Consider the following 144,050-nt stretch of genomic DNA (forward strand, 5'->3'; position numbering starts at 1 on the left):
GTGACTTGGCCAAGATGACACAGCAGACAAGTGACAGAGCCCAGGTCCTTCTGCCTCCCAGACCCAGGCTCTATCCACTAGGCCACACTGCCTCATCACTGTGGCAGAATCTGCTGATAGGCCATTTCTGGTTATTGTCGGGCGACCCAGGGAGAAAGCCGAGGACGTGGCCTCTCAATTAGGTCTGAGAATGCACCCCAGCGCTGGGGAGAGGAGAAGGTTCGTTGCTGCCTGCGGGGTCATCGGGTGTAGGAGTCTGCTCCTCATTGAGAGCTTGCAGAGTAATTGGAACAAGCGGATGCTCCCAGTGCTTTGAGCCATCAGAATTGCAGATTGCATCACCTCATCCGAAGGGGATTTATGACAGACCTCCACCCATTACACATTTATCCCCCTCCCGGCATGTGTGTGTGTGTACTCACACACAAACACACACACACACACACACACACACGCACTTCAAAGGCACATTAGCATCTCAAATCCCACAAAGCGGCTGCATTAACTGCATCCTGTCACAAGAAGGGTGACACAGATACTGAACTGGGAATCCAAGCCTATTTGCATTCTCCAGACCATTTTACTTTAGAGAGGGCTGCTTCATAGCTGAGGCCTGCTCCCCCATTTCTTCACCCCTGCATGGCACTGACTCTGGACAAGCGGATAGAAGGAATAGGTGGTGTAAGAATAATAATAGCAATAATAATCATTATGGTATTTAAGTGCTTACTATGTGCCAGGCGCTGTACTAAGTGCTGGGGTGGATATGAGCAAATTGGGTTGGACAGTCTCTGTCCCACATGGGGCTCACAGCCTCGCTCCCCAATTTACAGATGAGGTGACTGAGGCCAAGATATGTTATTTGCCCAAGGTCACCCAACAGAGGTAGAGCTTGTTGCCCCCTGACTACTTATTGCCCCTTTTGTCCCTTTCCAGAGGAGCAGAGAAGACCCATCCTCTGGGCCTCCTCACCCCCATGCTGCAGCCCCCCTCTACCCTGTTTCTTCATCCCTGTGTGGGACTGAATTCAGACAAGCAGAGAGAAGGAATCGGTGGTGTAAGGATGGCAGAGCTGGAGTTTTTTTGTTTTGTTTTGGGGTTTTTACAGTATTTGTTAAGCGCTTACTATGTGCCAGGCACTCTAATAATGTAAGCTTGTTGCCGGCCTTGTGTCTGTTTATTGTTATATTGTACTCTCCCAAGCACGGTGCTGTACATGCGGTAAATACGATTGAATGAACATAACAGTTGAATAATAACAACAATTGTGATACTTGTTAAGTGCTTACAATGTGCCAGGCACCATAATAATAATGACGGTATTTATTAAGCACTTACTATGTGAAAAGCACTGTTCTGTGTGCTGGACTAAGCACTAGGTTGGTTACAAGCAAATTGAGTTGGACACAGTCCTTGTCCCACATGGGGCTTATGGTCTTAATTCCCATTTTACAGATGAGATAACTGAGGCACTGAAATTACTTGCCCAAGGTCACCGAGCAGACATGTCCCGGAGCCAGAATTAGAACTCAGGTCCTTCTGACTCTCAGACCCGTGCTCTAACCACTTGTCACCACCAACCTCTCACCCACATCCTTCTGGCCTGGATACAACCTCCCTCCTCATATCCGACAGTGACTCTTCTGCACTTCAAAGCCTTATTGAGGGCATACGTCCTCCAAGAGGCCTTCCCAAACTCAGCCCTCCTTTCCTCTTCTGCGTTATCCTGACTTTCAGTCATCTCCCCTTCCCAGCCCCCCAGCACTTATGTCTATATGTGTATTCATTTATTTTCATTAATGTCCGTCTCCATCTCTGGACTGTAAGCTCGTTATGGGCAGGAAATGTGTTCATTATACTGTCATATTGTACTCTTCCAAGTGCTTAATACAATGCTTTGCACATAAGGCCCTTTTAGCCCTCTTCCTCTCAAGCCAATTAGTTCACCATTTCCCCCAGCCAATTCTAGGCTCCCTTCCATGTATTCATTCCTTTGCTCCACGGACGTGTCCTAATCCAGAGACAATTTTCAGCATCTTCCCAGTTGCTGGGGAAAGGGAGGGAGGAGAGCCCTTAGCCCGTTAGAAAGGTGGGAGTTGGCTTTAATCATAATTAATTATAATAATTGTGGACTGGTTAAGTGCTTACTATGTGCTGAGCACTGTATTAAGCACTAGGGTAGATACAAGCTAATCAGGTTGGACCCAATGCATGGCCCAGGTGGGGCTCACAGTTTTCATTCTCATTTTACAGATGATGGAGCTGAAGCACAGAGAAGTGAAGTGACTTGACTAAGGTCACCCAGCAGACAAGTTGGGAAAGCCATGAATGGAGCCCAGGTCCTTCTGACTCCCAGGCCTGGGTTCTATCCATTAATAATAATAATAATGATAGCATTTATTAAGCGCTATGTGCAAAGCACTATTCTAAGCGCTGGGGAGGCTACAAGGTGATCAGGTTGTCCCCCAGAGGGCACTCAGCCTTCATCCCCATTTTACTGATGAGGTAACTGAGGCACAGAGAAGTGAAGTGACTTGCCCAAAGTCACACAGCTGGCAATTGGCAAAGTGGAGATTTGAACCCATGACCTCTGACTCCAAAGCCCGTGCTCTTTCCACTAAGCCACACTGCTTCCTTTTCTCTTCAACTAAATACCCAATCCCCATGACACCCAATATTCAAACCTTATGATACTGACAGACTGCTGTTGAGTCAAAATGTTGAGGCCCACACTGCTGTTTTTAAGTAGTATTTGTTAATCAATCAATGCTATTTATTGAGCACATATTGTGTGCAGAGCACTATATTTAGCACTTGGGAGGGTACAATCTAACGGACACATTCCCTGCCCACAACAAGCTTACAGTCTAGAGGGGGGAACCAGACATTATTAATATAAATAAAATTACAGGTATGTACAAAATTAGCCAACACACTCCCTGCCCATAAGGAGCTGTTTAAGCAGTCACTATGTGCCAGGTACTGTATGAAATGTTGGGGTAGATTCAAGTTAGGTTGGACACAGTCCATGTCCCATATGGGGCTTACAGTCTTAATCCCCATTTTCCAGATGAGGGAACTGAGGCATAGAGATTCATTCATTGTCATATTTATTGAGCACTTACTGTGTGCAGAGCACTGTAGTAAGTGCTTGGGAAGTACAAGTTGGCAACATATAGAGACGGTCCCTACCCAACAATGGGCTCACAGTCTAGAAGGTGAAGTGACTTACCCAAGGTTACACAGCAGATGAGTGGCGGAGTTGGGATTAGAACCCAGGTCTTCTGACTCCCAGAACTATGCTCTATCCACTAGGCCATGCTGCTTCTGAGATTTGAAAGTGATCCTTTCAACTGGCATTTCTCATATCTTTCTTTTACATCAAACCCAGAGGAATCAGAAAGTCAGGTGTTCATTCACTTGCAACTCCTCCTGCCAATGTGCAGGCAGATGCAAGTAGAGGGGAAGTCCAAAACTGCAATTCTAAATATCAAAGAATCTACAGCACCTCTGGGTTTTCCATAGACAGAAAAGGCCAGAAGAAAAGATTTTGCTCTGGAGAAAGGGATTTCCTCTCCTGGGGACCCTAATGTACCCATGTACATTATGGTGACGTGTACATATTCATAAATTTGTAAATTTCTTAATATTAACATCTGTCCTCCCCAGCTTCTAGACTGTAAGCTCACTGTGGGCAAGGAGCACATTTACCAACTTTATATCAGACTATCCCCAGCACTTAGTAAAGCAGCTTGTTGTGGGCAGGGAATGTGTCTTCTAACAGTGCACGGTTGCACTGTCCTCTCCCAAGCCCTTTGTCCAGTGCTCTGCACACAGAACGCACACTAGACTGTCAGCATCTTGTGGGCAAGGAACGTTTCTATCACCTCTGTTGCACTGTACCCTCCCAAGCTCTTAGTACAGGGCTCTGCACCCAGGAAGTGCTCCATAAATACCACTGATCGACTGACAAACCAAGTCTCCTTGAAGGGATGATATTTTGTAGCCGAGAACTACACTACCGATTTATGGAATGGAGACGTCAGAGGGGTAAAGGAAACTTAAGACATAAAAGGCTGTCTTCAACTTGCAAACTTTAATTTAAAATGTTACCAATAAAAAAAGTGTCATTACAAAGAGGGATGTTCTCTGTACAAAAGGATTAAGGATCCATCTCTTATCAAAAATTTGCACCATCAATGCAGACTTTAGCAAATATGGACCACGTAAATGATCCAACATAGTGAGGGGTGGATTTCCAATTGTTCTTTCTAAAGGCGTGTATGAGCCTGAGACTTTTGGGTCCCAAGTTTCACTTTGCCCTGAAATACTGCTTCCTCATGAAGTTTTAGAAACCATTTCTCCTGCTGTTGATATTATTATGGGTAAAAGGACGGTCTACGCAACCATCTCTAGAAATAGCCGGAGTTTTGTTTACCAGGAAATGCTGGCGTTTCAATGAAGTTGCATGTCCGGTGAAAGACACTATTTGCAGTGGGTAATTCTAAAAGCCAAAGGGGGAATATGCAGAATCATGATGGACGTAATACCTAAAATTTTTCAAGAAAACCGCACTCACGAACACAGGCACCTGTAATACAAAGAGCCACACTCTCTCCACCTAAGCAAAATTTTTTGTAAATATAAATAAAATGGGGGAATTGCCAATTCATCTTTATTAGTGCACACGGAAGAAACCAAGTGATTTTACTTCACCCACCTCCCCCCTGCACAGTTGAGACATTTAGACAGATCACCGGTAAATTCCCTCTAGTGCCCATGACCCAGAGATCGAAATGAAAAAAAGGAAAAAAAAAATCACATTTGTAGGAGTGGGAAAAGATGCATCATAAAGGAAACTGATCTGTTTGTGTTTGTTTCAAAGTTCCTTGAGTTTGACTCCAATTGGTGGCCAGCCATATATATGACACATAGAAGTCACCTGATTTGCGGATTAAAAACGCTTTAACTGTGAACACTGTAGATTCCCAAAGCCTTACTGGTGACATAGTTATTTCTGAAGGGGGAGAAAAAAACAAAAAAGTTCACACACAAACAGAAATTCTGGGAATCAAGTTGTTTGGGATCCTCAGTCTGTCACTCTTGTTTCTGAATAAGACCGCCCCACCCTCCAATATGAACCAATATCTTTTCAATCCAGATTTCTCTCCAGCCCATCTGGACCCACTTGTTCTTAGCCCGTTTTACTTTACGAACATGGGGAAAAACGCCTGGCTCACTTGGAAAATCATTGGTGAGGCCAGAGAACGGTTGTGAGTGGAAGGCAAGCTTTGTGTGAAGAAATCAATCAGGTCGGTGTTGTGGATGGCTCTATCTAATTGATTCTGAGAGCTGGTGGTAAGACAGTCTTGGGCCTTAGCAATTCTTCTTTTGCCAATCCTCTCCCCTAATTAGTCTTCCCTTTCTGTCGTTTCGGTATCCCCTCTCCTCTTTGGCCATTTTGGAAGGCCAAAGAAAACTGCTTTTTGTTTTGTTTTGATACACCTAGGTTTTCTGATGCCCCGCCAAAAATCCGGCCTCTTGGTGCCAAAAGGGAAATGGGAACTTTTGGTATGGGGTTGGTTAACTCGGCCTCGGACTGTGCTTTCGATGTTTACCGCAAAAAAAAAAATAAATTCCGACGAAGCAGAAGCACATAGAAGCTACCGTTGAGTGACGGGCCTAGGGAGGAGGGGGAAGAGGCCCAAGAAGAAGACGTGAAAACGGAGACTCAGATGGAAAGAGGCAAAAGGCAAACGTTTCTTTCTTCCCAGTGGTAGGGACTGACGTACGGATCACTAATCGAGAGGAAAACTTGCCATTTCTCCCACGAGACTGAAAGACGATAGGACTCGGCACCACTACATTTAGCTTGGGGCAAATCCAACGGCTTTAGGGAGACAATCCTGATTTGCAGAGGCCTCTCGGTTTTGCCAAGTTGGGTGGAACGTTCTATTGATCTCCTAGCCGGAACCCTTGGCCCCAGTTGTGTCTCCCACCTCTGCCGGGCTGATCTTCTGCTGCCTGTCTTACGCTGGCAGGAGGGACCCCAAACCCTGAGATCCCACCCCTCCTACTTGGCAGCCAACGGTACCTGAAACGGAAAAGAGAAACGGGAGTGAGAAGGGGAGGAAGATTAAAAAAATCCACCTAACTGCTCACAGGGTGAGAATTGCCCCGATCAATCAATGGTCTATTGATAGTTCTTCTTTATTTTTTGATGGTCTTTGTTAAGTGCTAGGTGCCAGGCACTGTACTAAGCACTGGGGTAGATACAAGTTAATCATTTATTTATTGAATGCTTAATGTGTGCAGCACACTGTACTAAGCACTTGGTCAGAGTACAACAGAGTCGGTACCCATGTTCCCTGGCCACAAGTTCACAGTCTAGAGGGTAACCATTCTAGATTAAAGAGGCGTCTTTTAGACGTGCTAAAAAAAAAAAAAGGAATTGCTTCAGGTAAGCTAGTGACCTATTTGTTTTATATTATGCGAATGGTGAACACAATCTCCAATGCCAGTACTTTTTTTTTCTCCTAACAACGATTCGCTGCTAATCAGATTCCCCTAGGGAGGTATCATTTGAAGACAGGTGGTTACCTCCAGCAGATCTCAACATTGCTTAACTGACCTTTTTTTTTTAAACAGTATTTGCTAAGTGCTTACTATGTGCCAGACACTGTTCTGAGCACTGGGGTACATACAAGCTAAGCAGGTTGGACACAGTTCGTGTCCCACACGGGCTCACGGCCTTAATCCCCATTTTACGGAAGAGGGAACTGAGGAACAGAGAAGTGAAGTGGTCTTCCCAAGGTCACACAGCCAACATGTGGTGGACTAGAATCCAGGTCCTTCTGACTCCCAGGCCGTGTTCTATCCACTACGCCACGCTGCTTCTCAACCCTCCCCCATCTCATACGAATCTGTGTTGAATGTGAAATTATGACATTTTCAATGCAAGTCATTTAACATTATTATGGCTAGTTGTGCTTCAATATTCCTACATAATACATACATAATACATTTTTTAAAAGCCCAAAACACTCCAAGAAGGGTAATTTTGCTTTGCTGTCGTAAGACAATAGGGAAGCCGTTCTCACAGCTCAAACCCGTTATAGTGAAATTAAATGCAAGTCATTAGTATAAAAAGGCACACAATTACCCATAATCAACCAAAATTTATGGTAATTTTGTGGCAGTTATTGCTTCTGAAAGGAACATATTTTTAGCTGCATTCTATCATCTGATCTACAAGCAAAATTTAACAGGAAGGCCTCCAACAAAATTGGCCACTCATGAGAAGCAGTGTGGCCTAATGGAAAGCGCACAGAAGAATTGAGAGTGAAAGGATCTGAATTCTAATCTCAGCTTAGCCACTTGCCTGCAGTTTACCTTGAGCAAGTCACAATTTCTCTGGGCCTTGATATCCTCAACTGTAAAACCGTTTCTCCCTCCCCAAGGGACTGGGTCTAACCTGATTATCTTGCATCTATCCCAGTGCTTAACATAGTGAAGTGCATAAAAATATTATTATTATTACTGTAATGATTAGGAGCAAGGCAAGGGGCTTAGGTGGAAAGGACATAAATGAATTATGTGCACAGGTTGCCCTGGGCTAAAATCGAATCCAGTGTTCTGGTCAGAGCCCCGACCGTACCAGAACATAACCTCAAACCAGCATACGGGCATGAGATAGAGTCTGAGCTGGTAGCCAAAAGGCTGAAGTGTGTAAGCCCCATCTGAGACAAGGATTGTGTCCAAACGGATTAGCCTGTATCTATCCCAGCGCTTAGTACAGTGCCTGGCACATAGTAAGCACTTCAATACCACAAAAAAAAAGGGTTCGGGGGGCAAGCTATTTTGCATCTCAGAGACAGGTACCAAGTTGAACTGTTGGTGGTGGAGACAGCATTTCTACTTGGTAGTTTCTAAATGCGGGGTTTTCCTTTGTTAGGATCATGCATTTATCTCTGTATTTTATTTATTTCTATTAACGTCCATCTTCCCCTCCAGACTGTAAGCTCCCTGTCTAGCAACTCTGTTGCATTGGACTCTCCCAATCACTTAGCACAGTGCTGTGCACACTGTTAAGTGTTCAATAAATACCACTGATTGATGGCACTAAATCAGGTTTCTACCCCTACTTACCCATGCTTTTCTCTTGCTACTCCCCACCAAGGATGCTTCATTCCTCCCAAACCAACCTATCCATTGTGTCTTGTTCTCGATCGATTGATGAACAGACTAGAAGCTAGAAAGCGTGTTTTTTTTGGCGGGAGACGTGGGGGTGGTTTTATGGTATTTGCTAAGCTCTTACTATGTGCCCAGCACTCGTGTAGATACAAGGTAATCAGCTTGGACACAGTCTCTGTTGCAAATAGGGCTTACAGCCTTAACCCCCATTTTACAGATGAGGAAACTGAGGCCCAGAGAAGTGAAGTGACTTGCCCACGGTCACAAAACACACACGTGGTAAAGCTGGGATTAGAATCCAGGTCTGGGCCCGGGCTCTATCCACAAGGCCAAGCTTCTTTCCCAGTTTCAGAGATGCTTGGCTTTGATTCAGATTTTGGTCCACCAGTTCACAGCTCCTAACTTTATTCCATCCTTCACTGGCTGGTCTATGTGTGACTTTGGGACAAACTGCTTAACCTTTCTGGGCCCCAGTTTCTGTGTCAGCTAAATGGGGGCAATGACCTCCAATCCTGACCTCTTCACAAAGACTTGAATCGACTGGAGAGAAAGTTTAACCTGGATGGAGAAAAACATACTTAAAATACATCTAGGTAATTAATTCTCCTCCCCCTCCCCAACCCCCCTGCCTTACCTCCTTCCCCTCCCCACAGCACCTGTATATATGTATATATGTTTGTACATATTTATTACTCTATTTATTTTACTTGTACTTATTTATTCTATTTATTTTATTTTAATATGTTTTGTTTTGTTGTCTGTCTCCCCCTTCTAGACTGTGAGCCCGCTGTTGGGTAGGGACCATCTCTATATGTTGCCAACTTGTACTTCCCAAGTGCTTAGTACAGTGCTCTGCACACAGTAAGCACTCAATAAATATGATTGAATGAATGAATAAATGAATTCCTTAATAATACAGTGAAGGAGAGAATCAACAAGACCACTTACAAAAACTGAGGTGTAGACAGAAAATTTCTTCCTCCCAAATCCATTGGGTATTTGAACATTAAGAAGAAATACAAGTGTCCAACGAGGTTCCCTACCAGCTCATTGATAACCCTGTAAAGGAGATGGAGATGCAACGTTAGAATTGTTAATTTTAAGGATTAAACCTACAAGTTCTGACTCAAAACTAAAATATTCAAGGGACTGAACCTAGAAAACACAACCAAAGTCCTGGAAACTTCCAACAATCCCCAGGTTCTAGATTTAGGCCAGCCTATGTTGCCTCACCTAGCCCTGACTGTCACCCAACTCCAAAGCATGCACTGAAATGTGTCTGTTATATTGTTCTCTTGTGATCTTCAAAGTGCTTAGTACAATGCTTTGCACACACTAAGTGACCAATAAATACCACCTGACTGACTGACTTAGCTGGGATCAATCGTCCACATCTACTATCAGGGTGCTCTGTCTCTGGCAGGGTTTTCAGTCTGTCTCTCTATGAAGAGGTGCTGAAAGCCTAGGGGATAGAGCCCAGGCCTGGGAGTCCGAAGGGCCCGAGTTCTAATCCCGGCCCCACCACTTGTCTGCTGTGTGACCCTGGGCAAGTCACTTAACTTCTCTGGGCCTCAGTTCCATCATCTGTCAAATAGGGATTAAGACTGTGAGCCCCATGTGGGACAGGGACTGTGACTGTGTCCAACCTGATTAGCTTGTATTAGCCCCAGCATTTTAGAACACTGCTTGAATACGTAGTAAGCACTTAACAAATACCATCATTATTATTAAACAGCTCAATTCGTCTCTCACAAGCAGAGCAATTTTCTGAGTGGAGACCTTTCTGAACTTAGCAGGGCTCAGTTTCTCTGCTTTTTTTATTTTTGAATGAGATTTGTTCAGCACTTACTATGTGTCAGATGCTATTCTAGGCGCTGGGGTAGGTACGCGTTAATTAGGTTGGACACATTCCCTGTTCCGCATGGGGCTCACAGTCTGAGAAGAATTTGAGAGTGACTAGAAAAGACTAAAAGTGCTTAGTTCTCTTGCATTGTTGCCCAGTTGTAATTTTAGGGTTTGGCAGCTAGACTCACTTTGATTTCAAATTGAGAGACAGTTTGGGGAGTTGAAAAGTTCTTGGGTGCCATCCCCAAATTCAATCAGAAAATGGACTACATATACTAAAACAAGAAAGCCTCAGTCCCCTCGAAATAAAGAGTTCCATGTGGAGCTGCTGTGCCCTGGGTTTGTTTTTTAAATGGTATTTAAGTGCTTACTATGTGCCAGGGATTGTACTAAGTGCTGGAGGACATAACAATAATTCATTCATTCAATTGTATTTACTGAGCGCTTACTGTGTGCAGAGCACTGTACTAAGCGCTTGGGAAGTACAAGTAGGCAACATATAGCAATGGTCCCTACGCAACAGCGGGCTCACAATAATGATAATAATAATAATAATAATACTTGTTAAGCACTTACTAGTGCCAAGCACTGTTCTCAGCATTGGGATATATACAAGCTAACCAGTTTGAACACAGCCCCACATGGGGTTCAGTCTTAACCTCTCTTTTACAGACGTGGGAACTGAGGCATAGAATAGTGAAGTGACTACCAGACGAGTGGTGGAGTCATGGATTACACAGCACCTGTATATATGTATATATGGTTGTACATATTTATTACTCTATTTATTTATTTATTTTACTTGTACATTTCTATCCTATTTATTTTATTTTGTTGGTATGTTTGGTTCTGTTCTCTGTCTCCCCCTTTTAGACTGTGAGCCCACTGTTGGGTAGGGACTGTCTCTATGTGTTGCCAATTTGTACTTCCCAAGCGCTTAGTACAGTGCTCTGCACATAGTAAGCGCTCAATAAATACGATTGATTGATTGATTGATTGATTGATTAGAACTCAGGTCCTTCTGACTCCCAGACCCAGGCTTTTCACCACTAGGCCACCCTGCTGTGGTTCAGCTAGTTATACTTATTGAACTTGCTGCGCATATGCAGCACTCTTTGTGGCAGTGCTTAAACACTAAGGTTCCTTTATCCCAAACTTTAAAAGTTGAGGGGGAAGAGAGGAAATAAGGGGCACAGTTTCTCACGGGTAATAATTTTTCCAAGTATGCCATGCAAAGCAGTACTTACGACCCTCCGATGATGTAGTTGAATCCAAGAATAACCCAAGGCAGATAACATGCCTAGGAGGAAATAAATAAAGGTATATGAAGTCACACAAATACTTGGTTCCTATCAGCATGAGAAGAAGGATGGGATTCAAAGCCCCCTTGTCCTTCTGGGCTTTTTTTAAAATGGCATTTGTTAAGCACATACTAAATGCTGGGCACTGTACTAAGCGCTGGACTAGATACAAGCTAATCGAGTTGGATACAGTCCATGTCCCACGTGGGGGTCACAGTCTTAATCCTCATTTTAGAGATGAAAGAACTGAGGCACAGAAAAGTGACTTGCCTATGGTCACCCAGAAGACAAGTGGCAGAGACAGGATTAGAACCCAGGCATAGTGCTTAACAAATACCATGATTATTATTACTTGTTCAGAACCCTTCCCTCAGATTCAAGCACTGATTGTAAAAGCTAAATTGGATCCTTCTTGACACACAGTAAGTGCATAACAAATACCAATCATCATCATTGACTAACTCCTCTCTCTTGAGGCAGTGTGGCTTCCTCACCCTCGAGCAGCTGTTGCAACCCATATGAAAACAGAGCAGGGTGGGATTTCGCTCTAGACTGTAAACTTGTTGTTGGCAGAGAATGTGTCTGTTTATTGTTGCATTATACTCTCCCAAGCGCTTAGTCCAGTGCTCTACACACAGTAAGCGCTCAATACAACTGAATGAATGAATGAACCACCAGGCTACTTCTTATACCAGCAAGAGTTCACAGGATTCCAAGGATGGAAAGAAAAAATCCTAACTAAAATCAGACTGCGAAAGGCAAGATGGGAGCCCTGTGCCGCCTACAGAGACCCCCTCTGGCCAAGATAGAAACTTCATCCCTGGTCTCCAAAACTAAAAATGGGATAAGGGAAAACTGAGAAAATTCTCAACGGGTGCAATAATGATAATAATAATAAAAATATTTGTTAAGTGCTTACTATGTGTCAAACACTGTTGTAAGTTCTGGGGTGGATACGAGATAATAAGGAAGGACACAGTCCCTGTCCATAAGAGGCTCACAGTCTTAATCCCCTTTTTCCAGAGGAGGGAACTGAGGCATGGAGAAGTGAAGTGTGAAGTGACTTGACCAAGGTAGTAGTGATGATGATAATAATAATAATAATAATAATAATAATGATATTTGTTAAGCACTTACTATGGGCCAGGAACTGTTCTAGATACAAATTTGTCAGGTTGGACACACTCGCTGCCCCAAACGGGGCTCACAGTCTTCATCCCCATTTTATAGATGAGGAAATAGAGGCCCAGAAAAGTCAGGTGACCTGCTCAGGGTCACACAGCAAACAAGCCGGGATTAGTAAATAGGCCCTTCTGACTCCCAGGCCCAGGCACTAGCCACTAGGCCATGCTACTTCCCTACTTCACCTTATTAATCAATCATAATCACCTGTCTACATGTTTTGTTTTGTTGTCTGTCTACCCCTTCTAGACTGTGAGCCATCTCTATGTTGCTGACTTGTACTTCCCAAGTGCTTAGTACAGTGCTCTGCACACAGTAAGCGCTCAATAAATACGATGGAATGAATGAATTAATGAAGCACTTGGGAGAATATGACAGACACAGTTACCTCATCTGGAAAATGGGGATTGAGACTGTGAGCCCCATGTGGGACAACCTGATCACCTTGTATCTACCCCAGCGCTTAGAACAGTGCTTTGCACATAGTAAGCGCTTAGCAAATACCATTATTATTATTATTACCTGCGCACAACAAGCCCACAATCCAGAGGATATTAATTGAGCACCTACTAAGTGCAGAGCATTGTACCAAGCAGTTGGGAGAGGACAAACCAACAGAATTAACAGATATGTTCCCGGCCGTAATGAGGTCACAGTCTAGATGGGGGAGTACATTCATAGGAATAAAGAAGTAACTTATACCTTGAATCTTGTTCCAAACCAAAATGACACGATCATATCTCTGTTCAGCTGGGCCCAAACGTAGAGCACTGACATTATAAGAGGAATCATCAGTAGCTGAAAAAAGGTGATACACAAGATAAAAAAACAATAAATACCCAGGGGCTGAAACACGAGAGGCCCATCTAACTCATTTCAGCCATTTCTCCCTTCTTTAATTGGTGGCATCTCCCAGACTGTACCTGGTTCTGCCACATGTCTGCTGTGCGACCTTGGACAAACTGCTTCACTTCTCTGGACTTGTGCTACCTCCATCTGGAAAAGGGGGATTAAGATGGGGAACCCCACAAGGGACAGGGATTGGGCCCCGCCTGATTAGCTTGTATCTACCCCAGCGCTTTGGACGGTGCCTGGCACCTAGTAAACATTTAACAAATACCATTAAAAAAATGTCACTTCACTTCTTCAGTTCCCTCATCTGCAAAATGGGGATTTGGTACCTTTTCTCCCTCCTACTTAGACTGTCAGCTCATGTGGGAACTGCTTATCTTGAATCTCCTCCAACACTTAGTACATTGCTTATCCCATCCTAAGTGCTTAACAAGTACCATGTTTAGGGTTTGTTTTTTTTTTAAAGTCCCTTCACTTCTTTGTGCCTCAGCTCCCTCACCTGCAAAAGCACTTAGTACAGTGCCTGGCACACAGTAGGCACTTAAATATTTAAATAAACAGTATTTCAAAATTTATTAGTCAATAGTATATGAGTGCTCACTACACTAAGTACTTTTTTTTTAAAAGGTATTTGTTAACCACTTAGCATGTGCCAGACTCTGTACTGAGCACTGGGGTGGATACATGTTCATGGGCTTGGACACAGTCCAAGTCCCACATGGAACTCCCAGGCTTAACCCCCAATTTCCAGATGATGTCACTGAGGCCCAGAGAAGTGACGTGAATTGTCCACGGTCACCCAGCAGACAGGTCGCAGAGCCAGGATTAGAATGTAGGTTCTTTTAAGTCCCAGGCCCAGGCTCTATCCATTAGGCAACACTGCTCTCACCTGGGAAGGTACAACAGAGTTAGCAGGCCTGGTTTCTGCCCTCAAGGAATTTACCATCAATTGGGTAAGAACTGACTCTTATGCTCAAAAAGAGTGCAGCTGAATATACACATATTTAAGACAAATATGACTTTTTCTAAGGGATGCTTACCTGCATTTCCATTATTAAGCCAGTAATCTTGGTTTCCAGTGTTAAAGAAAATTCAGTCGGAATTATTGAGAATAGAAGAGTTTGTTCTTTAGAGGGGTGAAAGGGTGACTATCAAGGGACATGGTCCATGTCTAATTCCCACCTGTTAAAGAAGCAGCATGACCTAGTGGATAGTGTACTGGCCTGGAAATCAGAAGGACCTGGGTTCTAGTCCCTGCTCAGCCACTCGCCTGTTGTGTGACCTTGGGCAAGTCATTTAACTTCTCTGTGCCTCAATTACCGCATTTGTAAAATGAGGATTTGAGACTGGGAGCCCTGTGTGGGACACGAACTGTGTCCAACCCCATTATCTTGTATCTACCCCACAACTTAGTACAATGCCTGGCACATAGTAAGCACCTAACAAATACCACATGTATTATTATTATTTTCCAACGCTTAGTAGTGTTCTCCCAGTAAGCACTTAATAAATTCCATTGCTACTTCTAAAAGGCTAATTCCAATGGCTTGGGAAAGAAGACAAATTAAATTTCAGAAAACGCTTTTCCAAACCCTAGCTTGCCAAACATTTCCATGAACAAATGGTGTGTCTTATTTGTAAGCCAACTCTCTGGGACATGTCACTAAATTTAAAAATGAAATGCACAGGAGGTGACAATTGAAAATAATATCTTAATTGAATCTTCTCACATCTCCCTTCCCACTCAGCAATGCAGTCCCATCCTTCAAGAAAAAAAAAAAAAAAAAAAAAAAGCCCAAAACAATTGCCCATGTCCCCCAGCTCATTTTCGGACTTCATTCAGTCAGTCAGTGGTATTTATTGAGCATTTACTGTGTGCAGAGCACTGTACTAAGGGCTTGGGAGAGTATAGTAAATACGATGGATTGATGGGCTGACTGACGATTTTTTAAAATGCCACCCTAGTAATAATCAGTGTGGTATTTGTTAAGCACTTATTATGTGCCAAACACTGTACTAAGCACCGGGGTAGATCTAAGATCATCAGGTTGGACGCAGTCCCTACCCCACACAGGGCTTCCTTTCTAAATAGGAGGGAGAACAGGGATCGAATCTTCATTTCACAGTTGCGGAAACTGAGGCTCAGTAAATAGACTTGCCCAAGGTCACACAGCAGGCAAGTGACAGAGCCAGGATAAGAACCCAGGTCCTCTGTCTCCCAAATCCACGCTCTTTCCAGTAGGCCACACTGCTTGCCCACCCTCCCAGACTAAGGATGGGATCTAAACAGTTGAGCTCCTGCTGCAGTTTCTCCCATCAGGAGTAACAAGTCTGAAGGGTTTTTTGAGGATTTTAATGGTATTTGTTAAGCACATACTACGTACCAAGCACTGTACTAAGCATTGGGATAGACACAAGCTAATCAGGTTGGACACAGTCCCTGTCCCACAAGGGGCTCACAGTTTACATCCCCATTTTACAGATGAGGAAACTGAGGCTCAGAGAAGTAAAATGTCTTGCCCAAGGCCACAGAGCAGACAAGTAGCACAGTTGGGATTAGAACTCAGGTCCTTCCAACTCCCAGGCTCTATTCACTCAGCCGCGCTGCTTCTCACAACGTTCATTCATTCTGTAGGTAATGCCACCTTTCTAATAATCATCCTGGTTACACTCAGCCCTCTGAAGGCTGAGGCTAGAGCATCCTGACAATCCTGCCAGGCATCAGTCCCATGGCACTTATGTCCATATCTGCAATTTATTTATTTCTATTCATGTCTGTCTCCCCACCTCTAGACTGCAAGCTCGCTGTGGGAAGGGATTGGGTCTATTATACTGTTCTGTTAGACTCTCCCAAGCGCTTAGCACAGTGCTTTGCAAACTGTAAGCTCTTAGTCAGTACAACAGACTGACTGAATGTGACCGGGACTCTCTTTACCTCTGGAGCTGCTTGGTTGGCCTGGTAACACATTTAGGATAGACCTGATAATGGGGACATGCAAGAGCTGAGAGTGCTTAGTACAGCGTCTGGCACATAGTAAAGTGCTTAACAAATGCTAGTTGGGGGAGTGGGGGGGAAGGCAGCATGGCTTCGTGGATTCAGCCCAGGCCTGGGCATCAGAGGACCTGGGTTCTGATTCCGGCTCTGCCCCTTGTTTGCTGTTTCACCATGGGTAAGTTGCTTCATTCATTCATTCATTCAATCGTATTTATTGAGCGCTTACTGTGTGCAGAGCACTGTACTAAGCGCTTGGGAAGTACAAGTTGGCAACATATAGAGACGGTCCCTACCCAACAGCGGGCTCACAGTCTAGAAGGGGGAGACAGACAACAAAATAAAATATATTAACCAAATAAAATAAATAGAATAAATATGTACAAGTAAAATAGAGTAATAAATAATAATAATAATAATAATAATGGCATTTATTAAGCGCTTACTATGTGCAAAGCACTGTTCTAAGCGCTGGGGAGGTTACAAGGTGATCAGGTTGTCCCACGGGGGGGCTCACAGTCTGAATCCCCATTTTACAGATGAGGTAACTGAGGCCCAGAGAAGTGAAGTGACTTGCCCAAAGTCACCCAGCTGACTGTTGGCAGAGCCGGGATTTGAACCCCTGACCTCTGACTCCAAAGCCCGGGCTCTTTCCACTGAGCCATGCTGCTTCCCCTATAAATATGTAAAACATATATACATGTGCTGTGGGGAGGGGAAAGAGGTAAGGTGGGGGGGGATGGGGAGGGGGAGTAGAGGGAGAGGAAGGAGGGGGCTCAGTCAGGGAAGGCTTCCTGGAGCAGGTGAGCTCTCAGTAGGGCCTTGTAGGGAGGAAGAGAGCTAGCTTGGCGGATGTGCGGAGGGAGGGCATTCCAGGCAGGGGGATGATGTGGGCCGGGGGTTGACGGCGGGACAGGCGAGAACGAGGCCCAGTGAGGAGATTAGCAGCAGAGGAGCAGTGGGTGCAGGCTGGGCTGCAGGAGAGAAGGGAGGTGAGGTAGGAGGGGGCGAGGTGATGGAGAGCCTTGAAGCTGAGGGTGAGGAGTTTTTGCCTGATGCGTAGGTTGACTGGTTGAGCACTTACTAATTGCCAAGCACTGTACTAAGCACTGGAGTAGATACAAGCTAATCAGGTTGCCCACAGTCAGGCTCACATGGGGCTCACAGTCTTAACCCAAAAGTTTTGCAAGTGGAACAGAGGCACAGACAAGTGAAGTGACTTGTCCAAGATCACCCAGCAGACAAGTGGCAGAGTCAGGATTAGAACCCAGATCCTTGCTCTACCTACCAGGTCATGCTGCTTCTCAATTGTATTTAAGACTGTTCTTTATGATAGAACAGTAGTGTTAACTTCCTCAGTGCTGATGCTTTAAGTGGGATACAGAATTGAGATAGCAGTGAGGAAGCAGTTCAATATTGCACTCTCCCAAGCACTTACAGTGCTCTGCCCATAGTAAGCATTCAAATACTATTAATTTTGCGCACTTGGATGCGTAACTTTTGGGCATCTCTAGATTTAAGGAAATTGAGGGCAGGGAACATGATTACCGAGTCTGTTGTATTGTACTCTCCAAAGTGCTTAGTGCAGTGCTCTGCACACACTAAGTGCTCAATATAATCAATACAAATATTGATTGATTTGTATTCACCCCACTGCATTTTGTCTCTCCCTCTAGACTGTAAGTTTGTTGTGGGCAGTAATTGCATGTGCTAACTCTGTCATATTGTACTTTCCCAAGCCCTTAGTACTGTGCTCTGCCCACAGCAAGAACTTAAAATCTTTGATTGGTCATGTTCATTTCATAAATTATTAATACTGATGTCTATCTCCCCCTCCAGACAGTAAGCTCACTGTAGGCAGGGAATGTGTCTACCATCTCTGGCGAACTATATTCTCCCATGCACTTAGTACAGTGTTCTGCATACAGGAAGTGCTCAATAAATACCACTGAGAGATTACCCTGTCCTGATAATGTTTTGATCCTCTTCCTCTTACAGACACATGAACGCAATCTGACAAGGAATTTTAAAAAGAGCTTTTTTAATGAATTTTAAATTAAGTTTAAGAGGAGAGACAACACTGACCCAATCCCAGCCAATTTAGAAATCAAACAGAGAAGCAGGCAGCGTGGCCTAGTGGAAAGAACACTGGCCTGAGAGTTAGAAAGACCTGGGTTCTAATACCAACTCTGCCACTTGTCTGCTGTGTGAACCAAGGAGAGTCACTTCACTTCTCTGTGCTTCAGTTCCCTCATCTGAAAAATGGTAATCAAGACTCAGTGCTATGGGCCTCAATTTCCTCATCTGGAAATCAATCAATCCTATTTATGGAGTACTTACTATGCGCAGAACACTGTACCAAGTGCTTGGGAAAGTCCTATATATTAGAGTTGGTAGATATGGTCCCTGCCCACAATGACCTTACCATCTAGAAATAGAGATAAGACTCTACTAAACCATGAGCCCATGCAAGACACAGACTTTTCCCAACATAATTAGCACATATTTACCCCAGAACTTTGAAGAGTGCTTGGCACAGAGTAAGCTCTTAAATACAATAATAATAATAATGATAATGATGATAATAATAAGGTCCAAACCAAATGGGACATTTTCAGACTAAATTTTCTGCCTATAATGTTAATTTTCAAAGCTGCCATAAGGCACTTTGTAATAATAATGGTGGTATTTGATACAAGATAATCAGGTTGAACACAGTCCCTATCCACAGGGGGCTCACAGCTTAAGTAGGAGGGAGTATGACTGAATCCCCATTTTATAGATGAAGAAGCTGAGGCAGAAAGAAGTGGCTTTCCCAAGGTCATGCAGCAGACAAGAGGTGAAGCCAGGATTAGAACGCAGGTCCTATGGCTCCAAGGCCTGAGCTCTTTCCACTAGGCCACATTGCTTCAACTTGGTAGTCGACAAGCTGATATAAAACATGTCTACCAACTCCATTACACACTGTCCTCTCCCAAGCGCTTCATCTAGTGCTCTGCATCATTAAGCACTCAATAAATACCATCGATTGATTGATGAAAGTGTACACAGGGTATAAGCAGCAGGAGCTACAATAAGACCCATATTAGGTAAAAACAGGAAAAATTATGGCTATCCTAAGTACCCATGAAGCTCTTATCTCACAGTGCCATTTGATACAGACTTCAGAACGAGACTGCTAAAGACCTGAGGTGCTTTATGCCATGGACTATTTCAATTTCCAAAACACACAACCATCAGACGGACACTTTTGGAAAGCGATCGACCGAGCGATGAATAGAAGGATACGACGATGCAGATCCAGTTAAAGAGAAGCATGAACATATAGTCTGCAGGTCTTCCATCAAATGCTCCTGCAAACAAACAGCAAAAAATGTCAACAGACAAGGATCACATTTTCATTCATTCAATCATCTTTGAGTACTACGTGCAGAGCACCGTACTAAGCGCCTCGGAGAGGACAATATAACAATCTAAAATGCACATTCCCTGGCCATCATGAGCATTTTCTAATGGGACACTGCACAAGACAGGAAAACAAAACAAAGAAAAAAATAAATAAAAACTTCATTCCCGCACACCAAATCGAAAATGATAATGAATTCTCACACTTAGAAATTCACTCTACGATGGAGACAAACTTCAAAGAGCATCAAGGGATATAGGCGTTAAGGACCTCGAGACCAATCTGGATGAAATCAGATTTGGCGGCTTCTTTGATTTGTGATCACCCACATGCAGGACACTGCGGCTAACAACAAAGGATAGGAGGCGCGGAAGTGACGATTTTCAGCCGTGGCTACCACGAGCCGACACAGACGACTGCCCCAGCTGTTTCTCTACCTGGGGAACACCAGGGATTTCTGAAAGGGCCACAGAAACCTACAGCTTGGGAGTTGTTTATGAGGGTGGTAGCAACTTCAGGTTACATCAACTTGAGAAGCAGCATGGCGTAGTGGCTAGAGCAGGCTCGAGAGTCAGAAGGAGCTGGGTTCTAATCCCGGTTCTGTTATCTGCCATGTGACCTGAAGCAGCGTGGCTCAGTGGAAAGAGCACAGGCTTTGGAGTCAGTGGTCAGGGGTTCATATCCCCGCTCTGCCAGTTGTCAGCTGTGTGACTTTGGGCAAGTCACTTAACTTCTCTGTGCCTCAGTTACCTCATCTGTAAAATGGGGATTGACTGTGAGCCCCATGTGGGACAACTTGATCACCTTGTAACCTCCCCAGCATTTAGAACAGTGCTTTGCACATAGTAAGCGCTTAATAAATGCCATCATTATTATTATTAGTAGTAGTAGTAGTAGTAGTAGTGTTCTTTGGGCCTCACTTCCCTCATCTGGAAAATGGGAGTTACGGCTGTGAGCCCCATGTGGGGCATGAATTATGTTCAACCTGATTATCTTATATCTATCCCAGTGATAGGTACAGTGCCTAGCACATAGTAAAGTGCCTAACAAATACTATTAAAAAACAAACCAACAAAAAACCCAGCTCCACCACTTGTCTGTTATGGGACCTGGGGCAAGTCACTTCACATCTCTTGTGCCTCAGTTCCTCAACTGGAAAATGGCGATTAAGACTGTGAGCCCCTTGTGGTACAGGGACTGGGTTCGACCTGATTATTTTATATCTACCCCAGTGCTTAGTAGCAGTAACAATAATAATAATAATGATGATGATGATATTTGTTAATCGCTCACTACTCTAACTATGGTCTAGAAGGGATCACGGGTACCTCACTGAGCCCTCAAACATAAAAAGCCGTGGCCAGAGAACAAAGCAGTGTGGGCACTGTACTAGCGCTGGGGTGGAAACAAGCAAATAAAATTGGACACAGTCCCTGCCCCATGGCGGAGGGGAGGAGGGGGGTTTCATAGTCTCAAGCCCCATTTTACAGATGAGATAACTGAGGCCCAGAGAAGTGGCGTACCCAAGGTCATACACTTTGTTAAGTAAGCGCTTAACAAATACCGTATACTATACTTCTGGAAGACAGATCATCAGCCTGTTTCAGATCTCCTGACCCAGGAAGATGAAGGCTGCTTTGGGCTTTATTTTTGTCCTGCCGGGGCTGGGGGAGACAGAAGGGAAATGTTTGTGGGTAGGACCAGAGAGGGAGAAGCCTGTCAGAGAATAATAATAATGATATTTGTGGTATTTGTTAAACGCTTACTATGTGTCAGGCGCTGCACCAAGCATTGGGGTAGATTACAAGATTGTCAGGTGGACACAGTCCCTGTCCCACATGAGGCTCATAGTCTCTGCCCATAACGAGCTTCTGGTCTAGAGGGGACCATGGTACCTCACTGAACTCTCAGGCATAAAGGATCGTGGCTAGAGAACCAAGCAGTGTGGCCTAGTGGATAGAGCCAGGGCCCGGAAGTCAGAGGGACCCGGATTCTACTACTGGCTCTGCCACTTGTCTGTTCGGTGATCTCAGGCAAATCACTTTACTTCTCTGGGCCTCATCTGTAAAAACTGGGGATGAAGACTGTGAGCCCCATGTGGGACACTGTCTTTGTCCAACTTGAATAGCTTGTACCTTCCCCAGCATTCGGCACAATGCCGGGCACATGGTAAGCGCCTAACATGTATAATTTAAAAACAAAATAAATAAAACTCTCAGCTTCAAGGCCCTCCATCCCCTTGCCCCCTCCTACCTCACCTCCCTTCTCTCCTTTTACAGCCCAGCCCGCACCCTCCGCTCCTCTGCCACTAACCTTCTCACTGTACCTCGTTCTTGTATTTTTTTAAAATAAAAAATTGGAATAAATGTAGACTCACTGATGGAGTGAGTCTGGGTGTCAGGTGCCCCTAACAAAGCATGTAGAATATGAATCTGGTTATTGGCTTCAATCTCAGCATTGTGTCCTCCCACCTGGGGCTAGTGGGGGGGGGGGGGGGGGGGGAGGTGTAAAAAAAAAAACACAAAACAATCTCTACAGCACTCTGCACACAGCAAGTGCTCAATAAATACAATTGAGTGACTGACCGATAATTAATATGTCTCCCCCCAAGATTGTCAGCTGGTTGTGAGCAGGGAACGCGTCTACCAACTCTGTTGTATTGTCCTCTTCCAAACGCTCAGTCCAGTGCTCTGCACACGGTAAGCACTCGATAAATTCGACTGACGGAATGAAGTGACTGTGTAGAAAGTGCACCAAGAGAGAGCAGCGTACCTGTTTCTAGGCGGGTAGAATACTGATACAAGAAATACAAATTCACCAGATAGAGAAATCCCGTTTTGGGTCCCACAGGGAAATAAAACGTGGCAGTGATTGGTCTCCATATCTGTTCAAACCAAAAATGAAACAAACATGGCGGTTAATGTCTAGCAGGAGGGCAGGATTTCAGTGAAAAAAGGACAAAAAAACCCCAGCAGAGCAGGGCTGCCAGAGTGTAGCCACAGAGACAGCAGGTCCCAGCTCCTCAAGACTGTAAATTTGTTGTAGGCAGGGAATGTGACCGTTATATTTTTCTATTGGACTCTCCCAAGCGCTTTGTACAGTGCTGTGCACAAAGTAAATGCTCAATAAATACCACTGACTGACTGAGTCCAAAGCAGGAGGGGAACCTTTTAATAATCGTTGTGGTATTTGATAAGCGCTTAGTACGTGCTAGACACTGTACTAAGGGCTGGGATAAATAATCAGGTTGGACAAAGTCACTGTCCCACATGGTACATGTTAAGCACTCACTATGTGCCAAGCACAGTTCTTAGTGCTGGGGTAGATATGAACTAATCAGTTTGGACACAGTCCCTGTCGCATATGGAGCTCACAGTTTTCAAGCCCACTTTACAGATGAGGGAACTGAGGTGCCGAGAAGTGAAACAACTTGCCCACGGTCACTCAGCAGACAAGTGGAGGAGGTGGGAAAGAGCAGGGTCTTGGGAGTCAGAGGTCATGGGTTCTAATCCCAGCTCCGCCACTTGTCAGCTCTGTGACTGGGCATGTCACTTAACTTCTCTGTGCCTAAGTTACCTCATCTGTAAAATGGGGATTAAGACTGTGAGCCCCATGTGGGACAACCTGATTACCTTTCATTCATGTACTCATTCATTCAATTGTATTTATTGAGCATTTACTGTGTGCAGGGCACTGTACTAAGCGCTTGGGAAGTACAAGTCGGCAACATATAGAGACGGTCCCTACCCAAAAACAAGCTCACAGTCTAGAGGGGGGAGACAGACAACAGAACAAAACATGCAGACAGGTGTCAAAATCGTCAGAACAAATAGAATTAAAGCTATATGCACACCATTAACAAAACAAATAGAATAGTAAATATGTACAAGTAAAATAGAGTAATAAATCTGTACAAATATATATACAAGTGCTGTGGGGAGGGGAGGGAGGTAGGGCGGGGGGGGATGGGGAGGAGGAGAGGAAAAAGGGGGCTTAGTCTGGGAAGGCCTCCTGGAGGAGGTGAGCCCTCAGTAGGGCTTTGAAGGGAGGAAGAGAGCTAGCTTGGCGGGTGTGTGGAGGGAGGGCATTCCAGGCCAGGGGGAGGACGTGGACCGGGGGTCGACGGCGGGACAGACAAGAACGAGGTACAGTGAGAAGGTTAGTGGCAGAGAAGCAGAGGGTGCGGGCTGGGCTGTAGAAGGAGAGAAGGGAGGTGAGGTAGGAGGGGGCAAGGGGATGGAGAGCCTTGAAGCTGAGAGTGAGGAGTTTTTGCTTGATTCGTAGGTTGACAGGCAGCCACTGGAGATTTTTGAGGAGGGGAGTAACATGCCCAGAGTGTTTCTGCACAAAGATGATCCAGGCAGCAGAGTGAAGTATACACTGAAGTGGGGAGCGACAGGAGGATGGCAGATCAGAGAGGAGGCTGATGCAGTAATCCCTAATACCTTGTATCTACCCCCAGCGTTTGAACAGTGCTTGGCACATAGTAAGCACTTAATACCATTATTATTATTATGATCATTAGGTCCTTGTGACTCCCAGGACTGTACTCTAACCATTCAGCCGCCCACCAGTGCAGCCAAGTGGGGAACAGAAAAAGAATGGCGGCAGTGAAGGAACAGGTCTCGTTCTAGACTGTCAGCTTGATGCAGGCAGAGCCCGTGTCTACCAACTCTGTTTCAATGGACTCTTCCAAGTGCTCAGTACAGTGCTCTCCACCCAATAGACAATGCCTCTAACAACATATGACTTCGCTCAGCCTTATCCTCTCTGTAAATCTTTCCAAGACTCCTGCCTCAATTGTGAGGAAATGCGCCTGCTGCATTCCCTCCTAGAGGTGCCCAAGCGTGACCTAGGTCACACCTAGGTTAGAGCGTGGGCCTGGGAATCAAAAGGCCCCAGGGTCAAATAGAGGCTCCTCAGTCTGTCTGTGGTGTGACACTGGCCAAGTCACCTCATGTCTCTGTGCCTCAGTTCCCTCATCTAGAAAATGGGGATTTCTGCTAAACAGCCACCACCAAAGGAGATGGAGAAGCAGCTTGACCTAGTGGTGAGAGCATGGGCCTGGGAATCAGGAGGCCCTAGGTTCAAATCCCAGCTCCACCACTTGTCTGTGGTGCAACCTTGGCCTAGTTGCTTCATTTCTCTGTGCCTCAGTTCCCTCATCTGGAAAATGGGGATTAAAACTGTGAACCCCATGTGGGACGTGGACTGTATCCAACCTGATTACCTACCACTGCACTTAGAACAGTGCCTGACACACAGAAAGTGCTGAACAAATACCATAACAAAGAAAGGAAATATCAAGGACACAGAATGGGCCTGGGAGTCAGAAGCACCTAGGTTCTAATTCCAGCTCCGCCACTTGTCAGCCGTGTGACCTTGGGAAAGTCAACTCACTTCTCTTGGGCCTCAATTCCCAACCTGGAAAATGGGAATTGAGACTGTGAGACCCTCTGGGATGGGGACTGGGTCCAACCTGATTAGCTTGTATCTATCCCAAGGTTTAGAACAATGACTGGCACCCGGTAATTGATTAAATATCATAAAAAAAGCACAAAGCGAGCTTCCTGTACATCTGAACACATCTGCACGTAGAAACTCTTGCCTGCTATGCAAACACCACCCTCTTAACTTTCGTCTGCCCTTCCAGATAATACTACTTAAATGATTTATGTGATGTCCACTGGAAACTGTGAGGAAGTAAATGTAGAATCAATTGATAGCTACTTTAGTATATTAAAGTATGGGAGACCCAGGTAGCGGCCTGACAACTGGCACTTGGATCTGTGACCCTTGAGCATCTGGCATTCGCCCAACCCTAAGCCCCAACGGCTCTGTAAATTATGTATTATAAAGACTTTATATTAATGTCTGTATCCCCCTTTAGACTGTAAACTCGTGGTGAGCAGGGAACGTGTCTATAAGTGTTTTATCATTATTATTATTGTATTTGTTAAGCGCATACCATGTGTCAAGTGCTGTTCTGAGCACTGGGGTAGATACAGGGTGATCAGGTTGTCCAACGTGGGGCTCACACTTTTCATCCCCACTTTACAGATGAGGTAACTGAGGCACATAGAAGTGACTTGCCCAAGGTGACCCAGCAGACAGATGGCGGAGCCGGGATTAAACCGACGTCCCCTCCCAAACCCTGAGTCCAATGTCCCGCGCACAGCAAGTGCCCAATAAATACGATCGACTGATTGATTACAACAGCGTGGCTCTGTGGAGAGAGCTGGGGCTTTGGAGTCAGAGGTCATGGGTTCAAATCCCGGCTCCGCCACTTATCAGCTGTGTGACTTTGGGCAAGTCCCTTCACTTCTCTGGGCCTCAATTCCCTCATCTGTAAATTGTTAATCCTGCCTCCCCCACATATTTGCTGTGTGACCTTGGGCAAGTCACTTCACTTCTCTGTGTCTCAGTTCCCTCATCTGTAAAATGGGGATTAAGACTGTGAGCCCCACATGAGACAACCTCATCTGATCTCCCATCCTCGTGTCTCTCTCCACTTCAGTCCATTCTTCTTGCTGCTGCCCAGATTGTCTTTGTCCAGAAACACTCTGGGCATGTTACTCCCCTCCTCAAAAATCTCCAGTGGCTACCAATCAATCTGCGCATCAGGCAGAAACTCCTCCCCCTCAGCTTCAAGGATGTCCATCACCTCGCCCCCTCCTACCTCACCTCCCTTCTCTCCTTCTCCAGCCCAGCCCGCACCCTCCGCGCCTCTGCCGCTAATCTCCTCACCGTGCCTCGTTCTCGCTTGTCCTGCCGTCGACCCCCGGCCCACGTCATCCCCCGGGCCTGGAATGCCCTCCCTCTGCCCATCCGCCAAGCTAGCTCTCTTCCTCCCTTCAAGGCCCTGCTGAGAGCTCACCTCCTCCAAGAGGCCTTCCCAGACTGAGCCCCTTCCTTCCTCTCCCCCTCGTCCCCCTCTCCATCCCCCCATCTTACCTCCTTCCCTTCCCCACAGCACCTGTATATATGTATATATGTTTGTACATATTTATTACTCTATTTATTTCTTTATTTTACTTGTACATATCTATTCTATTTATTTTATTTTGTTAGTATGTTTGGTTTTGTTCTCTGTCTCCCCCTTTTAGACTGTGAGCCCACTGCTGGGTAGGGACTGTCTCTATACGTTGCCAATTTGTACTTCCCAAGCGCTTAGTACAGTGCTCTGCACATAGTAAGCGCTCAATAAATACGATTGATTGACTGATTGTGTTCCCCCCAGCGCTTAGAACAGTGCTTTGCACATAGTAAGCGCTTAACAAATACCAACATTATTATTATTATTATTGTTAACCTCCTCAGCGCTTAGAACAGTGCCCTGCACATAGCAAGCGCTTAATAAATGCTATCGTTATTATTATTACTAGCCTCCAAACACCCAGACCCTGCTCCATTCCTGGAAGGGATATAGGTTTGGGACTACGAATCCCACAAGGCCTTGCGCGCGCGGCCGGGATCAGCGGGCGAGACGGGGCCGCAAAGGCTTCTGGGTTTTGTCGTCCTTCCGTCCCCCTCCCCCCTGGTACCTGGAAGCGGTGGAGGAAGGCTTCGGGCCAGAGGGCGAAGTAGTAGGGGTGGATGAGGCCCAGTTCGCTGATGAGCGGTATTACGATGGAGCCGGCGAACCAGTAGCGCGTGATGAAAGGGACGCTCCTGAACCAGTCCCCGAGGTCCGACATGGCGGCCACCCCGGGCTCCCGAGCGCGCTGAAGCCCTCCTCCTCCTCCTCCTCCCCCCTCCCTCCCGACCGCCCCCCCCGCCCCCCCTCCTCCACCGATCGCACTGGAGTGAGCCGGAAGTCGGGGACGGGAGGGCAACGGCGCTCACCCCCTGACGTGGCGCGGCCGCGTTCGCCGGGCGGATGAGGGGCTTCCGGCCCGGGAGGCGGGAGGGTGCGCGCGCGCCCAGAAGTCCCGCCCCCTGGGGGAGGGGCGCCCCCTGGGCGCGGCCTCCTCGGCTGAGGGGGGGCCCGCCATGGCCGCCCGCCCTCCGTCCCTCCCTCCCTCACGGAAGGACTTGGGTCCTCATCAATCGCATTTATTGAGCGCTTACTGTGTGCAGAGCACTGTACTAAGCGCTTGGGAAGTACAGATTGGCAACATCTAGAGACAGTCCCTACCCAACAGTGGGCTCACAGTCTAAAAGAGTGGGCTCATGCCAACGCCCCGGGCAACTTGACCTTCGGCGTGGCTCGGTGGCAAGAGCCGGGGCTTGGGAGTCTCAGGTCGTGGGTTCTAATCCCGGCTCCACCGCTCGTCTGCCGGGTGACTAGGAGAGCTTCCCAGACTGAGCCCCTTCCTTCCTCTCCCCCTCCATCCCCCCATCTTACCTCCTTCCCTTCCCCACAGCACCTGTATATATGTTTGTACATATTTATTACGCTATCTATTTATTTTACTTGTACATATCTGTTCCATTTGTTTTATTTTGTTAGTATGTTTGGTTTTGTTCTCTGTCTCCCCCTTTTAGACTGTGAGCCCACTGTTGGGTAGGGACTGTCTCTATATGTTGCCAACTTGTACTTATTACTCTATTTATTTATTTTACTTGTACATATCTATTCCATTTATTTTATTTTGTTAGTATGTTTGGTTTTGTTCTCTGTCTCCCCCTTTTAGACTGTGAGCCCACTGTTGGGTAGGGACTGTCTCTATATGTTGCCAACTTGTACTTCCCAAGCGCTTAGTACAGTGCTCTGCACATAGTAAGCGCTCAATAAATACGATTGATGATGATGATGATGAAGTCACTTCTCTGGGCCTCAGTACCCTCCTCTGGAAGATGGGGATTAAGTCTGTCCGCCCCACGTGGGACAACCTGATCACCTTGTAATAATAGTAATTATGATGGCGTTTGTTAAGCGCTTACTGTGTGCAAAGCCCTGTTCCAAGCGCTGGGGTGGATACAGGGTGATCAGGTTGTAAATTCCCCAGCACTTAGTGCTTACCACATAGTAAGTGAGCCCACCTTTTAGACTGTGAGCCCACTGTTGGGTAGGGACTGTCTCTATATGTTGCCAACTTGTACTTCCCAAGTGCTTAGTACAGTGCTCTGCACACAGTAAGCGCTCAATAAATACGATTGATGATGATGATAGTAAGTGCTTAATAAATGTCATCATCATCATCATCTATCTCGCCCACATCCTCCGTCTGGCCTGGAAGGCCCTCCCTCCTCATAGCAGACAGACAATTGTTCTCAATCAATCAATCAATCAATCGTATTTATTGAGCGCTTACTATGTGCAGAGCACTGTACTAAGCGCTTGGGAAGTACAAGTTGGCAACATATAGAGACAGTCCCTACCCAACAGTGGGCTCTCCCCAACCTCAAGGCCTTATTGAAGGCCCATCTCCTCCAAGAAGCCTTTCCTGACTAAGCCCTCCTCTCCTCTCCTCCCTCTCCCTTCTGGCAAGCAAGTGAATACCACCCTCATTGGACACCAGGGCAGAAATGAGGGAGGAATCCTGCCTTGTGTGGTCAAGCCTTGTGGATTTACAACCACCAATAATAATAATAATTGTGGTATTTGCTAAACGCTTAACATGTGCCAGGCACCGAACTAAGTGCTGGGGTGGGATACCAACAAATTAGATTGGACACAATCCCTGCCCCTTGTGGGGCTCAGAGCCGCAATCCCCATTCTACAGATGAGGGAACTGAGGCATAGAGAAGTGAAGTGACATATCCCAGGTCACCCAGCAGACAAGCGGCGGAGCAAGGATTAGAACCCAGCTCCTTCTGATTCCCAGGCCCGGGCTTTCCCCACTAGGCCACGCTGCTCCCAACAGATTAGTATAACAATTTGTATAAACTGTAATAATTTGTATTATATATATACAAGTGCTGGGGAGGTTAATTTGAACCCATGACCTCTGACTCCAAAACTCGTGCTCTTTCCACTGAGCCAACAAACCCAGTCTCTCTCTAGCCTTAGTCCCAGACCCTATATTGCTGCTTCAATTTTCTCACCAACTTAGACCCCTGACAGTGCTTGATTGATGCAGTTTGTGATCCTTTTTTCTCTCTCATCTTGCATGATTGCTTGTACGCATAATTCATACTGGCATTTATAGTATTGTAATGTATATGAGAATTATCACCAGGCCTTTCTATTAAGCTCAAAATCGTTTTTTTCTTCAACAAAATATACTACTGCAGTTAACACCAACTCATTTTGATTATACCTGAATGTCATACTCGGTTTCATGTTTGTTTTATGAGAACACCTCCCATGGATATGTAACCAGCTAGACTCACTTTGCTATGATTCATCACTTACTTTTCTACCTCACACTGAAAAAGAAATGTACTGTGCCATGTATTTATCTGTCATCCCTCCTTTCTGCTCACAGGTTCTGTTTACTTGTTTTGATGTGTAGATATCTACAATTCTATTAGTTTATATTGATGTGTTTACTTGTTTTGATGTCTGTCTTCCCCTTTCTAGAGTGTAAGCTTGATGTGGACAGGGATTGCTGAATTGTACTTCCCAAGCGCTTGGTACAGTGCTCTGCACACAGTAAGTGTTCAATAAATAGGATTGAATGAATGAATGAAAGTGTAAATCAATCAATCGTATTTATTGAGCGCTTATTGTGTGCAGAGCACTGTACTAAGCGCTTGGGAAGTACAAGTTGGCAACATATAGAGACAGTCCCTACCCAACAGTGGGCTCACAGTCTAAAAGGGGGAGACAGAGAACAAAACCAAACATACTAACAAAATAAAATAAATAGAATAGATATGTACAAGTAAAATAAATAAATAAATAAATGGAGTAATAAATATGTACAGACATATATACATATATACAGGTGCTGTGGGGAAGGGAAAGAGGTAAGATGGGGGGAAGGAGGGGGGACGAGGGGGAGAGGAAGGAAGGGGCTCAGTCTGGGAAGGTTTCCTGGAGGAGGTGAGCTCTCAGTAGGGCCTTGAAGGGAGGAAGAGAGCTAGCTTGGCGGATGGGCAGAGGGAGGGCATTCCAGGCCAGGGGGATGACGTGGGCCGGGGGTCGATGGCGGGACAGGCGAGAACGAGGCACGGTGAGGAGATTAGCGGCAGAGGAGCGGAGGGTGCGGGCTGGGCTGTATAAGGAGAGAAGGGAGGTGAGGTAGGAGGGGGCGAGGTGATGGACAGCCTTGAAGCCAAGGGTGAGGAGTTTCTGCCTGATGCGCAGATTGATTGGTAGCCACTGGAGATTTTTGAGGAGGGGAGTAACATGCCCAGAGCATTTCTGGACAAAGGCAATCTGGGAAGCAGCATGAAGTATGGATTGAAGTGGAGAGAGACAGGGACGTGAGGATGGGAGATCAGAGAGAAGGCTAATACAGTAGTCCAGACGGGATAGGATGAGAGCTTGAACGAGCAGGGTAGCGGTTTGGATGGAGAGGAAAGGGCGGATCTTGGAAATGTTGTGGAGCTGAGACCGGCAGTTTTGGTGACGGCTTGGATGTGAGGGGTGAATGAGAGAGCGGAGTCTTGGTGAGGATGACTCCAAGGTTGCGGGCTTGTGAGACGGGAAGGATGGTAGTGCCGTCAACAGAGATGGGAAAGTCAGGGAGAGGGCAGGGTTTGGGAGGGAAGACAAGGAGTTGTAGTAAGACAAGTGTAAAGAATTGATCCCTCAACATAACGTCATCCCTCTTTTCTGCTCACTAATTTTCAAGTGTAAATAACTGATTCCTCCACATAACCCCAGAGTTTTGCCCGTAATTTTTCCTTTAAATGGTATTTTTAAGTGCTTACTATGTGCCACGCACTGTACTAAGCACTGGGGTAGGTCCAAGCTAATTAGGTTGGACAAAGTCCCTGTCCCACATTGGGCTCAATCCCCATTTTCCAGATGAGGGAACTGAGGCACAGAGAAGTGAAGTGACTTGCCCAAGTTCATGTACAGACAAGTGGCTGAGCTGGGATTAGATCCCAGGTCCTTCTGGCTCCCAGGCCCGTGCGCTATCCACTAGGCAATGCTTCCCTGCTTCTCCGACAGATGCTGGTAATAGGCCCACGTTAGCCAGGTCAGTCCTGAAGTCCTGATTGCCATCCTGCCCCAAGAATGAGGATTGGCAGGATTCACCTGGGGTCCCGTGGGACCGGAACTCAGGGAACCCTGGCTGCAGCTAGACTAGACTGGAAGCTCATCATGGGCAGGCAGTGGGACTACCCACTCGGTTCTGTTGTCCCCTGCAAAGTGCTTAGTACAATGCTCTGAACATAGGAAACACTCAGTAAATACCATTGATTGATTGATTATTAGTGTCTGTCTCCCTCTCGAGACTGTAAGCTCATTGTGGGTAGGGAACATGTCTACCGACTCTGTTACAATGGACTCTTCCAAGTGCTTAGCACAGTGCTCTGCACACAGGAAGCGCTCAATAAATACCACTGATTGATTGTTAATGTCTGTTTTGCCTTCCAGGCAGAAAGCTCCTTGTGGGCAGGGACCATGTCAACCAACTCTGTTATAATCAATCAATCAATCAATCATATTTATTGAGTGCTTACTGTGTGCAGAGCACTGTACTAAGTGCTTGGGAAGTACAAGTTGGCAACATATAGAGACAGTCCCTACCCAACAGTGGGCTCACAGTCTAAAAGGGGGAGACAGAGAACAAAACCAAACATACTAATAAAGTAAAATAAATAGAATAGATATGTATAAGTTAAATAAATAAATAAATAAATAGAGTAATAAATATGTACAAACATATATACATATATACAGGTGCTGTGGGGAAGGGAAGGAGGTAAGATGGGGGGATGGAGAGGGGGACGAGGGGGATAGGAAGGAAGGGGCTCAGTCTGGGAAGGCCTCCTAGAGGAGGTGAGCTCTCAGTAGGGCCTTGAAGGGAGGAAGAGAGCTAGCTTGGCGGATGGGCAGAGGGAGGGTATTCCAGGCCCGGGGGATGACGTGGGCCGGGAGTCGATGGCGGGACAGGCGAGAACGAGGCACGGTGAGGAGATTAGCGGCAGAGGAGCGGAGGGTGCAGGGTGGGCTGTAGAAGGAGAGAAGGGAGGTGAGGTAGGAGGGGGCAAGGTGATGGAGAGCCTTGAAGCCCAGGGTGAGGAGTTTCTTCCTGATGCGCAGATTGATTGGTAGCCACTGGAGAAGGAAATGGAAGTACTAGCAGCATCAAAGCAAGTATTAACAGTATTAATAATCATACCCAATGCGTGCTCAACATTTGAAGCAACAGTTACAAAATATAACAATAATAACAACAATGGTATTTGTTAAGTGCTTACTATGTGCCAAGCACTATTCTAAGCACTGATAAATGGTATTTAAGTGCCCAATGTCACACAACTGACAAGTGGCACAGCCTGGACTAGAACCCATGACCTCTGGCTTCCAAACCTGTGCTCCTTCCACTAAACCCCACTTCCTGTCCTCAGAGATCTTATGATTTCTAACAGGGAAGCGATAGTCAACCATCATCGGTTGACTAACCATTGAAATGGTTATAGTCTCCCAGGTGTTTAGTATAGAGTCCAGCACACACTAGGTGCTCAGTAAACACCATTATTCATTGATTATTAATGACAGTTTCCCCTTCTAGACTGTAAGCTTGTCCTGAGCGGGGAATGTGTCTAGCAACTCCGTTCTTTTGGACTCTCCCAAATGCTTAGTATAGTGCTCTTCACACAGTAAGCACTCAGAAAATACAGGTAATTGATTGACTGTCAGTGTCTATCCCCCCCGCTTGACTGTAAGCTTACTGTAGGCAGGGAATGCGTCTACCAACTCTGCACACAGTAAGTATTCAATAAATACCATTGTTTGATATCAAATCAAATATATACTCACCCATAGCACCTATGTAGTTATTTACTTATGAACTCCATTTATTTAATGTTTCCATTCTCTTACTACTGCCAATCATCAATCAGTCCATTGTATTTACTGAACGCTTATTAGGTACTCTGCACTTAACTAACGCTTGGGAGAGTACAGTACAACAGATTTAGCAGACAGGTTCCGTGACCACACGAGCCTACAGTCTAGAAGGGCAGACACATATAAATATAAAAAAATTATGGATATGTATGTAAGTGTTGAATCATACCTATAAATTTCATTCTGTGTTCCTTTCTATACCTCAGTTACCTCAAAGGTAAAAAGGGGATTAAATATCAGTTTTCCTTCCTCCTTAAACTGTGAGCCCCATAGGGGACAGGGACACTGTCTGACCTAATAAGTAATAAGCGCTTAGTACAGTGCTCTGCACACAGTAAGCGCTCAATAAATACAATTGAATGATTGAATGAATACCTACCCCCGCGCTTGGAACAGTGTTTGTCACATAATAATAATGGTATTTGTTAAGCGCTTACTATGTGCAAAGCACTGTTCTAAGCACTGGGGAGGTTACAAGGTGATCAGGTTGTCCCACGGGGGGCTCACAGTCTTCATCCCCATTTTCCAGATGAGGTCACTGAGGCGCAGAGAAGTGATGTGACTTGCCCAAAGTCACACAGCTGACATTTGGCGGAGCCGGGATTTGAACCCCTGACCTCTGACTCCAAAGCCCAGGCTCTTTTCACGCTGCTTCTCATTAGAGAAAGCAGAGATCCTCCCCGGCGGGCAGATGGAGCCAACCGCGAAGGGCATCATCATCACCATCGCGGCTGGGGAAACAAAATGGCATCTCCTTCAGCTCCGATTGGGCCTACCCATTCTCAGGTTGGGGGTGGGGGGCTGGGAGGAAGAGAGGGGGGTGGTCTCTCACCTGCAGCAGCTGGTGTTGCTAGAGCAACAGTTCCCGCCCCTCACAGCAGACGGTACAGTACGACTGGTAGCCGTCGTCGTCGTACATGTAGAACAACTCCAGGAAGCGGTCCTATAGTAAGCGATTAACAAATACCATAAAAAAGGGCCTGGTCCTGCAAGTCAAAGGTCCTAATCTTGGTTCCACCACCTGTCTGCAGCGTGACCTTGGGCAAGTCACTTCATTTCCCTGTGCCTCAGTTCCCTCACTTATAAAGTGAGGATTAAGACCGTGAACCCCATGTGGGACAGGGATTGTGTACAATTTGATTAACTTGGAGCTCCCCCAGCACTTAAAATAGTGCCTGGCACATAGCAAGTGCTTAACTAATGCCATAAAAAAGTCACTTCCTGTCACTGTAGACGGCACTACCATCCTTCCAATCTCACAAACCCGCAGACTTGGTGTCTTCCTCGACTCTGCTCTCTCGTTCACCCCTCACATCCAATCTGTCACCAAAACCTGCTGGTCTCACCTCCGCAACATCGCCAAGTTCCGCCCTTTCCTCTCCATCCAAACCACTACCTTGCTGGTTCAGTCTCTCATCCTATCCTGACTGGATTACTGCATCAGCCTCCTCTCTGATCTCCCATCCTCTTGTCGCTCCCCACTTCAGTCTATACTTCACGCTGCTGCCCGGATCATCTCTGGGCAGAAACACTCTGGGCATGTTACTCCCCTCCTCAAAAATTTCCAGTGGCTACCAGTCAACCTACGCATCAAGCAAAAACTCCTCACTCTTGGCTTCAAGGCTCTCCATCACCTCGCCCCCTCCTACCTCACCTCCCTTCTCTCCTTCTACAGCCCAGCCCGCACCCCCCGCTCCTCTGCCGCTAACCTCCTCACTGGGCCTCGTTCTCACCTGTCCGGCCGTCGACCCCCGGCCCATGTCCTCCCCCGGCCTGGAATGCTCTCCCTCCACACATCTGCCAAGCCAGCTCTCTTCCTCCCTTCAAAGCCCTACTGAGAGCTCACCTCCTCCAAGAGGCCTTCCCAGACTGAGCCCCCTTTTACCCCTCCTCCTTCCCATCCGCCCCACCCCACCTCCTTCCCCTCCCCATAGCACCTGTATATATTTTTGTACAGATTTATTACTCTATTTTACTTGTACATATTTACTATTCTATTTATTTTGTTAATGATGCACATCTAGCTTTATTTCTATTTATTCTGATGACTTGACACCCGTCCACATGTTTTGTTTAGTTGTCTGTCTCCCCCTTCTAGACTGTGAGCCCGTTGTTGGGTAGGGACCGTCTGTATATGTTGCCAACCTGTACTTCCCACGTGCTTAGTACAGTGCTCTGCACGCAGTAAGCGCTCAATAAATACGATTGAATGAATGAATCTCCGTGCCTCAGTTCCCGCACCGGTAAAATGGGAATGATAACTGTAAGCCCCATGTGCAGGAGGGACTGTGTCCAACCTGATTAGCTTGTATCCACCCTACCACTTAGTACAGTGCCTGGTGCATACTAAGTGCTTAACTGGCTCAGTGGAAAGAGCACGGGCTTTGGAGTCAGAGGTCATGGGTTCAAATCCTGACTCTGCCAATTGTCAGCTGTGTGACTTTGGGCAAGTCACTTCACTTCTCTGTGCCTCAGTTCCCTCATCTGTAAAATGGGGATGAAGACTGTGAGCCCCACGTGGGACAACCTGGTCACCTTGTAACCCACAGCACCTGTATATACCTTTGTACATATTTATTACTCTATTTATTTATTTTACTCGTGCATATCTATTCTATTTATTTTATTTTGTTAGTATGTTTGGTTTTGTTCTCTGTCTCCCCCTTTTAGACTGTGAGCCCACTGTTGGGTAGGGACTGTCTCTCTATGTTGCCAACTTGTACTTCCCAGTACAGTGCTCTGCACACAGTAAGCGCTCAATAAATACGATTGATTGATTGTAACCTCCCCAGCGCTTAGAACAGTGCTTTGCACATAGTAAGCGCTTAATAAATGCCATCGTTATCATTATTATTATTAACAAATACCAACCAGTACGAAAAAAAAACCAATCCCAACGCGCCCTTCGGCGACCCCCTCTGGGAACTTCAAGTCCCAGCAGGCTTTGCGGCGACGCGGCCCGGGGTTCCCCTTCTGGGAACTCCAAGTCCCAGGAGGCTTTGCGGCGACGCCCCCGTCGTCTCCCCCCCACCCCCCGGGAACTACAAGTCCCAGCTGGCTTTGCGGCGACGCTGCCCGTTGTGAGGCCCCCCCACCCGGGAACTACAAGTCCCAGCAGGCTTTGCGGCGGCGAGGCCTGTAAAAGAGGAGGTGGGCGGGCAGGTGGCCGTTGGAGCCGCTCCCCAGAGGACCCCTCACACCGGACAGATCGACGGGCCGTGGCTTCAGGATGCAGACCACTGACCTGGGCAGCAAGGAGCAGGGCAAGATCTGGCACCGCAAGCCCTGCCCGGGGGCCCGGGATGGGTAATGATAATAATAATAATGGCATTTATTAAGTGCTTACTATGTGCAAAGCACTGTTCCAAGCGCTGGGGAGGTTATAAGGTGATCAGGTTGCCCCACGGGGGCTCACAGTCTTCATCCCCATTTTACAGATGAGGGAACTGAGGCCCAGAGAAGTGAAGTGACTTGATGATGACGGCATTTGTTAAGCGCTTACTATGTGCAAAGCACTGTTCTAAGCACTGGGGAGGATACAAGGTGATCAGGTTGTCCCATGTGGGGCTCACAGTCTTCATCCCCATTTTACAGATGGGGTAACTGAGGCTCAGAGAAGTTAAGTGACTTGCCCAAAGTCACAAAGCTGACATTTGGTGGAGCCGAGATTTGAACCCATGACCTCTGACTCCAAAGCCCGGGCTCTTCTCCACTGAGCCACGCTGCTTTACAGCGGCGGGGGGCACGGGGTTGGGGGGGTGGGGCCGCATGGTGCTTGTTGCCAGGGGCCGAGTTAAACAATGCCCATCCATCGGGATGCAGCACTTAATATATAAGTTGGTGCTCTGGATAATAATAATAATAATAGTAATAATGGCATTTAGTATTAATTAATATTAATGATGGCATTTATTAAGCGCTTACTATGTGCAAAGCACTGTTCTAAGCGCTGGGGTAGGTACAAGGTAATCCAGTTGTCCCACGTGGGGCTCACAGAATTAAATCCCCATTTTCCAGATGAGGGAACTGAGGCCCAGAGAAGTGAAGTGACTTCCCCAAAGTCACACAGCTGACAAGTGGCGGAGCCGGGATTTGAACCCACGACCTCTGACTCCAAAGCCCGGGCTCTTTCCACTGAGCCACGCTAGCGCTAACTATGTGCCAAGCAGCGTTCTTAGCGCTGGGGTGGATACCATTCATTCAGTCAATCATATTTATTGAGCGCTTACTGTGTGCAGAGCACTGTACTAAGAGCTTGGGAAGTACAAGTTGGCAACATACAGAGATGGTCCCTACCCAACAACGGGCTCACAGTCTAGAAGGGGGAGACAGACAACAGAGCAAAGCATGTGGACAGGTGTCAAGTCATCAGAGTAAATAGAAGTAAAGCAAGATGCACATCATTAAGAGAATCAATAGAATAGTAAATATGTACAAGTAAAATAAATAGAGTAATAAATCTGTACAAACATATATACAGGTGCTGTGGGGAGGGGAAGGTGGTAGGACGGAGGGATGGGGAGGAGGAGAGGAAAAAGGGGGCTCAGTCTGGGAAGGCCTCCTGGAGGAGGTGAGCTCTCAGTACCAGGTGATCAGGTTGTACCACGTGGGGCACACCGTCTCAATCCCCATTTTACAGATGAGGGAATGGAGGCACAGAGAAGTGAAGTGACTTGCCCAATGTCACCCAGCAGACACGTAGCAGAGGCGGGATTAGAACCCATGACCCCAGGATCCCAAGCCCGTGCTCTTGCCACGAGGCCATGCCGCTTCTTATGCTGATGAGTATACATTTGACCCGATGTCAATCAAATAATGGTATTTAGTGAGTAATTACTGTGTGCAGCATTGGTAAACATATTCCCTGCCTACAGTGAGCTTACAGTCAAGAGAGGGAGACAGACATTTACAGTCAGTCAATTACTGGTATTTTCTGAGCGCTTACTGTGTGCAGAGCACTGTATTAAGCACTTGGGAAAGTCCAAAAGAACAGAATTCATTCATTGTCATATTTATTGAGCACTTACTATGTGCAGAGCGCTGTACTAAGAGCTTGGGAGAGGACAGTACAACAGTAAACAGACACATTTAGTGTTATGTCAAGCGGCATGGCCTAGTAGCTGGACACCCCCCACCCCCCCAGCCTGGGAGACAAAAGGAACTGGGTTCTAATTTTGACTCCACCGTTTGTCTGCAGAGAGGACCCCAAAATCAGAGAGAATGATGGGCAAGTCACTTCTTTTCTCTGAGCCTTCAGTTTCCTCATCTGGAAAATAGGGATTAAAACTGTGAGCCCCACCTGGGACAGGGAGTATGTCCAACCTTTCATTCTTTGTCATATTTATTGAGTGCTTGCTGCGTAAAAAGCACTGTACCAAGCACTTGGGAGAGTACAGTGTAACAACAGACACTTTCTCTGCACACTGTGAGCTCACAGTGTAGATGGGGAAACAGACATTAATATACATAAATTACAGGTATATGCAGATATATACACGTGCTGTGGGGATGGGAGGGAGGATGAATGAAGGGAACAAGTCAGAGCGATGGAGAAGGGAGTCGGACAGGAGGGGAGGAGGGCTTAGTTAGGGAAGGCTTCTTGGAGATGTGCCTTCAATAAGGCGTTGAAGTGGGGGAGAGGAATTATCTGTCTGATATGAGAAGAGAGGGTGTTCCAGGCCAGAGATAGGATGTGGGCAAGAGGTTGGCTGCGAGATAGACGAGATCGATGTACAGTGAGAAGGTTAGCATTAGATCATCATCATCATCAATCGTATTTATTGAGCGCTTACTATGTGCAGAGCACTGTACTAAGCGCTTGGGAAGTACAAATTGGCAACATATAGAGACAGTCCCTATCCAACAGTGGGCTCACAGTCTAAAAGGGGGAGACAGAGAACAAAACCAAACATAATAACAAAATAAAATAAATAGAATAGATTCTCAGCCCTGAGTGGGACAGGGTCAGAGGTAAATCCGGTTACTCTCTATCTACCCTGGGGCTTGGAAAGCACCTAATAAATACCATTATTAAAGAACACAGCTAAGCAAAGTTGTTAAGGCTGTTGGGTTTTATGCTCAGTGGCCCATATCAAAGCTGGGAATAGTTTCAGCAAATACAGCCCGGGGCTGGGAGTCGGAAGGACCTGGGTTCTAATCCCGGCTCTGCCAAGTGGCTGCTGTGTGACCTTGGGTAAGTCACTCACTTCTCTGGACCTCAGTTCCCTCATCCGTAAAATGGGGATTAATCAATCAATCAATCAATCGTATTTATTGAGTGCTTACTGTGTGCAGAGCGCTGGACTAAGCGCTTGGGAAGTACAAGTTGGCAACATATTAGAGACAGTCCCTACCCAATAGTGGGCTTACAGTCTAGAAGGGGGAGACAGAGAACAAAACCAAACATATTAACAAAATAAAATATATAGACGAGATATGTACAAGTAAAATAAATAGAGTAATAAATACGTACAAACATATATACATATATACAGGTGCTGTGGGGAAGGGAAGGAGGTAAGGTGGGGGGATGGAGAGGGGGTCGAGGGGGAATAATAATATTAATAACAATGGCATTTATTAAGCGCTTACCATGTGCAAAGCAGTGTTCCAAGCGCTGGGGAGGTCACAAGGTGATCAGGTTAGATGAACCTGTTGATCTTGTATCTACCCCTGCACTTAGAAAACTACTTGACATATAGTAAGCGCTTAACAAATAACACCATTATCATCATCATTGAGTGCTTATTGTGTGCAGAACATTGGACTAAGTGCTCAGGAGAGTACAGTCCAGTATTGTTGGTAGATACATTCCCAACCCACAGTGAGCGTACAGTTTAGAGGGACCATCTATAGTCAATCTGTCAATCGATGGTATTCCTTGAGTGCTTCTCCAGTCACAGAGAAGTGAAGCCACTTGCCCAAGGTCACAAAGCAAGCAAGAGGTGGAGCCAGGATTAGAACTCAGGTCCTTCTGACTCCCAGGCCCGGGCTCTATCCAATAGGCCTCCCTACTTGTGCCTGTTCACCTGTATATATAATCACACCAAAGGCAGGCGCAAAGTACCACTGGAGTTTAGAAACTGCCTGGCTGAACGTGGCTCTTAAAGCCAGGAAGTAGATTGCACTCAAAGGATCTTATCTAAAAAATACAAAACTGGATTGTTGAAGCCTTAGCACTTTCTGTGCATTCAGCCAGGGGATTAAAACTGCATGGACTGTAAATTGATAGTTGGTATGTGCAAAAGCTATTGCTTGAACTGGGGAATTTTCTTTGTTAGATGCGTTTAAGCAATCCTGCCAAAGGTAAGCAGCCAGCAAAACCCACTCTGAACATAGTCAAGCTTTAATGGGCCTTTCCTTGGTCCAGTTTTTCACCATCCATCAATCAGTGGTATTTATTGAGCACTAACTGTGTGCTGAGCACTGGACTAAGCTCTTGGGAAAGTCCAGTACGACTGAGTTGGTAGACAAGTTCCCAGCCCACAGTAAGCTGACACTCTAGAGGTACAGTCTGTAGTCAATCCATCAGTGAGTGGTATTTGTTTCGTGCATACTGTGTGTAGGGCACTATACTAAGTGACTGGGAGAGTACAATACAGAGTTTGTAGACACAATGAGTTTACAGTCTAGAGGGGGAAACAGACATTAATATCAAAAAATGCAAATACGGACATAAGGGCTTTTGAGAAGCACTGTAGCCTAGTGGATAGAGCACATCCTGGGAGGCAGAAGGATGGTGTTTCTAATCCCAGCTCCACAACTTGTCTCCTGTGTGACCTTGGGCAAGTCACTTCAAGTCTCTGGGTCTTAGTTCCCTATCTTTAAAATGGGCATTAAGATTGTGAGCCCCATGTGGGACGTGGACTGTGTCCCACGTGATTGCCTTGTGTCTACCCTGGTGTTTAGAACAGTGCCTGTCACATAGTAAGTGCTTCACAAAGGTCATTAAAAAACAAAACAACAAACCACTCTCCTCCCTCCACCCCACCCACCACCACCACCACCAGCACATGGAAGAAAAAAAAAAAGCAGTTATGGGATTGTGTTACCTATGCAACCCAGTTGCCGAAGATGCAGCAATAGACAGATTAGAAAATTGATCACATCTCCTCCAAGACGCCTTCCCTAATCAAGCCCTCTTTTCCCCAGTTCCCTCTCCCTTATGCATTTGTCAATGCACTTGGGTTTATGACCTTTGGGCATTTGATATTTACCCTACCCTCAGCCCCACAGCACTTAGGTCCATACCTGTAATTTCTTTATATTAATGTCTGTCTCCTACTCATGACTGTAAACACAATGTGGTTAGGGACCACATCTACCAAGTCTGTTATGTTGTTGTATTGTGCTCTCCCAAGCTCTTAATACACGGTAAACTTTCAATAAATATGTTTCATGGATTGATACCAATTCTGGTCATATTGTACTCTCCCAAATGCTTAGTACACAGCCAACTTTCAAAAAATATGATTCATGGATTGATACCAACTCTGTTGTATTGGATTCTCCCAAGTGCTTAGTACAGTGCTTTGCACATAGTAAGTGTTTAACAAATGCCATCATTATTATTATTATTAAATACCACTGGCTGCAAAACATCCTATAAGACCTTTTAAAAATGATTTCATATTACTTCCTTAAGAACATTGCCCTTCATCTAAATTTGAAAAGCAATCAGTGAAATTTTATAGGGGAGTCCTCATTTTTATTTATTATTTCATAGAATTTTGGTGAACATCATCCACACGACCTCCAGCTACCATCCGAAGATAATACGGTTTTTGAACGTGGCCTTCGACAGCTCGGGAGACTGTTTAATTGCCGGCGATCACCGAGGGAATGTCTATGTTTTTGACTTGAACAGCAACAGGTGAAGAACAGATGGGTTAATTTCTAGATTTTGTGGGCTTCGTGCCCCTGTCTATGAGAAACAAGGAGGGAGACGGGGACTGAGGGAGACAGACCCTCCCCAAGTACCGATTAGAACTGGTTTCTCAGTCATGATATCTCCACTTAAGCACTCGCAAAGCCGAGGCCCGTGAAACGGGGTGACACTGCCACCCCCACCACTCTAGCTGCTGGCTCCTCATGGTCAATCGATGGTATTTATTGAGCACGTACCATGTGCAGAGCACTGTACTAAAGGCTGGCGAAGTAAACTTTCATTCATTCGATGGTATTTATTGAGCACTTACTGTACGCAGAGCACTGTACTAAGCACTTGGGAGAGGTCAATATAACAATAAGCAGACACATTCCCTGTGCACAACGAGTTTACATACGAGAGGGGGAGACAGACATTAATAAGAATAAATAACAGATATGTACATAAGTAATGTGGGGCTGGGAGGAGGGGTGAATGAAGGGAGTGAGTCAGGGACGTGCAGAAGGGAATGGGAAGCGAAGAAAGGAGGGTTTAATTAGGGAGGGTCTTTTGGAAGAGATGTGTCTTCAATAAGGCCTTCAAGGAGGGGGCGAGTAATTGTCCGCCAGATTTGAGGGGGGAGGGCGTGCCAGACCAGAGGCAGGACAAGGGCGATGGGCCAGTGGTGAGACAGATGAAATCGAGGCACAGTGAGAAGGTTAGTACTAGAGGAGTGAAGTGTGTGGGCTGGGTTGGAGTAGGAGAGAAATGAGTTGAGGAAGGAGAGGACAAGGCAATTGAGTGATTTAAAGCCAGTGGTGAGTGAGGAGTTTTTGCTTGATGCGGGCATGGATGGGCAACTACTGGAGTTTCTTCAGGAGTGGAGAAATATGTCCTGTGCATTTCTGTAGAAAAATGATCCGGGCAGCAGAGTGAAGTAGTGAAGTACACTAGAACAGAGTTGGTAGAATTTGAGTGCTTTCTGGGTACAGAGCCCTGCAATAAACACTTGGGAGAGGACAATAGAACAGAGTTGGCAGGCACATTCCTTACCCATGTCGAGCTTCCATTCTAGAGGTGATGCCCACTTCATTCTTCTTCCCTCCTTCAGCCCCTGGATTTTAATCTATTTTCCCAGCCCTGACCGAGTATGTTACAGTTGTGATATGACATGGGGAACATAGTAGTGATATAATCCTGTATTGTGGGAACCCCAAAGGGGTTGAACAGCTCTCCCAAATGACCTAATTTCTGACCAGGAAAAAGTTGAGAACCACAAAGATTCTGATGCCTTAGTTAGACAGGTGACTCACCCATGACTTTGTAGCATGAGTGGTTTTGAGTACTAACGGAGTTACTTTTATCAGGTTTACTCTGGTCCAGCGTACAATGCAGGCGTGCACCTCTCTGGCCTTTAATCTTCGAAGAAAGTCTGAATATCTTGTGGCTTTGGCGGATTATTCTATAAAATGTTTCGATACAGGTAAGAAACCATCCTATTTATATTTGAATGGGTACTGTTTATTGTTACATTGTACGCTTCCAAGAGCTTAGTACAGTGCTCTACAGACAGTAAGCGCTCAGTAAATATGATTGAATGAATACTATAAGTTCGTTGTAGGCAAGGATTGTGTTATTATATTATGTTATTGTACTCTCCCAAGTGCCTAGTACAGTGCTCTACACACGGTAAGCAGTCAACAAATACCCTTGATTGACTGACTGCTAGAGTTGTATAAGCCAAGACACATAACTCTTGCACCCTAGTGAAGCTTTCTTTGTTATAGTTCTGGAGAAGCAACATGGTTTAGTGGATAGTGCCCGGGCCTGGCAGTCAGGAGGACCTGGGTTTTAATCCCAGCTCTGCCACTTGTCTGCTGGGTGACCTTGGCCAGGTCACTTCACTTCTCTAGGCCTTAGTTCCCGCTTTTGCAAAATGGGGATTAAGACCGTGAGCCCCATGTGGGTCAGGGTCTGTATCCAACTCAGTTATCTTGTATCTACCCCAGCGCTTAGTACAATGCCTGGCACATAATATAACATAATATAGACTGTGAGCCCGCTGTTGGGTAGCGACTGTCTCTTTATGTTGCCAACTTGTACTTCCCAAGCACTTAGTACAGTGCCCTGCACACAGTAAGCGCTCAATAAATACGATTGAATGAATGAATGAGTGAATTAATGAATAAGCACTTCACAAGTACCATTATTATTATTATTATTATGCTATGCTTCACTTCATCAGTCAGTCATATTTAGTGAGTGCTTACTGTGTGCAGAGCACTATACTATGAGCTTGAACAATCAATGGCATTTATTGAGTGCATACTCTGGGTTGAACACTGTCCTAGTCTCTTGGGAGAGTCCATTATAACAGAATTGGCAGACACGTTCCTGGCCCACAATGAACATACAGTATAAAGGAATAATTGTGGTATGCGTTAAGCGCTTACTATGGGCCAGGCACTGTACTAAGCACAGGGGTAGAGGCCAGGTAATCAGATCCCACACAGGGCTCACATTTTAATTAGGAGGGAGCACATGTAATGAATCCCAATTTTGCAGATGAAAGAGCTAAGGCAAAGAGAAGTGAAGAGACTTGCCCAAGGACTCAGAGCAGGGAAACGGTGGAGCCAGGATTAGGACCCAGGTCCTCTGACCTCCAAACCTGTGCTCTTTTCACTAGTCTACGCTGCTGATTTTTAACAATGATTATTAAGGACACGGGGAATAAGTTAAACAAAATGACCACATAAGCAATTGCCTCATGAAGAATTTCCCTCAAAACCAGGAGCACGGATTATTTCCATACTTGGAGCTTTTATGCATTGACTTATTCATCTTATTTTTGTAGATGCCATCAACATGGCCACATTAATTCTTCTATGGAACCATATTTCACCCGAATAGGCAGCATTAACTGGTATTTCTATTACCTTTGCATGCACGATAGTTTTTGCTAGTCATCATTGATGGTATTTATTGAGCGCTTACTGTGTGCAGCACACTGTACCATATGCCTGGGAAAGTACTATACAACAGAGTTGGTAGACCCATTTCCCTGCACACATCCAGGTACTAAAATACACTCATTCTGCCAAGTGTCTTCCTAACACATTTTAAATGATCCATGACAGGAAGCCGAGTGTTGGAAAGAGCCGGGGCCTGGGAGTCAGAAGGGCCTGAGAGCTCTTATCCTGGCTCTGCCACTTTTCTACCGTGTGACCTTGAGCAAGTCAATCAATCAATCATATTTATTGAGCGCTTACTGTGTTCAGAGCACTGTACTATGCGCTTGGGAAGTACAAGTTGGCAACATATAGAGACAGTCCCTACCCAACAGTGGGCTCACAGTCACTTCACTTCTCTCTGCCTTAGTTCCGTCATCTGCAGAATAGGGATTCAACACCTGCCCTTCCCCCTACGTAGCCTGTGAGCCCCTTGTGGGGCTGGATTCTTCTGTATCTATGGCAACATATAGAGACAGTCCCTACCCAACAGTGGGCTCACAGTCTAGAAGGACCATAGAAGTCACTTCACTTCTCTCTGCCTTAGTTCCCTCATCTGCAGAATAGGGATTCAACACCTGCCCTTCCCCCTACGTAGTCTGTGAGCCCCCTATGGGACTGGATTCTTCCGTATCTATCCCAGCGCTTAGTACACTGGCTGGCTTATAATAAGCACTTTACCAAATGATCCAATTATTTTTAACCACAATTCTTTATCATTTCCATGTGCATTGCAGCTAGCAAGGAATTAGTTAGTTGGATGCGAGGGCATGAGTCTTCGATATTTTCGATCTCCGTCCACTCCTCAGGAAGGTACGCGATCACTACATCTTCCGACACAGCACAACTTTGGGATCTGGATACGTTCCAGAGGAAAAGGAAACTTAACGTCCGTCAGTCCGTAGGAATACAGAAGGTCAGTGAAGTGGCAGAGGTGGACAAAAAAAATCCATCAGCTGTTAACCATTCATTCCTATAAAATGTGCCTGTATTTGTGCGCTAGTAGAATGTTACATAACATTAGGATCTAATGATGCTAACGTTTATTAAAGGTAATAGTAATTGTAGTAGCACTTACTATGAGGCTGGCACTGTTCTAAGCGGCAGGATAGATACAAGTTAATCACGTTGCACACAGTCCCTGTCCCACAAAGGACTCACACTCTTAATCCTGTTTTCCAGATGAGGGAACCGAGGACCAGAGAAGTGAAGTGACTTGCCCAAGATCACACAGCAGACAAGTGGCAGAGCCGAGATTAGAACCTAGGTCTTTCTGACTCCCAGCCATGTGCTCTATGCACTAGGTGATGCTGCTTCTCTATCCTTTCCCAGACTGGGCTTCTTTCAGTTGGTGGGATTTAAGACTTGGTTCAAAAACTGATGACTTGTCTTGGACCAATCATAGATGCCATCATACACAGCAGCAAAACCAATTAAGAAGCAGCTTGGCCTTGAGGATAGAGACCGGGCCTGGGAGTCAGGAGCACTTGGGTTCTAATCCTGGCTCCACCTTTTGTCTGCTATGTGACCTGGGCAAGGCATTTCACTTCTTTGGGCCTCAGTTCCCTCCTCTGAAAAATAAGACTGTGAGTTCTATCTGGGTCAGGGATTGGGTCCAACCCAATCTTCTAACTACCCCAGATCTTACTACAGTGCCTGGCCCATAGTAAGTGCTTCAAAAATACCATTTAAAAAAACCCCCCAAAACCCAAAAAAGAGCCAAGTGGTGTCACTTACATACCTTTAAATTATATATTATAAAATACTTATTCCTATTAATGTCTGCCTCCCCCTTTAGACTGTGAGCTCGTTATGGGCAGGGAATGTGTCTGCTAATTATGTTGTACTGGACTTACTGTACTGGACTGGTGTATCTGAAAAACATGTATTTTTTCATTTAGGTTTTTTTTCTTCCATTTAGTAATACTATAATCAGCTGTTTTCAAGATGATACCATCTTTGCTTGGGAATGTGATACTCTTTCTTGTAAGTACCAGCTGCCAACTCCACCTGAGGGACCTAATTTTCATTACAAAGTCTTCGCTGTTACCAGGTAAATATCACTTTGAACCCCGAGAAAATCAGAATTATAGGAAAAATTACCCAATTTTTCCCATCAGTTTTTAGTACTTTTTTTTTAAGTCTTCACTTCGTTCACATGAAAATAGGCCTTGTTGAAGAAAATTTTTAGAAAGGCAGTGTGGTCTAGTGAATAGTGCTCAGGCCGGGGAGTCAGAGGACCTGGGCTCTAATCCCGGCTCCACCACGTGTCTGCTGGGTGACCTTGGGCAAGTCACTTCTCTGGCCTTGGTTACCTCATCTGCTCTATCCTCCTGGCCATGTTTGAAATCATCCTTGAGTCATCCTGACCCTCATGTCAGCCCAGCCCGCACCCTCCGCTCCTCTGCCACTAATCTCCTCACCGTGCCTCGTTCTCGCCTGTCCCGCCGTCGACCCCCAGCCCACGTCATCCCCCTGGCCTGGAATGCCCTCCTTCCACACATCTGCCAAGTTAGCTCTGCTTCCTCCCTTCAAAGCCCTACTGAGAGCTCACCTCCTCCAGGAGGCCTTCCCAGACCTAGCCCCCTCCTTCCTCTCCCCCTCCTCCCCCTCCCCACCCCCCCGCCTTACCTCCTTCCCCTCCCCAAACCACGTGTATATATGTATATATGTTTGTACGTATTTATTACTCTATTTTATTTGTACATATTCTATTTATTTTATTTTGTTAATATGTTTTGTTGTCTGTCTCCCTCTTCTAGACTGTGATCCCGCTGTTGGGTAGGGATCGTCTCTATATGTTGCCAACTTGTACTTCCCAAGCACTTAATACAGTGCTCTGCACACAGTAAGCGCTCAATAAATATGAATGAATGAATCCTTCTGCCCACCTAGCCTAACCTATGTGGAGGATTCCCCAAATCTACCTCTCCAGCCCAGATGTCTCTCCTTCTCTGCGATCTTGCATTTATTTCCTCCTGCCCTCAGGACATCTCAGGTGTTACGGGTCCCAAACAGAACTCCTCATCTTCCCACCCAGATCTCGCCTTCCCCTGACTACCTCAACACTGCAGAGCACACTACCATCCTTCCTGTCTCATAAGCCCATAACCTTGGCATAATCCTTGACTCATCTCCTTCAACACATATATTCACTCTGTCACCCAATCATGTCGGTTATGCCTTCACAGCCTGCCTAGAATCTTGCCCTTTCCTCTCCACCCAGACTACTATCACTCTCATCCAAACACTTAGCATAGCCCACCTTGACTACTGTATCAATCAGTCAATCAGTGGGAATTATCGAGTGCTTACTGTGTGCAGAGCACTGTACTGAACACTTGGGAGAGTCCAGTACAACATAATTACAGGCACGCTCTCTGCCCATAATGAGACTTCAGTCTAGAGGGACAGTCTGTAGTCAGTCAGTCAGTCAATGATATTTATTGAGCACTGAATATGTGCAGAGCACTGTACTGAGCACTTGGGAGAGTCCACTCCAACAGAATTAGCAGACACGCTCCCTGCCCATAATGGACTGACAGTCTAGAGGAGCTTCCAGTCTAGATTGGCATCAGCCAAGAGCTGACCTCCCTGCTTCCTTTGTCTCCCGTCTCCAGTCTGAGCTTTACTCCGCTTCCTGGATCATTTTCCTACAAAAACCCCTCAGTCCATATCTCTCCTCTTTTCAAAGTGGTTTTCCCCACTGTGCATCAAACAGAGCCTGGCCTAGTGAATAGAGCACAGGCCTGAGAGTCAGAAGGTGATGGGTTCTCATCCCAGCTTCACCACACATCTGTGTGATCGTGGATAAGTCACTTCACTTCTCTGTACCTCAGTTACCTCATCTGTAAAATGGGAATTGAGGCCGTGAGCCCCACATGGGACAGGGGTTGTGCCCAACATGATTACCTTGTATCCACCCCAGAGCTTTGTAAAGTACTTGGCACATAATAAGCCCTTTACAAGTAATAATTATTTATTATTATCATAAATAAAATCCTGACGATGACTTTAAGCCACTCCATCACCTCTCCCTGTCTTACCCTACATCGCTAATCTAATACACCCCAGCCCAAACACTTGAATCCTTTAATATCAACCTTCTTACTGTACCTCGATCTTGTCCTTCTTGCCACTGACCTCTTGCCCGTATCCTCCCTCTGGCCTAGAATGCCCTCCCCCTTCATAGCCGACAGACCACTGCTCCCCACCTTCAGATCACTACTAAAACCACAACCCCAAGAGGCCTTCCCTGATAAAGCCCTCATTTCCTTCATTTTGCCCTCCTTTCTACATCTTCCATGCACTTGGGTCTGTAACCAATCAGTGGTATTTATTGAGCTCTTACTGTGTGCAGAGCATGGTATTAAGACTGAGCCCCCTCCTTCCTCTCCTTTCCCCATCCCCCCCGCCCTACCTCCTTCCCCTCCCCACAGCACCTGTAAATATGTCTGTACGGTTTTATTACTCTATTTTACTTGTACTTATTTACTATTCTATTTATTTTGTTAATGATGTGCATCTAGCTTTACTTCTATTTATTCTGATGACTTGACACCTGTCCACATGTTTTGTTTTGTTGTCTGTCTTCCCCTTCTAGACTGTGAGCCCATTGTTGGGTAGGGACCATCTCTATAAATTGCCAACTTGTACTTCCCAACCAGTTAGTACAGTGCTCTGCACACAGTAAGCGCTCAATAAATACGATTGAATGAATGAATATTAAGCACATGAGAGAGTAGTGTAGCAGGGTAGGTAGATTCGTTCCCTGCCCACGGCAAGCTTACAGTTTGGATGAACCTTGTCTTGTCTTATGCTGTCAAGTCGTCTCCGACCTGTAGCGACTCCGGGGACACATCTCTCCCAGAACGCCCCACTCTGCAGTCATTCTGGTAGTGGATCCATAGAGTTTCTTGGTTAAAATATGGAATTGGTTTACCATTGCCGTCTTCCACGCGGTAAACCCGAGTTTCCACCCTCGACTTTTTCCCATGCTGCTGCTGCTCAGCACAGGTGACTTTTGACTTGTAGCAGATTGGCTAGTGAGTGGAAGGCACTGTCCAAGCTAGGGAGGGAATGGGAAGACCTCTGCCTGACTCTCCCTCCCGTATCCAAGACTAGTGTGATCGTGAGAGCGGAGAGACCTTTAAGCACTTTGATTTTCACCGCACCTCAACAGCACTTAGGTACATTATCCATCTTTACTTCATTTTAATTTCTGTCTCCCCCTCAAGCCTGTGAGCTCCTTGAGGGCAGGGATCATGCCTACCAGCTCTGTTGTTTTGCACTCTGCCAGGCGCTTAGTATAGTGGATAGAGAGAAGCAGTGTGGCCCTAGCGGATAGAGCATGGGCCTGGGAGTCAGAAGGAACTGGGTCCTAATCCCAACTCCACCACTTGTCTGCTGTATGTCTTTGGGCGAGTCACTTCACTTCTCTGTCCTTCCATTCCCTCATCTGTAAAATGGAGATGGAGCCTGAGAGCCCCATGTGGGACAGGGACTGTGTCCAACCTGGTAAGCGTGTATCTACCCTAGCACTAATTACCGCACTTGATACATTAGTAGGCACTTAACAAATGCCATAAAAAAAACCCCAACAAAGTAAGTGCTCAATCAACCAGCGGTATTTATTGAGCGTTTACTCTGGGCAGAGCCCTCGTCAATTAATGGTACTGTACTCTTCCAGCCAGTCAGTGGTATTTATTGAGCGCTTACTCTGCACAAAGCACTGTACTTACCAGTTGCGTGCCCCTCGGAACCAGGAGAGCAAAGCGACACTCGACAGGCAATGTTGTAACATTGCGATGTGCTGTCCTGACCCACCGTAGCCAACTACAAAGCAGAACTGGGGCTTATATCCAAGCCCCTGGTTCCCAAACCAGTCCTCTTTCCTCTGGTCCAGTATGTAAGTTGTTTCTTTTTGGCCAGAAGGAGTAGCAGCAGCCAGAATGACAGTTATACTGGTTGAAGTTTAACTAGATTTGTTTAGCTTAGGTTTTTTTTTTTTATGGTATGTGTTAATCGCTTAATTGATTAATCAGTTGCATTTATTGAACCTCTCCTGTGAATCTACTCCTTATCATATCAGGAGGGTTTGCAAAGGCTGATGAAGCTCAGAGCTATGCCAGATAGGGCCGATCATAACGGAAAGGTCTAAGCGGAAGTGTCAGACGAAGTTGATTCACCTGTGCCGCACAGTGGCTGCATGGGAGAGAGTCGAAGGCAGACGATCCAGGGATCAAAACACTGATCAAAGTCAAAAGCAGTCGTAAACCACGTCCAAATTGTTACCAAGAATATTCTGTGGATGTACGTATCAGAATGACTTTATGGCAGAAGATGGGACGTTGTGAAGAGAGCTCGTCCATGGAGTCGCTGTGGGTTGGAAACGACTCAACGGCATTTAAAGATTTATTGAGCACTTACTATGTGGAGAGCACCATACTAAGCTGTTGGGAAAGTCCGATACAACAGAATTAGCAGGCACATTCCCTGCCCATAACGAGCTTACAACTGTTCTAACCATTGGGGTAGGTATAAGTGAATTAGGTCAGACACAGTCCCTGTCCCGTATGAGGCTTGCAGTGTAAGTAGGAGGGAAAACAGATTTAATTCCCCATTTTACAGCTGAGGAAACTGAGGCACAGAGAAGTGAAGTGATTTGCCTAAGGTCATACAGCAAGTAGTTGACAGAGCTGAGATTAGAACCCAGGTCCTTCTGCCTTCCGAGCCTGTGTTCTTTACACTAGGCAACTCTGCCTCTCTGCTTTGGGCTAAATTATCTACACTTTAGGTGTTCTAAATTTAAATAAAAAATACCTAGACTGCCGTCAAGTTTCATTATCACTGAAATACTCAATTGGTTAACAGGGATCTAATCCTGGCTCCACTGTTTGTCTGCAGTGTGACCTAGGGCAAGTTATTGTATTTCTCCGTGCCTCAGTGCCCTCACCATCGAAACAGGGATTCAATAACTGTTCTCCTTCTTACTTAGACTGTGAGCCCCATGTGGGGCCTGATTATTTTGTATTTACCCCAGCGGTTAGTACAGTGCTTGTAGTTGTCAACATACTATCATTATTATTATTGTCATCATTATTATTGTTAGAACTATTATTATGTCAGGTGAACTATGTACTTTAAACATTTTTAAAAGATACACTTAATAGCAGGAATTTGTTATCTTTTTGGCCGGGGCAGAGATGGTCGGATTCTTGTTGCTGGAGGTAAATCAAATCACCTTCATTTGTGGTGTCTGGAGACTAAACATCTGCTAAGAATCATCCAGATGCCAACAAAAGTTCGAGCCGTTCGAAATCTGGAATTTCTTCCTGATAATTTTGATGCTGGTTCTAATCAGGTCAGTGCCACAATCATAGGAGTCAAAAATTTCATCTTTATTTTATAAAGTTTCTTTTAATGTATTTCTTTTGCGATTACTATGTGCCTGGCACCATACTAAGCACTGAGGAAGATACAAGCTAATTAGGTTGGACACAGTCCATGTCCCACATGGGCCACAATTTCAATCCCCATTTTCCAGGTGAGGGAACTGAGGCCCGAAGAAGTGAAATGACGTGCCCAAAGTCACACAGTAGACAAGTGATGGAGCCGTGATTGGAACCCAGGCCCTTCTGACTCCCAGGTCCAGGCTCTATCCAGTATTTATTGAACGCTTACTGAGTGCAGAGGGCTGCATTTGGGAGAGGACAATACAATGATTTTGGTAGATGTATCCCCTGTCCTCTGGGAGTTCCTACTCCCAAAAGGTTGCTCGCCTTGGGATTGGGGAAAACTGCTGGCGTAGACATTAGAAATTTTTTTTTCCTTTCTGCACTGATTTTTGTCCTCCCTCCACTCCCCAAAGGGCAAGTTATTACTGGTATTTATTGAGCGCTTACTATGTGCAGATCACTGGATTAAGCACTTGGGAATGTGCGATACAGCAGAATTAGCAGCCATGTTCCTTGCCAATGACGAGTTTACAGTCCCAAGAGACGGTTTACGGTCAATCAATCACTGGTATTTATTAAGCCCTTACTGAGTGCAGAGCATTGTAATAAATGCTTGGGAGAATCCAATACAGTAGAATTAGTAGCCACGTTCCCTACCTACAATGAGTTTTCAGTCCAGAGGGATATTCTATAGTCAATCACTGGTGTTTATTGAGCACTTACTTCCATTCATTCATTGTCATATTTATTGAGTGCTTACTGTGTGCAAAGCACCACGCTGAGCGTTTGGGATAGTACGGTATAACAATAAACAGACACATTCACTGCCCACAGCAAGAACACTATACTAAGCGCTTGGGAGAGTCCAGTACAACAGAGTTAGCAGCCACATTCCCTGCCCACAATGAACTTACCCTGTGTCCATTCCTTGAGGCTCACTTCATGTCAATCAGTCAGTGGTATCTTCTGAGCGCTTACTGTGTTCAGAACACTATACTGAGCTCTTGGGAGAAGTACAATATAACAGAATTACAGAGTTGGCGGACACATTCCCTACCCACAACAAGCGTCCTGTCCACTAAGCGCTGTGCTGGATTTGTGGAGTCTTAGTTTTCTGTCTGACTTCTGAAACCCAAGCCTAATGCTCGTCTCCTAGATCCCTATCCAAACGACATTCCCATGGAATGTTTTATCGGGCCCTGAGGACTTTCATCAGGACTATCTCACCTCCTCCAGGAGGCCTTCCCAGACTGAGCTCCCTCTCTCCCTACTCCCCCTCCCCATCCCCCCAGCCTTACCTCCTTCCCAGAGCACCTGTATATATGTATATATGTTTGTACGTATTTATTACTCTATTTTATTTGTACATATTTATTCTATTTATTTTATTTTGTTAATATGTTTTGTTTTGTTCTCTGTCTCCCCCTTCTAGACAGTGAGCCCACTGTTGGGTAGGGACCGTCTCTATATGTTGCCAACTTGTACTTCCCAAGTGCTTATTACAGTGCTCTGCACACAGTAAGCGCTCAATAAATACGATTGAATGAATGATTGAATATCTTTCTCTGTTCTTAGGTTCTGGGGGTGCTGAGTCAAGATGGCATCAAGAGGTTTATCAATATTCAGACCTGCAAACTTCTCTTTGATATCGGAAGCCACGATGAGGGTATCACCTCATCATCAATTAGTCCAAACGGACGGTATATCGCAGCCGTGATGGACAATGGGAGCCTGAATATCTACAGTGTCCAGGCTCTGACCCAAGAAGTAAACAAGGTACGCTGTCAAGGAAACCTGTACTGAGACTGATCTGAAAAAAGCTGGTATCAGTCCAAATGTGGGGAGTGATAGCCAGAAAAGAGCGGAGGGAAAAAAAAAGTCTCATTGGATCCCATTCACTACTTGATATGAGGATTTTGTGTTTTGTTTTTATGCTGTTTGTTAAACACTTTACTAGGTGCCAGGCACTCTACTTAGCACTAAGGGGGATACAAAACTAACCAGGTTGAACACAGCTCTTACATGGAGCTCACAGTCTTCATCCCAATTTTATGGATGATGGAACTGAGGCACATAGAAGTGAAGTGACTTTTCCAAAGTCACAGCACTGGTAGATTTGTTCCCTGCCCACAGTGAGTTTACAGTCTACAGGGACCGTCTACAGTTAAACAGTTGATGGTATTAATTGAGAGCTTACTGTGTGCAGGGCACTGGACTAAGCATTTGGGAGAGTCCAGTATAACAGAGTTGGCAGTCATGTACCTTGCCCGCAACAAGCTTTTAGTCATGAGGGGGAAGAGTAATTCTGCTGGAATCAAGGGAGGGTTGATTCTTTGCTAGTTAACTCTAGCACTTAATACAGAGCCTGGCACATATTAATACCACTAAAAAAAGTATAGGAAATGGTTTTAGGGTCATCCAATCTGAAGGGAAGCCTTTACTAAGACGAATAGTATAACACTGAATTGCATCTTCGTCTTATATCATTTAGTGGTATGTCTGTTTATTGTTATAGTGTACCCTCCCTAGCGCTTACTTAGTACAGCGCTTTGCACACCGTATGCGCTCAGTAAATGTGATTGAGTGAACACTGTGGTTGTTTGGGAGAGTGCAGTGCAGTAGAGCTGATATTCATGATAGAGCTGATAGACATGATCCCTGCCCATAATGAGCTTATAATCTACAGGGGTAGACAGATGAAAATCAGTTACAAAGACGGGAAATGGCCGAATCTGAGGATATGTATACAAGTGTTGTGGGGCTGGGGTGAATATCAGGTGCTTGAGCATTCAGGTACAAGTGCATGGGTAATGTAGAAGGGAGAGCGAACAGAGGAAATGAGGGCTTAATCAGGGAAGGCCTCTTGGAGAAAATGTGATTTTTAAGGTGACCTTGAAGGTGAGGAGAGTGGCATTATTTTGGATCAGGGAGGGAGTTTCTGGCCAGGAGGAGAATGTGGGCAAGGGGTTGGTGACAAGATTGGTGAGATCCAAGTATATTTAGTTGCCATTAGAGAGCCCAGGGTGCAGGTTGGGTTGTAGTAGGAAATCAGCGAGGTCAAGTAGGAGGGGAAGAGCTGATTGAGAGCCTTAAAGACGATGGTAAGGAGTTTCTGTTTGAAGCAGAGGTTAAAGGGCAACCTTTGGAGGTTTTTGAGGACTGAGAAGATGTGGACTGAACTTTTTCCAGAAATACTGTCTGGGCTAAAGAGTGAAGTATGGACTGGGGAGGGCAAAGGCGGGAGGATGTCCCTCCCATGGCTTCAACTACCACCTCCATGCGGATGATTTCCCAAATCTACCTCTCCAGTCCTGACCTCTATCCTTTTCTGCAGTCTCGTACTTCCTCCTGCCTTCAGGACATCTCTGTTTGGATGTCCTTCCCTCACCTCCAACTTAATGTGTCCAAAACAGAACCCCTCACCTTCCCACCCAAACCCGCATCTTTTCCATTACTGTGAACAATACCACTACCCTCCATGTCTAACAGTACTGTACCCTTGGTGTTGTCCTTGACTCATCTCTCTCTTTCAAACCAGTTATTCAGTCCATCACCAAATCCTGTCGTTTCAACATTCACAACATTGCTAAAATCTACCCTATCCTCTCCATCCAAACCATTACCTCACTGATCCAAGCCCTTATCTTATTCCATCTTGACTACTCCTTCTGGCTCATCACTGACCTCCCCACTCCAGTCCATACTTCACTCTGCTGCCCAGATCATTTTTCTACCAAAAGTTGAGTCCATGTCTCCCCACTCCTCAAGAACCAGCAGTGGTTGCCCATCCATTTCTGTATCAAATAAACTCCTTACCGTTGACTTTTATGCCCTCAATCACTTTGCCCCGCCTCCTACCTTACTTCACTGATGTCTTATTCCAGCCCACAAACTTGGCTCCTCTAGCGCCAACTTACTCACTGTGCTCTGATCACATCTGTCTCACTGCCGGCCCCTTTCCCGCATCCTCCCCCCAAGCCTAGAACTCCCTCTACCTCATATATTGCCAGAGCACCACTCTCCCCACCTTCAAAGCCATATTAAGTTCCCATCTCCTCCAAGATCTTCCCCCATTAAGCCCCCATTTTACAGCTCCCTCTCCCCTCTGCATCGTCTATACATTTGGATCTGTGACCTTTGCACACTATTTGCCCCACCCTCAGCCTGATGTGGAGGAGGAGAAAAAGTTTGATAGTGTAGTCAGGGCGGGAAATAAATGTTTGGATTAGCAGAGTAGCAGTTTGGATGGAGAGAAAGAGGTGGATTCTAGAGCTGTTGTGATAGTGGGACTCCCAAGATTTGGCGACAGACTGAATACGCAAGTTGAAGAGAGGTGAGGTGAGAATAATGTCAAGATTATGGGCTTGTGAATCAGGAAGGATGGTTATGTTGTCTAGAGTGATGGGAAAGTCTAGGGGAGGACAGGGTTTAAGTGGGAATATGGGTTTTCTTGTGGACATGCTTAGTTGGAAGTGTTAATGGGGCATCCAAGTAGAGCTGTCCAAAAAGCAGGAGGAAATACGAGACTGCAGAGGAGGAGAGAGATCAGGGCAGGAGATGTAAATTTGAGAATCATTTGCATAGAGGTAGTAGTTGAAGCCATGTGAGAGAATGAGTTCTCCAAGGGAGTGGGTGTAGATGGAGAATAGAAGGGGACCCAGAACCAACTCTCATCAGCTGGTTTACTTGTATTTTAATTTTTTTCTTGTAGCCACCGCCCTCTCTGGTCAAAGTGGTTGAAGATTTATCTCTGAATAAACCAGATCAACTCAGGATGAAAGTGTCTTCTGGGAGGGTGCGGAGACCATGGAAATACAAAGAAAGTAAAGCTGAAAACAGAGTATTAAAACTTAGTGACACAAACATATCGTTGGAAAATAAAGAGGTAAGCCTATATTGTAATTTGATATCACGGTCTTTCATAATTTGGAGATGTCACTGAACGATTTCTCTGTTGACCACTGGAAATCGTGGGGAAGAAATTGTAGAATCAAGGGATAGCCTGTCGATTGTAAGCTCCCTGTGGGCAGGGAACATATCTGCTAATTCTATTGGATTGTGCTCTCCCAAGCATTCAGTACAGTGCTCTGCACATAATGAGAAGTATCATGGCCTAGCAGATAGACCACAGGCCTGGAAGTCAGAAAGTCCAGGGTTCTAATCCCAGCTCCACTGCTTGTCTCCTAGGAGACCCTGGGCAAGTCACTCCACTTCCCTGGGCCTCAGTTCCCTCATCTGTAAAAGAGGGATTAAGACTGTGAGCTTCATGTGGGACAGGGACTGTGTCAACTTGATTTGCTTGTATTTACCCCAGCGCTTGGAACAATGCCTGGTATATAGTAAGTGCTTAACAAATACCATGAAAAAAGGCACTCAGTAAATAGCATTGATTGATTGATTTTGGAGGGCTTAAATTTTAGTTCTCCTTTGACTCTGTGGTCGGTTCTCCCAGAATGCGTGTCTTCTTTATGTCTTTTGGATAGAACACAAAGCAGAAGTAGAGAATATTCTTTCAGTAGTGAGCGTCTGGGCTCTCATCCTATCCCGTCTGGGCTACTGCATCAGCCTTCTCTCTGATCTCCCATCCTCGTGTTTCTCCCCACTTCAATCCATACTTCATGCTGCTGCCCAGATTATCTTTGTCCAGAAACGCTCTGGGCATATTACTCCCCTCCTCAAAAATCTCCAGTGGCTACCAATCAATCTGCGCATCAGGCAGAAACTCCTCACCCTGGGCTTCAAGGCTCTCCATCACCTCGCCCCCTCCTACCTCACCTCCCTTCTCTCCTTCTACAGCCCACCCTGCTCCCTCCGCTCCTCTGCTGCTAATCTCCTCACCGTAACTCGTTCTCGCCTGTCCCGCCATCGACCCCCGGCCCACATCATCCCCTGGGCCTGGAATGCCCTCCCTCTGCCCCTCCGCCAAGCTAGCTCTCTTCCTCCCTTCAAGGCCCTACTGAGAGCTCACCTCCTTCAGGAGGCCTTCCCAGACTGAGCCCCTTCCTTCCTCTCCCCCTCGTCCCCCTCTCCATCCCCCCATCTTACCTCTTTCCCTTCCCCACAGCACCTGTATATATGTATATATGCTTGTACATATTTATTACTCTGTTTATTTATTTATTTATTTATTTTACTTGTACATATCTATTCTATTTATTTTATTTTGTTAGTATGTTTGGTTTTGTTCTCTGTCTCCCCCTTTTAGACTGTGAGCCCACTGTTGGGTAGGGACTGTCTCTATATGTTGCCAACTTGTACTTCTCAAGCTGTTAGTACAGTGCTCTGCACACAGTAAGCGCTCAATAAATACGATTGATGATGATGATGATGAATACAGTGTGACATGGTGTCAAAAGAAATACTCGATGATGATGTATTTGTTAAGCACTTACTATGTGCAAAGCACTGTTCTATGCACTGGGGGGATACAAGGTAATCAGGTTGTCCCACGGGGGGCTCACAGTCTTAATCCCCCTTTTACAGATGAGGTAACTGAGGCACAGAGAAGTTGTGACTTGCCCAAAGTCACACAGCTGACAATTGGCAGAGCCGGGATTTGAACCCATGACCTCTGACTCCAAAGCCCAGGCTTTTTCCACTGAGCCACACTGCTTCTCTGTGCACATGCATCAGGCAGAAACTCCTCACCCTGGGCTTCAAGGCTCTCCATCACCTCGCCCCCTCCTACCTCACCTCCCTTCTCTCCTCCTCCAGCCCACCCCGCACCCTCCGCTCCTCTGCTGCTAATCTCCTCACCGTACCTCGTTCTCGCCTGTCCCACCATCGACCCCCGGCCCACATCATCCCCCGGGCCTGGAATGCCCTCCCTCTGCCCATCCGCCAAGCTAGCTCTCTTCCTCCCTTCAAGGCCCTACTGAGAGCTCACCTCCTTCAGGAGGCCTTCCCAGACTGAGCCCCTTCCTTCCTCTCCCCCTCGTCCCCCCTCCATCCCCCCATCTTACCTCCTTCCCTTCCCCACAGCACCTGTATATATGTATATATGTTTGTACATATTTATTACTCTATTTTAGTTGTACATATCTATTTATTTTATTTTGTTAGTATGTTTGGTTTTGTTCTCTGTCTCCCCCTTTCAGACTGTGAGCCCACTATTGGGTAGGGACTCTCTCTATATGTTGCCAACTTGTACTTCCCAAGCGCTTAGTACAGTGCTCTGCACACAGTAAGCAGTCAATAAATATGATTGATGATGATGATGCATGGAACACTAATCTCAGGGTATCGTAGTATGAGTAGTATGTGTTAGGAAAGAACTGGGTGTATTTCAAAGCCAGCTCACTTTTGTATAGAATTGAAAAGCTAGGATTCCTGGAATTCTAATTCTAAATGTTGTAATGCTGAGATTGAGGCACATTCCCCAGACCCTGTTATTTCCCTATTAAATCAGCGCTCCCAAATTCACCAATACGCTCAGTTCTGCAGTTGTGTCAGTATGTATTTTGCCTAGAACGTAATTAGGGAAGTCAGACACATTTATCTGTCCCCTTGAGCCTGTTTAGAGACAGTCTGTTGCAGTGTCAGAAGAAACAGGTTTCTGCACACAGGTTTGGCTTTGGACATAAGTTCGACACTGTGAGTTTTCCTGAAGGGAATTTTTCAAGAATACCACCCCCACCTTCCAGGAGAACCAGGTGTTATCCTGGATAAACCGTTAGAATTCCTCACTTCAGATCAGAGCTGCTCGAGGAAATCCTTTCAAGTTTTGTAAAGTACCATGTGAAAATCCAAACCAGGGGACACTGGCATAAATGAAGCCCAGAATATGTAAAAATGACCCTCTTCCTATTTGTAGAATGAACTTCCAGATGGATTAAGCAAAAAGCGCCTGCAGTCCCTACTGAAAGGATATGGAGAATATCCTACCAAGTACAGGTAAGAATCAAAACGTTCCTTTAGGTTGACTTGCTTTAACAAAAGGGACCATCTCAGTGAGAAGTCATTTTCACTTGTAGGATGTTTATTTGGCGTGCTCTACTACAACTGCCTGAAAATCACTCAGCGTTCAGTAGCCTGATAGATAAGGGGTCACACTCGGCATTTCTGAATCTTCAGGAAAAATATCCTATCAAAAGTAGGAAGCTGCTGAGAGTCTTACAGAGGTATGTACCATTTATAAGAATTTATTTATATTAATGTCTGTCTCGCCCACTAGACTGTAAGCTCATTGTGGGCAGGGAGTGTGTCTGTTTAATGTTACAGTGCACTCTCCCAAGTGCTTAGTATAGTGCTGTGCACCCAGTAAGCACTCAATAAATATGAATGAATGACTGAATGAAAAGGTATAGGCTGTTTTTGATCTAGTATTACAGGATGGGCTAGTCCTAAGGAAAACTGGAAATCCAAAGCAGTTGTCACTAGTATTATTATTAATAATAATGGTATTTGTCAAGCGCCGACTATGCGCCAGACACTGCACTAAGCTCTGGGGTAGAAACAAGATAATCAGGCTGGACAGGGTCCCTGTTCCACATGGGGCTCAGATTCTTAATCACCATTTTACAGGGGGTAACCGAAGCATGGAGAAGTGAAGTGACTTGGCCAAAGTCACGCAGCAGATAAATGGTGGAGCCGAGATCAGAACTGAAATCCTCTGACTCCTAGGCCTGTGCCCTTTCCACTAGGCCACGCTGCAAGTTCAAGAGCTATTGAAAAGCTTTATATCTGTGGAATAATAAACTTTGCTGTCCAGTTTTATCTAGGGTGCATGTCTTCAGAAGGCATAGGGTAGACTTCTATTACAAATTTCCTGAACAGCAACCCAATTTGGAATTCAGAATGACCATACAATATGATTATTGTACATTATGAAATCATTATACAACAATAATAATAATAATAATGGCATTTAATAAGTGCTTACTATGTGCAAAGCACTGTTCTAAGCATTGAGGAGGTTACAAGGTTGTCCCATGGGGGGCTCACAGTCTTAATCCCCATTTTACAGATGAGGAAACTGAGGCATAGAGAAGTTAAGTGACTTACCCAAAGTCACACAGCTGACAGTTGGCAGAGCTGGGAATCAAACCCATGACCCCTGACTCCAAAGCCCAGGCTCTTTCCACTGAGCCACGCTGCTTCTGTAATACAGTCTAATATACAATACACAGTCTATGTCCCTCATGGGACCCACAGTTTTAATACCCATTGTACAGATGATGTCACTGAGGCATAGAGAAGTGAAGTGACTTACTTGCCCAAGGTCACCCACCAAACAAGTAGCTGAGCCAAGATTAGAACCCAGGTCCTTCTGACTCGGAGGCCTATGCTCTATCCATTAGGGCACACTGCCTTCCCAGTTTTTTTCTAGCAGTCCTAAGAGGTGCTTAACCCACATACCCCCACACAGAGACATTGTGGGTGCAGGCACTGGGGTCCCCAAACCCCAGTAAAAGGGAGATGGAGACTGGGAGCCACATGTGGGATAGGGACCGTGTCCAACCTGATGATCTTGTATCTACCCCAATGATTAGTACAGTGCTTAGTAAGTGCTTAACAAATACCATAAATATCCGTGCCTCAGTTACCTCATCTGTGAAATGGGGATTAAGACTGTGAGCCCTCCCACTTAGACTGTGAGCCCCATGCGGGACAGGGACTATGTCCTACCTAAGTAGCTTTTACCTACCCCAGCATTTAAAACAGTGCTTGGCACATAGTAAATGCTTAAAAAAAATACCATAAAAACCCCCAAAATGCAAACCGTCACCCCTGAGAACCAACCCCCAGAAGGGGATATGGAGACCACTTGACACCTGTCCACATGTATTGTTTTGTTGTCTGTCTCCCCCTTCTAGACTGTGAGCCCCTTGTTGGGTAGGGACCGTCTCTATATGTTGCCAACTTGTACTTCCCAAGCGCTTAGTACAGTGCTCTGCACACAGTAAACGCTCAGTAAATACGATGGAATGAATGAATGAATGAGAAAGCAGCTGCAACTTTTGCCTGTCCATTTCTTTGAAATTCTTTTTGTCCATTTGCATTTCTAGGACCCTTTCTGCATTAGCCCACTGGTCTTCCATCTTCGGGGACACACCGTATCTTCCCCTGTTAGCATTCCCATTTGTAAAACTATTCCAAAACAACCATCTTGTCTGTTTTGAAGTTGTTGCGACTCTCATAGGTAAGCAACAGTTTCTTTTAAATGTATAAATAAGCAGGGGGATTATCTGTGGATTTTGGTGACTTTTACTCCTCCAAGGGCAAAGATGCAGACCTAAGTAGAGAAATAGCACCCTTTACCGTTTTGACTGTGGAATTCCAAGTCCTTGGGATTATATTGACTCACTTTTAATGTTGTTGGCCTAGCTTCATTTTTTATTCTTGTTTTTTGTTAGAAACCGACCCCAGGCCAGTTTATGTGCAAATTTGATGATTTACAAAAGTATTTGTTAAGCACTTACTGTGTGCCAGACACTGTATTAAGTGTGGGGGTAGATTCATGTTAATCAGGTCAGACACAATTCCTATCCCTCTTAGGGCTCAGAGTCTATAGGACAAGAGAGACTAGGTATAGAATCCCCAGTTTATGAGGAAATATAGGCAAAGAGAAGTTAAGTGACCTTTCCAAGATCACGCAGCACGTAAATAGCCAAGCTGGGATTAGAACCCAGGTCTTCTGACTCCCTGGCCTAGGCTGTTTTTCACAAGGCGACCCTATTCAACACCACAATCTCTGATGAACGAGAATGTTCTGTGCTAATAAAAGATTAGAATTAGTCAATCCATGGTATTTTTTGAGCTCTTTGTGTGGGCAAGAGCACGTACTAAATATTTGGTAGAGTCCAATACAACAGAACTTTGTTCCATGTCCACAAGGAGCTCACAGTCTAGCGGGAGAGATACTGAAACAGTATATTGTAGAAACAATATATATTTCTAGACTGTAAGCCTGGTGTGGGCAGGGATTGTCTCTATTGCTGAATTGTACTTTTCAAGCGCTTAGTACAGTGCTGTACACACATTAAGCGCTCAAGAAATACAATTGAATAAACACGATTGAATGAATATTGTAAAAGAAAGTCCACAGTTTCAAACATTTTTCCTGGTAATAGATTGGTGTATTAACATAATGGTAATGGTAGTAGGAGTAGGAGTAGTTATAAAATTGTGGTATTTGTTAAGCGCTTACTATGGACCAAACATTGTACTAACTGCTGGGGTTGATACAAGCTAATCAGGTTCCACCTAAGGCTCCCAGTCTAAGTAGTGGGGAGAACAGGCATTGAATCCCCATTATACAGAAGGAGGGAACTGAGGCCCAGAGAAGTAAAGTGACTGGCCCAAGGTCACACAGCACACAAGTGGTGGAGCCGGAATTAGAGCCCCCCCATTAGGCCACACTGCTTCCCAATTTGTATTGTAGTTATTCATTCATTGAATTCAATGAATTCAATCATTCAGTCGTATTTATTGAACGCTTACTGTGTGCAGAGCACTGTACTAAGCGCTTGGGAAGTACAAGTCAGCAACATACAGAGATGGTCCCTACCCAACAACAGGCTCACAGTCCAGAAGGGGGAGACAGACAATAAAACAAAACATGTAGACAGGTGTAAAAATCCTCAGAACAAATAGAATTATAGCTATATACACATAATTAACGAAATAAATAGAATGTTAAATATGTACAAGTAAAATAAATAGAGTAATAAATCTGTACAAACATACATACAGGTGCTGTGGGGAGGGGAAAGAGGTAGGGTGGGGGGATAGGGAGGGGGAGATGAAAAAGGGGGCTCAGTCTGGGAAGACCTCCTGGAGGAGGTTAACTCTCAGTAGGGCTTTGAAGGGAGGAAGAGAGCTAGCTTGGCAGATGTGTGGAGGGAGGGCATTCCAGGCCAGGGGACGGCCGTGGGCCCGGGGGTCAACGGCGGGACAGGCGAGAACGAGGCACAGTGAGGCGGTAGGTTAGCGGCAGAGGAGCAGAGGATGCAGACTGGGCTGTAGAAGGAGAGAAGGGAGGTGAGGTAGGAGGGGGCGAGGTGATAGCCTTGAAGCCAAAAGTAAGGAGTTTTTGCTTGATTTGTAAGTTGACAGGCAGCCAGTGGAGATTTTTGAGGAGGGGAGTAACATGCCCAAAGTGTTTCTGTACAAAGATAATCCAGGCAGCAGAGTGAAGTATAGACTGAAGCTGGGAGAGACAGGAGGATGGGAGATCAGAGAGGAGGCTGATGCAGTAATCCAGTCAGGCTGGGATGAGAGATTGAACCAGTAAGGTAGCGGTTTGGATGGAGAGGAAAGGGCGGATCTTGGAGATGTTGTGGAGGTGAGATCGGCAGGTTTTGGTGATGGATTGGATGTGTAGGGTGAACGAGAGAGCGGATGACCTACTGGATGTGATGCACTATACTAAGCTTCTAGGAAAGCACAAAAGAAGCACAAGATAAAATTTACTGTCCACATGTCTAAAGGGGCCCATAACTGTAAGCTACTTGTGGGCAGGGAATGTGGCTGCCAATTCTGTTGGATTGTCTGTCATCTCCCAAGAACTTAGTACAGTGTTCTGTATACAGTAAGTGCTCACTAAATACTATGGATTGATTGGCTGATAACTATCAGTGGCCCCCATTCAATGCAGACTTTAATCAAGTCAGTCATAGTCAATCAGTCAGTCATATTTATTGAGTGCTTACTGTGTGCAGAGCATTGTACTAAGTGCTTGGGAGAGGACATAACAGGCACATTACCTGCCCACGAGCTTACAGTATAGAGGTGGAGATAGACATTCTTTTAAAGCTTTATGATAGAAATGTAACACTAACAGTGAAGCAGTCCTGTTAGTTACTTTGGAGAGGATGACTTTGTAAATGTCAGAAATGATAAAGTAGTTAGAACTACTTGTCTTTTTTTTTATTCTCCTTATGTAGTTAACTGGTGTCAACATTGGTTTGAATATTTTCCCAATCCTCCTATCAACATCCTCAGTATGCTGGAAAATGTTTTGGCACATCATGACAAGGAACTACTGCAACACTTCATGAAATATAATGTCACTTCCCAGGTAAAATGGCAGCTGTGCTTGCAAGAATTAAACTCTCACTAGCTTTAGATCAGACATGAGCGAAGGATGAATTTCACAAGGAGTATGCTGTCTGTTTCTCCATACCTGTGACCCTAGTTCTAGAAACTAGATTTTTTTTTCTGTTTGGAAACATCCAAGTCCCACCTAAGAAGAAAGCCTAAAAATAATGAGTGAGTAACCTTAAGTTAAATGTGTGATAATAGGAAAAACACACTGCACCTGGAAACAGCATCACCTATTGGATAGAGCAAGGGCCAGGACGTCAGGAGATTTGGGTTCTAATCCCAGCTCTGCCACTTGTCTGCTGTGTGACCTTGGGCAACTCACTTCACTTCTGGGCCTCATTTTCCTCATCTGTAGAATGGTGATATAGACTGTGAGCCCCATATGGAACTGGGACTGAGTCTAACCTGATTAACTTGTATCTCCCCCAGTGCTTAGTATAGTGCCTGACATGTGGTAAGCACTTTACAAATACCATAAAAAAAAACTTAGTACAGTGCTTGCCACATAATGCTTAACATCATTATTATTATTATTATTATTATTATATACCTATCCAAGCATCAATATACACTCAGGTACCACTAGTAGAGGAATGTAGAGGAGATATGGAGGTGAAAAGGCCTGCAGTTGTACATAGTTGGGGAGATACAGAGGTGAGAAAATGCATGGGAGAAACCAGTGCAGAGTAATGGATAGAGCACAAGCCTGGGAGTCAGAGGACCTGGCTTCTAATCCTGGCTCTGCCACTTGTCTGCTGGGTGACCTTAGGCAATCATTTCTCTGGGCCTCATGTACCTCATCTGTAAAATGGGGGAGAAGACTGAGCCCCCTTTGGTACATGGACTGTGTCCAACCAACTGAGTTTGTGTCCACCCCAGCACTTAGTACAGTGCCTGGAACATAGTAAGCACTTAACAAATAGCATTAAAAAAAAAACTTGAAAACAACCACATATGGCCCTGGGGAAGTGGGGGTCTACTCATTTCCCTGTTCATCACTCCCCTTTCTACAGCCTCTTCCACTACTTTAAGGAGTCCCCTCTCCTGCCTACCCAGAGGCCTCTCCTTCCTCCTACCTGTCCATTACTCCCCTTTCCACAGCCTCTTCCACCACTCTAAGGAGCCTCCTCTCCCGCCTTCCCAGAACCCTCTTCTTCCTCCTTCCCATCCATCATTCCCCTTTCCACAGACTCTTCCACCGCTCTAAGGAGCCCCTTCTTGTGCCTTTCGAGAAGCCCCTGCTTCCTGTTCCCTCCACTTGAAGCTGCCATCCTTTTTCCCTGCTTAAAGTCCTTCACCTCTGGACTGCTCTGTCTCTGTCTCTCTGTCTCTCTGTCTCTCTCTCTCTCTCTCTCTCTCTCTCTCTCTAAGCTCTTACCATGTGCAAGTGTTGGGGTAGATAGAAAGTAATCAGGTTGGACACAGTCCATGTCCCACCTGGGGCTCACAGTCTAGTCTTTTGTTTTTATTTTTCATGGTATCTGTTAAGCACTTAACGTGTGCCAGGCACTGAACTAAGCACTAGGGTGGGAATAAGCCAGTTAGGTACGACACAGTCCCTGTCCCAAACGGGGCTCACATTCTTGATCCCCATTTTATGAATGAGGTTGACTGAGGCCCAGAGAAGTTAAGCTATTTACTTGGGAGTCAGAAGGATCTGATCCCGGCTCCACCAATTGTCTGCTGTGTGACCCTAGACGAGCCACTTCTCTTCTCTGGGACTGAGTTTCCTCATCTGTAAAATGGGGAATAAGACTGTGAGCATGTGGGACAGGGACTACGTCTAACCTGATTACCTTGTATCTACCCCAGCGCTTAGTACAGTTCCTGGCAATAGAAAGCACTTAAATAACAGCTGAGGATCAATCAATTGAGTGTTTTTTTTATGTGTGGAGCACTGTACTAAGCACTTGGGAGCCCCATGTGAGACAACCTTATTACGTTTTATCTACCCCAGGGCTTAGAACACTGCTTGGCCCATAGTAAACGCTTAACAAATTCCATAATTATTATTATTACTGGGAGAGTGGAATACAGTGGAATTGGTATATAGATTCCCTGCTCATAACAAGCTTACAGTCTAGAGGGGGAGAGACACATTAATATAAGTAAATAATTTAAAATGTATAATTTAAAGGTAGGTACAGAAGTGCTCTGGGGCCTTGGGTTGGGTGAATATCAAATGCCCAAAGGTCGCAGATCTAAGTGCATAGAAGGAAGTGGTAGCTGGGGAAAAGAGGGCTTAATTGGGGAAGGCCACTTGGAGGAGATGACACCCATGCCCATCGCCCTTGCTGGTTGTACCAGGCATTTAGCTCCCTCCTCAAGTCCCCCTGTCCACCCGTCTCCCTCTTCCCTTGCTCCCAGTGACCTGGATACCTACTTTATTAAGAAAATTAACACTATCATGTGTAAGCTTCCTAAAATCGCCCCTGCCCCTCCTCAGTCCCTCCCACTTCCGTCCCCCTCTTCAACATTCCCATCCTTCTCAGCAGTATCTCTAGAAAAGATCTGCCTCCTCTCAAAAGCCACCCCCTCCACCTGCTCATTGAACCCCATTCCTTCACACATTTTCAAAACTTTGGCCCCCTCCATTATCCTTTCCCTAAGTCATCTTCAACCATTCACTCTCCAGTGGATTGCTTCTTCCCCACTGCTTTTAAACATGTCCATGTCTCCCCATCCTAAAAAAAACAACCCTCCCTTGACCCCATGGCTTCCTTCAGCTACCGCCCCATCTCCCTCCTACCATTCTTCTTGAAACCTCTTGAGTGAGTTATTTATACCTGCTGTCTCAATTTCCCCTCCTTCAATTCTCTCCTTGACCCCCTCCAATCTGGCTATCATCCCCTTCACTCCACAGAGACTGCCCTCTCAAAAGTCACCAATGATCTCCTTCTTGCCAGATCCAACGGCTTCTCCTGCATCCTAATCCTCGTCAACCTCTCAGCTGCCTTCAGCATTGTCAACCATCCCCTTCTCCTGGAAACGTTATTCAACCTGGGCTTCACAGACAATGTCCTATCCTGGTTCTCCTCTTGTCTCTTTGTGCACCCATTCTCAGTCTCCTTTGTGGGCGCCTCCTCTGCCTCCCACCCGCTAATTGTGGGGGGTCTCTCAAGCTTCAGTTCTGGGTCCCCTTCTTTTCTCCAGCTACACTCACTCCCTTGGATAACTCATTTGCTCCGATGGCTTCAACTACCACCTCTATGCTCATGATTCCCAAATCTACATCTCCAGCCCTGATCTCTCTCCTCCTCCACAGTCTCACATTTCTTCCTTCCTTCAAGACATCTCTTCCTTGATGTCCTCCTTTCACTTCAAGCTTAACATGTTCAAATCTGAACTCCTTATCTTCCCTCCCAAACCTTGTCTTCCCCCTGACTTTCCCATCACTGTAATGGCACCACCGTCCTTTCTGTCTCTCAAGCATGCAACCTAGGAGTTATTCTCAACTCCTCTCTCTCATTCAACCCACATATTCAATCCATCACTAAATCCTGTCAGTTCCACCTTCACAACATCGCTAAAATCCACCCTTTCCCCTCCATCCAAACTGCTGCACATTAATGCAATCACTTATCAATCAATCAATCAATCAATCAATCGTATTTATTGAGCGCTTACTATGTGCAGAGCACTGTACTAAGCGCTTGGGAAGTACAAATTGGCAACACATAGAGACAGTCCCTACCCAACAGTGGGCTCACAGTCTAAAAGGGGGAGACAGAGAACAGAACCAAACATACCAACAAAATAAGATAAATAGGATAGAAATGTACAAGTAAAATAAATAAATAAATAAATAGAGTAATAAATATGTACAACCATATATACATATATACAGGTGCTGTGGGGAAGGGAAGGAGGTAAGATGGGGGGATGGAGAGGGGGACGAGGGGGAGAGGAAGGAAGGGGCTCAGTCTGGGGGAGGCCTCCTGGAGGAGGTGAGCTCTCAGCAGGGCCTTGAAGGGAGGAAGAGAGCTAGCTTGGTGGAGGGGCAGAGGGAGGGCATTCCAGGCCCGGGGGATGACGTGGGCCGGGGGTCGATGGCGGGACAGGCGAGAACGAGGTACAGTGAGGAGATTAGCGGTGGAGGAGCGGAGGGTGCGGGCTGGGCAGTAGAAGGAGAGAAGGGAGGTGAGGTAGGAGGGGGCGAGGTGATGGACAGCCTTGAAGCCCAGGGTGAGGAGTTTCTGCCTGATGCGCAGATTGATTGGTAGCCACTGGAGATTTTTGAGGAGGGGAGTAATATGCCCAGAGCGTTTCTGGACAAAGATAATCTGGGCAGCAGCATGAAGTATGGATTGAAGTGGAGAGAGACACAAGGATGGGAGATCAGAGAGAAGGCTGGTGCAGTAGTCCAGACGTGATAGGATGAGAGCTTGAATGAGCAGGGTTGCAGTTTGGATGGAGAGGAAAGGGCGGATCTTGGCAATGTTGCGGAGCTGAGACCGGCAGGTTTTGGTCACGGCTTGGATGTGAGGGGTGAATGAGAGAGCGGAGTCGAGGATGACACCAAGGTTATCCCGCTTTGATTAATGTTTCAGTCTCATTGCTGACCTCCCAGCCTCCTGTCTCTCCCTAATCCAGTCCATACTTCACTTTGCTGCATGGATCCTTTTTCTACAAAAATGTTCAGGACATGTTTCCCCACTCCTCAAGAAACTCCAGTGGTTGCCCATCCACCTCTGCAACAAGCAGAAACTTCTCACCATTGGCTTTAAAGCACTCCATCACCTTGCCCCCTCTTACCTCACCTTGTTGCTCTTCTAACTACAACCCAGCCTGCACATTTCGCTCCTCTAGTTCTAACCTTCTCACTGTGCCTTGATCTTGCCTGTCTCACCACCGACCCCTGGCCCACGTCCTACCTCTGGTCTGGAACACCCTTCCTTCTCAAATCTGACAGACAATAACTCGCCTCCCCAATCAGAGCCTTTTTGAAGGCAAATCGCCCCTAAGAGGCTTTCCCTGACGAAGCCCGTTTTCTCATCTCCCACTCCCTTCTGTGTTGCCTTGACTTGCTCCCTTTATTCTCCCCCACTCCCAGCCCCACAGAGCTTATGTGCATATGTGTAATTTATTTCTATTAATGTCTGTCTTGCCCTCTAGACTCTAAGCCTGTTATGGGCAGGGAATGTGTCTGTTTATCGTTTATTGAACTCTCACAAACAGTACAGTGCTCTGCACCCAGTAAGCACTCAACAGATATGATTGAATGAATGAATAAATGAAGATGGTACCTTAATAAGTTGAAAACTGTAAGCTCCATGTGGGACCTGATGATCTTGAATGTAAGCATTGTACAGTGCCAGGCACGTATTAAATGCTTAACAAATACCATGAAAAAGAGAGAAAGAGAATATGAGAGGGAATGTGAATGTTTTCCGTAGTTTCAAACTCAAATTAGGGAAATTTATTGATGATTTTTTTTTTAAACCTCTCAGGCCATTCTCTAGACTGTAAGTTAGCTATGGGCAGGGAACATATCTGCTAATTCTGTTGCTTGGGAGAGGACACTGCAATTAATACAGTGCTCTGCACATAATAAGAGCTCAGTAAATCGCACTGATAGATTGATTCACTCTTCTCTCATGGTTTCTAGTTATATGCGTGGCCTCTTCTAGAAACTGTGTTCTCAGAGGTTCTAACAAGAGAAGAATGGCTGAAAGTATTTGATAATGTGTTTTCCAATCATCCGTCCTTTCTTCTGATGACCGTTGTGGCCTACAACACATGCTCCCGAGCTCCTTTACTTAACTGTACTCAAAAAGATGACTTTGAGGTAAGCTTTCTCTGACTCGAACTTCTTCACACCTGAACATCACAATGATAACTTTTGGAAATAGCGGTGAGAGGGTTTGTGTTCAGAGTTAATTGAAAAGAAAAAAAAGGCAACCATTCCAATTGGGTATTTGTTTATGCTGTGCATGGTCTTAACTGTGAGTCATGTTGGCTTTGACAGATGTACCAAAGAGTGTTTCTCTTTTTCTGCCATCTGCTTGTTACCCGTGCATAAAGATAACATACACGAGGGCTGAAAAGCTAGAAAGGGTGACTGCCAAAGAATCGAATGGCTCAAAGAAATAACTAGAAGCCTTGTGGTTGATGGGATTTTTTGTTAGATTAGCTACAAGAAGGTTTTTTTATTTGGGTTTTAGAGGGTTTTTGATCAAGTTAAGCATATTTTTAATTTGCTGTACTCTAACCAAAGTGTGATGTAGTGGACAGAGTTTGGGCTTGAAGTCAGAAGGACCTGGGTTTTAATTCCAGCGCCACCGCTCATCCACTGTGGGACCGTGGGCAAGTCACTTCACTTCTCTGGACCTCAGTTCCCTCATCTGGAAAGTGGAATTGAAGGCTGTGAGCCTCATTTGAGTCAGGGACTACGTCCATTCTGATTATCTTGAATCTACCGCAGCACTTAGTACAGTGCCAGGCAAATAGTAAGCGCTTAACAAATACCCCTATTATTCTATTATTATTATTATCATTCATAAGTATGACCCAAAAAAGTTGTAACCAAGAGACAACGAGCTAGTAGAAAGTACATTTTTAAAAAGTAAAGTCTATGAAAAACAACTTAAGAGCTTTTAAAAAAATCTAATTTTTTCCCTAATGGCAAATGCATTTCTAAGATGAAAAAATTAAGAGTAAGAACGACTGTTTCTTTTTCAGGCTTTCTGAAATGATTTAGCTTTCTGAAGTAAGGAAAGAAATTCTTTCCCAGGATTGTAAACAATCCTCCTTTTTCTTGAGCATGGCAATTCATATGTAATCGTTTTGCTCTATGAAAACATGTAATAAAGCCACTTATTTGTCTGCTGCCGCCTTGGGCAAGTCACCTAACTTCTCGGAGCCTCAGGTACCTCATCTCACATCTGAGGTAACTGTACCTCACTTATCACAAATACTATTAAAAAGATATTCTTGCACTTTAAGGAACAAATTTCTAATGAATTCTATTAGAAAAATTCCTATTGAAGGTTGGCCTTATTTTATCTTTCAGTGTTTTTAACAGCTTAATTTTAAGTGCATTATAATAATAATCATAATAATCGTGGCATTTGTTAAGCACATACTGTGTGCCAAGAAGTATATCTTCTGGGGAAAATAGAAGATAATCAGGTCAGACATAGTCTCTGTCCCACACAGGGCTCACAAGTAGGAGGAAGAACAGTTATTGAATCCCTATTTTACATATGAGGGAACTGAGGCACAGAGCAGTGAAGTGACTTGACCAAGGTCACACAGCAGGCCTGAGACAGAGCTGGGGTGAGTACCTGGGTCCTCTGACTCTCAAGGCTTGGCTCTTTCTACTAGACCACACTGCTTTCTTCCTGGTAATAGAGAAAAACTCCATTGAAGTTTTGCCTTATTTTATCTTTGAGTTTTTTTAATAACATAATTTTAAGTGAATTCTATTTTGACCTTATTTTATCTGTGAGATTTTTAATAGCAAAATTTTAAGTGAATTCTATGTTTCGCCTTATTTTATCTTTGAGATTTTTTAATAGCATAATTTAACGTGAATTCTAATGTGAACCAGAACTGTTTTAAACAGAGCCTTTTCCTTATAGTATTTCTTCCATCATCGTAACAACCTGGATATAAATGCTTTACTAAGAGAAGCCTACCGTCTCATGGACGTCACCCCTGCTGATATACACCCACGTCGAATGCTAGATGACTTTGTCCCGTTGACCAAAGGACAGTACCCCGTATTTAATAAATATCCCAAGTTCATCGTGGATTACCAGACCCAGGAGCGAGAGAGAATAAGAAATGATGAAATGGAATACTTGAGAGAGAGGTATTGGGTTCATGAAATTAGGGGAGAAACATGACAGTCAGACAGTTGGAAATCTAAACAGTGAATAGAATGTGAGGAAAGGTCACCAGTCAGGCAAGTGATGGTATTCCCCAATTAAGCCCTCTTTTCCCTGGCTTGCTGTCCCTTCTGATTCATCTATGCACTTCAATCTGTGACCTTTGGACACTTGATATTTTTCCCAACCCCACAGAATCTATGTACATATCTCTAAATTATGTATTATAAATGACTTATTTATTCGTATTAATGTCTATCTCCCCCTCTAGACTGTAAGCTCGTTCTGGACAGGGAACGGGTCAGTTAATTCTATTGTATTGGGCTCTCCCAAGGAGTCAGTACAGTGTGCTGCATATAGTAAGCGCTCAATAAATACCATTGGTTGATTGAGTCAGCACTGGTGTCTACACCCAGTCTGAGCAGCAGTGTAAGGGTCTCAGGGTAGAAGCTTGTTGGAAATCTAGGAACATTTAACACTCAGGTCATTCTTGAGACTATAAGGTCATTATGGACAGGGAACATGTCTTCTAATTCTGTTATGTTGGACTCTCACAAGTGCTTAGTACAGGGCTCTGCACATAGTGAGCACTCAATAAATATGATTGATCGATCAAGTGTTACTGGATACAGACCACTGCATTTAGCACTTAGTCTAGTGAAACAGAGGTGGTAGACATGTTCCCTGCCCATCAGGAGCTTACAGTCTAGAGGGACATGGAAAAATCAAAGTTTTAGATAAAGTATTTTGGTGATATATTACGATAGAGGAGCCCTGCATGAGCTGAGTAGCAAAGAGTAATGATAATAGTAATAATTATGGTATTTAAGCACTTACTCTGTGCCAAGCGTGTAGTAATCTTTAAGGTAGAAAAATCTAATCGGGTTGGAAACAGTCCCTGTCCTACATGGGGCTCACAGTCTTAATCTCCATTTTGCATACGAAGGAACTGAGGCACTAAGAAGTAAAGTGACTTTTTAAAATGGTATTTGTTAAGCACTTACCATGTGCCAGGCGCTACACTAAATACTGAGGTAGAGACAAGCTAATCTGTTTGGAAACAGTTCCTGTCCCACATGGGGCTCACAGTCTTAATCCCCATTTTGCATATGAGGGACCTAAGGCACAGAGAAGTGATGTGCCTTTTTTTAATGGTATTCACTATTCACTTACTATATGCCAAGCACTGTACTAAGTATTGGGATAGAGGCAAGCTAATCAGTTTAGAAGCAGTCCCTGCCCCACACTGGGGTCCCACTATAGGTAAACGGTAATAATTTTTCATCGGGCAACCCCTCATAGGTTTCTGTAGGAAAGTAATGGCTTTTCCAGTCCATCTATCAGTGGCCTTTATTGAGCAACTACTATGGGCAGAACACTGGATTAAATGCTTGGGAGAGTAAAAATAATAGAGTTGGTAGATGTATTCCCTTCTTTTCCAATCCATCAATCCATGGTCTTTATTGAACGCTTACTGTGTACAGAGCATTGGACTGAGTGCCTGAGAGAGTCCATTATAACAGAATTGGTAGACTTGTCCCCTGCCCACAACAAGCTTTCAGTCTCATGGGGGAGACAGACATTAGTAATCAATCAGTGGTATTTATTGAGTGCTTAATTGTTTTCAGAGCACTGGACTAAGCACCTGGGAGAGGTTGGACAGTAGAACAGAGTTGGTGGACCCGTCCTCTGCCCACACCAAGCTTTCAGTCTAGAGGACTGTAAGCTATCTCCTTTCCCCGCTTCCCTCACCTTCTTCTCCCCTTTAAAATGGGGGCACAATCCAGGGACCCCCATGGACCAGCAGAGAGGTCAGGGGTGGAATGGTTTTGCGCTTTTCTCTTGGCCCACAGCTGACTAGTCATAATGAGAAGTGCTTCAACAGAAGAAGCAACGTGACCTGGTGGATGATGGAGCACAGCCTGGGAATCAGAAAGACCTGGGTTCTAATTGCATCTCCGCTGCTTCTCTGCTGTGTGATCTCGTGCAAGTCATTTAGCTTCCCTGTGCCCCCAGTTCCCTCATCTGGAAAATGGGGATTTAGACTGCGAGCCCCTCATGGGACAGGGACTGTGTCCCACCCTAATTCCTTGTATCCACCCCAGCACTTAGTGCAGTGCCTGGCAAATAGTGCCTGGCAGTGCTTAACAAATACCACAGTAGTTATTGATTATTACTATTATTCTTTGAAATGCCTGCTTCCCTGCCCCTGGAAATATGGCCAAAACTCTCAGATGGAGCTGAGATAAGGAAGGATCAGAGGCCGGGAGATCACTAGCCCTTCCTATCCTGATGGGGATTAGTGGGGGGTTTTTTTGTTTGTTTCTTTTTGATGGTATTTGTTATGTGTTTACTATGTACCAGGCACCATACTAAGCACTGGAGTTGATCCAAGCTAATCAGGTTGGACACAGTCCCTGTTCCACATGGGGCTTATTCCCCTTTTTCATATGAGGTAACTGAGGCCCAAAGAAGTGAAGTGGCTTTCATTCATTCATTCAATCGTATTTATTGAGCGCTTACTGTGTTCAGAGCACTGTACTAGCGCTTGGGAAGTATAAATTGGCAACATATAGAGATGGTCCCTACCCAACAGCGGGCTCACAGTCTAGAATGGGTCGACAGACAACAAAACAAAACATTAACAAAATAAAATAAATAGAATAAATATGTACAGTAAAATAAATAGAGTAATAAATATGTACAAACATATATACATATATACAGGTGCTGGGGGGAGCGCAAGGAGGTAAGGCGAGGGAGAGGAAAGAGGGGGCTCAGTCTGGGAAGGCCTCCTGGAGGAGGTAAGCTCTCGGTAGGGCTTTGAAGGGAGGAAGAGAGCTAGCTTGGCGGATATGCGGAGGGAGGGCATTCCAGGCCAGGGGGAGGACATGGGCCGGGGGTCGACGGCGGGACAGGCAAGAACGAGGCACAGCGAGGAGATTAGCGGTAGAGGAGCGGAGGGTGTGGGCTGGGCTGTAGAAAGAGAGAAGGGAGGTGAGGTAGGAGGGGGCGAGGTGATGGAGAGCCTTGAAGCCGAGGGTGAGGAGTTTTTGCCTGATGTGCAGATTGATTGGTAGCCACTGGAGATTTTTGAGGAGGGGAGTAACATGCCCAGAGCATTTCTGCACAAAGATAATCTGGGCAGCAGCGTGAAGTATGGGTTGAAGTGGGGAGAGACAGGAGGATGGGAGATCGGAGAGGAGGCTGATGCAGTAATCCAGTCGGGATAGGATGAGAGATTGAACCAGCAGGGTGGTGGTTTGGATGGAGAGGAAAGAGCGGATCTTGGCGATGTTGCGGAGGTGAGACCGGCAGGTTTTGGTGACGGATTGGATGTGAGGGGTGAATGAGAGAGTGGAGTCGAGGAGGACACCAAGGTTGTGGGCTTGTGAGACAGGAAGAATGGTAGTGCCGTCAACAGTGCTGGGAAAGTCAGGGAGAGGGCAGGGTTTGGGAGGGAAGATAAGGAGTTCAGTCTTGGACATACTGAGTTTTAGATGGCGGGCAGACATCCAGATGGAGATGTCTTGCAGGCAGGAGGAGACACGAGCCTGAAGGGAGGGAGAGAGAGCAGGGGCAGAGATGTAGATTTGGGTGTCATCAGCATAGAAATGATAGTTGAAGCCGTGGGACTGAATGAGTTCACCAAGGGAGTGAGTGTAGATAGAGAACTGAAGGGGACTAAGAACTGACCCTTGAGGAACCCCTACAATAAGGGGATGGGAGGGGGAGGAGGAGCCCGCAAAAGAGACTTGTCCAAGTTCAGCAAGCAGATAGGCGGCAGAGCCGGGATTAGAACCCAAGACCTGACTTCCAGGTCCAGGCTTGATCCACTAGGCTAGACTGCTCAAGCTCTGGTTAAGCTTGCTAAGCTATTACTCTGTGCCTGGTACTTAGCACTGGGGTAGATATAAACTAATCCAGTCGGACACAGTCCACATCCCACCTGGGCTCCCAGTCTTAAACTCCATTTTACCAATGAGGCAACTGAGGGCCAGAGAAGTGAAGTGACTTGCCCATGGTCACCCAGCAGACAGGCGGCAGAGCCAGTATTAGAACCTAGGCTCTTTGACTCCCAGGCCCGGGCACCATCCACTAGGCCAAGAAGTGGCCATCAGGATGTTCAACGATCATTAAAACTGGTGAAAGATTTTTTTTTCCTCATTTCATTGCTGATGTTGCGTGTCCCCTCATTTCAATCAGGCAGTTAGTTCATGAAATGGAAGCAGAAACCCTCCAACGGAAAGTTGAAGATGAAGCCTGGTACCGAAAACAGGCACTGCTTTGCGAGGCCGAAGAAAGGAGGAGAGAAATCCTTTTGGAAGAAGAGGAGAAGTTGGTAGAACAAAGACAGAGGTACTGTTCACTTTATAGAATAATAATAATTGTGGTATTCATTTAAGCGCAGTACCAATCACTGAGGTAGAAACAAGGTCATCACTTCAGACATAGTCCAAGGAGTCCCACGTGGGGCTCAGAGGATTTATCTTTTGAAACAAGTGTTCTACTCATTCAAAACTCTTACTCTGAAGAGGATTTCTTGTGTAAAGTTGAAATGATGGTTCAAACTTTGGAGATGAGGAGGATAAGTCAAATTCCTGGAAAGGGGGAGGTAGAGCTTTATGGAACTATTTTTCCACACGCACTGTATGGAGGACAGATAGAATCCAGCTCCAGTGTCATTAGAGTGTTTTGTGGTATTCTTTCATCAGACTAAGGTTAGAAATTAGTGTTTATTTAAAATGATTGTGATCCTACACTCGTTGGGAGAACTTTTAAGTATGAAAGGCCCACATGTGGCTTTTCTTTTCATCTTTCTGGATTCAGATTGATTTTGTAATTGTGTGCCTGTCCCTCATATCTTGTAAACACAGCTATGGTTCAGTGGTGTTTCAAGAACACCTGGGAAGTGGGGAAAGTGGATCGTAATAGGTGATAGGCTACTACTGTTGTGAAACTTAACATTTTTCCACATAAACCTATACCTCCTTAAATTACTCAGTCACCTTGCCCCCTCCTACCTTACCTTGTTGCTCTCCTACTACACCCTAGCTGAAACATTTCACAACTCTAGTGCCAGCCTTCTCATTGTACCTCATACTCATCTATCGCTTCACCGTCCTCTCAGCCACACTCTTCCTTTGGCTTGGAACACCCTCCCCTCTCATATCCAATAGACAATGACTCTTCCCACCCTCAAAGCCTTAAGGAAGGAACATCTCCTCCAGGCGGCCTTCCCTGACTAAGTCCTCCCTTCCTCTTCTCCCACTCCCTTCTGTGTCCCCCTTGCATGTGGATTGACACCCTTTATTCACCTTCCCCACAGCACTTAAGTGCATATCTGTAATTTATTTATATTAATGTCTGTCTTCCCCCATAACTATAAGCTTGTTGTAGGCAGGGAACATATCTCTGTTGTACTCTCCCAAGCACTCTGCACAAAAATAAGTGCTCAATCAATCAATCGGTGGCATTGATTGAGCACTTACCATGTGTAGAGAGCACTGCAGTAAGCATTTGGGAGGGTAAGGTACAACAGAGTGGTAGGCATGTTCCTTGCCCATAGTGAGCGTATGGTCTAGCAGGGAAGACAGACTTTAATTAATATGTGTGTATATCTATATCTATTATATATCCCTATATATATAGATAGATATAAATAACTAGTGGATATCTATGTGGAGCTGTGGGAGGGGTGGATAAAGAGAAGCAACGTGGCTTAGTGGAAAGAGCATGGGCTTGGGACTCTATCTATGTGGAGCTGTGGGAGGGGTGGATAAAGAGAAGCAACGTGGCTTAGTGGAAAGAGCATGGGCTTGGGACTCATGGGTTCTAATCCTGGCTCCACCACTTGTCTGCTGTGTGACCTTGGGGAAGTCACTTCACTTCTCTGCCCTCCAGTTACCTCACCTGTAAAATGGGGATTAAGACTGTGAGCCCCACGTGGGGCAACCTGATTACCTTTTATCTACCCCAGCGCTTGGAACAGTACCTGGCACATAGTAAGTGCTTAACAAATACCATTATTATTATTGGTAGTAGTATTATTAGTAGTAGTATTAAAGGGATTGATGATTGATTGGTGTCTCGAAGAAGTTCTGTTCGTTTCTCTTGTGTTTTGGATTTAAAGACTAGCTGCAATGAAGAGAGAACTGAAAATAAAAGAATTGCAGCTTCTGGATGCAGCTCGAAGGCGGTTTTTGAAACATCAACAGGGACAGCGTGAAATGGAACTAAAAAGGCTGGATGATGAAATTGGAAGAAAGGTTTACTTTTCTTGTCTAATTGCTTTCTCCTGTGAAATGATTACACAGAGATGTATCAAGTACATCTTGGTAGAAGCAGGGTGGCCTAGGGGATAGGGCCCCAGCCTGAGAGTCAGAAGGACCTGTGTTCTAATTCTGACTCCACCATTTGTCAGCTGTGTGACCTTGGGCAACTCACTTCACTTCTCTGGACCTCAATTACCTCATCTCAGAAATGGGGATGAAGACTGTGAGCCCCATGTGGGACATGGACTGTCTCTAACCTGATTAGCCTGTATCTACCCCAGCACTTGGAACAATGCCTGGCACATAGTAAGCACTTAACAGATACCATTAAAAAAATATCCTAGTCATAACACACATTATGGCAGAACTAAGTTTGTTCCTCACAGAGAGCAATTGTCCAACTACGCATGTTCTGCTTATTACTTCTGGATGCTTAAAGTTTGATCCTTATTAAGACCTTTTTACATTATAGTCACCCTCTGTTTTTTGTTTAAATGGTATCTGCTAAGAGCTTACTATGTGCCAGGCACTGCATTAAGTGCTGGGATAGATACAAGGAAATCAGATTGGACACAGTCCACGTCACACATGGGGTTCACATTTGTCATCCCCATTTTCCAGTTGAGAGAACTGGGATACAGAGAAGTGAAGTGACTTGCCCAAGTTCCCACAACAGAAAAGTGGCAGAGCCAGGAACAGAACTCAGGTCCTTCTGACTCCTGAGCCCGCGCTCTAGCCACCAGGCCACGCTGCTATCCCATCCTGATTGGATTTCCGGGCAGATTCCTAGAGTCCCATTTCTCTGAAAGGACGTTTGCCCCTAAGCATATTGTGAATTTAGCATAACATTGCCTGCGGGTAGTGCTTCTCACCCATTTTCTAAAGAGCTGGTGGCCACAAATCATTATTTGATTGCTTTAGGTGTTTTGGATTATAAAGTCATTAACCAGATTTCCTAGGAAGGCGCTGACGCTGACATATTTGTCGCAGCCATCCAAAGGATTTAAAAAAAGTCACATGGCCTTTGTATGTGAGTGGAGAAATGTGTTCAGTCCTGTGGGTCATGAATTTGTCTTTTCAAGGCACCGTTAGTGATGTCTCCTTAGGTCGGAGAATGGCCATATGGTATAACGGGAAGAAAATAAAGTGACCTATAAAAATTTTGAATATGGAACATTTTCTGTTTGGGAACGTGTCTACCAACTCTGTTTTGTTGGAGTCCCCCAAGCACTTCGTCCAGTGCTCCACATACAGTAAATACTCAATAAATACAATTAACTTAAGGCCTAAATTCTTCCCTTCAGGGTGTTTTTTTTTTCCCTCAGACTGGTTAAAGGGGAGTAAATTGCTCGTTTTCACCGATGCACGGACTCTTTCAGGCTACTCGGGGAAATTAGAAAATGTCGTCATTTGTCATTTGCATCGTTATTGTACTAGAATAAAAGGGTTACCAAATCGCCCCCGAATGATCATACAATTTGACCCATGATGTTATTCAGAGTGACCCTTTGAATTAGGTCAGAATTTTTTCTTCTACTAATCAAATAATAGTCATAGATGTGGTATCTCTTAAGCCCTTGCTGTGTGTCAAGCACTGGAGTGGGTACATTCAGATCAGATACAGTCCCTGTCCCACATAGGGCTCACAGTCGAAGAAAACAGATATTCAGTCCCCAGTTTATTCATTCATTCAATGAATTCAGTTTATAGAGAGGAAACCCACTGTACCACCGTATCCAGTTCCCTCCGGCCTGGAACTCCCTCCCACTTCTATACACCAGACCACCGTTCTCACCACCGTCCAAGCAGTTCTTGAAATCACATCTCCTCCAAGGGGCCTTCCCCAATTAAACCCTCACTTGCCCTACTCCCTCTCCCATCTACATCGCCTATGCATTTGGATCTGTCCCCTCCAAGCACTTGATATTCACCCCCTTTCAGCCCCACAGCATTTATGAATGTATCCATAATTAATTTTAATGTCTGTCTCCCCTTCTAGACTCTAAGCTCATTGTGGGCAAGGACCATGCCAACCAAGTGTGCTGTATTGTACTCACCCAAGGGCTTAGTACCCGTGCTGTGCACCCAGTGAGTGCTCAAAGAGTATGAAGGATCGATGGATTTAAACCGAGGCACAGAGAAGTGAAGGGACTTGCCCAAGATCACAAAGCAGGCAACTGGATAAGCAGTGTGGCTTAGTGGAAAGAGCGCACAGGCCTGGTAATCAGAAGGACGTGGGTTCTAATCCCGGCTCTGCCACTTGTCTGCTGTGTGACCTTGGGCAAGTCACTTCACTTTCCTCATCTGTAAAATGGGGATTTAAGACTGTGAGTCCTCTGTGGGACAGGGACTGTGTCCAACCTGATTGTCTTGTATCTACCTCAGTGCCTAGAACAGTGCCTGGCACATAGTAAGCGCTTAACAAACACCACAGTGATGATGATGATTATTATTACTTATTAAATTGAAGAGGTGTATGAGGTGTACCCAATCCTTTCTTAGTTACACAGCATTGAAAAAGTGGCACGAGGCCCAAATAATAGTAATTGTGGTATTTGTTGAGCACTTACTATGTGCTGAGGCATGGTGTAGATTACCTTATATTTAGATATAAGATAATCAGGTCAGATACAGTCCATATTCCACACAGGGCTCACAGTCTGAGAGGAAGAACAGTTATTTTTACTACCTTTTTCACAGATGAGGAAACTGAGGCACAGAGAAATTCTGTGACTTGCCCAAGGTCACATAGCAGGTAGGTGGTAGCTATTCCAGCTTGTCTCAGCTCCTGACTCCCAGCCCTAGGCTCTTTGCACTAGGGCTGCGCCGCTTCTCAAATGAGAAACTTTTGGTACAAGTAACAAGATATATGTGGAAAATGGAGCCCCAACAGTAGATTAAACTAGTAATGGTAAATATCAGTGTTCATTCCCAGTCTTAGGTTCTGTTTTGAAAAGATGAATGCTGAGTAGAAATAGATACTAAATAAAAATCACATTTAATCAAAAAGATTAACCATTATATATTGTAGTGTTCAGGAGCTAATCTGATTGTTCGGTTTGTCCCAGACCACTGAAGTTAGCTTCAGTCTGAGAGCATAAAAATTCCTGCAGTAATGTACTGCAGCATGGCTTAGTGGAAAGAGCCCGGGCTTGGGAGTCAGAGGACATAGGTTCTAATCCTGACTCTGCCACTTGTCTGCTGTGTGACCTCGGGCAAGCCATTTAACTTCTCTGTGTTTCAGTTACCTCATCTGTAAAATGGGGATTAAGACTGTGAGCCCCACTTGGGACAACTTGATTACCTCGTATCTACCCCAGTGCTCAGGACAGTGCTTGGCACCTAGTAAGAGCTTAACAAATACCATAATTATTAGTAGTAGTGGTATTATTATGGTCATGGGTTCTAATCCTGCCTCCGCCACTTGTTTGCATTGTGACCATGAGCAGGTCACCTCATATATCTGTGCCTCAGTTCCCTCATCTGTAAAATGGAGATTGAGATTGTGAGCCCCATGTGGGACGGACTGCTTCCAATCTGTTTTGTGGCCACCCCAGTGCTTAGTTCGGTGCCTGGCATACAATAAGCACTTAAAAAATACCCCAATGATTATCATTATTCCATGAAATCTGTTGATAGAGTTCACAGAGATACCCACAGGAAGCGAGTTTTTTTTCCCCTAGCTTGAGGAGAAATGGATTGTCAGGTGGAAAACCAGGAAGGGTCTCTCGCCTCTGTGGTCTTCGAGCATGCCGCTCTGTCCTTGTGCTTCCTTGGTACCTCAGGAGAATTGAATCCAGCATTTAGAATTTTGGTTTCAGGAACTAGATATTTGTTTCCAGCTACTTGTCGCATCTTCTATCAGATAACAGACACACTGCTCCTTAGCCGACCGAGTGTCCATATGGTTCAAAATATGGATCTTGCAAATGTAAGATGTGATGGAAATGTCCGATAGTAAGTTGATTGGGAGATAGTAAAAAAAATTGGAAGAATTATCTCTCTGGTGTGGTGTTTTAACCTCTGAGTGTTTTTTCCGTTCTAGATGTCCATGAGAGATCGAGAAACTGCTTCTACAGCTAAGGACATAGAAGTTCGGCAGATGGAACTGGAATCTCAAAGACAACGTTTTGAGCAGGTATAGGTAGTGCCCGACTACCCTTGTGGAATATGTTTTGGGTACTTGAGCTTGCCCTGGTCAATTCAGGTTTCTTTGCTTCTATTTCTTGTTTTCATTTTATTCTGTGTTTCTGAATCCTAGGTGAATATTTAACAGCCAGTATTTGAATCCAAAAATTAATAAATTAGTACTTAACAACTCACACACTAACATACACCCTCCCTTATATTCACACGTTCACTCAGCATTCATTCCCTCAATTGTATTTATCGAGTACTTATTGTGGGCAGAGCACTGTACTAAGCGCCTGGAAAGTACAATTCAGCAATAGAGACAATCCCTGGCCACAACGGGCTTACAGTCTAGAAGACTGCAATTGCATATTACTACTAATAATCATTATGGTATTTGTTAAGCACTCACTGTGTGTCGAGCACCATTCATTCAGTCATATTTATTGAGTTCTTACTGTGTGCAAAGTACTATACTAAGCCCGGGGAGAGTACAATAGAACAACTAACAGACACAGTCCTTGCCCACAATGAGCTCACAATCTAGAGGGGAGACAGACATTTATATAAATAAATAAATAAATACTGTTTTTAAGTATTGGGGTAGGTACAAATTAATCAGGTCATACTCAGTCTCTGTCCCACATGAGGCTCTCAATTATAGATGAAGGGAGGGGGGTTTAAATCCTGTTTTCCAGATGAGGCAACTGAAGCACAGAGAAGTTAAATGACTTTCCCAAGGTCACACAGCAGACAAATGGCAGAGTGGGGATTAGAACCCAGGCATGGGCTCTTCCCACTAGGCTACACTGATTCACATTCATTCCCTCTCACAGATGCAGATTGACCCAAAAACCCACTCCCTTACCCTCATCCCCAGACACATACCTGAATCGATCGGTAAATCAGTCGTATTTGTTGAATCATCTGTCAGTCAATCATATTGAGTGCTTACTGTGTGCAAAGCACTGTACTAAGTGCTTGGGAGAGGACAATATAGTAATATAGCAGACACATTCCTTGCCCACGATGAGCTTACAGTCTAGAGGGTGAGACAGACGTGAGTATAAATCAGTAAATGACAGATGTGGACATCAGTGCTTTAGGGCCGGGCGGGGGGATGAATAAAGGGAGCAGGTCAGGGTGATACAGAAGGGAGTGGGCAAAGAGGAAAGGAGAGCTTAGTCAGGGAAGCCCTCTTCAATAAGACCTACTGTCACACTCACAGAAACATCCATCTCCCACTCAGAGAGGCCGAGAGGAGAGGAGTTTCAGGTCCAAAAGGATTTCAGAGAAAGCGGGTGTCTACAGAGAAGGTATTTGGGGTTGTTTCAGCAGCAGTAGTACTGTCATTTATTACGCACCTACTATTTTATAAAGCACTGAGCATTCGAGCTAGGAAGACTACATGGATGAAAATTAGATAGTGTCCTCGGTCCCCAAAGAGAAGCAGCGAAGCTTAGTAGAATGAGCACGGACCTGGGAGTAAGAGGATTTGGGTTCTAATTTTGGTTCTGCCAATTCCTCTGCTTACTGTGTGACCTTGGGCAAGTCACTTCACTTCTCTGTGCCTCGGTTTCCTCAACTGTATAAAGGGGATTAAATACCTGTTCTCCCTCCTAATTAAGTGACCAACCTAATTAACTCATATCTACCCCAATGATAAGAGCAGTATGACACATAGCACTAAACAAATATCATAAAAAATGTACTTTTTAAAAGGAGAGTGTCCCCTTGTTTTGGGCAGTTAGTTCACGAAATGTAAATACATGGGTGAGAATTAGGCGGTATCTCTGGCCTTTAGGCGAGAAGGTCCCCTTGGTTCTGTGGGGCAGTTGATGAAATGGAAACTGAAACGCTTCAGTGGAAAGTTCGAAGTTGAAAGCTGAGGGTTGGGGCCAGAGTGGAGTATAGGCCGGAGAGGGGAGAGATTGGAAACCGGGAGATTTGTGAGGAGGCCGATGTGGTATTCAAACCAGGACGTGGCACACTTCTCCATGGAAAGTGATTGCTATTTAGGTGGGGTGGAAGGGCAGATCTTGCAAGGACTGCGGAGGAAGAGTTGATATACTGAATCTGGTGGGGTAGCGTAGTCTAGTGGATAGAGCACGGGCCTGGGAGTCAGAAAGACCTAGGTTTAAGTGTGATGTCGGGCTGGGCTGGGAAGAGAATCAGAGTGCTTAAGGGGTACTGATCTAAGTGTAGAAGCGGTGTTGCCTACTGGGTAGAGCGCGGACCTGGGAATCAGAAGGACCTGGGTTCTAATCCTCGATCCAACTCATCTCTGCTGTGATCTCTGATCTTGGGCAAGTCACTTCACTTTTGCGGTCCTCAATTCCTTCATCTGTAAAATGGAGATTAAGACTGGGGCCCCTCATGGGACAGGGACTGTCTACCCCAGTGCTTAGTACAGTGCCGGGCATGTAGTAAGCCCTTCATGAATAGCATAAAATAAAAAGTTGCCTAGGGGATTCAGAAGGGAGAGTGAATAGTTGGGAAACTAAGGGGTTAGTCGATTATCTTTATTATCTTGTCTCTACCCCAGCACTTACTACAGTGCTTGGCACAGAATAAACACTTAACAAAAACTTCATTCAGTTGTATTTTTCAGTGCTTACTGTGTGCAAAGCACTGTACTATGCTCCTGGGAGAGTACTATATAACAATAAACAGGCACATTCCCTGTCCACAACGAGCCTACAGTCTAGTAGGCTCCCTCCCTCCGCACATCCGCCAAGCTAGCTCTCTTCTTCCCTTCAAGGCCCTACTGAGAGCTCACCTCCTCCAGGAGGCCTTCCCAGACTGAGCCCTCTCCTTCCTCTCCCCCTCCTCCCCCTGTCTATCCTCCCCGCCTTACCTCCTTCCCTTCCCCACAGCACCTGTATATATGTATATATGTTTGTACGTATTTATTACTCTATTTATTTTACTTGTACATATTCTATTTATTTTATTTTGTTAATATGTTTTGTTTTGTTCTCTGTCTCCCCCTTCTAGACTGTGACCCCACTGTTGGGTAGGGATTGTCTCTAAATGTTGCCAACTTGTACTTCCCAAGCGCTTAGTACAGTGCTCTGCACACAGTAAGCCCTCAATAAATACGATTGAATGAATTGAATGAATAGTAGTATTGTTATTATTTGGATGTATCAGTATTAGATTTATTATCATTAATTGTCCAGCAGTGTGGCCTAGTAGAAAAGCACAGGCTTAGGAATCAGAGGACCTGGGTTCTAATCCCGGCTCTGCCTCTTGCCTGCTGTGTGACCCTGAGCCTTAGTTTCCTCATCTGTATAATAGGGATTAAATACCAATTATCCCTCCCCAGTTCTGACTGCGAATCCAGCGTGGGACGGGAAAGAAAACAGATGTTAAAGGAACTTATCCCACCCAAACCAAGAAGCAGCATGCTTGAGCATGGACCTGGAAGTCAGAAAGACCCGGGTTCAAATTTTGACTCTGACATTCTTCTGCTGTGTGTACTTGGACAAGTCAGTTCGTTTTTCTGGGCCTCAGTTCCCTCATTGGAAAGTGGGGATGGATATTATGAGCCCCATGTGGGGTAGAGATTGTGTCCAACCTGAGTGGCCTGTATCTACCCCAGTGCTTAGTACAGTGCCCAACACATAGTAAGTGGAAAACAAAACCAAACAGTAAATTAATGGTGACTTCTTCCTCATCATTTATTTTTTACAGCAACTTGCTAGAGATGCAGCGGCTGCTGCCCAAGAAGTCAAAAGTGACTTAGGTGCCTACCGAAGAAAAATTGACCGTGAAGAGCACATGCTCCAGAGACTGATAGAAACGGACCAGGCTGAGAACCTGAGAGCTCAGAAGGTGAGAGCTGGTGAAAGGGCTACCCCTGAACTCATTCATTCATTCATTCAATCATATTCATTGAGTGCTTACTGTGTGCAGAGCACTGTACTAAGTGCTTGGGAAAGTACAGTGCAACAGTAAGCAGTGACATTCCCTGCCCACCATGAACTCACAGTTCAGAGGTGGGGAGACAGATATCAATGCAAAGAAATAAAGCTTCAGATATGAACTAGCATGCCATTCTCTGAAGAAGAAGAAGACGATGAAGAAGAAGAAAAGAGAGCATTCTGTGCTGACTCCTCCCTACTGCAGCCTTGAGCCCAGTTTCTGAATATATCTTTGCCGCACTGGGATCAGTAACCTTTGGACGTTTGATATTGTCCCCACCCCTACCCCGACAGTACTTGCAAACATATCTTTAAATATATTAAAAATAATAATGATAATAATCGTGGTATTTGTAAAACATGTAATCTGTGTCAGGCACTGTTCCAAGCGCTGGGGTAGATACAAGATAATCGGGATGGACACAGTCCCTGTCTCATATAGAGCTCACAGTCTTAATCCCCATTTTACAGATGAGAGAACTGAGGCACAAAGAAGTGAAGTGACCTCTCGGCAAGGTCACACAGCTGATGTGGCAGAGCCAGGATTAGAACCCGGGTCCTCTGACACCCGGACCCAGGTTCTTTCCACTAGGCCATGCTACTTCTCACACCCCCACTCCCAGTGCACTTATGTATATATCTTTAAATTAAATACTATAAATCACTTAATTGATTCATGTTAATGTCAGTCTCCTCCTCTAGGCTGTAAGCTTATTATGGGCAGGGAATGTGTCTGGTACTTGTATTGTACTCTCCAGAGTGCTTAATACATTGCTTTGCACACAGTAAGCGCTCAGTGAATATGATTGATAGCATTAGATAAGTCAATTGTATTTATTGAACACTTAGAGCACTGTACTAAGCACTTGGGAGACTATAGTATAACAATATAATAGACACATTCCCTGCCCACATTGAGGTTACAGTCTAGAGGGGGAGACAGACGTTGATATAAATAAATAAAATTACAGCTGTGTACATAAATGCTGTAGGGTTGGAAGGGAGGTTGAATAAAGGGAGCAAGTCAGGAAGATGCAGAAGGGCAGGCGAGAGTGGAGTAAAAGAAAGAGAGAGCTTAGGCAAGTCCTCTTGGAGAAGATGTGCCTTCAGTACAGTTTTGAAGGAATGGGAGAGTGTTTGTCAAATATGAAGAGGGAGGGCGTTCCAGGCCAGAGGCAAGATTTGGGTGAGAGGTTGGCCATGAGATTAGATGAGATGGAGGTACAGTGAGTAGGTTGGCATTAGAGAAGCAAAGTGTGCGGGCTGGATTGTAGTTGGAGAGTAGTGAGATGAGGTAAGAGGGGGCAAGGTTATTGAGTGCTTTGAAGTCAATGGTAAGGAGTTTCTGTTTTATGTAGAGGTGGCTGGGCAACCACTGGAGGTTCTTGAGGAGTGGGGAAACATGGACTGAACATTTTTATAGAAAAGTGGTCCGGGCAGCAGAATGAAGTATGGACTGGAGTGGGGAGAGACAGGAGGCAGGGAGATCAGCAAGGAGGCTGATGCAGTAATCAAGGCAGGATAGGATAAGTTCTTGGATGGAATAATTGGCCAGGGGACTACTTAACAGTGCATAATACCCTGTTTCTGAAACTTCTTCCTCAGGTGATTGAAGAAAGCCTGGCCAAAGCTGAACAGACATGTGTTGACACTAACTGGCGAATCCAGACTTTGTACAAGCAGAGAGCTGATGACCTGGATCGCCAAGAGCATTACCAGGAGATAGCAAAACTCCTGCGAAATAACCGGATTAAAGAAACAGAACTCCTAAATGCTATGAAGGAAGAGGAAGCTAAAAAAGTAGGTTTAAGTTTCTAAATGTTTCTTTCTTTTTTAAAGGTATTTGTTAAGCGTTTACTATGTGCCTGGCACAATTATAAGCTAATCAAATTGACTGCAGTCCATGCCCAACATGGGGTCACGGCCTTCACCCCCATTTTATGGATGAGGTAACTGTGGCCCAGAGAAGTGAAGTGATTTGCCCAAGGTCACACAGTAGACAAATGGTGAAGCTGGGAGTAGAACCCAGGTCCTTCTGATTCCCAGCCCGTGCTCTATCCACTAGGCCATGCTGCTTCTGTAGCTACTGTAATTTAAAAAAAAATGACAATAGGCTTAGAACATGCCTCTCACAAGCTAGCTTATCTGGTCCCTTCTCACTGCAGGAAAGGAGTAGGGTAGACTGGGAAATGGCGAACTCCTATCTATCAGACACTGAGTTCAGAAGAAAAGCTACTTCTTTGACCTCCCTTTCCAGCTCTGCAGAAGGGTTTAGCTGTTAACTGGTCAGTCAGTCAATCAATCAGTGGCATTTATTGAGTGCTTACTATGTCCAGAGCACAGTAATAAGTGCTTAGGTGAGTACAACACAGCAGAGTTAGCAGATATGTTCCTGCCCACACCAAGCTTAAAGTCTTTCTTACTGGTGTTCTGATCTGTAATAATCATTCATTCAGTCATATTTATTGAGAACCTACTGTGTGCAGAGCACTGTACTGCTTTGGAGAGTAAAGTATAACAAAAATTGTAAGTGTGTGCCAAGCACTGTACTAAGCACTGGGATCAATACCAGATAATCAGGTCAGACAGAGTCCCTGTCCCAAATGGGGCTCAGAGCCTAAGTAGGTGGGAGAACAGGTATTGGATTCACATTTTACAGATGAGGGAACTGAGGCAAAGAGAAGTTAAGTGATTTGACTGAGATCACACAGCTGGCAAGTGGCAGAAGTGGAATTGGAACCCAGATCCTCTCCATGCTCGTTGCACTAGGCCATGCTGCTACTCTCAGAATTCAAAAGCTTTTCTCCCTTCTAACTGAGCAGTTTGAACTTTTCATGCAAACTATGTGTCACAGTACCAGATCAGACAAACAACTGCTGTTCCTTTTTCTAACACTATGGATTTTGTCAGCCCTAATGGGCATCGTGTCCAACTCCCTCTTGGATCAGCCATTTAAGCTAGTAAGAGGTTCAAATGGTCCAGTTCTTTCACTTCACTCCTCTGGGCCTCAGATACCTCATCAGTAAAAATGGGGATGAAGATTTTGAGCCCCATTCATTCATTCATTCAGTTGTATTTATTGAGCACTTACTGTATGCAGAGCACTGTACTAAGCACTTGGTAAGTACAAGTTGGCAACATATAGAGATGGTCCCTACCCAACAACGGGCTCACAGTTCAGAAGGGGGAAACAGACAACAAAACATGTGGACAGGTGTCAAGTCATCAGAACAAATAGAATTAAAGCTAAATGCACATCATTAACAAAATAAATAGAATAGTAAGTATGTACGAGTATAGTAAATAGAGTAATAAATCTGTACAAACATATATACAGGTGCTGTGGGGAGGGGAAGGAGGTAGGGCAGAGGGGGGGATGGGGAGGGGGAGAGGAAGGAGGGGGCTCAGTCTGGGAAGGCCTCCTGGAGGAGGTGAGCTCTCAGTAGGGCTTTGAAGGGAGGAAGAGAGCTAGCTTGGCGGATGTGCGGAGGGAGGGCATTCCAGGCCTGGGGGATGACGTGGGCCGGGGGTCGATGGCAGGACAGGCAAGAACGAGGCACAGTGAGGAGGTTAGCGGCAGAGGAGCGGAGGGTGCAGGGTGAGCTGTAGAAGGAGAGAAGGGAGGTGAGGTAGGAGGGGGCAAGGTGATGGAGAGCCTTGAAGCCGAGAGTGAGGAGTTTTTGCTTGATGCATAGGTTGACAGGCAGCCACTGGAGATTTTTGAGGAGGGGAGTAACATGACTAGAGTGTTTCTGCACAGAGATGATCCAGGCAGCAGCGTGAAGTATAGACTGAAGTGGGGAGAGACAGGAGGATGGGAGATCAGAGAGGAGGCTGATGCAGTAATCCTGTCGGGATAGGATGAGAGATTGAACCAGCAAGGTAGCGATTTGGATGGAGAGGAAAAGGGCCCATACGGGACATGGACTGTGTCCAACCTGAGTAGCCTGTGTTTCTCCCAGTGCTTAGTACAGTGCTTGGTACCTAGTAAGCACTTAACAAGTAAGCTTTGGAGTCGGAGGTCATGGGTTCAAATCCCGGCTCCGCCACTTGTCAGCTGGGTGACTTTGGGCAAGTCACTTCACTTCTCTGGGCCTCAGTTATCTCATCTGTAAAATGGGGATTAAGACTGAGCCCCATGTGGGACAACCTGATCACCTTGTAACCTCCCCAGCGCTTAGAACAGTGCTTTGCGCATAGTAAGCGCCTAATAAATACCATTAAAAAAAAAAACAAATGGCATAAAAAATCAATCGTATGTAATGAGCACTAACTATTTGCAGAGAACTGTACTAAGCACTTGGTACTAAGCACTTGTCCAACATAAGATAGCAGACACATTCCCTACCTTCAATGAGCTTACAGTTTTAAGCAGGAGGCAGACATGAATGTAAATAAATAAAAATACAGGTATGTGTTAAGTGCTTGGGAGAGTCCAATACAACAGAGTTGGTAGACATGCTCCCTGCCCACAAGGAACTCACTGCCCAGAGTAGAAAAACGTTAATAGAAATCAGTAAATTAGGGTGAGGTATCTACGTACTGGGGGGCAAAGAGAAGGGTGAATAAACAGCCAGCTGGTATATCAATTTCACAAGGCTGCTTTCTTTTTGAAAATTGAACAGGCTGACCAAAAGCCTTTGCCAAACCTTTCCTCTCCTCCCTCCGCCCTCTCCGGATTCATGAAATGTTTAGGACAAGTCCAAAGCCTGTTGACATTCCATCAGCAAGCAGAATATGTGTAATTCAGTTATTTTTATTAATTTCTGTCGTCCCCTCAGACTGGAAGGGGGAGCGGGGGAGGTGCGTACTCAAGAGAAGCACCTTTCCACTGGTCTAGTGGAAAGAGCCCAGGCCTGGGAGTCAGAGGACCTGTGTTCTCCACCCGGCTCCTTCACGGGCCGGCTGGATGGCTTTGGACAAGTCATTTCACTGCTCTGGGCCTCTGTGAAATGGGGGTTCAAGACCTGTTCTCCCTCCTACTTAAACTGGGAGCCCCATGTGGGCTGGGCATTGTAGTATCTGTTAAGTGCTTACTAAATGCTGAGCGCCAGGGTAAATACACGATAATCAGATCAGACCCAGTTTTCTATCGCAGATGGGGCTCACAGTCTTAGGAGGGAGAACAGGTATTGAATCCCCATTTTATGGATGAGGATACTAAGGCACAGAGAAGTGAAGTGACTTGCCCAAGGTCACCCAGCAGGTAAGTGGTGGAATGGAGATTAGAACCCAGGTCCTCCGACTCCAGGCCTGTGCTCTTGTCCTGCCCTGTAGGCCAATCTGCTATATACCTGAGAGAGCCACTTTTTAAATATTGAGGAAAATCAACTGGAGTGAGTGCTGTGCCACTTCTTGCTGAGTGACCTTGGACAAGTCCCTTAACTTCTGTGTGCCTCAGTTTCCTCATCTGTAAGATGGATGTTAAACACTCTTCCTCCTTCCTGCCCCCTTAAACTGGGAGCTCCATGTGGAACAAGAATTGTGCCCGGCTTGAGTATCTTGCATTTATCCCAGTACTCAGCGCGGTGCTTGACGTATGTATAGTAAGCGCTGAACCAGTAGCACAATTTTCATTATTACCTTGTGTGAGCAGAAGAATTGTCCGGCTATAGAGACAGTGACATTTTTCACGTCCTGGTTTTTCCTCTGTTTCCCCCAGTGAATTTTTGACACAGGTGAAAATTCAAGCACTGAGAATTGAAAGGTAACCCAAACTCGGGTGTTGTGCTTAGGAAATCTGGAGGGTTAGGTAATGTATGTGAAATTTATGGCAGGTTATAGAGTGGGCCGGGAAACTTGGTAGAGTCAAAGGAATTTTCGTTTTCCAGAGGGCTGATAATGGAGGTCTCTTGTTCGTTCCCAGTGGGAAGAGGTGGCGGAGAAACAGTTGTCCTTGGAGGCAGAGCAACTAGCTGCTGCCGCTGCCGACACATCCAGAAAAGAGTTTTTCGAACACGAGATGAATGACGCCTTAGGGCTGGCTGAGAAGCTGCATGATGAGGATGAATATTTTGGTGAGAAGACATAAATACCTTTCTCTTATCCTCGGCTCTACAAATCTTCCTCTTGAGCCGGGCGAGGGAAGAGCTGTTTGTTATTTGGGGTCTATTGTCAGTTGAAGACCCAGCAACGGAACCTGTCGCCGTTTCCAGAGTAAACCACCAGGTTGTTTGGAGAAGCAGCGTGGGCTAGTGGATAGAGCACAGGCCCGGGAGTTGGAGGATCTGGGTTCTAATTCTGACTCCACCACACATCTGTTGTATGACCTTTGGTGAGCCACTTCACTTTTCTGGGCTTCAGTTCCTTCCTCTGTAAAACGGGGATAATGACTGGCAGCCCCGTGTGGGACACAAACTATGACCATTACAATTATCGTATATATAGCTCAGCGCCTGGTACAGTGTCTGGCACATAGTAAGCGCTTAACAAATAACATAAAAAAAGAGGAGGAGCCCACGAAGGAGACTGAGTGAATGGCAAGAGAGAGGAGAACCAGGAGAGGATGGAGTCATTGAAGCCAAGCTTGGGTTCAAGAGAAGGGGATGGTCGACAGCATCCAAGGCAGCTGGGAGGTCAAGGAGGATTAGGATGGGGTAGAGTCCGTTGGCTATCCATTGGTGACCTTTGAGAGGGCAGTTTCTGTCTCAGCGTAACAGATTGTAAGAGGTCTGAGGGTTCCTTGTTGTGCACTCTCAAGTGCTTTAGTCCAGTGCTCTGCACACAGTAAGCATTCAGTAAATGCCATCAGCTTTCTGATTGATGCCATCTTTCTTTTTTGTCATCATCAGATGTTTTAAATTGCACCTTTTTAAGTGCTCACTGTGAAACATTGTTCTAAGCACTGGGGGGGGGGGGTACAAGTGAATTAGATCGAACACAGTTCCTGTCCCACACAGTCCAAGTAGGAGGGAGAATGGGTCTCCATAATTTTACAGTTGTGGAAACTGAGGCACAGAGAATCGAAGTGACTTGCCCAAGGTCACACTTTGGCAGAGCTGGGTTTGAACCTAGCTCCTAACTCGCAGGTCTGTGCTGTCTCTCCACGAGGCCATGCTGCTTCTCAGCTTGACAGTGTTCAGCACATAGTAGGTGCTTAATGAATACCATAATTATTATTATAGTATTAACTTTGGGGAAGCAAATATCGGGATGTGTGGCTTGCATTATGGAAAAACTCCCATTCAACTCTTTCTCTTTCCAGACAGAAACAAAGCCACCTGAGTCAGAGAAATATAGTGTTATACAACCATGTAGATTAGGTACCCTGCCTTCATTGCCACTGCAGGCCTTGTTATGAAGTCATTTTAAAGCCCTTGTGTTAATCAGTAAGTCATATTTATTGAGAACTTGCTATATGCTGAGCACTGTACTAAGTGCTTGGGAGAGTACAACACAACAGACCCTTTCCCTGCCCACAATGAGTTTACAGTCTACCATTCATTCATTCAATCATATTTAGCGAGTGCTAACTGTGTGCAGAGCATTGTACTAAGCACTTGGGAAGTACAAGTCGGCATCATAGAGACAGTCCCTTACCCAATAATGGGCTCACAGTCTAGAAGGTATGGTGCTCTACACACGGTACATGTCTAGAACATGCCTGCCACCTGTGTCATATTAAACTCTCCCAAACATTTAGTGTAGTGCTCTACACCTTCATCCATTCATTCATTCAATCGTATTTATTGAGCACTTACTGTGTGCAGAGCACTGTACTAAGCTCTTGGGAAGTACAAGTTGGCAACATATAGAGATGGTCCCTACCCAACAACGGGCTCACAGTCTAGGGGGAGACAGAAAACAAAACAAAACAAAACATATTAACAAAATAAAATAAATAGAATAGTAAATATGTATAAGTAAAATAGAGCAGTAAATATGTGCAAACATATAGACAGGTGCTGTGGGGAGGGGAAGGAGGTAGGGCGGGGGGGATGGGGAGGGGAAGGGGAAGAAGGGGGCTCAGTCTGGGAAGGCCTCCTGGAGGAGGTGAGCTCTCAGTAGGGCTTTGAAGGGAGGAAGAGAGCTAGCTTGGCGGATGTGCGGAGGGAGGGCATTCCAGGCCAGGGGGGAGGACGTGGGCCGGGGGTCGATGGTGGGACAGGCGAGAACGAGGCACGGTGAAGAGATTAGCAGCAGAGGAGCAGAGGGTGTGGGCTGGGCTGTAGAAGGAGAGAAGGGAGGTGAGGTAGGAGGGGGCGAGGTGATGGAGAGCCTTGAAGCCCAGGGTGAGGAGTTTTTGCCTAATGCGTAGGTTGACTGGTAGCCACTGGAGATAGTAGAGAGAGGGGATGCCCCGGCAGCGGAGAAACATGGGGAACCGCATCCTGGCCCAGCAGGTTGGACGGAGTCCCTCATCAGTCCCAGATGAGAGAACTGAGGCTCAGAGAAGTGATTTGCCCAGCATCACACAGCAGACATGTGGCGGAACCAGAATTAGAACCCAGGTTCTTCTGACTCCCAGGCCTATGCTCTATCCACTAATCCACGCTGGCAGCCTGATGAGGGGTGGGGAGGGACACCCACACTATACCAGGGAAGCTGGAGTGGCTGAGACCGAGAGGCTAATCTGGGAAGGCTTCTTGGAGGAGGCAAAGTGTTTAATAGTACCCCAAAGAGGGGGAGGGGGAAGGGCACAGGCCTGGGGAGTGAAGCTGTCTGCAGCCAAAAGTGCCACCTTCTCATTTTAAGGGCAGGGGTGGAGAGGGGCAGGGATTTTAGGAGGAATGAGGGTGGAGGGGAGCAGGCTTCAAAACCTCCATTTGAGCCTTTATAGCCTTGTCTGGAATGGAGGGGTGGGCCGTGGCTCAAGTGGAGGGTGGGCAGTAGCCCCAGTTGGGGATGGGCAGTAGCCCCAGGGTGGGGGTGGGCAGTGGCTCCAGCTAGGCATCCGCAGCTGCAACTTGACCCTGGGCCCAGCCCTGATGGGGATCCTTGACTTGTTCCCCTCAGGCCTTCCCAGACTGAGCCCCTTCCTTCCTCTCCCCCTCCTCCCCCCCCCATCCCCCCCCCCCCGCCTTACCTCCTTCCCCTCCCCACAGCACCTGTATATATGTATATATGTTTTTACGTATTTATTAGTCTATTTTATTTGTACATATTTATTCTGTTTATTTTATTTTGTTAATATGTTTTGTTTTGTTGTCTGTCTCCCCCTTCTAGACTGTGAGCCCGCTGTTGGGTAGGGACCATCTCTATATGTTGCCAACTTGTACTTCCCAAGGGCTTAGTACAGTGTTCTGCACACAGTAAGCGCTCAATAAATACGATTGAATGAATGAATAGTAAACGCATAGTAATACTGCACATAGTAAATACTCAGTAAATACCAGTGATGAGGAAGTCAGTCATATTTATTGAGCACTTACTGTGAGCAGAGCACTGTACTAAGCGCTTGGGAGAGTATAGTATAACAACATAACAGACATATTCCCTGCCCACAATGAGCTTACAGTCTAAAAGGGGAGAAAGACATGAATATAAATAAGTAAATGACAGCTAATAATAATAATAATAATAATTACGGTCTTTGATAAGTGCTTACTATGTGCCAGGCACTGTACTAAGCACTGGGGTGGATACAGTAAATTGGGTTGGACACAACCCCTATCCCATGTGGGGCTCACAGTCTCAATCCCCATTTTCCAGATTAGGAAGCTGAGGCACAGAGAAGTGAAGTGACTTGCCCTAGGTCACACAGCAGACAAATGGCAGAGCCAGGATTAGAACCCATGACCTTCTGACTCCCAGGCCCGTGCTCTATCCACTACGCCATCTGCTAACGTATAACAGTATTGTCAGGAATGTACTTTGTAAGAACTTTTAATTTTTATATACCTATATTGTTGAAGTAACATATTTGTTTAGCCTGTTGTTCAGCAAAATGAAGTGCCACTTCATCCTGCAGAAATATGTATGAATTGTATCCCAGCTTTTTCAAAACATACAAGGCTATATATAAATTCCAAGTGTAAAAGAAAGAAGCTGTGCATTGCTTGTGGGTTCTAATCCCCGCCCCCCCCACTTATGTGCTGTGTGACCTTGGGTAAGTCACAACATTTCGCTGTACCTCAGTTTCCTCCTTTATAGAATGAGACTTAAGACTACAGCCCCATGTGCGTTAGGGACTGTGTCCAACCTGATTGTCTCTATCTACCCCAGGGCATAGTACAGTGCCTAGCACATAATAAGCACTTAACAAATACCATTTTTGTTATTATTGTTATTATTAATATTAATGTCACCAAGGTAGTGTCCTGAGAATTTACAAAGGTATCATTTTCTCTTTGAAACAGAGAGGCTGCGGGACTTAGGCAAGAGGGATCCACCTAAACGAAACTCGTCAGATTCCCCTTCTGGAAATACCTGTTTAAAAGATATTTATTCAGCACACAGTAAGTTGACCGACAACCTAGTCCTTGTATCATTATTTTGAGTTACAGAAGCAGCAAAGTGGAACACATCGAGTGATCAAACTGAAAGGGATTTCAGTCCTCATTGCCTTGATCTGTTCTGTCTTCTCAGGACCTGGTATCTGGGGGGTCAAGATGAAATTCTAAAATGGTGGCAGGGTTAACCGAAAGAATCAGAAACTTTCTACAAGTCCAGGAGAATAGTATTTTTTTCAATACTACCTATCTTGGATTGGACGTCACCTTTGTCCAACGCTCTACTCCGGGGATTATAATTGCAAACTTCAAGGTCTACCCAGATTATAGGGCGAAATCAGTGGTATATTTTTCACCTCCGTAGAGATACGAGCCTGCTTTTTCCCAGCTGTTCCTGGTTTTGTTTTGTTTTTTCCTTGACTTTGTTTTCTCAAGCCATTTGTCCAAACCAGACTCTGTCCAGCAGGCATTGGAAACACATGTGCGTTCTGGGCTCCCTGATTAAGCAGTGTGGCTTAGTGAAATGAGCACGGGTTTGGGAGTCAGAGGTTGTGGGTTCTAATCCCAGCTGTGTGACTTTGGGCAAGTAACTTAACTTCTCTGTGCCTCAGTTACCTCATATGTAAAATGGGGATTAAGACTGTGAGCCCCACGTGGGATGACCTGATAACCTTGTATCTCCCCCAGCTCTTAGAACAGTGCTTGGCACATAGTGCCTAACAAATACCATTATTATTATTATTATACTGGACCAGTGAAGACCAGAATAGCTAAGGAAAAATGAGTCATGCCAATAATTGCCATTGGATTCTTTGACTGTTCATTGGAATGGAGTTTTCTTACTTTATAAAATTTGAATTTGGGAAAAAAAAATATCCAAGTGCAAGCCCAAATGGGAACTGTTTATTCCCTGGGCCCTAAGCTACCTTGCTGGGCAGTTTCATGATCTTGGTATGGGCTCTGAAGGCTGCTCTCCTCAAATCACACATAAGGGTAACCATAGATTTGAGTGCAAAGCTGACAGTAAAATGCAAAAGAAATTATTAGTTGATCTCTTTATTCCATCATAAAATCTGGACTTGGGCTTTTACACCGGACTGCAAAGTTTGGGCAGGGAATGTGTTAACCAACTCTGGTATAGTCTAAAAAATTAGAAAGCTGTTAAGAAAAACCAGTGTCCCTTTCACACCTCAGATTTCTGAATTTTTCATTAAGGAAGATTCGGTCTCCCCCTGGGGAAAACCCAAATTGATATTGACCATTGTGAACGAGCAGCACATCAGTAAAACAATCCTTTTCAATCAATCAGTAGTATTTATTGAAAGCTTACTGTGTTCAGAAGACTGGACTAAGGGCACTGTAGATGGCACCATCATCCTTCCTGTCTCACAAGCCCATTACCTTGGCGTTATCCTTGACTCCCTTCTCATTCAGCCCACTTATTCAATCCATTACTTAATCCTGTTCTATCTACACAGCATCGATAAAACTCACCATTTCCTCTCCAGCCAAACTGCTACCACATTAATCCTATCACTTATCCTATCCTGCCTTGATTACTCTGTCAGCCTCCTTGCTGACCTCCCTGCCTCCTGTCTCTCCCCACTCCATCCATACTTTACTCTGCTGCCCAGGTCCTTGTACAAAAACATTCAGACCATGTCCCCCACTCCCTAGGAACTTCCAGTGGTTGCCTCTGCAGAGGTATAGTAAGTACCTCTGCATTAAACAGAAATGCCTCACCATTGGCTTTAAAACAGTCAATCTCTTTGCCCCCTCGTACCTCACCTCAGTACTCTCCTACTACATACAACCCAGCCCGCACACTCTCTGCTCCTCTAATGCCAACCTTCTCACCGTACCTCGATCTTGTCTATCTCACCACTTACCCCTTGCCCACATCCTGCTTCTGGCCTGGAACGCCCTCCCTCCTCATATCTCTTAGACAATTACTCTCCCACCTTCAAGCCTTATTAAAGGCATATATCTTCCAAGAGGCCTTCCCTAAGCCCTCCTTTCCTCATATCCCACTCCCTTCTGTGTCACCCTGACTTGCTGCCTTTATTCGTCTCCCCTCCCAACCCCACAGCACTTAAGTATATATCTGTAATTTATTTCTATTCATGTCTTGTCTCCCCCTCCAAACTGTAAGCTCAATGTGGGCAGGGAACGTGTCTATTATATTGTACACTCCCAAGCACTTAGTATAGTGCTCTGCACACAATGTGCATTCACTGGCTGACTGACTGGCTAACAAGCTTGTAACTTCCCCAGCGCTTAGGTCAGCGGCTGGCACATAGTAAGCGCTTTAAAAAATACCATAAAAAAAATCGACCTGCAGATTTTTGTGTCAGGGAGTGAGCTCTATCGATATTAATTTTGAGTCTTCCCCGTTGAAGTTTCTTTGGATAGGCGGAGAGAAGAGTTGGAAAACAAAGAGCGAGAGCTGATGGCAGAAGTGAGAGAATTGCGGCATAAACTCAGCGCCCGGCACCATAATCCTGGCCCCTTTTTCCCAACAACAACCCAGTGAGTGTGCACAAGGAGATCCGGATCCCCCCACTTCATCTGTTCATCACCGACTCCCCAAGGATTCGGGTGTTAGGAGAACAAAGATGGCAACCTTTAGATGGTTTTTAAGTTTTATAAAATCATTTTGTGAAAGTTGAATTTTTTTTTAAAAAAAAGGTGTTTGTTGTTTTAAAACCTGACTTGTTTGTAAGTAGTTCTTTGCATTGTCAAAAATAAAAATATCTGATATTGAAAATCTCGAGCTGGAATCCATCAAATCTGATTTCACTTTCATTTCACACCTAGGACCTTTTACAATGATGGAAGTGGAAAAATCTGTTGAATTCTGCAGGGCTCAGGGGAGTTTTCTGAGATCCACTGGCTAAGTGTCAATCAAGGGGGGACATGAAAGCAGCATCATTCATTCATTCATTCAATCGTATTTATTGAGTGCTTACTGTGTGCAGAGCACTGTACTAAGCGCCTGTGTTAACAGCCATTGGAAAATATTGAGCGCTTACTGTGTGCAGAGCACTGTACTAAGCACTTGTGTTAACAGCCATTGGAAAACGTTTATGGCATAGTGGATAGAGCACGGGCTTGGGAATCAAGGTCATGGGTTCTAATCCCAGGTATTTGTATTTGTTAAGCATTTACTTATGTGCTTAACACTGTTCTAGGTGCTGTGTGACCTTGGGCAAGTCACTTAACCTCTCTGTGCCCCAGTTGCCTCATCTGTAAAATAGGGATTGAAACTGTAAGCCCCTCATGGGACCGGGTTTGTATCCACCCTAGTTCTCAGTGCAGTACCTGGCGTATAGTAAGTACTTAGCAAATATAATAATAATAATTATTATTATTATCATTACTACTGTTATTAAATGCCACTCAGTGTGGGTGGGCAGGATGAGGAGAGGAGACAAGAGGGCCATGCTGGGAGAGAAGCAGTGTGGATTAGTGGAAGGAGCCCTGGCTTGGGAGTCAGAGGCTGTGGGTTCTAATCATCATCATCATCATCATCAATCGTATTTATTGAGCGCTTACTATGTGCAGAGCACTGTACTAAGCGCTTGGGAAGTACAAATTGGCAACATATAGAGACAGTCCCTACCCAACAGTGGGCTCACAGTCTAAAAGGGGGAGACAGAGAACAAAACCAAACATACTAACAAAATAAATAGAATAGATAAGTACAAATAAATTAAATAAATAAATAGAGTAAAAAAAAAAAATCCTTTCTCCATCACATCAGCTGTGTGACCTTGGGCACATTACTTAACTTCTGTGCCTCAGTTATCTCTATCAAATGGGGATTAAGATTGTGAGCCCCAAGTGGGACAACCTGATTACCTTGTATCTACTCCAGCACTTGGAACATTGCTTGGCACTTAGTAAGTGCTTAGCAAATACCATCATCATCATCAACTATTTAATGCTGAATTTTGACACACTCCTTCAGAGTAGCTGTTGTTACTTGATACTGTTTAATTTTTGGCAGAAAAATCATGACCTTGGTTGGGGAATGGGGAGGAACAAGACCTCTTCACCATTGACCCAGCGAGCATGCTTTGCTTCTAGGCAATCAACCTCTGGATTTACCTGCATCTAGCTGGCAATGTTTATTGTACAGTGGAAGAGGTAAAACCTGGCCTCTCCAGGCTTGGCCTCAATTTAAAAGATTATCTGGTTAATTCAAACCTAAAAGTACTTTTGGCCTCATATATCTAATTAATACCGAGCCAAGAAAAAATACTTTGGCCGAAAATATCCAGGTAATTTAAACTCTAAAATATTCACCTAGGCTTTCAGCCTAGTGGAAAGAGCATGGGGCTGGAAGTCAGAGGACCTGGGTTGTAATCCCAGCTCCAATTGCTTCTCTGCTTTAGAGAAGCAGTGTGGCTCAGTGGAAAGAGCATGGGCTTGGGAGTCAGAGGTCATGGGTTCTAATCCCTACTCCACCATGCCCGCTGTGTGATGTTGGGCAAGTCACTTAGCTTCTCTGAATCTGTTACTTCATCTGTCAAATGGGGATTAAGATTGTGAGCCCCACGGGGGATAACTTGATTACCTTCTATCTACCCCGCACTTACAACGGTGCTTGACACATAGGATGTACTTACCAAATACCATCATTATTATTACTGGCACATAATATGTGGCTCAGTGTAAAGAGCACGGGCTTGGGAGTCAGAAGTCGTGGGTTCTAATCCCGCCTCTGCCACTTTGCTGTGTGACTTTGGGCAAGTCACTTAACTTCTCTGTGCCTCAGTTCCCTCATGTGTAAAATGGGGATGAAGACTGTGAGCCCAACGTGGGACAACCTGATCGCCTTGTGTCTACCCCAGCGCTTTAGAACAGTGTTTGGCACATAGTAAGCGCTTAACAAACACAACCATTATTATTATTATTGTTATTATTAATAATAATATAATTTTCCCTGCCCTTTCCCCCCTCCCCACCCTCGCCCCCGGTCTCCTGCGTTTGATGTCCCAGCTCAGCCACTCTGGCTTTCCAAAACACTTAAAAAGAAGGAAACGTAGCGCCAGGTGACCCCAGGACGGACTCTCGAGAAATAGGCGCACAAAATGAGGAGCAAAATTATTGTGCCCCGTGTGAGGCTCGAACTCACGACCTTCAGATTATGAGACTGACGCGCTACCTACTGCGCTAACGAGGCACCTACGGGATTCGGCCGCGGGGCCGATTCGAGGTTGATTGGGAGAGTTTGCGCATGCTCATTTATTTGTTGGTTTGATTGACATGTTAGATGGGAGAGTCTGCGCATGCGCATGCTCCCCACGGCTGCTTTGCGCTTGTCGCTGACTGGATGCCGCTTTCCTCCCTCCCCCCTTCTTCCTCCCCTCCTCCCCTCTTCTTTCCCTCCTTCTCCTCCTTCCCTCTCTTCTTCTCCTTCTCCCCTTCTTCTCCCATTCCTCTGTCCCTTCCCCTCTCCTCCCCCTTCTTCCCCCTCCTCCTCCCTCTCCTGTTCCCCCCTTCCCCTCCTCCCTCTCCTCCTTCTCCTTCTCCCCTCTCCTCCTCCCCCTTCCCTTCCCCTCTTCCTTCTTTCATTGATTCAGTCGTATGTATTAAGCGCTTACTGTGTGCAGAGCACTGGACTAAGTGCTTGAAAAGTACAAGTCGGCAACAGAAAGAGACGGTCCCTACCCAACAACGGGCTTACAGTCTAGAAGGGGGGGGACAAACAATAAAACAAAACAAGTAGACAGGTGTCAAAACAGTCAGAATAAATAGAATTATAGTTATATGCACATCATAAATAGAATAGAGTAGTAAATGTGTACAAATATAGTAAATAGAATAATAAATATATATAAGTGCTGTGGGGAGGCGAAGGGGGTAGGGCGGGGGGGACGGGCGATGGTCCCCTTCTGTTCTCGATCTACACTCACTCCCTTGGTGACCTCATTCGCTCCCACGGCTTCAACTATCATCTCTACGCTGATGACACTCAAATCTACATCTCTGCCCCTGCTCTCTCCCCTTCCCTCCAGGCGCTAATCTCCTCCTGCTTTCAGGACATCTCCATCTGGCTGTCTGCCCGCCACCTAAAACTCAACATGTCCAGACTGAACTCCTTGTTTTCCCTCCCAAATCCTGCCCTCTCCCTGACTTTCCCATCACTGTTGACGGCACTACCATCCTTCCCGTCTCACAAGCCCGCAACCTTGGTGTCATCCCCGACTCCGCTCTCTCATTCACCGCTCACATCCAAGCCGTCACCAAAACCTGCCGGTCTCAGCTCCGCAACATTGCCAAGATCCGCCCTTTCCTCTCCATCCATACCGCTACCCTGCTGGTTCAAGCTCTCATCCTATCCCGTCTGGACTACTGCATCAGCCTTCTCTCTGATCTCCCATCCTCGTGTCTCTCCCTACTTCAATCCATACTTCATGCTGCTGCCCGGATTGTCTTTGTCCAGAAACGCTTTGGGCATGTTACTCCCCTCCTCAAAAATCTCCAGTGGCTACCAATCAATCTGCGCATCAGGCAGAAACTCCTCACCCTGGGCTTCAAGGCTGTCCATCACCTCGCCCCCTCCTACCTCACCTCCCTTCTCTCCTTCTACAGCCCAGCCCTCACCCTCCGCTCCTCTGCCGCTAATCTCCTCACCATACCTCGTTCTCGCCTGTCCCGCCATCGACCCCCGGCCCACGTCATCCCCCGGGCCTGGAATGCCCTCCCTCTGCCCATCCGCCAAGCTAGCTCTCTTCCTCCCTTCAAGGCCCTACTGAGAGCTCACCTCCTCCAGGAGGCCTTTCCAGACTGAGCCCCTTCCTTCCTCTCCCCCTCGTCCCCCTCTCCATCCCCCCATCTTACCTCCTTCCCTTCCCCACAGCACCTGTATATATGTATATATGTTTGTACATATTTATTACTCTATTTATTTATTTATTTTACTTGTACCTATCTATTCTATTTATTTTATTTTGTTAGTATGTTTGGTTTTGTTCTCTGTCTCCCCCTTTTAGACTGTGAGCCCACTGTTGGGTAGGGACCGTCTCTATATGTTGCCAACTTGTACTTCCCAAGCGCTTAGTACAGTGCTCTGCACACAGTAAGCGCTCAATAAATACGATTGATTGATTGATTGATTGATTCTACAGCCCAGCCCGCACCCTCCGCTCCTCTGCCGCTAATCTCCTCACCGTGCCTCATTCTCGCCTGTCCCGCCGTCGACCCCCGGCCCACGTCATCCCCCGGGCCTGGAATGCCCTCCCTCTGCCCATCTGCTAAGCTAGTTCTCTTCCTCCCTTCAAGGCCCTACTGAGAGCTCACCTCCTCCAGGAGGCCTTCCCAGACTGAGCCCCCTCCTTCCTCTCCCCCTCATCCCCCTCTCCATCCCCCCATCTTACCTCCTTCCCTTCCACACAGCACCTGTATATATGTATATGTTTGTACATATTTATTACTCTATTTATTTTACTTGTACATATCTATTCTATTTATTTTATTTTGTTAATATGTTTGGTTTTGTTCTCTGTCTCCCCCTTCTAGACTGTGAGCCCACTGTTGGGTAGGGACTGTCTCTACATGTTGCCAACTTGTACTTCCCAAGCGCTTAGTACAGTGCTCTGCACACAGTAAGCACTCAATAAATACGATTGATTGATTGATTGATTGATTGATGGGAAGGGGAGGAGGAGAGGAAAAAGGGGGCTCAGTTTGGGAAGGCCTCCTGGAGGAGGTGAGTTCTCAGTAGGGCTTTGAAAAGAGAAAGAGAACTAGTTTGGCTTCTCCTCCCTCTCCTCCCCCTCCTCTTCCTTTCTCTCTCCTTCTCCCTCTCCTGGTCCTCCTCTTCCTTCTCCTCCTCCCCCGCCCCAGGACAGCCAAGGTCAAGGTGTATTGGAAAGAAGTCAGGTGAGGAGGTTGTGGTCAGAAAGAGGGATTTAAGAGTTGGTAATGGCATTTATTAAGCCCTTACTATGTGCAAAGCACTGTTCTAAGCGCTGTGGGGGGGGAACAAGGTGATCAGGTTGTCCTACGTGGGGCTCACAGTCTTAATCCCCACTCGCCACTTCACAGATGAGGGAACTGAGGCTCAGAGAAGTTAAGTAACTTGCCCAGAGTCACACAGCTGACAGGTGGCGGAGCTGGGATTAGAACCCATGACCTCTGACTCCCAAGCCAGGGCTCTTCCCACTGGGCCATGCTGTTTCTCTAGCTGATCTGCTACTGCTGCTGCTGTGGCTGGAATCAGCGGACTCAGGGGCACCGTCAGTCCTGGACAATCCACGGGTCCGAGCAGGCGATCCCAAGAGTATCCCTTAAACGTTCCCTGGGTATGGCTCGCTTTTTTAAAAATAGTATTTAAGCACTTAATATGTGCCAGGCCCTGTAATAATAATAATAATGGTACTTGTTAAGTGCTTATGTGCCAAATGCTGTTCTAAACCCTGGGATAGATACAAGGTAATCAGGGTGTCCCAAATGGGCTCACAGTCTTAATCCCCATTTTACATATGAAGTACCTGAGGCATAAAGAAGTTAAGTGACTTGCCCGAAGTTGCACAAGGGACAAGTGGAGGAGCCAGGATTAGAACCCACAACCTCTGACTCCCAAGCCCATGTTTTTTCCACTAAGCCATGCTGCGCTGGGTCAGATAACAGCTCATCAGTTTGGAAACACTCCATGTCCCACATGAGGCTCACATTCTTAATCCCCGTTTCACAGATGAGGTAACTGAGGCACAGAGAAGTGACTTGTTCAAGATCACAGAGCAGATAAGTGACATGCCAGGGTCAGAACCCAGGTTGTCTTACTCCCAGGCCCAGGCTCAGTCAAACCATAATAATAATAATAATGGCATTTATTAAGCGCTTACTATGTGCAAAGCACTGTTCTAAGTGCTGGGGAGTTTACAAGGTGATCGGGTTGTCCCATGAGGGGGCTCACAGATTGTGCAGTGGCTAGAGATGGTGAGATAGAGCACATGTTTAAGGTTGGTGAGTGGGTGAAGTGAGGTGGAGCAGGAGGTCAGTGGAGTTGAGGAGTGATAGAAGTTATAGATAGGATTGATAGAAGGCAGGCAGGGGGTGGGTCATCAAGAAGCAGAAGCGTCATCAGTGTTATTTTGCCCCCCAGGTGGCAAAAACTCCTCACCGTTGGCTTCAGAGCTCTCGATCACCTTGCCGCATCCTACCTCACCTCCCTTCTCTCCTTCTCCATCCCAGCCCACACACTCCGCTCCTCTGCTGCTAACCTACTCATTGTTCCTCCTTCTCACCGGTCCCACCTGCCCATGTCCTTCCTCTGGCCTGGAATGCCCTCTCTCCTCAGATCCGCCAAACTAGCACACTTCCCCCCTTCAAAGCCCTATTGAAAGCTCACCTCCTCCAGGAAGCCACTAAGCCTCCTTTTTCCTCTGCTCCTTGCTTCCCCATCGCCCCGACTCCCTCCCTCTGCTCTAGCCCCCCTCTCTGCCCCACAGCACTAATGTATATATGTACATATTTATTATTCTCTTTTATTAATGTATATATATTTCTATAATTCTTTTTATTTATATTGATGTTATTGATGCCTGTTTACTTATTTTTATGTCTGTCTCCCCACTTTTAAACTGTGAGCCCAACTGCTGCTGTCTGCCAGAGGACACACACATTAATAAGGATGGTAACGATGGCATTTGTGAAGTGCTTACTCTGTACCAAGCATTGTTCTAAGCACTGTGGGGAGATACAAGTTAATCAGGTTGGACACAGTCCCTGTCCCACTTGGGGCTCACAGTCTGTCTCCCCCCTTCTAGACTGTGAGCCTGTTTTGGGGTAGGGATTGTCTCTGTTGCTGAGTTCTACTTTCCAAGCTCTTAGTACAGTGCTCTGCACACAGTAAGTGTTCAACAAATATGATTGAATGAATGAATGAAATGGATTATTTGGGTCCTGGTGGGGGGCAGGGGCGGGCAAAATGGGTTATGACTCCCAGGCCCATGGTCTATCCACTAGGCCTTGCTGCTACTCTATGAATGAGAGAAGTAGGTGGGAGGTCTGCTCTCCTGCTCCAAGCAGAGGGCAGGTTAAAGCCTACTAACTACTAGCTTTCTGAAGGTACTATTACCTTGTTCCCCTTCCTCACTCTCTCACTCTTTCTCCATCCCCCACCCCGCAGAGTAGAAACCTTGCATGTGACACTCCGGTTGTGTGACTGGCCCCAAGGAGTTCAGGGTAAGTGACCCATAAAAACACTAATCCACTTCTTCTGTAACCCCCAGTGACCTTGCCAACTACCTTGGTGGCAAAATTGAAACCCAAAGGAACACCTTTCCCAAAATGTCTTCATCTCCTACTCCCCACCCACTCTTATCTTTCTCCTGCACCCTAAGGGTCAGGTACGAGGAAGCTATTTACGAACAACCCTAAACGGAGGCTTCAGCCCCTGCTGAGCAGCTGGACCGAGCTCCTCTCTGGTTCATTCATTCATTTAATTGTATTTATTGAATGCTTACTGTGTACAGAGCACTGTACTAAGCCCTTGGGAGAGTACAGTATAACAGCAAACTGACACATTCTCTGCCCACAACAAGCTCACAGTCTAGAGGGAGAGACAAACATTACTATAAATAAATAAATTACAGATAAATACATATGTGCTGTGGGGATGGGAGGAAGGATGAATGAAGGGAGCAAGTCAGGGAAAAGCAGAAGGGAGTGTAAGGAGAGGAGGGTTTATTTCTTGGAGGAGATGTACTTTCAATAAGGCCTTGAAGTGGGGGAGGGCACTTATTTGTCTCAGGGATGCCAACTTGCTGTCAACTTGTACTTCTCAAGCGCTTAGTACAGTGCTCTGCACACAGTAAGTGCTCAATAAATACGATTGATTGATTGATCTGTCTGCTATGAGGAGGGAGGGTGTTTCAGGCCAGAAGGAGGATGTGGGCGAGGGATCAGTGGTGAGATAGGCGAGATGGAGATACCATGAGAAGGTTGGCATTAGAGGACTGAAGGGTGTGGGCTGGGTTGGAGTAGGAGAGCAGCGAGGGACAGATGAGGGAACTGAGGCACGGGGAAGTGAATTGACTTGCTCAAGGTCAAGTTGCCTAAGTCCTGCTGACTCCCAGCCTTGTGCCACGCTGCTTAGCTTTGCTATGACAGTGTATCAGGTCCCGGAATCACTCCAAGACCTGAAGGGGAGGGATGGGGCCTTCATAGGGCGGCCATTGCTGCCCGCGCCTCACCCAAGGTTCTAGTGAGTCAAGGGGAGGAGGAGGAAAAGGAGGAGGAGGAGAGGAGGCTGGGCTGGGGCTACGGTACATGTGGTGGTCAGTGTTTAAGAGTGGAGGCTGGGGAAAACACTGCAAAAAAAAACTAGGTTGTCTGCAATCTCCAACCCTTCCAATTCCAGGTGTGAGAACTGACTCTCCTGGAGACTGAAAGTGTTTGGCAGTGGAGGAGGACCTCAGAAAACAGGATCTGGGAACCTGACTCCTCAAACTCACTAATCCATGTGTGTTTTCCAAGGCCAGTCTCCTCAACCCCAAGTTGAGGACTGGTGGAGAAGCTCCAGTAACAATTCACTTCTATCACAGGAGTGCTCCAAACTCCTCTGCTATGTACCCAGAAGAGGTCTTGGTGGTGAGCCCAAGTTTTTGCCCACATCCCTGATGGCTCCATATATTGCTGGTTCAGATACAGAAAAATGCCTCCAATGGCTGCTTCTCCTTTGCCTTCAAACATGCCCACGTCTCCCACTTCCTAAAAAAATCCTCTCGACCCCACTGCCCCTTCCAGTTAGCACCCTATCTCCCTCCTACCCTTCCTTTCCAAACTCCTAGAGCTAGTCGTCTTCACTTGCTGCCTCAAATTCCTCAACTCCAACTCTCTCCTGGACCCCCTCCTATCTGGCTTCCACCCCATCCACTCCACCAAAACTGCCCTCTCAAACGTCACCAATGACTCCTTCTTGCCAAATCCAATGGCTCCTACTCTATCCTAATCCTCCGCGACCTCTCAGCTGCCTTTGAAACTATCGACCATCCCCTTCTCCTCAATACATTATCCAACCTTGGCTTCATGGATTCCGTCCTCTCCTGGTTCTCGTCTTATATCTCTGGCCATACATTCTCAGTCTCCTTTGTGGGCTCCTCCTCCTCATCACATCCCCTAACTGTAGGGGTTCTTCAAGGGTCAGTTCTTGGTCCCCTTCTGTTCTCCATCTATACTCACTCCCTTGGTGAACTCATTCGCTCCCACGGCTTCAACTATCAACTCTACGCAGATGACACCCAAATCTACATCTCCTCTATTCTTCTCTCTCCCTCCCTCCAGGGTCATATCTCCTCCTGCCTTCAGGACATCTCCACCTGGATGTCCGCCCGCCACCTAAAACTCAACATGTCCAAGACTGAGCTCATCTTCCCTCCTAAACCCTGTCCTCTCCCTGATTTTCCTGTCACTGTGGATGGCACTACCATCCTTCCTGTCTCACAGGCCCACAACCTTGGTGTCATCCTTGACTGTGCTCTGTCATTCATCCCACACATCCAATCCATCACCAAAGCCTGCTGGTCTCACCTTCACAAAATCACCAAGATCCGCCCTTTCCTCTTCATCCAAACAGCTACCTTGTTGATACACTCTCTCATTCTATTCCATCTGGATTACTGCATCAGCCTCCTTTCTGATCTCCCATCCTCCTGTCTCTCCCTGCTTCAGTCTATTCTTTACTCTGCCACCCGGATTTTTTTTCTACAGAAGCGCTCTGGGCATATCTCTCCCCTCCTCAAAAATCTCCAGTGGTTGCCTATCAACCTTCCCATGAAGAAAAAACTCTTCACTATTGGCCTCAAAGCTCTTCATCACCTTGCCCCCTCCTACCTCACCTCCCTTCTCTCCTTCTACATCCCAGCCTACACACTCCACTCCTCTGCTGCTAACCTCCTCACTGTGCCTCGTTCTCACCTGTCCCGCCATCGACCCCTGGCCCACATCCTACCTCTGGCCTGGAATGCCCTCCCTCCTCACATCCGCCAAACTAGCTCTCTTCTCCTTTTCAAAGCCCTACTGAGAGCTCACCTCCTCCAGGAGGCCTTCCCAGACTGAGTTCCCCCTTTTCCTCTGTTCCTCCCCCCACTTCCCATCACCCTACTCCCTCCCTCTGCTCTACCCCCTTCCCCTCCCCACAGCATTTGTGTACATTTGTACATATTTATTACTCTATTTTATTAATGATGTGTATAGATCTATAATTCCATTTATCTATTTTGACGGCATTGACACCTGTCTACTTGTTTTGGTTTGATGTCTGTCTCCCTCTTCTAGACTGTGAGCCCATTGTTGGGTAGGGATTGTCTCTATATGTTGCCAATTTGTACTTTCCAAGTGCTTAGTACAGTGATCTGCACACAGTAAGTGCTCAGTAAATATGATTGAATGAATGAATGAATTGCACAGCTTCGGGTAGGATGATCAAGAGAAGAATCTGACCAGATATTACTCTCTAAACAGATGCTGCTCCATGAATTGCTCTGGCCTTGGGCACCATCCCCTTGCAGTGTGGGCACAGTCAAATCAACCCCCAGACTTGCCCCACCATTTATTCATTCATTCATTCGTGTTTATTGAGCGCTTACTGTGTACAGAGCACTGTACTAAGTGCTTGGGAAGTACATTTCAGCATCAGAGACAATCCCTGCCCACAACGGGCTCACATTTGTGTGTGTGTGTGAGAGAGAGAGAGAGAGAGAGAGAGAGAGAGAGAGAGAGAGAGAGAGAGAGCGTGGGGGGGCTGGGGGGAATATAAAATGGGGTTAGCTTATGGAAAAAATAGTAAAGAGGAGGCAAGTAAATCCCCAGACTTTCCTCACCAGTGAGAGATTGAACTGTATGGATCAAGTTGCCACCACAAAGGGAAGGATTATATATGTACATGTGTGTGTGTGTGTGTGGTGTGCTGTGTGTGTGTGTGTGTGAGGGAGAGGGAGAGAAAGAAAGGAAAAGAGAAAAAGAATAATGGGTTAGCTTTTGAGAAAAGATAGGAGGAGGCTGCCATTCTTGTTATGGAGTCTGGTTTCGAAAACTGTACCTGGGGCTCTTTGCAGGAAACTGTTTCTGTCTGACTGGACTGTGAGACTGAGACGACCCTGGGCCCTTAATTCTATAAATGGGTCAAACCTCCCTGCACCAACAGTCCTATCTGGAGAGTAATCCTGCACATCCTCAGGCCCTGGAGAAAGGACCTGTTTGGGTCTTTCAGTGGTGGCTTCTGGGACTCTAGGGTCTGAAGCCAGGAAGGAACACTACCAGTGTGTCTACTCTATTCCTCTCTAAAAAGCTGAGTTCTGAGATTGAGTTGTCACCGGTGCCAAGATAGGTGGAAGATAGGCATTGTATTCAAAACTGAATTTTGTCCAGTTTGGGTTGGACCTCCAGTCCAATTAAAATTATAGCTATTATAGCTATAATTCTATTTATTCTGACAGTTTTGACACCTGTCTACATGTTTTGTTTTGTTGTCTGTCTCCCCCTTCTAGACTGTGAGCCCGTTGTCGGGTAGGGCTCGTCTCTATATGTTGCCGACTTGTACTTCTCAAGCACTTAATACAGTGCCCTGCACACAGTAAGCATTCTATAAATATGATCGAATGAATGAACGAATGAATGGAGTACAAGCCCTTCCTGGACTAACAGATTTGGAGGAGGTGGCTAAGTATTAGTAGGGCTGAGAGTTGCATTAAATGTGACTGATTGGCTGTAGACCTCACCTCTCCTGGTGTTGGGGTCACTGGGAGGAGGGGGAATTGAGTGCTTGCAAAGACAAAAAAATGGTTGCCTTAAAATTCTACCCTTCTCTCTCCAGCTTCAAAGCCATTGATTTTTCTGGAGACAATATCTGGTGACTTAGATGTGGTCCTCAGCTGCTGACAGAGGGCAGGGTGAGAAACTCAAACCTTCAGGATCATTGATCCAGATGTCCCTGCCAAGTCTTCAGCTGTGCATCATCAAGGACCCATGGAGGAGCTCCAATTATACCCCACCACCATGGGACCAATGATCCGATGTTCTGTACAGTTTTGCCAGAGGAGGCCTTGACAGTGAGTTCCCCCAATTTGGTGTCCAGGTGGCTCTGAGATTCGAAAGATTCGTCTACATGCGCTGCCTCAAATTCCTCAACACCAACTCTCTCCTCAACCCCCTCCAATCTGGCTTCCGTCCCCTACATTTCACGGAAGCTGCCCTCTCAAAGGTCACCAATGACCCCCTGCTTGCCAAATCCAACAGCTCATACTCTATCCTAATCCTCCTCGACCTCTCAGCTGCCTTCAACACTGTGGACCACCCCCTTCTCCTCAACACACTATCCAACCTTGGCTTCACAGACTCCGTCCTCTCCTGGTTCTCCTCTTATCTCTCCGGTCATTCATTCTCAGTCTCTTTTGCAGGCTCCTCCTCCCCCTCCCATCTCCTTACTGTGGGGGTTCCTCAAGGTTCAGTTCTTGGTCCCCTTCTGTTCTCAATCTACACTCACTCCCTTGGTGACCTCGTTCGCTCCCACCATCATCATCATCATCATCATCAATCATATTTATTGAGTGCTTACTATGTACAGAGCACTGTACTAAGCGCTTGGGAAGTACAAATTGGCAACATATAGAGACAGTCCCTACCCAACAGTGGGCTCACAGTCTAAAAGGGGGGAGACAGAGAACAAAACCAAACATACTAACAAAATAAAATAAATAGAATAGATAGGTACAAGTAAAATAAATAAATAGAGTAATAAATATGTACAAATATATATACATATATACAGGTGCTGTGGGGAAGGGAAGGAGGTAAGATGGAGGGGATGGAGAGGGGGACGAGGGGGAGAGGAAGGAAGGGGCTCAGTCTGGGAAGGCCTCCTGGAGTTGGTGAGCTCACAGTAGGGCCTTGAAGGGAGGAAGAGAGCTAGCTTGGTGGATGGGCAGAGGGAGGGTATTCCAGGCCAGGGGGATGACGTGGGCCGGGGGTCGATGGCAGGACAGGTGAGAACGAGGTACGGTGAGGAGATTAGTGGCGGAGGAGCGGAGGGTGCGGGGTGGGCTGTAGAAGGAGAGCCCATGGCTTCAACTATCATCTCTACACTGATGACAATCAATCAATCAATCAATCATATTTATTGAGCGCTTACTGTATGCAGAGCACTGTACTAAGCGCTTGGGAAGTACAAGTTGGCAACATATAGAGACGATCCCTACCCAACAGTGGGCTCACAGTCTAGAAGGGGGAGACAGAGAACAAAACAAAACATATTAACAAAATAAAATAAATAGAATAGATATGTACAAGTAAAATAAATAGAGTAATAAATACGTACAAACATATATACATATATACAGGTGCTATGGGGAAGGGAAGGAGGTAAGGTGGGGGGAATGGAGAGGGGGAGGAGGGGGAGAGGAAGGAGAGGGCTCAGTCTGGGAAGGCCTCCTGGAGGAGGTGAGCTCTCAGTAGGGCCTTGAAGGGAGGAAGAGAGCTAGCTTGGCGGATGTTGGGAGGGAGGGCATCCCAGGCCAGGGGGAGGGCGTGGGCTGGGGGTTGATGGCGGGATGGGCACCGCTCCCTGGGGGATCCACTTCCACGACCCAGGTTCCCATCCCATTGTCTTGATGGGGTGCTCCCAACGTCAATCACTCACAGACACTCACTTTTCCAGTTAATGATGAAGGGAATTCAGCTTCAAATTTGTTGCTCAGTCCAAACACGGTGACGTGCCCGGAGCCGCGGACAACCACTGGGTCTGGGGAGTACTTGAGCAGCTGCTCCTCCAGGGCCTGCTCCTCGCCCTCCTCCTCCTCGTAGATCTCGTCGAAATCCACCATGCCAGGCGGGGGCCGGGGGCCAAAGCGCTGCGGGAGACCGGCACAGAGGGACTCGGGCCTGAGGCGGCCGCCGCCTCCGCCGTGCTCGCTCGCCTCCGCCTCCCCGGGCTACAGGGGAGACAACGACAACGCCGCCATTACCGGGACGAGAAACAACACCAAACTGTCAACGTCTGCTCAGGGACGACGATGATGGCCTCCTCCTCCTCCTCCTCCTCAGCAGCCGCCTCTAAGGCAACCACAGCAACCCACCTAAATGACACCCAAATCTACATCTCTGCCCCTGCTCTCTCCTTCCCTCCAGGCTCGCATCTCCTCCAGGCTTCAGGACATCTCCATCTGGATGTCTGCCCGCCACCTAAAACTCAACATGTCCAAGACTGAACTCCTTGTCTTCCCTCCCAAACCCTGCCCTGTCCCTGACATTCCCATCACTGGTGACGGCACTACCATCCTTCCCGTCTCACAAGCCCACAATCTTGGTGTCATCCTCGACTCCGCTCTCTCGTTCACCCTTCACATCCAAGCAGTCACCAAAACCTGCCAGTCTCAGCTCCGCAACATTGCCAAGATCCACCCTTTCCTCTCCATCCAAACGGCTACCCTGCTCGTTCAAGCTCTCATCCTATCCTGTCTGGACTACTGTATCAGCCTCCTCTCCGATCTCCCATCCTCTTGTCTCTCCCTACTTCAATCCATACTTCACGCCACTGCCCGGATTGTCTTTGTCCAGAAACGCCCTGGGCATGTTATTCCCCTCCTCAAAAATCTCCAGTGGCTACCAATCAACCTATGCATCAGGCAGAAACTCCTCACCCCGGGCTTCAAGGCTCTCCATCACCTCGCCCCCTCCTACCTCACCTCCCTTCTCTCCTTCTACAGCCCAGCCCGCATCTTCCGCTCCTCCGCCGCTAATCTCCTCATTGTGCCTCGTTCTTGCCTGTCCCACCATCGACCCCCGGCCCACGTCATCCCCTCCTCACCTCCTCCAGGAGGCCTTCCCAGACTGAGCCCCCTCCTTCTTCTCCCCATCCTCCCCCTCTCCATCCCCTCTGCCTTACCTCCTTCCCTTCCCCACAGCACCTGTATATATGTATATATGTTTGTACATATTTATTTCTCTATTTATTTTACTTGTACATATCTATTCTATTTATTTTATTTTGTTAATATGTTTTGTTTTGTTCTCCGTCTCCCCCTTCTAGACTGTGAGCCCACTGTTGGGTAGGGACCGTCTCTATATGTTGCCAACTTGTACTTCTCAAGCGCTTAGTACAGTGCTCTGCACACAGTAAGCGCTCAATAAATGTGATTGATTGATTGATTGATTGACTTTCCCATCACTGTTGACAGCACTACCATCCTTCCTGTCTCACAAGCCCACAACCTTGGCGTCATCCTCGACTCCACTCTCTCATTCACCCCTCACATCCAAGCCATCACCAAAACCTGCCGGCGGCACCTCCGCAACATTGCCAAGTTCCGCCCTTTCCTCTCCATCCAAACCACAACCCTGCTCGTTCAAGCTCTCATCCTATCCCATCTGGACTACTGTACCAGCCTCCTCTCCAATCTTCCATCCTCGTGTCTCTCCCCACTTCAGTCAATCAATCAATCAATCAATCAATCGTAGTTATTGAGTGCTTACTGTGTGCAGAGCACTGTACTAAGCACTTGGGAAATCCAAGTTGGCAACATATAGAGACAGTCCCTGCCCAACAGTGGGCTAATAGTCTAAAAGGGGGAATAGTCTATACTTCACGCTGCTGCCTGGATCGTCTTTGGGCAGAAACGCTCTGGGCATGTTACTCCCCTCCTCAAAAATCTCCAGTGGCTACCAATCAACCTACGCATCAGGCAGAAACTTCTCACCTTCGGCTTCAAGGCTCTCCATCACCTCGCCCCCCTCCTACCTCACCTCCCTTCTCTCCTTCTACATCCCAGCCCGCACCCTCCGCTCGTCTGCCACTAGCCTTCTGACTGTGCCTCGTTCTCGCCTGTCCCATCGTCGACCCCCGGCCCACGTCATCCCCCGGCCTGGAATGCCCTCCCTCCCAACATCCGCCAAGCTAGCTCTCTTCCTCCCTTCAAGGCCCTACTGAGAGCTCATCTCCTCCAGGAGGCCTTCCCAGACTGAGCTCCCTCCTTCGTCTCCCCCTCCTCCCCCTCTCCATCCCCCCTGCCTTACTCCTTCCCTTCCCCGCAGCACCTGTATATATGTATATATGTTTGTATGTATTTATTACTCTATTTATTTTACTTGTACATATTTATTCTACTTATTTTATTTTGTTAATATGTTTGGTTTTGTTCTCTGTCTCCCCCTTCTAGACTGTGAGCCCACTGTTGGTCAGGGACCGTCTCTATATGTTGCCAACTTGTACTTCCCAAGCGCTTAGTACAGTGCTCTGCATACAGTAAGCGCTCAATGAATACGATTGATTGAATGAATGAATGAATGAATGAAAGGAAAACCCACAGTCTCAATGCCTGGCAGTGCACAGGCTGGGGTGGGATGACTGAGGGGAGCCTCCAGCACATCATGGAAGATCTCCATGTCTGTGAACTCATCCAACGAGATGGCCAGCACCTGGATTGGGACAAGGCTGGGTGTTCATCTTTTTATCTTTTTCAGTAGTATTTGTTAAGCACCTACTATATGTCAAGCACTATACTAAGTGCTGATTACAGGTTAATTTGGTTGGACACATGCCACAGTTTTGGTAGGAGGGAGATCAAGATCCTGTCTCTCCCCACTTCAGTCTATACTTCATGCTGCTGCCCGGATCGTCTTTGTGCAGAAACGCTCTGGGCATATCTCTTCCCTCCTCAAAAATCTCCAGTGGCTACCAGTCAACCTATGCATCAGGCAAAAACACCTCACTCTCGGCCTCAAGGCTCTCCATCACCTCGCCCCCTCCTACCTCACCTCCCTTCTTTCCTTCTACAGCCCAGCCCGCACCCTCTGCTCCTCTGCCGCTAACCTCCTCACTGGGCCTTGTTCTCGCCTGTCCCGCCATCGACCCCCGGCCCACGTCCTCCCCCTGGCTCTGCACATCCGCCAAGCTAGCTCTCTTCCTCCCTTCAAAGCCCTACTGAGAGCTCACCTTCTCCAGGAGGCCCTCCCAGACTGAGCCCCTTCCTTCCTCTCCCCCTTCTCCCCCTCCCCATCCCCCCCGCCTTACCTCCTTCCCCTCCCCACAGCACCTGTATATATGTTTGTACAGATTTATTACTGTATTTATTTTACTTGTACTTATTTACTATTCTATTTATTTTATTTTGTTAATATGTTTTGTTTTGTTGTCTGTCTCCCCCATCTAGACTGTGAACCCACTGTTGGGTAAGGACTGTCTCTATCTGTTGCCAACTTGTACTTCCCAAGTGCTTAGTACAGTGCTTTGCACACAGTAAGCGCTCAATGAATACGATTGAAAGAATGAATGAATGAATGCTGAGCCTTCTCCTAGGAAGCAATGCGGCCTAGTGGAAAAGTCAGTCAGCTGTAGTCCCTGAGCACTTATTGTGTGCAGAGCACTGCACTAAGCACTTGGGAGAGTACAATGTAGCAATACTACAGACACATTCCCGACTCACAGTGAGCATGGGTTTGGGAGTCACCTTATTTTTATCCCAGCTCTGAGCCCGTTGTTGCGTAGGGATTGTCTGTTGCCAAATTGTACTTTCCAAGCACTTAGTACAGTGCTCTGCACACAATAAGCTCTTAATTAATATGATTGAATGAATGAATGTATCAATTTGCCTCCACTGTGATCCTGGGCAAGTCATCTAACTTTGCCGTGCCTCAGTTTCCTCATCTGTAAAATTCATTCATTCATTCATTCAATCTTATTTATTGAGCACTTACTGTGTGCAGAGCACTGTACTAAGTGCTTGGGAAGTACAAGTTGGCAACATACAGAGATGGTCCCTACCCAGCAGCGGGCTCACAGTCTAGAAGGGGGAGACAGAGAACAAAACAAAACATATTAACAAAATAAAATAAATAGAATAAATATGTACAAATAAAATAGAGTAATAAATACATACAAACATATATATAGGTGCTATGGGAAGGGGCAGGAGGCAAGGCGGGGGGGATGGAGAGGGGGAAGAGGGGGAGAGGAAGGAGGGGGCTCAGTCTGGGAGGGCCTCCTGAAGGAGGTGAGCTCTCAGTAGGGTTTTGAAGGGAGGAGGAGAGTTAGCTTGGTGGATGTGCGGAGGGAGGGCATTCCAGGCCAGGGGGATGACGTGGGCCGGGGGTTGACGGCGGAACAGGCGAGAACGAGGCACAGTGAGGAGATTAGCGGCAGAGGAGAGGAGGGTGCGGGCTGGGCTGTAGAAGGAGAGAAGGGAGGTGAAGTAGGAGGGGTCCAGGTGATGGAGAGCCTTGAAGCCGAAAGTGATGAGTTTTTGCCTGATGATTGGTAGGCACTGGAGATTTTTGAGGAGGGGAGTAACATGCCCAGAGCGTTTCTGCACAAAGACGATCCGGGCAGCGTCGTGAAGTATGGATTGAAGTGGGGAGATACAGGAGGATGCGAGATCGGAGAGGAGGCTGATGCAGTAAATGGGGATTCATTACCTATCTTGGACGGTGAGCCCCCTGTGGTACAGGGACTTTGTTCTGTCTGGTTGTCTTGGGTCTACTCCATCGTTTAGTACAGTGCTTGGCACCTAGTAAGCCCTTAATGCCACTAATATTAGTAGTAGTATTACCATCATCATCAACAATTTATTGAGCTCCGATGTGATCCAGAACACACACTACTTACATGGAAATATTTGGAGAAAAAATGGACACAACCTTTGCTTTAACCAAGGTAATCATAACAATAATGATAAGAATAATTACATTTATTATTATTGCCAACATATTCCCTTGCACGTCAATCTCATCTCTCCTGCTGCTGACTTCTTGCTTACTCAGTCTCTGCTGCCTGGAACTCCTTCCTATTTTACATCCAATAGACCACTGCTCTTCCCATTTTCAAAGCCTTTCTGAAAACCCATCTTCTCCAGGACGCATTCCCTGATTAGCCTCTCATTTTTCCACCCTTAAATCCCCCTAACTGCCCCTTCAGTATTTCAGGGTCACCTTTGCCTTTGGGTACTCACCCCGCTACTGAAGCACATATGGACATAAATCAATAAATCATTCATCTCCCCCTCTAGACTGTAAGCTCATTGTGGGCAGAGAATGTGGGTGTTGTTATATTGAACTCTCCCAAGCATTTAGTACAGTGCTTTGCACAGATTAAATGCTCAATAAATTTGATTGAATAAATGAATTTGTATTTATTGAGCACTTACTATGTGCAGAGCACTGTACTAAGTGCCCGGGAGAGTACAACACAGCAATATAACAAACACATTCCTTGCCCACATATTCTATTACTTCCTCCTATCTGTAATTTATTTTAGTGTCTGCCACCCCCTAATTATTATTAACTAATAACTAAAGATTATTAACTCTAGGATGGTAGGGATCATTTCCACTTCTTCTGTTGCTCTCTCCCAAGTACTTATTACAGTGCTTGGCACACATTGGTCAATACATGTTATTAATTAATTGACTGACTCTCACTCACTCAATCAATCAATCGTATTTATTGAGCGCTTACTCTGTACAGAGCATTGTACTAAGCGCTTGGGAAGTACAAGTTGGCAACATAGAGACAGTCCCTACCCAACAGTGGGCTCACAGTCTAGAAGGGGGAGACAGAGAACAAAACCAAACATATTAACAAAATAAAATAAATAGAATAGATATGTACAAGTAAAATAAATAAATAGAGTAATAAATATGTACAAACATATATACATATATACAGGTGCTGTGGGGAAGGGAAGGAGGTAAAACAGGGAGGATAGAGACGGGGATGAGGGGGAGAGGAAGGAGGGGGCTCAGTCTGGGAAGGCCTCCTGGAGGAGGTGAGCCCGCAGTAGGGCCTTAAAGGGAGGAAGAGAGCTAGCTTGGCGGATGTTGGGAGGGAGGGCATTCCAGGCCAGGGGGATGATGTGGGCCGGGGGTCGACGGCAGGACAGGCGAGAACGAGGCACGGTGAGGAGATTAGCGGCAGAGGAGCGGAGGGTGTGGGCTGGGCTTTAGAAGGAGAGAAGGGAGGTGAGGTAGGAGGGGGCGAGGTGATGGAGAGCCTTGAAGCCTCCTACATAAAGCTTCCTTCCTGCCTCATTGGAATTGGAAGAGAAGAACTGATAGACTAATATTCCTATATTGGGCAATCAATCGATCAGTGATACTTCTTGAGCACTTCCTGTGTGCAGAGAACTGACTTAGAACTTGGGCGAGTGCAGTACACTGGAGTTGCTAGATGCAGCCCCTGCCACTAAGGAATTTACAGTTTACAGGATGTGTGCAAGATATACAATTCCTTTGACTTGCCTTGCCTTCATAATCTTAGTATTGCATTTAAGTTGTTCACATTCTTGGGTGATGTCCAGTTGCCTGTGTGATCTGCCATTTTTACTGACCGAGAGATCTTTCAGTGTAGGGCTTAGGTCAGTTTGTTCCAGGTCCAGTTCAGCCATATCATGTCCGTGAGGGCAATGAGGTTGGGGGCATCCTACAGTAGCCCAAATGGGCCTGAGGTGGCCTGGGACGGGGAGGAATTCGTTGCTAATTAGGGGAAGTGCAGCTAAGTCATCAAGGAGAGCAACATGGACTTGTGTATAGAGCACGAGCCTAAGAGTCAGAAGGACCTGGATTCTAATCATGGCTCCACCTCTTGTCTGCTGTGTGACCCTCGACAAGACACTTTATTTCTCTGGGTCTCATTCGGAGCTATAGATCCGACATCGCCGTCCACCTTCCCGCCTCGAGGCCGAAGGTTGCCGTGGGCCGGAAACGTTTCCGCCAGACTCTCCCAGGGGCTCTGTCCAGTGTCCCGTACATGGCAAGGGCTGACGAATGCCGCCGATGGCGAGCCTTACCGTCTCCACCCTGGAGCCTAAATAGCCAATGCCGTCGGGGAACGGTGCTCGATGGTTAGAACTGAGCTTGGCACGTAGTGAGTGCTTAACAAATACCGTTATGATTATTACCTCATACACTGTACTGAGCTCTGGGATAGATCAAAGGTGATTGGATTGGACACCGCCCATTTCCCACAGAGGGTTCACGGCTCTAATCCCCATCTTACAGATGAGATAACCGAGGCTCAGAGAAGCAAAGTGACATGCCTGAGGTTACACGGCAAGCTGGGAAGGTGTCTACAGACGCCATCACGTCATACTCTTGCAAGAGCTCGATCCGGTGCTCTGCACCCAGTGAGCGCTCGTTAAAGATGACGGAACGATGGATTGATGAAGGATAAGCAGTCAGAAAGGGAAGAGAGGAGGAGACGGGTGTCTTAATGAGGAGTGCGGGGATGGAGTCGGGGATACTGAGGGTAGATAGATATTAGGAGGAGGAGGAGGAGGAGGGAGACCTCTTCTGGAGATAAGGCTCATGAGGATGGGAGAGTCGAAGAGGGAACGAAGATGAGCCTGGATGGGTGTGCGAGGAAGATTTTAGGGAGATCAAGCTTGATGATTTCAGTTTTTCCCGGAGAAGCTTCTAGAGAAGCCATTGAGGGAAAGAAGAGATGGGCAGAAGGCCCGGAGATTTCAAGAGTGAGTGGAGGGGGAAGCGTAGCTACCGACTCTGATCGCACTCTCCCGAGAGCTTAGTACAGAGCTCTGCACGCGATCAAGTGCTCGAGAAATACGTCCGATTGAGTTCAAAGTCCCCACCCCACGAGCCCCGTGACCTCGGTGTGATCATCAATTCATCGCTCTCATCCGACCTGATCCGTCGCCCAGACCTGTCAGTTCTACCTTCGCGACATCTCTAGAATTCACCCTTTCTTCTCCATCTGAACTGGTGATCAGTACTGGTACCGGCTCTCAGTATGGTGCCCGCAACTTACTATGGTACCAGGCGCGTACTAGGTGCTTCACAAATACCTTAAAAACAAACAAACAAAAATCCGCTATCGCCTACTGTGATGATCCCAATGCTTATTATATCCCTCTCTAGCTATTGCACCGACCTCATCGCTAACCTCTCTTCCTCCTGCTCTCCCCACTCTGGTCATATTTACTGAGCGCTTACTGTGTGCAGAGAGAGCACTGTACTGGGGGCTCGGAATGCACAATTCGCCAATAGAGACGGACGATCCCCGCCCACACCGGGCTTTCATACTTGACTCTGCTGCTCGGATCATTTTTTTTTTTTTAAAACATTCCATTCCCATTTCCCTGCTCCTCGAGAATCTACAGGAGTCACCCGTCCACCTCGGCATCCAAAAGAAATGCCTTGCCGCTGCCTTTAATGATCCATCTCCTCCCTCCCTTCCTTCGCTCATTTCCCACTCCGTCCCAGCCGGCACACTCTGCTCCTCTGCGGCCATCCTGCTCGCCGTACCTCTGTCTAGTCTATCTCGCTGCCTACCTGGCTCCCACATCCCGCCTCTGGCCTGGAACGGCCTCCCCCGCTGTATCTGACAGACGGCTGCTCTCCCCAAATTCAAATCCTGAATGCAAATCGGATCTCCCCGGGGCAGGCTTCCCTGCCTATGCCTTCGTTTGCTCTACTCCCTCTTCTCTCTGGGCCATCTACGTGCTTGGCTGTGTACCCTTGAAGTGCTTGATATCTTCCTCCCCCTTCCCTCCAATCCATCAGTGTACGTAGCCATCGGAAATATATTTCAAAGTCTGTTTCTCCCTCTGGATGGTCAGCTCACTCTGGGAGGGGAACGTGTCTAGCGCGGGAATGTGTCTAGCGCCTCTACTGCATCCTAAGTAACCCCCTAAGTGCTTTACGGTGTTCTGCCTGCAGTAAGACTTAGGTCAATACCACTGACGGATGGATCGATGGGCCGCCCGCTTGTTTTGATGTGTGTATATCCATAATTCTATTGATTTCCGTCGATGCCTGTTTACTCATTTTGATATCTGCCTCTCCCCTTCGAGACAGTAAGCCCGGCGTTGGCAAGGATTGTCTCTATCGCTGAATTGTACTTCCCAGTGCTCTGCACATGGTAAGTGCTCAATAAATGCGATCAAATGAACGAATGACCTTAAGCTCCTTAAAGACAGCAATCAGGGTCTATTAACTCTATTCACCCCCTCAAGTGCTTGGTACAGCACTCTGCGTGCTGCGAGTTCCCCAAGAGGATGGATCATGTGCTCGACACAGTCTTGCGCACTGAAGTACCACCGATCGACTGATTAGATGCTGGGGTGTCAGAAAAAGACGCAGAGGATTTTGATCGTTTTAGGCAAACGTTCCTGACCGTAGGTGAATCTCATGAGTTCGACGCTGATGAACTTCTTTTCTAGCTTTCCTTGAAGGGGCAAGGGGATGGGGGACGGGACTGTTTTTGGAAGTGAAGGTGAGGATGGATATCTACGGTTCATTCATTGCTATCGATATCTGTCTCCCCCTCTAGACCATAAGCTCGTTGTAGGCAAGGGACATGACTATCAGCTCTGTGGTACTGGGCTCTCCCAAGTGCTTAGTAGAATTCAGACTATCGCTCTCCTGTCCCTTCAAAACCTTATTAAAAGTACATCTCTTCTAAGAACCCTCCCCTAAGCCCTCCTCTCCCCTCCTCCCACTCCTTTCTGCACCAATCAATCAATCAATCATATTTATTGAGCGCTTACTGTGTGCAGAGCACTGTACTAAGCACTTGGGAAGTACAAGTTGGCAACATATAGAGACAGTCCCTACCCAACAGTGGGCTCAAAGTCTAGAAGGGGGAGACAGAGAACAAAACCAAACATATTAACAAAACAAAATAAATAGAATAGCTATGTACAAGTAAAATAAATAAATAGAGGAATAAATATGTACAAACATATATACAGGTGCTGTGGAGAAGGGAAGGAGGTAAGATGAGAGGATGGAGAGGGGGACGAGGGGGAGAGGAGGGAGGGGGCTCAGTCTGGGAAGGCCTCCTGGAGGAGGTGAGCTCTCAGTAGGGCCTTGAAGGGAGGAAGAGAGCTAGCTTGGCAGATGTGTGGAGGGAGGGCATTCCAGGCCAGAGGGATAACGTGGGCCGGGGGTCAATGGCGGGACAGGCGAGAACGAGGCACAGTGAGGAGATTAACGGCAGAGGAGCGGAGGGTGCAGGCTGGGCTGGAGAAGGAGAGAAGGGAGGTGAGGTAGGAGGGGGCGAGGTGATGGACAGCCTTGAAGCTGAGGGTGAGGAGTTTCTGCCTGATGTGCATATTGATTGGTAGCCACTGGAGATTTTTGAGGAGGGGAGTAACATACCCAGAATGTTTCTGGACAAAGACAATCCAGGCAGCAGCATGAATGGGGAGAATTATGATAATAATAATAATGGTGGCATTTAGAACAGTGCTTTGCACATAGGAAGCGCTTCACAAATGCCACCATTAACTAATTAATTAATTCTCTGGGCCTCAGTTCCCTCATCTGTCAAATGGGGATGAAGATTGGGAGCCCCCACGTGGGACAACCTGATCACCTTTATCCCCCCAGCATTTAGAACAGTGCTTGGCACATAGTAAGCGCTTAACAAATGCCATTATTTTGGGGGATGAAGACTGTGAGCCCCCCGTGGGACAGCCTGATCACCTTGTATCCCTCCCAGCACTTAGAACAGTGCTTGGTACATAGTAAGCGCTTAACAAATGCCATCGTTATTTTTGAGGATGAAGACTGGGAGCCTCCCGTGGGACAACCTGATCACCTTGTATCCCCCCCAGCACTTAGAACAGTGCTTGGCACATAGGAAGTGCTTAACAAATGCCACCATTAATTAATTAATTAATTCTCTGGGCCTCAGTTCCCTCATTTGTCAGATGGGGAGGAAGACTGGGAGCCCCACGTGGGACAACCTTTCATTCATTCATTCAATCCTATTTATTGAGCGCTTCCTGTGTGCAGAGCACTGGACTAAGTGCTTGGGGCCACTCTCATTTGCTCCTTCATTCATCTGTACATATCTGTATCGTGCCAGGCGGCAGCCTTGTAGGAGACAGTCGAAGGTGGAGACTCGAGTCGACTGTGCGGAAAGAGGCGACAATATGCTGCTTCTGTATTTTTACCAAGAAAAGTTCACTACTGGAATGATTGCAGATGGAAGTGGGTTATTCTGGGCGAGGTGTGTCTGTGGCGCTGCTATGGGTCAGGGACAAACGTATATCTGTAATTTATTTATTCATTTATATTCATATCTTTCCCCCCCTTTAGACTGTGAGCTTGTTGTGGGCAGGAATGTGTCTGATGGGTGTTATATTGTACTCTCCCAAGCACTCACTACAGTGCTTTGCACACAAGCACTCAATATATACCATCGAACAAATGAAATAATTCTCTGCACACAATAAACGCTTGATAAATAAGATCAATTGATTGAGAAAAGAAAGTTCCCGAAGGACTTTTTTTGTTGTTTGTTTATGGTATTTTGTTCAGAGCTTACTGTGTGACGGGCCCGGTACAGAGCACTGAGGTAGATACAGTATAGCCAAGTGGGACGTGGGAGTCCCTGTCCCACTTGGGGCTCCACAGTGCTAATTCTCATTTTACTGATGAGGTAACTGAGGTGCGGAAAAGTGAAGTAACTTGCCAAAGGTCACACGGCAATCGAGTGGAGGAGCCCGGATGAGAACCCGCTGACTCCCAGGCCCGTGCTTTCTCCGCTAGGCCACGTTCCTTCCTTGGGGTCCCCATCCTCACAGCCGGTGGGCCCCAGGCCGGGGGCGCCAAGAGAGATGGGTGGTACGGAGGCCCCAGAGCCGTGGGCTATGGGAGCCTGGGCCCGCCCAATCCGGGGTTGGCCCCCAAGTCACCATGGACCCACCCCCTGGACATATTTCTTAAGTGCTTACTAGGAGCCCACTAATGTGCTAAGCCCTAGGGTAGGTACAAGATCATCAGGTCGGGCACAGTCCCATGGATCGAGTGCTCCCTATGTGCAGAGCGTTGTCCCGGGGCTACTGTGTACCCTTCGTGCCCAAAGTGATTAGTGGACCGAGCCCTCAGGGAAATCCAGAGCTGAGAAATTAGCCAGGGGCCCATTCGTCGAGCGGTCCCCAAGCCGGGCCTCTGCACATGGAGTCACTCTGAGACTCCGTCGTGGGCGGGATTATGTAGGATGAGGTTTCGTGGCTGCTTGGGGAAGAGGCAGGACTTGTGGCTTCCTGAGTGGTAGATAAAGCTTCTACCACCATCTGGCGGTCCAGGCTGGGGCTGGAGGAAAACACGTCCATGGCAGGGACACTTCCTCGCGCACCTGCAAGGCTTGTCGCGTCAGGAGAGCACCGGCCTGCCGAATCACAGGACCCAGGTTCTCTTCCGCTCCGAGGCCTGCCCCACCACGTGACCTCGACTCATGAGTCATCTCGCTTCTCCCGGGGTCCATTTCCTCAGTTGTAAAATGGGGATTTGATGCCTAACGATCCATAGATCGATCATACTTAGCGCTTACTGTGTGCAAAGCACTGCAATAAGTGGTTGGGACGATACAAAAGAAGAACTTCCCCACTCACAATGAGCTTACAGTCCAGAGGGGAAGATGGATGTACATACAAATAAATCAATAAATTGCAGATAAGGACAAAACGGCTATGGGGGCTGAGGGGATGAGGTGAATAAAGGGAAATAATCTGGGCGACGCAGAATGGATGAATGGAGAACAGATGAGGACTTAGTGGGGTCAGGCTACCGGGAAGAGATGTACCTTCAGTAACTCTCAAAGGGTGTGCAGTGTCTGTCGGAGACGAGAAGCAGTGTGGCTTAGTGGAAAGAGCACTGTCTTGGGAATCAGAGGACGTGGATTCTAATCCTGGCTCCGCCACTTATCTGCTGTGTGACCTTGAGCAGATCACTTCACTTCTCTCTGCCCCGGTGACCTCATCTATAAAATGAGGATTAAAAGCATGAGCCCCACAAGGGGCAACCTAATTACCCTGTATCTACCCTAGTGCTTAGAAGGGGGCTTGGCACATAGCAAGCACTTAATAAAGACCATCATTATTATTATTATTAAGAGGGAGGGCATTCCAGGATGTACTGGGGGAGCAGCGAGGTGAAGGAAGAATGGGGCAAGGCGAGCACTTTAAAGCCAACGGTAAGGAGTTTCTGCTCATCGCGAAGGTGGATGGGCAACCTCTGGAGGTTCTTGAAGAGTGGGGAGACGGGAACTGAATGTTTTTGTAGCAGAATCATCCGGGCAGCAGAGTGAAGTAAGGGCTGGAGTGGCGGGAGGCGGGGAAGTCGAATCAGCCATCGAAGCGGTAATGGACGAGTGCTCAGCTTAGCGTGTTATCTGTTCAGATGGAGAGGAGAGAGCAGATTTTATTCATGGTGTGAAGGTTCAACTGACAGGATCTGGCGACACGCTGAATATATCAGTTGAATCAGAAAGATGATTGATTGTTCTACAAAGACGTTCAGTTACCGTCTCCTCGCTCCTCAAGAACCTCCAGGCTGTGAGACACAGGAGGCAGTCAGTCACTCATTGGCATTTATTGAGCGCTTACTGTGTGCAGAGCATTGTATTAAGGCCCATGAGAGAGGACAATACAATGACAAACAGGCAGGCCCTCCCTGCCAGACTGGCAGTCCCGTGAGGGGCTGGGGCCGTTTCCAATCAGAACATCCCCTGTCCATCCCGGCATTTGGCATGCAGTCGGCACTTACTGCAGGCCAGATGGCTGGAATTCATTTATTTATTCTTTTCTCCTAATGTCTGTCTCCCCTTCTAGACTGTGAGCTCGTTGTGGGCAGAGAATGTTTCCATTATATTGTTGTGTTGTACTCTTCCAAGCACTTAGTATGGTGCTTTGCACACAGAAACTCACTCCATAAATACAATTGAGTGAATGGATGAACAGTTTTCATCATCCTGGTCATCCGTACCACCCTGGTCTGGCAAAGGAAGACCACCGAAGGGCAGTTTGGGAGGGGGCAGGGCAGGTCTTTGTCCTCGGGCCCAATTTGCACAATAAAGCTCTTTATATGGGCAGGGAACATCTCCGCCCACTATTTATTCCCATTAATGTCCGTCTCCCACCTCTAGGCCGGAAACTCCTCACGGGCAGGCGACGTGCCTCCTGAGTCTGTTGGATCAGGCTCTCTGGGAGCTCAGGCCAGGGCTCTGCACGAACTTAGTGCTCGATAAATATTGGCAATCGAACGATGAAGCGGGGAGGCCCGGCCATGCCCTGGCCCACGGGGCGGGCGGTGAGAGCAGTGGCTGCCCGGGGTCACTCCGGAGGAAGGCCCGGCCATCCGTCTGTGGGTGCCGGACCGCCACCTTTCCATGCCTCGAGCCTCTGTGGGGTTGGCTTTTGTGGGTGTTTGGTCACCTTGGGGCTGAAAGATTTAGGGATCTGAGCTGGACACACCCACGGCAAAAGACTCGATCTATCCAATTTTCAATCGGTCGGTCAATTGGTGGTATCGACTGAGTGCAGATAAATACCAGATCCAATAAATACCACTGTGCAGAGCACTTGGGAGAGTGCAATATGATAGAGTTACTACTACCGATAGTAATAATGATAGTCATAATAACGGCATTTATTCAACGCTTATTATGTGTCAAGCAAGGTTGTAATCGCTGTGGCAGTTATGAGTTAATTGGTTCAGACACAATCCCTGTCCCACATGAAGGGCACAGTGTAAATTGGAGAGATAATAGGTATTTCTCTCCAAAGGGAAGCAACATGGCTCAGTGGAAAGAGCACGGGCTTGGGAGTCAGAGGCCGTGGGTTCTAATCCCAGCTCCGCCACTTGTCAGCTGTGTGACTTTGGGCAAGTCACTTAACTTCTCTGTGCCTCAGTCATCTCATCTGTAAAATGGCGATTAAGAATGTGAGCCCCACGTGGGACAACCTGATTACCTTGTATCTCCCCCAGCGCTTAGAACAGTGCCTGGCACATAGTAAGCACTTAACAAATGCCACTATTATTATTATTATTATTATCAGGCAGAAACTCCTCACCCTCGGCTGCATGGCTCTCCATCGCCTCGCCCCCTCCTACCTCACCTCCCTTCTCTCCTTCTACAGCCCAGCCCTCACCCTCCGCTCCTCTGCCGCTAATCTCCTCACCGTGCCTCGTTCTCGCCTGTCCCGCCATCGACCCCCGGCCCACGTCATCCCCTGGGCCTGGAATGCCCTCCCTCTGCCCATCTGCCAAGCTAGCTCTCTTCCTCCCTTCAAGGCCCTACTGAGAGCTCACCTCCTCCAGGAGGCCTTCCCAGACTGAGCCCCTTCCTTCCGCTCCCCCTCGTCCCCCTCTCCATACCCCCCATCTTACCTCCCTCCCTTTCCCACAGTACCTGTATATATGTATATATGTATATATGTTTGTAAATATTTATTACTCTATTTTACTTGTACATATCTATTCTATTTTATTTTGTTAGTATGTTTGGTTTTGTTCTCTGTCTCCCCCTTTTAGACTGTGAGACCACTGTTGGGTAGGGACTGTCTCTATATGTTGCCAACTTGTACTTCCCAAGTGCTTAGTACAGTGCTCTGCACACAGTAAGTGCTCAATAAATACGATTGATTGATTGATTGATTATTATTATTATTATTATTAAATCCCCATTTTACAGTTGAGGAAACTGAAGCACAGAGAAGTGAAGCACCTTGGCCAAAGTGCCACAGCAAGTGACTGGCAGAGCTGGGATTAGAACCCAGATTCTCTGACTCCCAAGCCCATGCTCTTCTCACTAGGGCACGGTTCTTGAAGTTGGTAGTGTAGAAGCACTAGGCTCAACTGGCCCTGCAGTTGTCCTCTTTTCTTTGTCTCTGACCTCCCTCTGCCAGCTGTTTCAGCCCTAGGCCTGCTTGACCACTCAAATCACTTAACTTGATTTATTCAAGATAATTCTGGCTCTTGGAGTGGCACCAATCACTTCCCTGGATTTACTCAGGACAGTTTAGTTACAAAGGAGAAACTAATCTCTTGTGCTTATCAAGACCCCTGGCCCTGCTTAGCAGTAGTCTCAGATCTTCTAGAACAAAGCAGATCTGGGGTTGGATAGAAAACGCCTGTAAGTGTTTACTGCTTTCTAAAGTATTTCTCTTTGTAGTCTTCTGATACAAATACTGTATTATTTATTGTATTGTCTTCCATGGTAGTCTTTATTGTATTGCGACACTGTACTCTTCTGATAATATGAACGTTACACCAATGGTATATAAAGAAACTCTGTATTGCTTGAGGTTGAGCTGGCCTTGATGGGCAGAGAAAACTTTGCCACTTAACCAGCATTCCCTGCTAGCACCTATGGAAATAAACTTGTCCCTGATATACCCTCTAAACACAGTGAACAGTTTGTGAAGTTCTTCCAAGTAGGCAGGATCTCTGTCCTCAAGGGAGCTTCAAATTGACTAGGAGTGACAGACATTACTTTTCCTCTCCTAATAATAAGGATGACTATGGTAATAATGGTGGTGTGTGTCACCAGATCACCAGGTCAGACCCAATCTGCCCCAGGAGGAGGTCCCAGTCCAAAGAAGATGGAGCATGTGCATCGAACCCCTGAAAACAGGGGAAAGAGAAACTGAGGGAAGTAAAAAGACTTCCCCAAGGTCACAGAGCGCTTGAATCCCCATTTTGCAGATGAGGGAGCAGAGGCAGAGAGAAATTGCCCCAGGACATGCAGCAGCCAACTAAGTGCTGACTGCCAGCAGAGCACTGTACTAAGCACGAGAAAAAGTATGATACAAGAACTGGTAAGCACACTCCCTGCCCAAAATGAGTTTGTGGCCTAGAGGGGGAGACGGGCATAAATAGAAATCATTTATGTCCAGTCATTGATCATTCAATTCATTCCATCGAATTTATTGAGCTCTTACTGTATGCAGGGCACTGTACTAAGCACTTCCCTGGGAGAGGACAATACAACAATTTTTCTAGACTGAGAGCAGGGAATATCACTTTTTATAGTTGAATTGTACTTCCCCGAGTGCTTAGTACAGTGCTTTGCACGCAGTAAGTGCTCAATAAATACAACTGAGATAATAGACACATTCCCTGTCCACAAGGAGCTTACAGTCTAGAGCTGGGGAGACAGATAGCAATACAAATAAATGACAGATTTAGACCTAAGTGCTGTAGGGCTGGGAGTGGCAGGGGAATGTGGGGGTGAAGACTGTGAGCCCCAGGAAGGACATGGACTGTGTCCAATCTGATTAGCTTGTATCTCCCCGAGACTGGCATGGTATCTGGCACGTGGTAAGGATGTAACAAATACCAGTTAAAAAAAAAAGAGCACTTGGATTGGCTCCCTTTGCTTCACCCTTCCCTCAGCCCCACAGCGCTTATGTAGGGATCTAGAATTTATTGATTTATAGTCATATCTATTCCCCCTTGACTGTAAGATCACTGTGGGCAGGGTATGTGTCGATGTGTTACAGTGCACTCTCCCAAGAGCTTAGTACAGTGCTCTGCACACAGTAAGTGCTCATTCTATGGGGGAAGACAGACATCCATATAATCAACGGCAGATATGGAGAAGCAGCGTGGCTCCATAAAAAGAGCCCGGGTTTGGCAGTCAGAGGTCGGAGCTGGAGCCCCATTTGACTTGGCTGGTGACTTTTTCCCAAAAGCTGTGGAGAAGCAGCCTAGCCTAGTGGCTGGAGCCAAGGCCTGGAAGTCAGAGGACCTGGATTCGAACCTCAGCTCTGGCACTAGTCTGTGGTGTGACCTCGGGCAAGTCACTTCACTTCTCTGGGCCTCAGTTGTCTCTTCTGTCTCTTCTGTCAAATGGGGATGAAGACTGTGAGACCCATGTAGGACAGGGACTGTGCACGACCTGATTAGCTTGTACCTACCCCAGTGCTTAGAACAGTACTCAACACAGAATAAGCACCTAACGAATGTCATTTAAAAGGGGGAAAAAAAGCCTCAAAATCCTACACTGCAGGCAAATCCTGTAGAAATCCATCCTACAGGCAAACCTTCTAACTTCTCTCCCCTGCCTCACTTTCATCACATTTATGAAGCCAAAAATATTGAAGTTCTAAGTGGAAATAGGAAAATCTAAAAGCTGTTTTTTGTAGACTCCAGATGTAAGCTCCTTAAGGGCAGGGAACGTGTAGGCTAATTCTATTGCATTGTACTCCCCCAAGTGCTTAGTACAGTGCTCTGCACCTAGTAAGCGTTCAATAAATATCTTTGATGGATGTTCCCCCAGTATGTGGGGGAAGAGGTGTGGCCTAGTCAAAAGAGCCACCAATCAATCAGTCATATTTATTGAGGGCTTACTGTGTGCAGATCACCAGCAAGGGAGTTAGAGGACTTGGGTTCTAAGCTCAGCTCTGCAAACTTGTCTGCTGTGTGACCTTGGGCAAGTCACTTCATTTCTCTGAGCCTCAGTACCCTCATCTGTAAAATGGAGATTTAAGACTGAGAGACCCATGTGGGACAGGGAGGTGTCCAATATCCACCAAACAAATCACACTTCCCCCCCTTCAAAGCACTACTGAAAGCTCACCTCCTCCAGCAGGCCTTCCCAGACTAAGCCCCACCTTTCCTCAGCTCCCCCCACCACCCCACATTCCCCCGACTCGCTCCCTTTGCCCTACCCTCCATCCCACAGCACTTGTGTATATATGTCCGTATCTATAATTCTATTTATTTCCATTAATGCCTGTTTTACTTATTCTGATATGGATACATATCTCTGGTTCTGTTTATTTCTATTGATGCTACTGATACATATCTATTCTATTTATTTTATTTTGTTAGTATGTTTGGTTTTGTTCTCTGTCTCCCCCTTTTAGACTGTGAACCCACTGTTGGGTAGGGACTGCATATGTTGCCAACTTGTACTTCCCAAGCGCTTAGTACAGTGCTCTGCACAAAGTAAGCGCTCAATAAATACTATTGATTGATTGATGCCTGCTTCCTGGTTTTTGATGTCTGTCTCCCCCTTTCTAGACTGTACGCCCTTTGTGGGCAGGGATTGTCTCCCTCTGTTGCTGAATTGTACTTTCCAAGTGCTCAGTACAGTGCTCTGCACACAGTAAGTGCTTAATAAATGACTGACTGAATGAATGACAGGGACTGTGCCCAACCTGATTAGCTTGTACCTACTCCAGTGCTTAGAACAGTACAGAATAAGCACCTAATAAATGACATTTAAAAGGGAAAAAATAAAAAAGAGGGAGAGAGCCAGGCTGAAGAGCCAATCAGTCAGGCATATTTATTGAGTGCTTACTGTGTGCTTGTTGCTGAATTGTACTTTCCAAACGCTTAGTACAGTGCTCTGCATACAGTATGCGCTCAAGAAGTACAACTGAATGAATGCATGAATGCAGAGGATTGGGCCAAGCACTTGGAAGACTACAATAGAAGATTAAATGGACACATTCCCTGCCCACAATGAGCTTACGGTCCAGAGTGGGAAATGGACAATAACAGAAATGAATAAATGGCAGATACAGACATAAGTGCTATGGGGATGGGAGGAGGGGATGAATAGAGAGAGCGATTCAGGGTGACGCAGAAGGGAGTGGGAGATGAGGAAAGGAGGCTCAATCGGGGAAGGACTTCCAGGTGCTTAGTACAGTGCTCTGCACACAATAAGCGCTCAATAAATACGATTCATTCATTCATTCAGTCATATTTACTTAGTACTTGCTGTGTGCCGAGCACTGTACTAAGCGGTTGAAAAGTACAATTCGGCAATATATACAGACAGTCCCTACCCAACAACGGGCTCACAGCCTAGAAGGGAGAAACAGATAGCAAAACAAAACAAGTAGACAGGTGTCAATACCATCAAAAGAAATAGAATTATAGATATATACACATCATTAATAAAATAAATAGAGTAATAAATACGTACAAATATACACAAGTGCTGTGGGGAGAGGAAAGGGGTAGGGCGGGGTAGGGTTATGGGGAGGGGAGGAGAGGAAGAAGGGGGGCTTAGTCTGGGAAGGCATCCTGGAGGATGTGAGCTCTCAATAGGTCTTTGAAGGGAGGAAGAGAGCTAGTTTGGCGGATGTGTGGAGGGAGGGTATTCCAGGCCAGAGGCAGGACGTGGGCCAGGGGTCGATGGCAGGACAGGTGAGAACAAGGCACAGGGAGGAGGTTAGCAACAGAGGAGTGGAGTGTACAGGTTGGGCTGTAGAAGGAGAGAAGAGAGGTGAGGTAGGAGGGGGCGAGGTGATGGAGAGCTTTGAAGCCAATAGTGAGGAGTTTTTGTTTCATGTGAAGGTTGATAGACAAACAGTAGTGATTTTTGAGGAGGGGAGTGACATTAATTCATTCCTTCAATCGTATTTATTGAGTGCTTACTGTGTGCAGAGCACTGTACTAAGCGCTTGGGAAGTACAGGTTGGCAACATATAGAGACGGTCCCTGTCCAACAGCGGGCTCACAGTCTAGAAGGGGAAGACAGACAACAAAACAAAACATATTAACAAAATAAAAAAGAATAAATATGTACAAGTAAAATAGAGTAATAAGTATGTACAAACATATATACATATATACAGGTGTTGTGGGGAGGGGAAGGAAGTAAGGCGGGGGGGATGGGGGGAGAGGAAGGAGGGGGCTCAGTCTGGGAAGGCCTCCTGGAGGAGGTGAGCTCTCAGTAGGGCTTTGAAGGGAGGAAGAGAGCTAGCTTGGCGGATGTGCGGAGGGAGGGCATTCCAGGCCAGGGGGAGGATGTGGGCCCGGGGTCAACGGTGGGACAGGCAAGAAGGTTAGCGGCAGAGGAGCGGAGGGTGCGGGCTGGGCTGTAGAAGGAAAGAAGGGAGATGAGGTAAGAGAGGGAGAGGTGATGGAGAGCCTTGAAGCCAAGAGTGAGGAGTTTTTGCCTGATGCGTAGGTTGATTGGTAGCCAATGGAGATTTTTGAGGAGGGGAATAACATGCCCAGGGCGTTTCTGCATAAAGACGATCCGGGCAGCAGCGTGAAGTATAGATTGAAGTGGGGAGAGACAGGAGGATGGGAGATCAGAGAGGAAGCTGATGCAGCCCAGACATGCCCAGAGCATTCCTGTAGAAAGATAATCTGGGCAGCAGAGTGCAGTATAGACTGAAGCAGGGAGAGACAGGAGGATGGGAGATCAGAAAGGAGGCTGATGCAGTAATCCAGTTGGGATGGGATGAGAGATTGAACCAGCAAGGTAGCGCTTTGGATGGAGACGAAAAGGTCAATCTTGGCGATGCTGTGGAGGTGAGACCGGCAGGTTTTGGTGACGGATTGGATGTGTGGGGTTAACGAGAGAACAGAGTCAAGGAGGACACCAAGGTTGCGGGCTTATGAGATGGGAAGGATGGTAGTGCCGTCTACAGTGACAGGAAGGTCAGGGAGAGGACAGGGTTTAGAAGGGAAGATAAGGAGCTCAGTCTGGGAAATGCTGAGTTTTAGGTGGCGGGCAGACATCCAGGTGGAGATGCCCTGAAGGCAGGAGGAGACACAAGCCTGGAGGGAGGGAGAGAGAATGGGGAGGAGAGAGGAGATGTAGATTTGGGTGTCATCAGCATAGGGATGATAACTGAAGCCATGGGAGTGAATGAGTTCTCCAAGGGAGTGAGTATAGACAGAGAACAGAAGAGGACCAAGAACTGACCCCCGGGGAACCTCTACAGTAAGGGGATGGGAAGGGGAGGAGGGGCACCAGAAGGAGACTGAGATTGAACACAGAGATAAGAGGAGAGCCAGGAGAGGACGGAGTCTGTGAAGCCAAGGTTGGATAGCCTGTTGAGGAGAAGGGGGTGGTACACAGTATCGAAGGCAGCCGAGAGGTCGAGGAGGATTAGGATAGAGTAGGAGCCATTGGATTTGGCAAGAAGGAGGTCACTGGTGATCTTTGAGAGGGCAGTTTCGGTGGACTGTAGGGGATGGAAGCCAGATCGGAGGGGGTCTAGGAGAGAGTTGGAGTTGAGGAATTTGAGGCAGTGACTGCAGATGACTCGTTCTAGGAGTTAGGAAAGGATGGGTAGGAGGAAGATAGGGTGATTACTAGAAGGGGCAGTGGAGTCAAGAGAGGGTTTTTTTAGGATGGGGAAGGAACCAGTGAAGAGTGAGCAGTTGAAGATTGAAGTTAAAGAGGGGAGGAAGGAAGGGGCGAGAGCTTTTATGAGAGGGAATGGGGTCCAAAGCACAGGTGGATGGGGTGGCACTTGAGAGGAAGGAGGAGATCTCATCTGAAGATACTACCGGGAAGGATGGGAAAGTAGAGGAGAGGGTTGAGAGCGAGGTGGATGGAGAAGGGGGGAGGTGTGACTTGGGGGAGCTCAGACCTGATGGTGTTAATTTTACTAACGATTGACTGACTGACCTACCTGATTAACCTGTATCTACTCCAGTGCTTAGAACAGTGCTTGACAAATAGTAAGCCCTGTAGAAATGTCATTTCAAAGAAATAGGAAAAAGAGGGAGGAAGCCAGGCTGATGAGGAACTGAGCTCCATTCCCAGTCTGGCCTACAATCCTGGGGCTAGAGGGAGGAAGGGGAATACTCTACCAGGAGAAGCAGCGAGGTCTAGCAGCTAAAGCCCAGGCCTGGAAGTCAGAAGGACCTGAATTCTAATTCCAGCTTTGTCCCTGGTCTGCTGGGTGACCTGGGATAAGTCTCTTCACTTCTCTGGACCTCAGTCACCTCATCTGTAAAATGGAGATCAATCCTAAATTAATGCCTATTTGTAATTGAAGCTCCAGGATGACTTACTAGGGTAATTCTTGGTTGATTGTGTTTGGGGTGATCTAGGTGGATAATAAAACCTCTGAATGATAAGTAAAGACTTACAAGTCTACCCATAAAATTACTGGGAACATATCCAACAGTTGGCCTTGTGGAAGGAATGCAGGGCTGGGAGTCGGAGGTTCTGGGTTTGAAGCCCAGCTCCGCTCGTCTGCTGGGTGACCTTGGGCAAGTCACTTAACTTCTCTGTGCCCCAGTACCCTTATCTGTAAAATGGGGATTAAGACTGAGACACCCAGGTGGGACAGGGAAGTGTCTAATTCCATGAGCTTGTGCCTACCCAGGGCCTTAGAACAGTGCTTGGCACATACTAAGTGTTTAACAAATACCATCACCATTGCCTCACTCAGCAGAGCCTTTGTTCCCTCATCTGTAAAATGTGATTCAATACCTGTTTTCTCTCCTACTTAGGCTGCGGGAACAAGCAGTGTATCCATCTGATAATCAGGTTGGACACAGTCCATGTCCCGTTTGGGGCTCATAAAGATAATGATGATGATGATGATGACAATATCGGTAATACTTAAGCAAATACCAATGATAATAATAATAATGGTATTTGTTAAGCACTTTGTATGAAGCACTGTTCTAAGTGTTGGGGAGGCTACAAGGTGATCAGGTTGTCCCAGGTGGGGCTCACAGTCCTCTTACTCCCAAGCCGGTGCTCGTTCCACTGAGCATGCGTGAAGTCTGTGTCCTATATGGGGAACAGTCTAAGTAGGAGGCAGGCAGGAAATATTTCTGCCCACTGTTGTATTGGACTCTCCAAAACTCTCCAAAGTACAGTGCTCTGCACACAGGAAGAACTGAATAAATATGACTGACAATGAATGAATGGTATTTGTTAAGCACGTGCCAGGCACTGTTCTAAGCGCTGGGGTACATACAAGATAATCAGGTTTGGCACAGTCCATGTCCCCCTTGGGGCTCACAGACTTAATCCCCATTTTACAGATGAGGTCACTGAGGCTCAGAGAAGTGAAGTGACTTGCCTAATGTCCCCCACAGTCAGTCAATTGCATATACTGAGCTGTGGCAGACCTAACATCTGGGCCTAGGTAGTAAGCCAGGCCACCTGGCCTTCTGTGCTCACAGGAAGACTTACAAGGAGCAATGAAGAAAGTCAGACTGCTAGATGAATAACTTGACGCTGTTCTGAGAATGGGAACGTGCAGATCTAGGCATGAGCTCAGCCTTGCTGATAAGCTTAGCCTTGCTGATGAGCTCAATCTTGCTGATAAGTTCAGCTTTGCTGATAAGCTCAGCCTTGCTGATAAGCTTGCAGTCATCCGCCTGTCCCCTGACTCCCTTGAGGCTCCTCACTGTATAAAATCCTCCACAGTGTGCTGAATAAACAGTCTCCTTGTCCACCTTGAGACTCGCCTGGCCTGCGTTCTTTCATTGCGAGTGCCCGTCTCCCCGCTGCGCCGGACGCATAGAGGCAGACGGCAACACTGAGCACTGACTAGTTGCAGAACATTGTACTCAGCCCTTGGGAGAGTACAGTAGAACAGTATAACAGACACATTTCTCTGCCCACAATGAGCTTACAGACTTGGAGGGGAAGATAGACATTACTATAAATAAATGAATTACAGACAAGTGGCAGACCCGGGTTCAGAAGCCAGGTCCTTCCGACACCCAGGCCTGTGCTCTATCCACTAGGGAACAAACCAAGCAGCAGAAAAACCTCAAAATCCCAGTTCCTACCACAACCCTTCTCATTCCTCTCTCCCCTGCCACACATTTGTTACATTTATGAGGCCAAAAATATTGAAGTTCTAATAAGCAGAAATAGGAAAATCAAAAAGCTGGTTTACCAGACTCCAGACTGTAAACTCCTTATGGTCAGGGAACATGTCTGCAATGCAATAATTCTATTGCATTGTACTCTTCCAAGTGCTTAGTACAGTGCTCTGCACCTAGTAAGCGTTCAATAAATACCTTCGATTGATTTTTAACCAGTATGTGGAGGAATGGGTGTGGCCTAGTGGAAAGAGCAACCAATCAATGTCATATTTATTGAGGATTTACTGTATGCCAAGCACAAGCCAGGGAGTCAGAGGACTTGGGTTCTAATCTCAGCTCTGCCACTTGCCTGCTAGGTGACACTTCACTTCTCTGCGCCTCAGTTGGACTGTGAACATGGACTGTATCCAATCTGATTAGCTTGGATCGCTCCCAAACTGGCACAATCAATCAATCAATCAATCAATCGTATTTATTGAGCGCTTACTATGTGCAGAGCACTGTACTAAGCGCTTGGGAAGTACAAATTGGCATCACATAGAGACAGTCCCTACCCAACAGTGGGCTCACAGTCTAAAAGGGGGAGACAGAGAACAGAACCAAACATACCAACAAAATAAAATAAGTAGGATAGAAATGTACAAGTAAAATGAATAAATAAATAAATAAATAGAGTAATAAATATGTACAACCATATATACATATATACAGGTGCTGTGGGGAAGGGAAGGAGGTAAGACGGGGGGATGGAGAGGGGGACGAGGGGGAGAGGAAAGAAGGGGCTCAGTCTGGGAAGGCACAGTACCTGGCACACCGCAAGGACTTTACAAATACCAGTAAAAAAAAAAAAAAGCACTTGGATTGGCTCTTTATTCACCCCTCAGTCCCACAGCACTTATGTATGTATCTATAATATACTGATTTATATTCCTGTCTGTCTCTCCCTCTTGACTTTATGATCACTGTGGGCAGGGAATGTGTCTATGTGTTACAGTGTACTCTCCCAAGAGCTTAGTACAGTGCTCTGCACACAGTATGCGCTCATCCTACGGGGGGAGACAGACATTCATGGATACTAAATGCCAGATGTGGACATAAGTGTTCTGGGGCTGGGAGGAGGGATGAATAAAGGGAGCAAGTCAGGGTGAGGCAGAAGGGAGTGGGAGAAAAGGAAAGGAGGGCTTAGTCGGGGAAGGCCTCCCACGTGCTTAATACAGTGCTTTGCACACAGTAAGCTCTCAATAAATACGACCGGCTGTCCAGCTTGATAAATGAATGGTTGTTGGACTGATCGACTACATGGTTAGTGATGGGAAATATAAAGAACCTCAGGTGATATTTAACACTCATTCCCTCCCTCCATTATCCCCTAGGTTTCAGGGGGGTTTCTTCCAAACTGATTTTCATACTGGGATCAAGTCATGGATTTGACCATCCTGGGGTCTGAGCCAGGCCAAGTTACCCAAGAGGCCCGAGCTGAGGTGAGCTGGGCCGAGTTATTCATTCGCTCATTCATTCAATCGTATATATATTGAGCACTTACTCTGTGCAGCGTACACACTTGGGAGAGCACAATAGAACAATAAACAGATACATTCCCCACTCACAACGAGCCAGGGCGCTGGCCTGACGCTTGAGCCCCATTTGACTTGGCTGGTGGCTTCTTCATTCCTTCACTCATTCAATCATATTTATTGAGTGCTTACTGTGTGAAGAGCACTGTAGAAAGTGCTTGGGAAGTATGAGTTGGCAACACATAGAGATGGTCCCTACCAAACGATGGGCCCCAAATGCTGTGGAGTAGCCGCCTAGCCTAGTGGCTGGAGCCTGGGGCCTGCAAGTCAGAGGACCTTTCATTCATTCATTCAATCGTATTTATTGAGTGCTTACTGTGTACAGAGCACTGTACTAAGCACTTGGGAAGTACAAGTTGGCAACATATAGAGACGGTCCCTACCCAACAGTGGGCTCACAGTCTAGAAGGGGAAGACAGACAACGAAACAAAACATATTAACAAAATAAAATAAATAGAATAAATATGTACAAATAAAATAGAGTAATAAATATGTACAAACATATATACAGGTGCTGTGGGGAGGGGAAAGAGGTAAGGCAGGGGGGTGGGGAGGCGGAGTAGGGGGAGAGGAAGGAGGGGGCTCAGTCTGGGAAGGCCTCCTGCAGGAGGTGAGCTCTCAGTAGGGCTTTGAAGGGAGGAAGGGAGCTAGCTTGGTAGATGTGCAGAGGGAGGCGGATGTGCGGAGGGAATTCGGACCTGAATTCTAATCTTAGCTCCGCCACTTGTCTGCTGTGTGACCTTGGACAGGTCACTTTACTTCTCTGGGCCTCAGTTATCTCTTCTGTAAAATGGGGATGAAGACTGTAAGCCTCAGGTAGGACAGGGACTGTGCCCAACCCGATTAACCTGTATGTAACTCCTGGGCTTCGAATAGTGCTCGACACAGAGTAAGCACCTAACGAATGCCATTTCAAAGGAAAAAAAAAGAGGGAGGGAGCCAGGCTGATGAGTCAGCCAGTCAATCGTATTTGTTGAGTGCTTACTGTGTGCAGAGCACTGGGAAAAATGCTTGGGAGAGTGCAATAGAAAAATAAGTGGACACATTCCCTGCCCACAGTGAGCTTAGAGTCTAGAGGGGGAGACGGACAATAATAGAAATCAGTGTATGACAGATAGGGACATAAGTGCTCAGGGCCTGAGCAGGGGGTGATGAATAAAGGGAACAAGTCATGGTGATGCAAAGGGAGTGGGAGAATAGGAAAGGAGGACTTAGTCGGGGAAGGCTTCCCAAGGGCTCAGTACAGTGCTCTGCACACAGTAAGCTCTCAGTAAATACGACTGACTGTCCTATATAATTCACTTGTAGCTACTCCACTGCTTAGACCAGTGCTTGACAAATAGTAACAGCTTAAGAAATGTCACTTAAAAGAAACAGAAAATCTTGACAGAGAAGGTCAGGCTGAAGAGGAATTGAGCTCCATGCCTTGTTGAGCAACTACCTGGGGGCTAGAGGGAGGAAGGGGAACAGTCTACCAGGACACAGAGTGAGGCCTAGTGACTAGTGGCTTCATTCATTCAATCGTATTTATTGAGCACTTACTGTGTGCAGAGCACTGTACTAAGCACTTGGGAAGTACAAGTTGGCAACATAGGTAGACGGTCCCTACCCAACGGTGGGCTCATAGTCTAGAAGGGGGAGACAGAGAACAAAACATAACATATTAACAAAATAAAATAAATAGAATATGTACAAGTAAAATAAATAGAGTAATAAATACGTACAAACATATATACATATATACAGGTGCTGTGGGGAAGGGAAGGAGGTAAGACGGGGGATGGAGGGGGGACGAGGGGGAGAGGAAGGAGGGGGCTCAGTCTGGGAAGGCCTCCTGGAGGAGGTGAGCTCTCAGTAGGGCCTTGAAGGGAGGAAGAGAGCTAGCTTGGTGGATGTGGGGAGGGAGGGCATTCCAGGCCAGGGGGATAACATGGGCCGGGGGTCGACGACGGGACAGGCGAGAATGAGGCACGGTGAGGAGATTAGCGGCAGAGGAGCGGAGGGTGCGGGCTGGGCTGTAGAAGGAGAGAAGGGAGGTGAGGTAGGAGGGGGCAAGGTGATGGAGAGCCTTGAAGCTGAGGGTGAGGAGTTTCTGCCTGATGCGTAGGTTGATTGGTAGCCACTAGAGTCCAGGCCTGGAAGTCAGAATGACCCGAGTTCTAATTCCAGCTTTTGTCCATGGTCTGCTGGGTGACCTTGAATAAGTCTCTTCACTTCTCTGGGCCTCAATCACCTCATCTGTAAAATGGAGAGATCAATCCGAAATTAATGCCTATTTATAATTGAACTTCCAGGATGATTTTACTGGGGCAAGTCTTGGTTGATTGTGGTTGGGGTGATCTACGTGGATAATAAAACCGCTGAATGGTAAGTAAAGACTTATAAGTTTACCCATAAAAACACCGGCAGTAGATCCAACAGTTGGCCTTGTGGAAGGAATGCAGGGCTGGGAGTCGGAGGTTCTGGGTTTGAATCCCAGCTCCACTCGTCTGCTGGGTGACCTTGGGCAAGTCATTCGACTTCTCTGTGCCTCAGTACCCTCACCTGTA

The 144,050-nt window shown here is 46.4% G+C and overlaps 2 protein-coding genes and 1 non-coding gene across 5 annotated transcripts; 1 reads left to right on the forward strand and 2 right to left on the reverse strand.

Moving 5' to 3' along the window:
- Positions 1–4,077: 4,077 nt before the first annotated feature.
- On the reverse strand, positions 4,078–27,487 carry DERL1 (derlin 1). Of its 2 annotated transcripts, XM_038744628.1 has the most exons (8): positions 27,316–27,487; positions 22,544–22,655; positions 19,654–19,718; positions 14,414–14,440; positions 13,224–13,319; positions 11,286–11,338; positions 9,142–9,252; positions 4,078–6,094 (listed from the first exon to the last, which is right to left on the reverse strand). In XM_038744628.1, the coding sequence occupies exons 1-8, from the start codon at positions 27,466–27,468 to the stop codon at positions 5,953–5,955; spliced, it is 759 nt and encodes a 252-aa protein (XP_038600556.1). In that variant the 5' UTR covers positions 27,469–27,487; the 3' UTR covers positions 4,078–5,952. The 2 variants fall into 2 exon arrangements, with proteins under 2 accessions (XP_038600556.1, XP_038600557.1); XM_038744629.1 differs by lacking the exon at positions 22,544–22,655 and having other exon boundaries at positions 27,316–27,394.
- On the forward strand, positions 27,345–101,370 carry TBC1D31 (TBC1 domain family member 31). 2 transcript variants are annotated; one of them, XM_038744626.1, is made up of 22 exons: positions 27,345–27,459; positions 42,415–42,561; positions 43,923–44,038; positions 46,301–46,479; positions 47,465–47,616; positions 52,767–52,926; positions 54,596–54,796; positions 57,732–57,905; positions 60,834–60,913; positions 60,994–61,140; positions 63,028–63,161; positions 65,908–66,041; positions 71,676–71,855; positions 73,651–73,883; positions 78,106–78,258; positions 80,033–80,168; positions 84,220–84,312; positions 88,002–88,142; positions 89,837–90,031; positions 94,098–94,248; positions 98,530–98,628; positions 101,022–101,370. In XM_038744626.1, exons 1-22 carry the CDS (start codon positions 27,428–27,430, stop codon positions 101,153–101,155), a joined length of 3,171 nt encoding a protein of 1,056 aa, XP_038600554.1. In that variant the 5' UTR covers positions 27,345–27,427; the 3' UTR covers positions 101,156–101,370. The 2 variants fall into 2 exon arrangements, with proteins under 2 accessions (XP_038600554.1, XP_038600553.1); XM_038744625.1 differs by lacking the exon at positions 27,345–27,459 and adding an exon at positions 36,866–36,995.
- A 2,367-nt stretch (positions 101,371–103,737) lies between these two features.
- On the reverse strand, positions 103,738–103,810 carry TRNAM-CAU. Its single transcript has one exon. It is a non-coding gene; the product is annotated as a tRNA-Met (tRNA).
- Positions 103,811–144,050: the final 40,240 nt, after the last annotated feature.

The sequence above is a fragment of the Tachyglossus aculeatus genome, chromosome 4, assembly GCF_015852505.1.
Source record: "Tachyglossus aculeatus isolate mTacAcu1 chromosome 4, mTacAcu1.pri, whole genome shotgun sequence".
Classification (NCBI taxonomy): Eukaryota; Metazoa; Chordata; class Mammalia; order Monotremata; family Tachyglossidae; genus Tachyglossus; species Tachyglossus aculeatus.

Excerpts from the sequence above, each read along its gene's own strand:
- TBC1D31 (XM_038744625.1), top strand. The coding sequence starts at position 36,919 with ATGCAGACCACTGACCTGGGCAGCAAGGAGCAGGGCAAGATCTGGCAC. Across the intron at positions 78,259-80,032 it reads TTGGTAGAACAAAGACAGAG|ACTAGCTGCAATGAAGAGAG; the intron begins GTACTGTTCACT and ends TTGGATTTAAAG. Across the intron at positions 98,629-101,021 it reads AGATATTTATTCAGCACACA|TTTCTTTGGATAGGCGGAGA; the intron begins GTAAGTTGACCG and ends TCCCCGTTGAAG.
- DERL1 (XM_038744628.1), bottom strand. The coding sequence starts at position 27,468 with ATGTCGGACCTCGGGGACTGGTTCAGGAGCGTCCCTTTCATCACGCGC. Across the intron at positions 11,339-13,223 it reads GGTTTGGAACAAGATTCAAG|GCATGTTATCTGCCTTGGGT; the intron begins GTATAAGTTACT and ends ATTTCCTCCTAG. Across the intron at positions 9,253-11,285 it reads AACTACATCATCGGAGGGTC|GGTTATCAATGAGCTGGTAG; the intron begins GTAAGTACTGCT and ends TCTCCTTTACAG.